This window comes from Copidosoma floridanum, unplaced genomic scaffold, assembly GCF_036245765.1.
Source record: "Copidosoma floridanum isolate Cflo_tuat_1 unplaced genomic scaffold, Cflo_Japanese_pri ptg000032l, whole genome shotgun sequence".
In the NCBI taxonomy this organism is placed as follows: Eukaryota; Metazoa; Arthropoda; class Insecta; order Hymenoptera; family Encyrtidae; genus Copidosoma; species Copidosoma floridanum.
In genome coordinates, this window is record NW_028321909.1 from 6,310,848 (window position 1) to 6,423,023 (window position 112,176).

At 36.6% G+C, this 112,176-nt stretch overlaps 7 protein-coding genes, 1 long non-coding RNA gene and 2 other non-coding genes across 19 annotated transcripts; 7 read left to right on the forward strand and 3 right to left on the reverse strand.

Moving 5' to 3' along the window:
* Positions 1 to 13,302: 13,302 nt before the first annotated feature.
* LOC106639368 (aminomethyltransferase, mitochondrial) lies at positions 13,303 to 16,063 on the forward strand. Its single transcript, XM_014352936.2, has 5 exons — positions 13,303 to 13,521; positions 14,539 to 14,879; positions 15,037 to 15,356; positions 15,427 to 15,509; positions 15,599 to 16,063. The coding sequence occupies exons 1-5, from the start codon at positions 13,389 to 13,391 to the stop codon at positions 15,934 to 15,936; spliced, it is 1,215 nt and encodes a 404-aa protein (XP_014208422.2). The 5' UTR covers positions 13,303 to 13,388; the 3' UTR covers positions 15,937 to 16,063.
* A 1,439-nt stretch (positions 16,064 to 17,502) lies between these two features.
* LOC106639363 (ceramide-1-phosphate transfer protein) lies at positions 17,503 to 19,980 on the forward strand. Its single transcript, XM_014352930.3, has 4 exons — positions 17,503 to 17,684; positions 17,766 to 17,974; positions 18,091 to 18,266; positions 18,724 to 19,980. The coding sequence occupies exons 1-4, from the start codon at positions 17,557 to 17,559 to the stop codon at positions 18,844 to 18,846; spliced, it is 636 nt and encodes a 211-aa protein (XP_014208416.2). The 5' UTR covers positions 17,503 to 17,556; the 3' UTR covers positions 18,847 to 19,980.
* On the reverse strand, positions 19,655 to 24,438 carry CNT2 (Concentrative nucleoside transporter 2). Its single transcript, XM_089597384.1, has 13 exons — positions 24,340 to 24,438; positions 23,758 to 23,808; positions 22,918 to 22,959; positions 22,619 to 22,766; positions 22,358 to 22,529; positions 22,127 to 22,292; positions 21,793 to 21,987; positions 21,529 to 21,690; positions 21,159 to 21,252; positions 20,925 to 21,084; positions 20,660 to 20,828; positions 20,237 to 20,576; positions 19,655 to 20,157 (listed from the first exon to the last, which is right to left on the reverse strand). Exons 1-13 carry the CDS (start codon positions 24,373 to 24,375, stop codon positions 20,120 to 20,122), a joined length of 1,773 nt encoding a protein of 590 aa, XP_089453510.1. The 5' UTR covers positions 24,376 to 24,438; the 3' UTR covers positions 19,655 to 20,119.
* Positions 24,439 to 26,900: 2,462 nt separating this feature from the next.
* Positions 26,901 to 30,504, reverse strand: LOC106639370 (uncharacterized). The gene is made up of 12 exons (XM_089597360.1): positions 30,223 to 30,504; positions 30,076 to 30,132; positions 29,724 to 29,886; positions 29,497 to 29,665; positions 29,247 to 29,403; positions 28,978 to 29,172; positions 28,729 to 28,890; positions 28,558 to 28,651; positions 28,308 to 28,467; positions 28,060 to 28,228; positions 27,647 to 27,986; positions 26,901 to 27,466 (listed from the first exon to the last, which is right to left on the reverse strand). The coding sequence occupies exons 1-12, from the start codon at positions 30,232 to 30,234 to the stop codon at positions 27,390 to 27,392; spliced, it is 1,755 nt and encodes a 584-aa protein (XP_089453486.1). The 5' UTR covers positions 30,235 to 30,504; the 3' UTR covers positions 26,901 to 27,389.
* A 2-nt stretch (positions 30,505 to 30,506) lies between these two features.
* LOC149373365 (uncharacterized) lies at positions 30,507 to 30,932 on the reverse strand. Its single transcript, XR_016293406.1, has 3 exons — positions 30,868 to 30,932; positions 30,602 to 30,750; positions 30,507 to 30,541 (listed from the first exon to the last, which is right to left on the reverse strand). It is a non-coding gene; the product is annotated as an uncharacterized LOC149373365 (long non-coding RNA).
* A 20,259-nt stretch (positions 30,933 to 51,191) lies between these two features.
* Positions 51,192 to 62,334, forward strand: LOC106639356 (uncharacterized). Its single transcript, XM_014352919.2, has 6 exons — positions 51,192 to 52,691; positions 52,869 to 52,895; positions 59,403 to 59,521; positions 59,628 to 59,888; positions 60,244 to 60,525; positions 61,940 to 62,334. The coding sequence occupies exons 1-6, from the start codon at positions 51,601 to 51,603 to the stop codon at positions 62,044 to 62,046; spliced, it is 1,887 nt and encodes a 628-aa protein (XP_014208405.2). The 5' UTR covers positions 51,192 to 51,600; the 3' UTR covers positions 62,047 to 62,334.
* Positions 62,335 to 65,550: 3,216 nt separating this feature from the next.
* LOC106639391 (NAD kinase) lies at positions 65,551 to 103,066 on the forward strand. Of its 10 annotated transcripts, none has more exons than XM_089597330.1 (9): positions 65,551 to 65,835; positions 67,935 to 67,979; positions 93,137 to 93,220; positions 97,576 to 97,705; positions 98,286 to 98,411; positions 99,770 to 99,941; positions 100,020 to 100,372; positions 101,108 to 101,190; positions 101,959 to 103,066. In XM_089597330.1, the coding sequence occupies exons 1-9, from the start codon at positions 65,666 to 65,668 to the stop codon at positions 102,149 to 102,151; spliced, it is 1,356 nt and encodes a 451-aa protein (XP_089453456.1). In that variant the 5' UTR covers positions 65,551 to 65,665; the 3' UTR covers positions 102,152 to 103,066. The 10 variants fall into 10 exon arrangements, with proteins under 10 accessions (XP_089453456.1, XP_089453455.1, XP_014208483.1 ...); XM_089597329.1 differs by lacking the exon at positions 101,108 to 101,190 and adding an exon at positions 100,965 to 101,047 and having other exon boundaries at positions 65,552 to 65,835; XM_089597331.1 differs by lacking the exons at positions 65,551 to 65,835; positions 67,935 to 67,979; positions 101,108 to 101,190 and adding exons at positions 79,935 to 79,953; positions 80,928 to 81,227; positions 100,965 to 101,047.
* On the forward strand, positions 66,791 to 66,862 carry TRNAG-UCC (transfer RNA glycine (anticodon UCC)). The gene has a single exon. It is a non-coding gene; the product is annotated as a tRNA-Gly (tRNA).
* On the forward strand, positions 81,678 to 81,749 carry TRNAE-CUC (transfer RNA glutamic acid (anticodon CUC)). Its single transcript has one exon. It is a non-coding gene; the product is annotated as a tRNA-Glu (tRNA).
* Positions 103,067 to 104,220: 1,154 nt separating the features above from the next.
* Positions 104,221 to 106,430, forward strand: LOC106639362 (S-methyl-5'-thioadenosine phosphorylase). Its single transcript, XM_014352927.2, has 7 exons — positions 104,221 to 104,620; positions 104,691 to 104,784; positions 105,056 to 105,216; positions 105,288 to 105,508; positions 105,609 to 105,811; positions 105,886 to 106,095; positions 106,181 to 106,430. The coding sequence occupies exons 2-7, from the start codon at positions 104,764 to 104,766 to the stop codon at positions 106,211 to 106,213; spliced, it is 849 nt and encodes a 282-aa protein (XP_014208413.2). The 5' UTR covers positions 104,221 to 104,620; positions 104,691 to 104,763; the 3' UTR covers positions 106,214 to 106,430.
* Positions 106,431 to 112,176: the final 5,746 nt, after the last annotated feature.

A 112,176-nucleotide genomic window follows, 5' to 3' on the forward strand; every position in this document is an offset into this window, starting at 1 on the left:
CTGCCCGGCAAGTAGTCAGCGGCGAGAATAGTCAGACGCGCGGAAGTCCCCTACAGATGCCTCCTAACTCAAAAAGGCGACTCCCCCGTCCGAGCGATCAACGAGAGATATACAAACGCGACATCGCCGAAGTGCAAGCGTCAGCGCGTATTTACGTAGGCGAGCGAAGCCAGCCGACTTGAGCAATCTAGGATTAAATGGACTATTTGGTGTCATATAGGCTAGGACGAATGGAGGGAAAATTTTTTTTCATATACATGTAAAACAGATGTGCCCCTCGGTAACCTGCAAAGCCGACCCTGCCCAATAATCTTAATCTACTTCATGTAAATTTGCCTAAATGTTTATTAATCTAAAAAAAATGCCATAGCCCGGATGCGCTGGTGTATACTCCCAGCGCATACACATTCACAAATACGACTCGAACTTTATAAAAATAAATTGACGGCGCCCAGCGAGGGATCGGCTCTCGTAGCGGTTCGATGATGGCGCGCCGTCAAGGGCCTCGGCGGCGAAATTGGTGATCGCCGGCCGAGCCCAGCACAGACGTCAATATTATATATTTTCCAAATATATAAGCCAACAACGATACATGACATTCAATATATGCCATTCCAATATACACACAGTATGAACGGTCCGGGCGCGGTTACGCCCACGCCGGCGTCACGGACCGACCGGATTAAAAACAAAAAAAAGTTTAATAAAATACCAAAAAAAAAGTAAGCCCTGGATTTTTCGGATTTTTAAGGCGGAAGGGGCGCGTGCCCCTTCAACCTTCTCATTCTCGCACAATTGCATACACGGGAGCGCGCGCGAGCGCGATCTCACAACACGCTACACTCAACAATTACACGCTCGACACACACATTTTAAGATTAAAAAGGAAAAACGATACACGCACGCTACGGATATGTAAAGCCAATTGATTTTGTAAATTGCCTGAAACCTTGTAATATAGAGGAAAATGTACGTTTGGCTGATACATTTTATGTTTTGTGAAAACGACGGCGTTTGGCGTTGCCGTTCAATCGAAAGACCCGGCAAATCGGAAGCCCTCGACTTTGCGCGGCAACTGAGCGCCCATTGGTAGGACAATTCAAGTTTTCTTATCAAGCGGCGTGACGAGTTACCGTGAGGGTCGAGTGTCGCTCCGCCAACGTCGAACGCCGATCGGACGCGTTGGAGGAGCAAAATTAATCGTGAAAAACACTTCGTACGTTGCAAGAGGAACATTTACATTCAACGGCGAATTCGCGGCCTCTGTTTGGATGCACAGGAGAAAAAAAAGTCATTTAGAAAGATAAAAAAAAAAAAAAGAAATACTTCAAACAACAGCAACAACAACAACACCTGGACACGACCAATCACATATCGGTAACACTTCATAAATACCGACATACACATCAACAACAACAACCCCCGGATCATGACACTCACGGATTATGACAGTAGTAGAGCAGAATATCACTGCTCTATCAAGCAACCCATAACATCCCTGACTATAAAAGTTAAAGAGGCAAAAACAAATAAGGAAGCCGACAAGACGACAGATAATAGAGACGCGGTGTGACGCAGAAAAAAATTAATAAATAACAAGGAGGCGATTATTATTAAATGCGTCGCACCGCTGATGCAGAGTCCGGCTTTTAAATCAATAAAAAAAAAATAAGGTACTAAAAAGATAGTATGAATAAAAATAAATAACGCGGTAAAGCCAGCCCCGAACAAAAAAAAATGGTGGTCGGCTTTACTCGAGCAAAGAAAGTTTGTTTGTTTTCGATCGGGTTTTAATTTTTTAATGAAATAATCTTGCAGTAAACAGCGGACGCGCGCGCGGTCACCCCAACCGCGCGTCCGCGAAACCGTAATAATGCGCAGCAAACAAAAAAAAAACCGACAGTCTAGCAGTGCGAGTGCCTCGGCGTGTCTGCACGCGTGATAAAAAAAAAAAATAAAGCGTGTGCGGATCACAGTCCGGGCCTCCGTGATTAAAAACCGGAATAAGTTGTTTAAATGTCCATGAAAAATGGGAGCCAATAGTTTTTAAGGCGGTAAAATCGTCCTGAGCCTGACCGGAATTTCTACCCAAAAAATCGCACCGATTTTGGCTTGAAAATTACCTTCAACCCCAAATGTACGATCTTTTTCAATTTCGGCTAGAGTAGCAAACTAAAAACAATTATCGTGTTGATGTGGCAAAATCGATGTTTCGAAAAATATAATTGGATAAAACAACTGCAACAAGGCGAAGGACTTACCGCGCGACGCTGGCCGATGGAAGCCATCCTGGAGATTTGCCGATTTCCGGAGTGAGCCACCTTCCCTCGGCCAACGTGGCACCTCAAAATATTCTCCAAGGTTTCAGTTCATGGGAATATATTTTCTTTAGCCCCAACTACCCCAAAGATTTGACCCTCCGCATGCGAGTCCGATACGATGTCCGAGCTGTAACACAATTTTTTAAAAACTATATATTGCCAAATTTTTTTGTCAAACAAGACATGCAATTAGAATTTGTAGAATATTATACATTTCATTTAATTGATGGATAAAACTTCATTATGAAAATGTACAAGTAATGAGTATGCTACATGTAGTTTAACAATGAGCCGTGAAGTGGGTGCCTCTGTACGGGTTTTTGCGTTACAGTATAAACTAAAGATTTTTCCTTAAATATAAGCCACAAACAATTAGTAGTGCAAGTAGAAAAATACAAAGCAGTAATTACAAAAGTATATCACAGTTAAATAAGTATAAACAATTTGTAACAGGAAGCACGTCGTCGTCTTTCTCAGTGTCTGCTCGTCGTGTATTACGCAATCGCGCAGTTTATTAAAGGGTGCGACGATTATTATCATAACCTATTAACGTATATATATATACACATTAACATTATTTACAGAAAATACCTCAGCTAATAATTGTGTACCACCGATCCGCGTTATCTTCCTTCGAAATTGAGTCTTCGCGCTCCTGACGTTATATCTCGCATTGTACGACCAACAACAAACGCAACAAATTTACACGTACTTCCAGAGTTAAAAACCAAAAAATCCCACGTCCTTTGGATACGTCCCTCGTTCTTCCACCATTGTTTTGAACACCAAGTTCCTGAACTCCTGCCCAGCAACAAAAAATACAAAAAAAATACAAAAAAAATTCCAATAGCATGCTCCACTTTCCCGTGTGCTCCTTTGCCAAATGAAAACAAGACCAACGCACACAAGTCACGCGGGAATTTCCACACATGTAACGAGTAATTTATCAATAAATAAGTGTAACTAAGTGTTGGTAGTTTAGAGTCAAAGTACGATGTAATGTACTTCGAGTGTAGGTGGGAGATAAGGCGCCGATCGAGCCAATTTTATTAAAAAAAAACTTGAAACACACCAACAGATTTAATTATCCGTAATAAAACTGCTCGTACAGGCTCTTTTCTACAAGAGTTCAAACAGCAGCAGCCAAGTTGATATTGTTAGTTAACCACAGAAATAAATACATGCATAAACTATCTTAACTATTAATCATCGTATCTCAAGAATAAACAGTGTTTAATAAGTATCAATACAAAAAAAATTCAATACAGTAATAACGCGCGATCATAACATCGCGCGCAACAATACGCGGAGGCACTTACTGCGGCAGAGGCATTTATTCAAAGATAAAGCCCACTTCTGACACCACTCGGCATCCGGACGCGAATCGGAGGGTATCCGCACACGCGAGAAACCCGCTGTTCTTGATCCCCGAGTAAGTAGTCAGCAAATTGCTTTTTACCGTCAATGAAACCAATGTTGGTGAAGTCCATCGTCCATGATGTTCTCGAGTCAAGAAAGGGGTGAGCTCCGTGTGCGGGTGTCCCGTTTTTCGTTCAACTTTTTGACAGGAGCAACCTTGAGTTCTTTCACTTATGAAGTTACTTTTATAAATGAAAACACAATGCAAACCTCCCACAAACCGCCCAACCCCCCTCAGGATCCCCCCAAACGAATCCAGAAAAATAAGCAGCAACCCCCCCCCCAATTCCAAGTACTCCCTTCAATCTCACAAATTAAACAAAAACGCGTTGTTTTGAACTTTCTTCGTGAATTTTTGAGTTGAGTATCGACGTGTCGAGATCGATGATTGCATTTCCCACGTGATGACAAATTAAATGACTTTTTGATGATTTGATCAAAACAATTGTTTTAGGGTGAGGGATACGTATTAAATTTGCAAGATCTTGGGTGATAAGATGGAAATACATTGTCGATCCAAACAGTCGATACTGGAATCTAACATTACGTTTCAAACTTCAAACATTTACGTACAGTTAGTTACCATGTATTACAAGTACAGTTTATTGTTGATTTCGTAAGGTCGAAAAATCCTCGTATTGTTCTGTAAGCGATAGAGCAAAGGTTTTACAGCTGATGGCGGTAAGGAGATCCATGAGATATTATATCGAGCAAAGCAATACTAGGAATTCGACCGGCATTAATGGTATCGATTGAGTTTCATCGAAGTCCCCTTTTGGGCAAACACACCAACGCATTTTCGCCTTGTTTGCGCAAGCCCAGCTGGATACGATTCCTTCAATTTGAGTTAAAAAAAGAAAAAAAAAAAAAAATTCAAAGCAAGGCGTCATTAGAATTCATGGCTGCGTTTTTTCTTGGTTGTTTTGAGACATTAAGCAAAAGTGAGCTTCCGAACGAAATTGTATTCTAGTCAAAAACGGTACAAAGCGAGAGATCGGTACTTAGTATTTTTTTTTATCTAACGCGCGAAGAGGAAAAAAGCACACAATCAGAGTTGCACTAAGGGAAGTTCTTAAAAAAAAAATCAATGATTTGAAGGAATCATCCGTCTACTTGCAAAATCAAGAGCGATGTATAATATCAGCGTTATAAAAAAAAAGAAAAAAAATAAAAATAGCCTCTTTTCTTTGCATCAACGTCGATCGATCGAATTTTCAATATCGCGATCGGTCGATCGGTCGATCCCTGTATAAGTAAAAGCGACTCTTTCAAATGGATGTACAGTGTGAATGAATCTTTCAAAGCTTGTGTTCGATGAAAACTTCTGTATAACCCATACATCGCTTTTCAAATCGCGGGCTTGATTTATCTTTTTGTTTGTCTTTGCACGGATTCTCGCATCGGTTGGATTTATTTTCAAAATGTTAGCGAAAATCCGTCCAAATGCCGGACTGACGTTCGATACCACGGTCAACTATTGTAGGGTACCCTTCCTTATAATTTTTTCATTTTTAAAACTGTAATAAGGCAATTGAAGGCGTATTTTACAGAAATCAAGATTCAATTACACGGGAATTGAATTTCAGTCAAATAAAATTTGCTCTAATCGTCGATGCTTGTTAAGAAAAAAAAAAAAAAGGTATTTGAAGCTTGAAAGGTTGAAGAGATGGAAATTGTTGTCGGAGCCAGAGTTGAGAGTTGAGAGAGAAAGCCACGTGTTTTTTAGATATTTTTTTTATATTTAATATATATTATCCATATTATATTACGATTAATATTTATGTACATGAAACCGCAAAGGACATTGATTATTAATTTTATTAGCTCTGTAAGGTTGTAAGTTACATTTTTTTTATATGCTCGTATTAGTGTTAATTAATTAATTCTAATCGGTTATTGTTGACGTTGAAGGTGTTTTTTTGTGACGCGTAGTAGCGTATGCGTAGACACGACTGAATGTAAGATTGAATTATGCTCGTTAACAATATTTCTTAAGAAGCAGCTAAAGAAATTAATTGTCTAAACTTTTCATTAATTAAAATCATTTGGCTTCTCTGTTTGACGTTTATTTATTTTTTTAATTTTTATTTCACATTGTTTTCTCGCGGGCGACAATTTGGTACAAGGTGTCTTAATTTTTATTTTATTTTTTTTTTATTTTTTTTTTTTTTTAGAAAAGTAGTTTAGAATTTTTTTTATTCGCGCTCTCGAAATTCGTTCGCCAGGTTGCGTCGATCCGTTCGCACGAAAAGTTCCTATACTTAGAGATTCAAGGCAAAAAAGCGAATGCGTAAAAAATGATTGATTCGAGAAAAAAAGCAAAAAAAAAACCTCCCATTTTCGCGAAAAGTAGAAGGTGTCGACGAAGTTGACGAACGAATTCCTACGCTTTGCTTGCTAGTCAGAATTGGTTTTAAATTTAATCGAAATCTTTACGGAAAAATTACTCATCTACAATTTATCATTATAACCATTTCTTATTAATTTTTCTCTTTGTGTAATTTTAATTAATTATAAAGACATAAATCAAGACCGATCTGCGTCGAGCCTGAGCGTAAATACTACGGTTCTTAAGTTACTATTCTGGTAGAAAGTATCGCGCGCGCGTCACGATCGGCGTAAAAATGGTACGTTGATTTCTTACCTTATGATTATTACTATTACAATTATCATTGATATTATCAATATGTTTATTCATATTATTATTTTTATTGCTATTATTACAATATTATTCACTGTAATCATGCGTTATCAAACTTTAATAAATTTGTTTTTCTTTTGTACAAGTCAATGGCTGAAATAACTTTATAGTGCCTGTTTTTCAGTTGCATGATAACATCGTTTCAATTTATGTTAACACGTTGTGAAAAATTAATTTATGTACAATGGACACAAGCTACTGCTTTACGTGCTACTTGCTAGTTGAGAGTATAAATTCTTTACCGGTTTCGGTTTTTATGCGTGTATATGTTTGCTTTTTCTCGATTTTTGTTTTATTTACTTGATGTGATATTTCTAGTTACGTGTAAGTATCATCGTTCCCATGGAACTTATCTTTTTTCGTAGAGAAACATGTCCTTTACATTTTTGAAAAAAAAAAAACAAAAAAAATCAAACGAGCTGGTTCCATTCATACGTGAAAATGGCGATAAAGACATCGATTGTTGAAGAATAAATATCTTTAAAATACGCTGAAGGTTGTCGTACGAAATTTAGGACACGTGCATTTATTAAACATTATATCGTTAACGCTATTGAATTGACTGCACCGAGGGTTCGAGATGGTTTTGACAAAGAAACATAAATTTGTTGTACTTCCAGTTCAAAATATGTTTTAGGAAATGCGTTTAACTCATTGTTATGGTATTTATAAAAAAAAAGAGTGAATTAGTTTTACCATGATATATATATATATATATATATATATATATATATATATATATATATATATAGACAAAATAATAACTGATGAAACTCCTCGAGCTCTCGAAGCGTCAATTAATTATTATTATTAGTTATTGCTATTAGTTACAGTTAGTTATTATTATTGCTATTTCTATTATTGTAATTTCTATTGATATTAATATTATTATTGTCAATTATTAGTTATCGCTTTTGATCAGTTGACTGACTGAATTTATGAAATAAATTGATCCCCAAAAAACTACATCAATCGTGTTTCGGCCGAAAGCGAGGTGACTGTTTGAAAAAGTGTGTGATTTTGACACAACTTGCGTTGATCCACGTTAATATCTTGAATAAAAGAGTAATCGGCGAGAACTAGAACTTTTTCTTTTTCTCGCGTTGACAAATGAAAATCAATTAATATGATTGATCAAAGTAAAAAACGCGGAAGGCAGGAAAATGTACAATGGCAAATTTTTAAAACAGTTGAAACCTGTAGACGCATAAGATTTTTTCATGCAAATGAAAAAAAAAATAATAAAAGGGATTTATAACGAGGGAGGAAGTAAGAAAATTTGTATGAATCTTTAAATTTAATGGTATAGTCGACGAGCGCTGTAAAAAGATTTTCGACAGTTGTGATGAATATTTCATACATAAAAGTCTGGATTTTTTCCAAACATTGATTGTTGAATTGATCTGTGAGAAAGACAAAAAACAGATTTATTTCCAAAGTACAAATTAAAGTATGTTTACCAGATGAATTCAATGAAAAGTAAAAATGGTGCGATCTAATTGATTTTAAATAATATCTAAGTAAATATAGGTATCGCAGATTAAGTACATTTTAATTGAAGATGATAAATCAATACATTTAAAATAAAAATTCATCCATCACAATAAACTGTAATCTTTTAACGGCACTTCAAAAGAAGTAAAAGTAAAAAAAAATAATAAAGAGGGAGAGCGAAGTATAGCACGGAGATACGTATAGTTACGACGTGCTTACACTTGATAATTCAGTCTCTTTCGGTTACGAGCCACAGTTCCGCAAGTGTAGAATTTTATTAAAGTCAAGAATATTTGATGAAAACAAAAATTTTCAGGCAATACCACTAATGAAAGTGTTAAAATGACGAGTGCAGTTATAACCCGGATTATCCAAATGATACGAGTATGCATATATGACGTGAGAGATTGATTATTAAAAAAAAAAAAAAAAAACTTCAAGGACACCACGTAATTTATATGAAGGGCGAATCGTTGGGTTCCAAAGCGTAAGCGACCTTTCCTAACTGAAAAAAGGAACAAAAAAAAATGAAAAAACCTATGCATCGTCGCGAGCTTTTTTCGCAATTCTTCGCACGCCATGCGCGTGTTAAAACATTACGTACACGATGATTTCGACCAAATAAATAAAAAAACAAAAAAGTCAAGAGACTGTCAAAAAAAAAGGTGATTTTTCGTAACACTTCAGGACCCCTTGTTCGATGTAAATAGAAGGCGATGAAAATAACAGAAAAAATAACGATAGCCATAAAAGGAGAGAAAAAAAACAGCGCCATGTGTATAAAAATTTTCCCCTAGGCAATGTTTTTAGGCTTGTACGAAAATAAAAGATTTTTAATAAATACAGTAGCCACCATGCGCGTTGAGATTCACGCGAAGTTGAGAAAAAAATGTTGAACGAATATACGAGAAAAAAAATGTAAAACGACAAATTTATTCTAGTCATAAGAGAAAATTTTTAGAGCCTCCTCGAGTGGCTTCGGCTTCATTGTTTGGTCGCCAGCGGATCACTTTTTGTATTTAAAATAAAATCGTAACTTTCTTTCGATTTTACAAAAAAAAAAAACAACAACAAAAAAAGTTAAAAAAAAAAAAAAAAAAAAAAATGAGGAAAACTCAAACACATTGTAAATAACCGCATAAATATTCTTTCGCGCCGCTCTGCGCGAATGATCGAAACCTGTATTTGGTACAATCCGGCAAGAAACCCACGAAACATATATATGTAAATTTCATAAATCGAAAATCGACCGAACAAGTGGAAGCCACAGCGGAGGTTCACATTAAAATTAAGGTCTTATAAGAATTATTAAATGGTGGCAAAGGCGAGTGTCGTAGAATGGCGAGAAAATATAATGATTCGAGGAGAAATCGGCGCAAAAATTGCGTGAGAATTTGTCTGAAGGAGTGCGAGGACGAGCGAAGATAAAAATTATTGCGAGAATGCGAGAACGCGTGAGTTATTAAGAGTGAGAGTAATGAAAAACAAAATTTTACTACCAAGTGGACTAGAATCGCAACCGATGGGCATTATTGAAAAAAAAAAGTGTAAACAAATAATAAAAATTGAGTTTTTCGGAGCGTTTTTTCCAATACGTGAAAATAAAGAAAAAAATGCGTCCAAAATTGTACCTATTTTCATTTTATAAATTATATAAATATATAAATATATATATATATATATATAGATATGCGATGACCTTTCAGACCGATAAAACTATTATGTGAAAAGTATGTATTGTAAAACAGAAGATTATTGTATCTATATTCAGGACTGACGCAAATGACGATAATAAATATTGTTCTCGAGTCGCGACGATATTTGACGATGATTATTGTATAGTTAAATCGACGTTGAGTAAGCAAAAGTATGGTAAATTAATAAAAATGTGGTAATCACGAGAGAGATTAGCGAAAAAAATATTACGTACGGAATCATAACTTTAGGCAATGCGTATACAAAAAAAAAATATGTACATCTTGGAAGGATTAGGACACTTTGTAGTTGAGATTATTTGCGAGAAAAAAAAAATCGCCTCACGATTGTAAATTTTACATCGGATGATACAGCGACTCACTTTTCTTTTGTATTCACCCTCACGGCGAATGAATAGTTTAAAAAAATTACCGTATTGATACTCATCCAAAATGACGGATATTTGTTGAGAGAAGAGCGAAAAACTGCATTTTTGGAGATAACGCGAAAAAATTATAATAATCATTGGTGTACCTTGTTTCTTCTTTCCGTATAAATATATATATATATATACATATATATATATACAAACATTATACATAGCTATTTATAACTACGTGATGTACGCACGGAAAGGCCTTTGACTCGAGACTCTGCCGTGCAAAACAAAAATAAAAAATATATACATAGGTATGTACAGGAGCTACGCAGTTACGGTGAACTTCGTCCTTTCTCCAAAGATTTTTTTTTTTCGGCCAGACTCGCTTTTGAAATACAAGCAAAATTAGCGCGTATGAATGTGTAAAAATAAAAGTCAACGTCTCGGTGTAACGAGAAAAGGACAAGCCAGATTTTCGTAATTACGTCAGCTTCTCGCGTTTCGAGTCGAGGAATTTGCATGCGAATCACGAAAAAAAAAAAAAAAAAAAAAAAAAAAAAAGAAAAAAGAAAAAAAATATTGTTCCGAAGAAAAGCAGAAAAAAGGGACGCAGCGTAACTATCTTTCTCGGTGCATTCTTCGATGCGAAGAATTTCGATTGTTTTTTATGTGTAAAAAATTAACAATTATACGATGGAAAAAAAAATAATAACAAAAACAAAAAGAAACAAATTTAATAAGAGCGCGTTAAAACGCACTCCCTTGTAATAAATAAATAAATAATAATAACGCGATGCTGGAAGCCAAGATGACACGATGAGATACGAGAGACAAAGAAAAAAAGTAATTTTATCCTTGCGTTCTTTATTACATACATACAATCCAGATTGTTATTGATACTTGGAAAGAAAGACCGGAAGTTGAACAAAAAATCTTTGTATAGAAAAAAAACACGTGATCCATATTTTTCACATCGTTCCCTCTTTGAAAAAAAGTGTTTGTACTTCCAAAACAGAGCGCGTGACTCGATGATGCAGCCACGAATTTAAGCTACAGAGGACGACCATTGGTTCAAACATACTACACCTATACAGTGCAATCGAATTGCATCTTCAGAACACGACTCGCCAGTCCGCCAGTTCGGCTGGAAAAACAAGAGACGCGAGTCCTGCTCTGAAGATGATCGAACGGAGTTGCAATGACACCTAAATGCGCGCAAAAGTTATTCAAAGTTTCAAGTAGCATCGACATCCCCGTCGCAAATAAGCAACTACCGTCCGATGGTCGCCATCGCTCTTGCGTCACGCGCTCGACCACCAAATCAACAATGTGTATGTAAACGGGGCGGAAGGAAAAACGTCCCAGTTCAAGAGAAGGGGACTGAGTTTCCCTCCCGCCCACGTACCTCACGATTTTTTGTTAAAAAGCCGCGGCGAAAAACTAAAGTATGAAATCCAGAGGTCTTTTCTTACGAACCCCCCTCCCCAACCCCTCTTGATCCACTCTTTGTCCTGACGTCTTGTGTGTGCGCGTGTGCACGAGAACGATCTGAGAATCCGAGCAATCCCATTCCAATCGACCGCATTTCTCTTTGTGCGTTTTTTTTCCAGAACACGTGACTTTACTTTTTCACCGACGTATCCTCCCCCGCAAAACCCTCCTGTCTCGCGTTCCTCTCCCCCAGCGCCAGTGACAAATCCCCTGCCTCCGCATCCTACTTCCCTACCAGTGTGAATGAATGTTGAAATGAAAAAGGTAAAATAAAATACAAAAATAAATATTGTGTAAAAGGGAAGCATCGAGCAAAGAACGACTAAAGCACATATTCGTCGAACCGTAGGGACATTTTGCATTAATTGTGTAAACACGAGAACTTAAGGGAAAAAAAATAAAAAATAAAAAAAAAACAGAAGCGAAAACTAACAAAAAAATAACAAAAAATAACCCGCTGTGTCAACGTGTCTTTTATTCACTCTTCATTATTACTATTATTATTTATATTATTAATATTATTATTAGTACTGTTTTTTTATTATTGTTGTTCCCGTCCCTCGCATGATTATATTTTTTAAGTGTCGTCTCTTTTTTGTTGTTTCTCTATGTATAATATGTGTACGGCCCGTTATCACGACTCCTATTGTTTAATCTACACATGTGATTATTCCTTTCTTTTAGTTTGTATACTCAAGTTTTCATTTCAACAAGAACTGCAACACATTATATTTATATTATTATTATTTATATGATTAAAATAAGTGACGACGCGTTATTTCTGTGTTCTAAATGCTATGTAATTATGTTATCATTATGATTATTATTATTACTTTAGTTTTTAATTATCATTACGATTATAATTTTAGTTAATTATTATTCATTGAAACCTACTGTTATTATTTTTGCCACTGCTTATATATACCTTCAACGCTCATTATTGTGGTTATTAAAAAAAAAAAAAAAATTATCTTTACATTATTATTACAATTATTATTTTCGTGGTACAATAAAGATTTAATAAGAGTACAACAAGTTTCGTGCTTGACCTCAATTTTTTAATTTATTTTTATCAGCAGCTGTCGATCCAGTGCATCGGTGAATCGTACACTACTACAGTGCAGCTCAATTTACTCAATTTTGGCTTATCATGACTTGTTGTCAGTCTTTTTTTTTACTTTCTTTCACCAGCTCATTCGTTAATAGTTTATTCATCAAAGTTTGTGCCCAATATTAAAAGGTAAGTAAAAAATTATCGACAAAAAGCAAAACAAATTTTAAACATAAACATCAATTACTTTTATGACTTACAAAATCAGAATATTATACAAAAATTATTTGGATGCTAAATATTATTTGGATGTAAGTATTTTTGTACAATACAATTGCTGAGCAATTCCAGAAAACTTCATGGCCGGCGGTAGGTCTCGATAAAAGAAGAGACCGATGATAACAGCCTTCAAAAAGTAAGAGCACGCTTTTAGAGTACATACAAGTTCTGAGAAGGAACCACGTGTGGCTCCTTGCAGTTTTGTGACTGATATCAAGCGAGTAAGATGTGGAATATTTCATTTAATCAAATATGAAGCTCAAACTAACAAAACGCACATACACACAAAAATAATACTTTAACGGTTCCGCTTCTGCGATGAATCGATCCGGCGATTCCAAACACAGTGTAAATAATCGCAGTCACAGCTCCCATAGTAAAATTAAAGATCACGCGTCGCGTAGAGCTGCTGGTCAGGCGACACAGCTGATTAAGTGATACACACGCATACTACCGCTAAGAAAGACTTACAGCGAAGCGTCTGTGCGCGAGAGCGTGTACAAGTTATACGCGCGCGCTGAGGCCGTAAAATTCAGTCTTCGGTAGCTGAAGAGAGGCATGGCACCACCGGCCGGTGTTGGATGCCTTAGGAGTCTCCTGAGGACCGGCAGGACGCCGAAAAGGCTGCTCTCCACTGTGGTAGCTGAACCGCGGAAAACCTGTTTGTACGATCTGCACGTGGATAACAATGGTAAACATTTTTTTTTTCTGTTAAGTTTAAAATATTTGTTGCAATCATAATTATAATAATTTCAATATGCAACGTAAGTAATGTTTTGTTATTTATCAAAATTTCGGTTTTATTTTTTACTTAATTATGATAATACAGAACAAATGCTCGTGAGTCATGTTTATGTACATTTATGTATATTATATTGCAATCAAGGTCACAGCACCATCAGCGAATGCCCCGTTTGAATAAAAATTATTCATAAGTTATGTTTATCGTTACTCAATGCCTTGGATAATCATACTCATAATAAATAAGCAAGCTTACAATCTTCGACGATGCCCCCTCGTGTTTTAAGTTTACGCACGCACAATTTTTAAAATTTTTTTTTTTTTTTTTTTTTAATTTCTCACTGTGACGCAAAAATATGCGATAAGTTAAGAAGTTGTGATTACACAATGTAATGAGATAAAACTATATGTATTATGGTCGTAAGGATTAATCTAACAACCGCAGATGTTATAAAATACAAATAGATCATTACTAATAATAATAATAATAATAATAATAATAATAATAATAATAATAATAATAATAATAATAATAATAATAGTAATAATGATACTAATAATAATAATTATTATTATAATAATAATATTTTTTATATTATTTTTATTATTGTTTTGCTACATTAAGAGAAAAAAATAATATAAATTATAGAGAAATTCCAGCAAAAATTAACATGTCCAGTTTAAATAATTGTTTGAGTGTTTAGAATTATGGTTGGTTGTATAGAACAGTAAAAATTACCAAACTGCAACAGTAAACCTTAAAAGGATCAGTTGATAAATTTTACTTTCCCGCATTGAAATTTTTACTGTTCTAACCATAATTTTTACGTTTCGAACCATAATTTTAACTTTTGTGTATTGTTACAATATAAATGATAAAAATGATTAAAAAAAAAAAAAAGATAAATTAATATTAATGATAATAATAAAAATAATAGAATAAAAATAAAAAAATGTCCGCCTTCAGGTAAAATTGTTGATTTCGCGGGTTGGCTACTGCCGGTGCAGTACCGCGAGGCGATCGCTGCGTCTCACCAGCACACGCGCACTTACGCGTCGCTTTTCGACGTTGGCCACATGCTACAGACGCGCATAAGCGGTAGGCACGCCGGCGAACTTCTCGAGTCGCTGACCACAGCCGACCTTCAGGCCTTGACCCCAGGCTCGGCTAGCCTCACTGTTTTCACCAACGACCATGGTGGCATCCTCGACGACCTCATAATCACCAAAGATGATTCCGAGAGATTTTTCGTTGTTTCGAACGCTGGCAGGCGGAACGAGGACATGGAGCTCATGCAGCGGAGGCAGGCGCGTGATTTTGTTTTTTCTTTACTGATAAGTTGAATAAGTTAATTTTCACTCTCAATCATTCCCGATTGGTTTTTGGGGAACAGCAGTAATTTATTCAATTCTCTAAAAACATGAATGCGTTGCATGAAATGCTGACTTTGCGTTGTATCTCCAGAGCGAGATGACATCTCAGGGCAAGGATGTGAGCTTGGAATTTTTGGACCCTCTGGAGCAGGGGCTGATCGCTCTGCAAGGGCCAAGAGCCGCAAAAGCCCTGCAGTCGTTGGTATCGATAGATTTGACAGCCCTGAAATTCATGAGATGCGTTGAAGCTCAATTGGACCAGAGGAAGGTGAGGATATCGAGGTGCGGCTACACTGGCGAGGACGGCTTCGAGATCTCCGTGCCTGGAGCTCACGCGAGGACGATTGCCGAGTTGATCATGTCGAGGCCCGATGTCAAACTCGCCGGTCTTGGCGCAAGGGACAGTTTGAGGTAGGTACACTTTTTAGCAATTCGATACCGATACTATCGAAGTGAAATAAAAGGCAGATCGTTTTTACAGGCTAGAGGCTGGACTCTGCCTTTACGGGCACGACATAAACGAGAATACGACGCCGGTTGAGGCTTCCCTGTTGTGGCTAGTTGGTAAGTTTATTGATTGCATTTATTGCATTTAAAGTGACAACCATTAACAATATAATTACAGTTATCGGTAAACTAAAATAATATTCCAGCAAAACGCAGACGAGCAGAAGCCAATTTCCCGGGAGCTGAATGCATACTCGAGCAGATAAGGACTGGTCCCACAAAAAAGCGGGTGGGTCTGAGTCTAGATAAGGGCCCGCCAGCTCGAGAGGGTGCTGCCATACTCACGACAGTTGGTGAGCGCATGGGTAAGGTGACGTCCGGTGGACCAAGTCCAACGCTGGGCAAGCCCATCGCCATGGGTTACGTGCCGACTGAGCTCGCCAAAACCGGTACTGGAGTACTGATCGAAATCAGGGGGAAGACTTACAAGGCTGTTGTCACCAAAATGCCCTTCGTCAAGGTGAACTACTTCACTGGCAATTAAGACTTTGAAACAATTTAAGGTTTTCGTATAACCGACATATCATTATGTGCACATATTTTGCAGTTGTACAAGATTTTTGTAACGAATCCTAAAAGCTAGTTTTGAATAAAACCATGAAAATATACAAGTGTTTGTTATTTTTGTGAATAAAAATTATTTGGTTACGCCTCGTTATTCGAGTTTGCATAAGGGCAACATCAAGTTGTAATTCGACAATCACCGAATAATATTGAATCATATAGAGAGAAAGAGAGAATGCACTCATCTTCTAACATAGACTTAATATGGTGGATGAGAACACTCTTACAATTACTCATAACTTTTTTCAACCTAATTTTATAAGTATGCAAAAGGTCAACGATCTCCTTTAGACGAATTTGCTTGCAATTTTACTAATTCAAAATTTGTTTTTCATACGATAATTTAACTACTATAAATAAATTCTTGTATTTAGATAAGAACCAACTAAAATGTTATTACAGATATTACGAAGCGTGAAAAGTAATGCACCCAGTATAAATAAATATAAAAAAACTTTTATTGCAATTAGTCACAAGAGTTAAAGTACAGAAAAAAATAACGTATTGAAATATCAATACAGGTAAGAGCATTTTAAAATTTATTTCTTGTAATGAATGCATATCATTAAATTTTAAAAATGATAGCTACAAAGAGGTGGTACAGTTATTTTATGTGTGTTCGGGACTCGTATGAAAACAATTAATTTTTTAAGTATCCTGCAGATATATTTTCCAATATCTTGTTATTTATTACTGGTTTTTTTTACATACTGGGACGTATTAAGTTTTTTTATAACCCGACAGGAATCAGAAATGTGACAAATACGTTGTATCAAACATAAAATTTTATTGTTCTTATTATTTTTTTTTAAATTAAATAATCTCGTTCAAAGTATCTTTTTATCACAGAATAATATTATTTCCAAACAAACTTGTACTTTTTTGTAATATAATACTTGGATTTTCGTAAAAAACTTATGATATATGAAATGTTCAGGATTAGAAAAAATCGTTTTTTAATTTTTACTTATTTTTTAAAAATTTAACACAGCAAATAATTGTCTTTCGAACATATCAAAAATTTTATACGAATTTTTTCAATTAAATTGAATTTTACATGCTAACGTTAGCTCTTTTGGTTTATTCTAACAAAAATATTCGTACAGGGGTTTCAAAATATGTAATAACTTAGATAACAATAAATTTTTAAAAGAATTATACTAAGTAATTCCATACAAACAGAATTTTTCAACTCCACGCAACCTTGATTTAATGTACTAATAAGTTAATAAATTTATGTTCCATAAACAAGTTTTTTGTAAAGTATAATTTTGATTATACAACAATGGTAAACATTTTTTTTATCTTACGCATTCTATATAAGTTTTATCCAAAGTCGATGAGACTGAAAACTTTATTTTCATTCCCAATTGTAAGCAGCTGCATTTCCCATGTTCCTCAACAGATGACTCCTACATCTTTACACTACCGATTCAATCTACTGTCAGTACGGTTGCTCACCATCAGTTTTTCTGCCATCGTGCAATAAAGCAGTCGATACCAAGTGCATTGCTGCTGTACATTTTAAACAAAAACAACAATGGCGGAGAGCTCGGAAACAATGTACTTTGATCTACGAACTGTTCACGATCACTTCAACCGATCACTCATCCAAGAAGATGACATAGACATCGAGGCCTACCTCGAGGCCTACAACGAGCTCTACAAGTAAGTCCTCGCTTTCCACTCTACACCTTGCGGATTATGATTTCATTGTCTTTGTCATCAGCGAATACTGGCTTTGTTTAGATTCTTTCAGCTGATGGGCAGCGTATTCAGTTTCGTCTCCTCGGATCTTAAGCAAAAAATCGAAATATTACAGGTGAGAGTGGCCGAGGACAGCGAAAACTATGTGACAATGAAAAAGATGATCGAATACGAGAAAGCTAGTAAACTGCTCGAGAGAAACGGCTTCGTAAATGGAGCAAGAACATTGCTTCGATTGCACCGTGGCCTTGGTACGAGCTTACACTTGACTCTTATATGTGCATACTTCATTAGACTCGCGACTTTCGTGGGTAAAATTCAAGGAGCGAGACTCGTACAGTGTGAGTGACCTACTATTGATTTGCAGACTTTATTCTGGAATTTCTGAGGCAACTGGGCGAGCTCTCGAGTACTGACAACACCTCGGCTAGTTGTCAAGATGCTTACAATAAGACATTGGCCAAGCATCATTCGTGGATTGTTCGAAAGGCTGCTGTCTATGCCATGTATACTATGCCCACCAGAGAAACGTTGTTCAAGAGGGTAAGTACATTTATCTTTATTTGGTTTGAAAATAAATTTACAAATGATGCCTACTTGGAAAATAAATATCATTATATATAGTATCATGTATTTGAACGTAACTTTTATCTTCAATGCGAATACTTGGATCCATCCCTACGTTTAAATAACAAGATACTCATGATAGAATACGGAGTTTAGTGTAAAATGCGTATGATAAGGAAATGTAGACAAAATTGTTCACTTAAACAAGTGCTCTTTCTAAAGTGGCACACTTTTTTTTAATATTTCCCATACTATCTCAGCCCTGGCTATAGTTATTTAAATAAATCGGCTAATAATTATAATTTTCTATCACTCGTTACACACACAAAATTGAAAGTATTGAAAGTGTACCAACAATTTTTTCAAAGGTATGATTCAATAAGATATTGATGAATTTTTTAATATTTACTAAAGCAAATGTTTTTAATCAAAGGTTTGCGGAGACGAAGTACAAAGGAATATCGACATACTGCCGAAAATGTTGGAAGTGACTGCCGACGTCATAACTAGGACTCAATCTGTTTTTGAAATACACGAACTCACCGGACTCCCTTAATTCAAAGAACTGCCGACTATTCCCACGAAATCGTATGTACGCAAAGATGCATTGTTAATTGTCGTAAGCGGTCAAAGAAGACCGGATGACAAAAACATTCCCCATACAAATTTATTGCATCATTTAGAATTGTGCATTTGCCTTCTGTACATTTACAATAATTAGTGCATAAGTAGCTAACTATTTACCTACGAGTATTAAAGAAAATGTATAGTCTTACTACTCATTCTTAATTGCGCACTCTGGCGATCGCAGGCGATTTGGCCGAATGTCATACCATTGAAATGTAGTTTATTATTAATTTATGTACGTCACTTATTTTGGTCTCATATTTTACTTTTAAAACTCGTAAAACGCTAAGTTTTATGATCTCTTAGTATTTTAAAAGTATACATGATATAGTTTACATATAGTTTCATCGTTGTAAAACTTGGGCTACGCAATGGAAGTGTTCTTTCTCTCATTAGATTATGATATTTTTGAATGTTGGTGCTTTGGAAGCTAGCACGTGACATTAGAGGCAAGGTTTTGGATACTACTTTACAAATTTAAGAACATTAAAGTTCGATAAAAATTTTAATTTGTAGGTGCAAAAATTTTTTTTTATATATGTAAATAAGATTTTTTAATGATAACTGCATAAAAAATTTTCTTCGTGTTACATCATAAAATACAAAAAAAAAGTTTTTTTTATACCTTTAATAGCTCTCTGGAAGCTACAATTATAAGTGTTATCAATAGCGAATTTAACTATACATAATTTATATATAGAAAACAATATAACAACAATTTATTTATTCATTCAGTCTTATAAACATAAAATGTGGTATTGTAAATCCAAAGTTTTTGATTACTTGTTAATGCTTAATAAAAATTTAACAAACACTGCTGTAAAGATTTCGAACGAAAGCTTCTAACTATTTTACATTATGGACAACAAGTTGATAGTGATATTTAATTAACCAAAAATATAGCTAAAAAAATTTAATTCTTATTTATGATGCGATTTTTTATGGATGGTACAGAGTGATGTAAGGGATGAAAAGCATGCAAATATTATATTGAACTTTAAATTTTCCTGAAATATGAATTGTTAAAATAGTTACACAAAATAAAAAAAAATTTTTTTGATAACATTTACTGTACAAACTTATTATGATACTTTAAGTAATGTGGAACTTTATGTCTTACTAATATTATCCTTACCATGCAGAGGTAAGAATGAAAGAAAAGTTAATTAATTTCATAACATCCTTTTTTACTAAGTAACGATTTAGACAGGCTCGTAAAATCTTTCATCCATAAGTACTCCTGGAACCGAAATTTCTGTCATAAACAAAATCATTCAAAATATTGTGAAAAACATTACTGACATCAATGTTCAACGAACCTGCAATACAAGCTGTGAGAAAACAGACCATACTCCCGGCTACAAAAGCTCTGATGGCTGAATTAGCGATTTGCTCGCGCTTTTCAGGAGCCATTGTAGCCAAACCACCGATCATAATACCGATCGAGCCTGGATTTGAGAAGCCACAAATAGCGAAGGTAGCAATAGCTTCGGTTCTTCGACTTAGTCTATTAGCATTTTTAAATTCCCCCAACTTTTCGTAGGCAACGAACTCGTTCACTACAGTTTTAAGGCCTATGAGCATACCAACGTCTTCGCACTCGTCCCAAGGCACTCCCATCAACCAGCTTAGTGGCATAAATGCTTTCGATAGCAGCCACTTGTTTCAATAAAAAAAAAAGATAATTTTACACTCCTTGTCACAATAAAATGTACGTGCATGATAAAAAATTAATTTGTTACCTCAAAAGTTATGTAGTCATATCCGACGAGGGAACCCAGCCAGGATAGAATGGTATTAAGAAAAGCGACTGCGGAAACAAAAGCAACGATATTTGCTATAATACCCAAAATAAGCGGAATTCCAGCCAAGGCGCCCTTAGTCGCTGCATCGAGGACGCTACTATCTTGTCTGCAATTAAATTTGATCACTGTTACAATAACAAATTTTGTAACTATATTTGAGCAAAAAAAAAATAATAATAATAAATAAATGTGTTGTGCTTACGATTTTTCGAGCTTTATATTCTTAAAGGTTGTTACACTTTTCTCAGTCTCGGGATAGAATAATTTTGAAAAACAAAGTGCAGCCGGTGCCGCCATTACCGAGGCTGTGATTAAATGTGCTGGATCAGCCCCGTAATTTATGTAAGCGGCCAAAACTGTTCCTGAAGCATAATTATAATTATTTATCATTTAGAAGTAAAGATACATTTTCATTCAATAAATAGGTATACTATACCGGATACAGTAGCAAATCCAGAACACATTATAGCATGAAGTTCTGAATTCGTTAGTTGATTTATATACGGCTTAATCAGAAGAGGAGACTCAGTCTGTGAATATATTCAAGGTTTAGTTTTTAATTACATTAAAAATAAATAATATTTTTGACATTCTGTGTGAAGCTCATCTTCTCGTGTTTGCAAATAATATGCGTAATTACACTAATAAATAAATCATCGAAGATGAAATGGTAACACAGTGTAAGAAAATCTTATAGTACTTATGCAGGCGGAGATTCTGCTAGTCTCTCCACTCATACGACAATATTTTCATTCATGCAAGAATCATCAGTTTCTTGTTGCATAGTTTTTTTTATATTTACGTACCATTCCTATAAATGTATTAGCTGCTGCATTAATGGACTCGCAAACCGTAGTCCCCATGATAACGTGGAGAAACCATCCGATATTTTTTATAACGGCTTGCATAACTCCCCAATAATACAATATTTGTATCATAAAACTGAAGAAAAATATTACTGGAAGTGCCTGTTTTAGGTAATATATAATTGTAAATGTTAATGATGGATTTTTTAACATGACATTGTAAGATATTGTTAGTATTTTTATACAAAAGCCTCGTATATTTACGGAAAATGCAAACACTCCATTGTTGACAATCTCTGGGGAGAATACGAATTTGGCACCTTCTCTTGCGAAGTTTAAGAAGATAGCTACTTTATTTGAAATACACGTAAAAATTTCTCGACCAACCGACCATCTGATGGTAAACAGACCAAAAGCGAATTGAAGTATCAAACCCCATATTACTGGTCTCCAATTTACCTGAAAAAATTTGAATTAAAAAAAATTTACTGTACAAAATTTTAGGTAACAAACAAATTGTCTTTATCTACAATCACTCCAAATCAAAAATATCTAGTTGTTATAATTAAATGATTTTTAAGAAAAGTAATGAGTATACCTTCGTTGGATGTTTAGAAAAGATCCAACCAAACGCTAAAATAGCGGCCACACCGGCAAAGCTTATTAATCTATTTCTAGAATTGGCAGTGTCAAAGGCAAGGAAAATAATTGTTGCAGCAAGTATTATTAAAGAAAAAAACACCTTTGTAGACAAGCAAATGCGTCTGAAAAGAAACATTTAGTGACTCACAACATTTTATTTCTTTTTCATTGAGCAATGACTATTTACCTTTTTTGACCAATCCTACGAATGCCCAAAGTACAAGGCAATAAGCATTTTGAAATTGATTCGCTGAAAAATTTCTTGATAATTTTGTAATAGACAATTCTAAGGTACGCAAATCCAACGAGCAATACGAGCATTCCGTATCCGTCGCACCAGTGTAAGTTATTATCAACCGCTAAAAATAAACACAGACAATTTTATACTTATATTTAAAAAAAACTCTGACACTTATTTTATATGCAGATTTATCAAAATAACACCTACAATTCTTATACCAATAAAGACTTGCAAATACGAAGTACGTTATGACAAGGAGATTCACAGTTGCGAGAAGTAAGTATTTCAAACAATTTTCGTTTCTTGATAGAAATGAGCGTATACAATCCGAGCCACCGTCTGTTGAATTTTTTTCCTGAAAAATATGTTACAATAACACTAAAAAATTATGTGTTGGATAACGGAACATTCTAATAAGTTGTATTTATTATTTCATTTGGTCAAATGAAAAATACCATTTTGATAGTATCGTGAAGATGGTATGATTAAGCAATTAGATAACTTACCGCTTCTTTTGATGACAACTCAGATTCAACGGAATCTTCATCCTAAAAGATAAATGTTAGTTTAAAATTGTGTGATTTAATAAATTGTATACCGAAGCCCTCGGTAGCTGTTTATCAATTTAAAGATAAATCAAATTGCTACTTAAATAACTTGAATTGTATATTAAAACTTATTTAAGGGACAGATTTATTAATTACAATAGTACACAAAATTCCATGACCTGACTTAACTTTTGTCAAAATCAAGTATTATCTTAGCATTACTTCTAAAAATATAAAAAATGAATAATTTTATCTCAGTTTATCATAATTTAGTCACAAATAAGAGTAGGTGAGAACTATAACCTCTTAATTTTAAGGAAAAAAGTTTTTTTGATAAAACTTTTAGAGATAAAATTATTTCTCGATATTAAAAAAAGTTTTCTTATAAATCTAGCGTTCATTCGTGTGAAAATAAGCTGATTAGAGCACTTTGTGGAGTCACATGTTATCATAAATGTACATACTAGCCCACGTTAACGATAGATAAAGTAACGTTAGTTTCAAGTAAGAGCCACGTGCAATTTCATTAAAAAGACTATTTTTACAAGTTGTATACATCGACATAAAATTATGAAAAACTATTTGATGTATCAATAAGTAACGAAAACTTTTTAAGAACTCTGTTTGCAAGTTTTTACTTTCAAAGTTACCAAAAAACTTTGAAAATTCATTCCACTGCAGAATACTACTTTGAACGATTATGGCTTTACCCAATTCTTTACGTTAGTTGAGGAAAAATTGTTGAAAAATGCAAGTTTTAATAAACATAAAAAATGTATTAAATCATTGGATAGTTACCTGAAGCTTAATCGAAATATTTAAGCTATGCGTACTGATTTTTCTTCCTACCTATAAATATTAATGATATTAAATTAAATATGAATATAGTAACTTTCTTATAATAATGTATTGCTACTATTAAAATCATCAATGTCTTGAAATTACAACTGTTTATTTATTAAAATGATTTGTGCTCATATTAATTTATTCCTTATATCTTCTTTACGAGACAAAAACCAATATAATCAATTGAAGTGCTTAACTAAAACAATCAGTAGAAGTTGATACACATTACGTGACATCAATGTTTGATTCCATCTTAATAAAAAAACATGATCTACGTAAAATATTTTATGACAAAGGTACGAGCTAGATAATAAATAATTATAAACAAGGTTGTCACTAACACTTTTTTTTAGTTTTATTATAAAGAACTATTACGGATACGTTGTTGTAAAATTAAAAAAGAAAACTGTTTCTCATATGTATAAAACTTCTTAGTTCTTCGAGTCTTTTAAGCATTGATAAAGTAGATTGTTTTTTGAAATGGTATATAAAGTCCTTAAAAAATAATCTAATATTATAAAAAGAAAAACTTACATCAGTGAAGGCCTGGGCACCTACACCATTAGACATAATTCCTTTTGAATAGTCGTTACTTTCAAAGACAACGTAAAAAAGTTCCTGTACGTAGTTAAGTTTCCAATTGGCAGTTGTTTCGACTGTCTGTGGAACGTAAATGCGGAGTGTCGCTTTAGCTTTACCATACGTCACAGATAGCCAAGATAACAACACGAGGCTCGGACACGACGCGCGCGCACGCAAAATTACTGGCGCTCGTCGATTACTCGCACTGTGGCGCATACACGTTTTTATTCAAGCCGTGTAAATACAAATACAAGTTATTGCAATACGTAGCAAATATGTTATGTAATTTTTTTCGTCTTGCTATGTACTTTTTCAAGCTGTATAGGTACGGTTTTCCATGAGACTACTGTAAAACGAAGATACGTTTGGATTTTCGTATGATAGCAGTATAGGAAACATGATAGTAATTTTAGACTTGAAATTTGGTACGGACTGTTAGTTTGAGTTTACATCTTTATAGTTTAAGACATGCTCATACATTCACAAAAACCCATTCATGGCATAGATCATGCAGGACCTATCCAAGTTCGAATCGCCAAGGGTTGGGGAAACCGATCTTTTATCCATAGTACTATATTTCTGGGTGCTAACAGTGAACTCAAGGCGATTTTTAGTAAGACTTTTAAATCCTACGATGAGACTGCTGAATTGTTAGCAAACGATGGTACTGATCGGAACTTCATCCCTCCGAATTCGCCTCACTATGAGGGCTTGTGGGAAGCCGGAGTAAAATCGGTAGAATATCATTAAAAACGAGTGATTGGAGAACATAGGCTGACTTTTGAGAAACTGTATACAGAGTTAGTAAAAATCAACGCCTGACTAAATTCACGTCCACTTACTGCCTTCAAGGCAATTTCGAGTAAGCACTTTTTTCAAGGCAATTTTAAGCTATCGTTTTCTTTGACCAAGGCATTGTTATCACGTTTTGGCGGGTTTCAAATAAATTTTGTCTTGTTTTTGAAATCTAAAAAAATATCGCATTTTGAGTTGCAAAACGGCTTACGTCATTTTTAAGAAGGAATTACATATTACTTTAGGGTTTGAAAAGGTTAGAAAAGATTTACGTAGTTACAAATTTATTAGGTTTTATGTTCACAATTATAATATCATAAATCAAAAGAAATTTTTTTCATCAGTGATAATTTCAAAAGTTATAAATCTAATGTTAAAGTATCTTTAGAGTATAATTTTTTTTTTTTTTTCCTACGTTTTTCCGCTTCCAAAAAATATGCACCAATGCCAAGCATATTACAAAACTAGTAATAATTCCATTGCATGAAACTTTTTTTATTTTTCGAAGTAGATTGACAGAATTTCAAATGTGATATGATATTATTTTGTAATTTTATTTTTTCTTTCCTTTCATTGTTATCTTCTTTCATTGCCTTTCTGACTTTACAATATCTATGTATTTCGATAACGCTAAACTTATTATTATAAACCTATTTCATACAATTATTTTAGTAACATTCCTTCAGCTGATTATTGGACATTTTTGTACACTTTATTGAAGCCGTTTGCTTGTGACGTCGTAAGCTATATGGTTATCGTAAAATTAATTAGTACCTAGTAATTGATACTTTTGGAATATTCTTACGTAATGACGTATAATTCTTGATCATACGCACTGTATTCTCAAACGCCTAGAAAATAAATTTTAAATTCATGAAGCAATAGTATATTATAATACTTAATTTTGCTCCAGTATTTAGTAGCTAAAGTATCCATTTAACGCTTTTTAAGCTCTCAGAAATATTACTTATAGTAAAGTATGTGTTGTCGTTAACACCGTACCTCCATAATTTATTTTAAAAAATTTTCTTCTCGCTGGAAAGTATGGGATTTTTGCATAAAGGAAACTTTGAAAAGTAAATAAACTTTATCATTTATTAGTATGCTTTTTATTTTTATAGTATATACACATGACAATGACATTCACAACGTAAATAATCATAAGAGTAATACATTGTATCTGAAAGATAGGCGACAATATAGCCCATGATCTCATGTATAATAAGAACAGCATGATTAATCACGTTTACTTACTAATTCGAGTTGAAATTTCCACGAGTATCATTAGTGCTAATATAATTTTGTAATCGCTTCGCACCATTCGAACGAAAGTTTTAAGATATTAGTTTTTTAAATTAACAATGACGCACTCCCTTTGAAAACCTCAAAACCATAAATATCACAAAAGGTGTGAGTCCTTTCAGATCTTTTTATCTCAAAAATGAGTGGAGACCCGTTTAAAGTTTGAAATAAAACTTTTCGGACTATCAAATGATTATGGTGGCAACATATCAACAATTCTAGGAATAATGAGCTTAAATGATTATTTTATCACAAAAATTGTGTACTTTTTTAAGTCAAAGATTTAATACTATTAAAAATTGCTCAGAAACATGTAATTACGATGGTCGCTACAAAAGCGACTATGAGTAACATGCTAGATGGTAGAGTGGTTAGCCCAAGTTTCGAATATCGCGTGAAGACTATACGGACTGAAACTACGCTTTTTAACCCGAATAAAAATTTCAGGGTATTTAGTTATGCCTTAAATAATTTATTTAATATAACGTGCAAGGAAACGCCCAGTTACACGTTTAATAGTTTTTTTTTTTTTTTTTTTGAAAGAGTTAAGAGTCATTAAGATAGCTTAGCAAGATATGAGTTCAACGAACAATTAATAAAATCAGCAATAACTTTTTTATCCGTATAAATCAATTCGTACCCAATAGAATTTTGTTAGATAATACTAATATTCACCAGAATGTAACGAGCAATCATACCTATCCATATATTTTTTTTCATGCTTTATGGATACGATGTAAGTATATTTTTGGGAATATCAAAATAAGTAACAAAAATAATAAACGTAATTTATAGTAAAACTATGACGAGCTTTGAGTAAGATTTGCTTATGATCAGTAAATATAAAAATGTACAGTGGATATGGGATGGAATGAAAGATGACAGTGATCTTTTTTTTTTTTTTTTTATAAAATCAAACTCGTTGAGTTGTAACTATGTAAGGTCGAAGCTTTTGACTCTGGATCCTCTATTACCAGCATTCCTGAAAGATCGAGAAAATAATAAGCTATAAGATTCAATTGCTTCGATACATTATGAAACGCTAACATCGACATTGCAATAAAATTTTATACATAGTTATTAAAAATATTTCGAGCCTAAAAAAATAATAGCATTTAAGAGTAAGTATTATCTAAATGAATAAAATAAATTCGAACTGTACCTGCTATACTTGCGGTAAGAAAACAGACAGCGATACCACCTACAAAGGCCCGAATGACCGTTCCGGAAATAGCATCCTTCTTTTCATTAGCCATAGCTGATAGGCTTCCAACGCAGACGCCAAGAGAGCCAGGGTTCGAAAAGCCGCTTATGGCGTAAGTGGCGATCGCTTCAGCCTTGGGGGAAAATCCTATAGTTTTCTTGATTTCGCCGAATCTCTGAAATGCGACCAACTCGTTCACTACAGTTTTCAAGCCTATCAACGAGCCTACGGTCTCACATTCTTCCCAAGGCACGCCAATGACGTAACTAATGGGGGTAAATATTTTTGCAAGAATTATCTAAAAATATAAAGTTGTACTGGTTAATAATGCAACTTTTTTAGTAAATTTTTATTGTAAATAAACGAATAACCTCAAAAGTCAATGCTGGATATCCCACAAGAGTACCAAACCATGCAAGAATGGCATTTAAAAAAGCGACAGCCGCCACGAACGCTATTACGTTTGCAATGCAGCCTAAAACCAATGGAATAGCTGACAAAGCTCCATCAGTTGCCGCATCTAAGAAAGTTGTTTGGCGACTAAAATGTATGTAAGCAGTAACACTTAATTTTGAAACGACAATTTATTACAGATTAGTCCAAAATATCGACGACTCACGCTTTCTTCAAAACAATGTTATTGAACTGGGTAGAGCTCTTTTTGGTTTCTGGGTACAACAATTTAGCGAAAGACAATCCTGCTGGTGCTGACATCACCATAGCGGTTATCAAGTGCATTGGTTGGGCTCCGTATGATATGTAAGCCGCTAAAACAGTCCCTGAAAAAAAAAATTTCTTTATTGATAAATTGTTTGTTATCAGAAAAATAACTCAAGGAAAGTTTGATAGTCTATCTGCTTTAAACTTGCCTGATATTGTAGAAAAACAAGAACACATAATCGCATGTATTTCCGAATTTGTCAATTCGTTTAAATAGGGTTCAATGACAAGAAATGTTTCTGGCTGCATGAAACAGGTATGATACATAAATATAAAGATTAAAATAGACCAAAGACATGAAATATCAGAAATACAATTACCAATCCCAAGAACAAAGTAGTCGCTGCATGTAAAGATTCGCAAGCCGTGGTTCCTAGGGTTACACTCAATAGCCATCCAAGTTTCTTAATCATGTACTGCATTACACCAAAATGGTATAAAATAGAAACTACGAAGCTAAAGAAGACGATGACAGGCATGACCTGAAAGTCAATTTAAAAACTCATGATATAAAAAATGACAGTACTCATTTTGTACTCTTAAGATCACTTCATCAATAATTTACTAACGGTAAAGGCAAAGATACCGTTGTCAACTAGTTTATCCGAGAATACGAACTTGGCACCATCCTTCGCGAAGTCGAGAAAAACAACTATTTTTTCCGATAAACACTGGAAAATTGACCTACCTATTGGCCATCTTGTAAATATAATTGCAAGGACGTATTGAAAAATTAATCCCCATACTACCGGCTTCCAACTGACCTACGGATCAAAGATTTGTCATTGTAATAGACTAGTAGATCTAAATATTTTACTTGTAACACAATACTCCTTACTTTTGTCGGGTATTTGGAAATACCCCAGCCTATTGCCATTATTGCAATGATTCCAATAAGGCCTATGAGTCTATCGCGCGATTCTCTCGTGTCAATTACCAGAAAAATAATAATTGCAAGTGAAATTGTGACACAAACGCCGATCTCGATTATTTGGCTGATCATTCACATGCAATGTAATATCTACATTAATTTTTCACCTAACATCAATTTGAACATTATGAAAATGATCATTTAAAGCAATTCTTACCCACTATTTTTGTAGTTAACTAAATTAAAACGTGCACAGCAGGTTTTTTTTAATGCATTACAAAGATATTTTTCAAAAATATGCACATAAAGTAATCTACCGTAGATACTAGTATAAATCAACAGTAGCAAACCATATCCATTACACCAATTGAATCCTGTATCTTCTTCTAAAAATGAAAAATTAGAAAACTGATTTTTTGCCATATAAAATACATTAATACTAACTTTTTGTTTTCCACGAATAAGTAGCTGCGGCAAAATATGCAACAGCAACTATATGCACTACAGCTAAGCGACAATATTTAAAAAATACTGGGTGACTGCTAACAAAGCGTTGATAAACATTTTCCTCTTTTTCTCCATCCATGTCAATACTGATATTTTTCTCCTTAAAACAATTATTTATAATTGAAAACGTTTGTTTATATGTTTACATCTACGTGTCCACGTAAAATAGTAGACAGGCGTACAGCCTAGGTACTACTGAGCTCAAATCTTTATCGTATTGTATGGGGAAACCATAAGGTATTAATATAAGGACGTCAAGTGTAATAACTAATAAATAAACATCACTCACTTGGAAATCAGTTATGCTAGGGGTTCCTTCAACTTCTTCTTTGTCTTTTACACCTTCCTGAAAAAACTTATTGATTTTTTTTATACTCAAATTTTCTAATTACTTTATATTCGATAGCATCACTTAATTTTGATGATCGTTTCTTACGTTGTTTTCCATGTTTGCTTAAAAAATTTCGGATCGTATGACTTTTTTTCGCCGTTTCTCCATAAGAATAAACAACTATCATTTGCTGATAAACTGAGATTCATTTGTTAATTTATTAGAATTTTTAAATCATAATAGTCTTCATTAAAGTGCTTTGAACTTTGTTAATTCAGTAGATTGATATCTTACACACTCGGATATCACTGTGAAATTTATTTTTGATGTTTGATGCAGACTTGAATGAGATTATCAAATCGATATCTTCATTTCGTCGATTTTTATTTGCATTCGTGCATTCTCCACCGAAAAAAATATATACCTATCACACATAAACTAAATTGTTGATACAAAATAGAAACTCCTTATTGAAATTACTTGCGCCTGTACACACCAAAATCGTTTTCCTCAACAATAGAGATCAGCGATTTGTAAAATTTAATCCGTAGGTGTATCGACAAGTGCTCGAAAAATTTCCATAGGCAGCTACGTTCACTTTCAATATTTATTGTTTTCCAGGTAAGAGCCGGACTTTTGAAACAAAAAACAGGGCCGTATAATTCGCTGTCCTCGACCGCCCACGAAAATCTGAAATTGAAATGTTCTAGCAAGCACCCGCGCGTCGAGTCAAAGCGTAAAAGATATTACCTAGCGATACAAGTAGACGCTTTGTTGACTTCCTTTGATGAAAAACTGCGGTTGCGCACTCGCGCGTACAAACATCGTACCTACCCGTCGAACGTAGGACAGTAATTCTCTGGTTTCAAAGTCTCTGATGTATTTAATCGCTCCCACGAATCCAGAATACGTGTTATCTTAGTCAACCGACTCGTAAATCGTATTGAAACAAGGAAATTTTAGTAGGCGATATTTTTCTATGTTGAAATACTGGATGCGTTTGAGTTACTTTAATGAATTTTTGGACATAATTAACAAAGAAAACTGCTCTCAATTGTTTGTGAAATCATCGCCAAAAAATCTTTAATACTACAAAGTTACTCATTGCTCCTCACGTTCTGCATTCCTTATCTGTTGATTTAATGATAACTAAAATTTTTATTACGTAATTTATCAGTTGCCATTAGAGAACCACGCCTCTGATTGTTTTTCAAAGAATCGAGCGATCAAAGACATTTTCTGCGCAGAACCAAAAGAGAGTATCACGTGACAAATACTTTACCCCGTGAACATTTTCCCTGGAATAAAAAAAAAAATAAAAAAAAAATAAAAAATAAAATAAAAATTGCTAACCAAGTAAAAAAAAAGATCTGATGAGAGTCTCGTCGGTGTAACTCTAGGTTGGCTATCCAATGGGATAAAATTTAAAAAGCTATCACACAAGCTCAGCAGCTTCCATTAACCGGTACGGAAAGTCAAAACTGCGCTATTTCGATTAGTTTCCTGTATACGCTGCTCTCTTCTTCGTGGCAAACAAGGTCTCGGGTGGATGACGACGACGAAAATTCATTATCGATAAAACAAATGCGGACATGCTTCCGAGCCTCCGTGTTACTGGAGCACCCCGATTTGGCACGTAGACAAAAATTTCCTTTTTCCTCCCCATTTTGCTGTATCATTTATTGAGAAATTTTCACTTTCGCGCAAAGAGGTTGACTGTACTATTAGACGAAGGGTTAAGGGTCAGAGAAAAATCCATCAGCGTATAGATTAAATTATGATTTTATGGGTGTACCGTAGCTTATATTTGTTTTCATTCATTAGAAATAACAAGGACCGAAAAAGGGTCCAAGAAGGATGAGAAAAAAAAGTATGGAGGTATGTATTATTCCTTCTATTTTTCTGACTTAGAGAAACAAAATCTATTGGACAGGAAGAAAACGAAAAAGTCGGTCACGTGGTCTCGTTTCTGCTTGTATGGCTCACGTTTCTTCCCTAGTGAAAGTGTGCGCCTTTGCTCATTTCTCCCGTACCGAATCGAATATGCTTTAATTATCAGTATCTACACGTGTACATAACAAAATTCACTGTAACTCAGGGAAAAAAAATTTTTTTTAATTAGTAATATTGGTACCTTACAAGTAGCCAAGTACATACATTAGCTCATGTATTTGTGTTAAGTTATACTAAAACGGACAATATTTTAAAAACTATCAGTGAAAAATTTTTTTTAATCACGAAACAAATTTATAGTTAATACTCGTTAGGTATATTTAATTACTGACAATTGGTGTCAAATGTACTTTTAAAAAGTTCAATTGAAAAAAAAATATGGGACAAAGTTCTAGAAATGGACGATTACCACGACGTTAAACCACGAATTTTAGCCTAGTAATTCACTTTTTTTTATTACAAATACCTAATCAGTAAATAAAACGACCTAAAATATTTTATTCACATTTATTGTTCTTTTCTGTATTTCTTTTTAACAGAATGGTATTTTTAATTTCATTCACATTTAATTCGGAAAAACGTGTGACTTTCTATAACCTACTATAATTAAATAATATATAAATATTATCCCGTACTAGAGTTAATTTTAATTTTCTGGATTAGATATATTAATACGGAATTTGAGCTTTGTAGAGGCTAATGTAGTAAACTATAGACAATTAAAAGAGGCATTTAATGAACAATTATTTAGAATTGGTACTTGTTTCTTACTTTATAATACTGTAGTAAAAAAAAATGTAATGTTTAAAAAAAAACTAAGTATGCAAGCAACTATTTTCATACGTATTATATCTTTCGATATACTAATAGCATTACTGTCAAACGCTCAACTATTTTATCTCAGAAGTGTTATTAATATACCCTTTGATATTTTACTATGTATTTTCTGTTGTTCTGGAAAAATATTAAAGAATTATCAATTTTACGCTTAAAATAATAATTGAAAATTTATATCATGAAAAGGCATGTGCATAAACGATCGACTTTACACCTTAACTTTTCAGACAAGGCATCGATAACTGTTTCAATGGCGATTATTAACGATACAATCGGTTCCAAAAATTAAGTAGAGTTAAAAGTTAGTTTATGAAAATCATTTCATATTAATATATTATGTCATGAAAAGTTACCAAATATTTAAAAAATTAATATTTGGAAACTAACATCACGCATAATGTTTTCTTCTATGTTATTCTGTACAGATGTACCATTCGCATCACTTTCAAACTTATAATTAATGTACACTTTTAATAGTACAGCTAAGCATCTTAAAATTTTTATTAAAATATCCAGACAATTTTTAACGTTATGATTGAGAATGCCCATTTTGTGACGACATTTCCGTATGAGCCTGTGTATAATTATCCAACTGTGCGATTTAACCTATCGAAAACTATGGGGCTAGGCTCTCAAAAATTTTAATGTGTCATGCAAGGCAAAAAAAGAAAAGTACAGAGTTACAAAAAAAAAAAAAAAAAAAAAACCTGTATTTCGTAGGAAACCCCCCTTAAATTTGAATTTATCGTAAACAGTATTAAAATTGATAAGAAGAAATTTTCAAGGATTTTTAAAGTAGTTGAAAGTTTATCGTATATACAACTCGATTAGATGCAATTAGCCAAGCGATAAAGCACGTCGGCTTAGCCAAAAATCGTAAAGCTTATCTCATCGTTCTGCATATTCTTAATGCTGAGCGACTACAACCAGATATTACTAGTTTTCTTGATGATTTGAGAAAGAGTGTACCGTTTAATTCGAGCTATAGTAGGCCATCTGTCGCATTAACGCCACACTCAGCGAATCAAACTGATTCTTAAGTAAAATTATATTTAATTGGTAAAAAGCCCGCTCTCAATGTCTTCTTCCAGCTTTTTGATTTTAAAAAACACAAATAAAACTCGCTGTTCACGTAAAACCATGAAACGTAATGTTACGAAAAAAAAAAAAAAAAAAAAAAAAAATCGTCAACACAGTTTTGCGCACCGCAAGCTTATCGTGTAACTACATCCAAGCGAATAAACGACATCTAAGCCAACAGAGGTCACGGTGCTGTTAGCGCCATTGCACGGTTTTCATAAACGTGAGAAAAGTCGAGACAGACAAGACGGGGAGAAAAAAAAATGAAATATTACACTGCGGCAGTGGTTGCAGAAGGATATGGAAAGGACGAGAACGAGAATCGGATGCACTGCTGCGAGAGGCCCGCCGCCGCTTATCTGTTGCAGACGAGACGATGAATTGCGCCTCGCGCGTGCCACCACGCACTGCCGCCGCCGGAAATTCACGTTTGGATTTTTGCGCATACCTTTACCTATGTGTGTGCTCAACGCTATGTAAAAGAGCTTTTTCCGCTGCTTGAGGAGTTTATACGATTATCGCCACGCATGTAGTATGAAATAAATTCGTGTGTGTTTTTCAAACTTTCAACCAATGTTTCATCTCTAGGTGCTGTAAGGTTAATAAGGGTTAAAAAAAAATTATTTAGTGAATAATAAATGTCGACTTACCAAGAAAAATACTTTACTTTCAAAGATTACAATTTAATTTCACTTGGTAATTACAGATATTATTTGATCCTACTAACATGTTTAGTGGTGCCTATTTTAAAGCAAAAAATGTACGTTTTTATTTTGGCAAAATATTGTACTGCTAGGTGTATGTGAAATAACTTGAAGATTTATTATTACACTAATTTTAACACATTATGAGAGAAAAAGTTGTCTGGGTAGCGAACAATTTTACCATATTACCTAAGGATATTTAAAGTTAGAATGACTTTTTTCAAAAAAGTAAACTTGGTACATAATTAAAAGAAAAATTAATTTAATATTTATATTTAATACTTATATTTATAAATTTGTAAGCTGTTTTAAATCATAATATTAATTTTATAGAATATTAGTTTTTCTTTAACACATAAATGTATAATTTTGCGTAAAATTGCGTGAATTTCTAGAAAAATGATGGTGCTTGATAAAAAAATAGAATAACTTTTTGATTTTTTCAAACAGACCAATTCTAGTTCTTTATAAAATATTTCACCCTATAATGAAATTGCAAAAAATGTATAAAATTTTAGGTACTTTAAGCAACAAATGAATTGGAATTCTCAGAGTGATTCAAACTTTTCCCTCTTTAAAAGTCATACAGTCGTAGTTCTTACACGTCATGACAACTCACTGAATCATCTCCCCGTTTATTTTTCATCTAACCAATACCGAGTTGATTACTGATGTGAAATAATTGTTTTTGCCGTACACACTTTTTTTAATAAAAATTTACTTGAAGTTAAAGTCAACTTAAAAAGAGTTTTAAACGGTCATTTAATCAATTTCAAGTTGAAGTCAATCACACATTAGAGGCACATTAGCAGTAAACTTTATAACTATGAAAGGTAACATAAATAAAATCCAATGTAAGCAGCATACTTTAATTTTTGAACCCAACACAACGTTTCCTACGTAGGACCAGATTCACCGAGAATTTTCAACTACCTTCTGGCTTATTCTCTCGACGAGCTTTCATTTCAAAGGTAATTCAACGATTGATTCGCATACTTAGTCTACAATCAGCGCTAGCAAAAAAAAATGCTACCACATCGGCCTCTTTTTATCCCCTTGCCGACCCACACCTTCGCGTCGCACGTGCGACGCTTACACACTCATCTCCCGACACGACGTATTTAGTCTGCGTGGAAGCAGCAGCCCGATACATTTTGCGGTTTGATATATTTATAAACTCAGACAGGCGAGACTGGCTTTCTCGGCCCGAAGGGAGAGCTGCTGCCTCTGACACGTGAGCCAGCGTTGTGTACAGCCAAAGAGAGAAGACGAGAGAAAGGGAGGGAGAGAGAGAGAGAGAAAAAAAGTTTTATAAGCCAGACTGAGTTTAAACGTAGCACCACCTCGTAATTCTGGTTTACGATCGACCTAAAACGTCTTCAAGTCGTTTGAATGATATTTAGCTGCATGCGAGAGCGAAACAGCTCCTGCCTCGGCTCGAGATATAGGGTGTCTAAAGCTTTAATTGCCAGAAGGACTGCCGCTGCTGCTAAAGTTGGCTGAGCATAAATTGTTTTAAAATGCTGATTTTATTTCCATTTTTTTTTTTTTTTTTTTTCCATTTTACTACACCAAGAGGTACACAGGTGATTGACTAAAGTAGCATGGTCAAGTTACTTCTTCTAATGAAATTCAGGCCGGTAACTCTTTTTCGATTGGATAAAAGTGTTTCAGGTTTGATGAGATTTTTTTTTTTTTTTTTTTTTTTGCAATCATCACCAGGTAAAATTTGTCCAGTAAAATTGTTTGCATAGCAAGTTATAACAATATACTCAATGATAAAACAAGGCAAAGGACATCCCTGATTGAAACAGCAGCTACGAAGAACATACCCACCGAAGCTGCAGTAAGAAATAGAAAAAGTTTTGCGATTGATACCTATATATACTGCGTATCCACGTGCTTTAACAAGTTATTGCAGCAATAAAAAAGCAGAGAGCCGAGCTCGCAAGTAATAAAAATGACCATGATAAGCCAGCCCCGACTGAGGCGCATTTTTTTACACCTCCATTAAAATAACAGCACACTGCCGTAGTGGCAGCTGAAAAATCGAGTGTTGTTTTTCCCTTGTTTCTCCCTTCCAATATCTCTTTTCTCGAACCGTATAATCTCAAGCGGAGGTTGAAGGATGAGGAGCCGGAAAGAACATCAAAAGGTATGTATATAGTTGAAGATTAAAAGGGAGTTGGATCGCGCACGAACGGTAATTGCACGGCGAGCTAGCGCTTTTAATTTTATTGAATTAAATCAATTTAAATCTACTTACGGGAACACTCAGGGTCTGGAATCACTTTTTAATCGACTCCCCGAGTTCATCAAAAATAAATAATAATTTTCAATCCAGGCGCACGTTGCTCATGCGAGAGTAAATACAAGTACGGTACACATGCACCGAGGGAAATAAAGTCGAGGCAAAATTGCCGGAGCAACGGGGTACATATTTATATATCCCTCTTATTTCGTAGCGAAAAGGCAAACATGCACATAATAATTGACGAGCGCATGCCAGAAAACTACTGCGAAAAAAGTACACCCTTGGAGGCGCAATATTGCGATTTAATAGAAGAAAAAAATATCAAAGTCGACCCGAAGACTACGCCGGATTGGATGTAATTGCATCTGCCGAGAGGGTTCCGGGCAAATTGGCTCCACGCTCTCTTTTCCTCACGCGAGCCTCGTCTATTTTCCCTCTGGACGCGTGCATTCGGGTCAGAGCGCATTTGTGCGCGGTACTCGTGTTTTATAATCCTTACAAGCAGTGATTGAGCTTTCTCGCATATCGCTTCACTTCTGCGGTGTAGTTGTGCGTGGGTGTAGTGAACACCAAAACCTGGACGCTTGCCAGTGTTGACGGATTTAGGTCTCACTCGACCGAATTTACCCCCTCCGCCGTCACACAAGTACTCATATAATATGCATCCACGCGTATCACAGGTAATGGGTTGTAGAATCGAGAAAATTTTACTCGCGGAAGTCGGGCTTCCCTCTTGGCTAACGTGCTTTATACCCCTACCCCTTCGTCCTTTCGAACATCAACATTGCCACGAGCAGCTGCAACGAAAATTGAGCAGCCCCATTACTTCATGTTTATTTGGACACCATCCGTTCCTTGGACCATTTCTTCGAGTTTTGGTATTTTGGGGTCAGCTCTGATAGGATTCTTCGAGGCTTTAGCTCGGAGGACCTCCAAGGACCATGAAATCGTATAGTTCCACATTTAAATGTGTATCTACATTTGAGCCTCGATTGAATCTAATACTCTCAGAAACGGTACCCAACTAGGCGCGAAATTAAAATCTCAAGCTATTAAAACATAATCAAAGATTTCTAATCCTAAAACGTTTAACCCCATAACTCTGTTACTATAAAACCTTCGATGTTTACATATAGCCGTAAACTATATAACCTGTGGCAGACGAGTTAGCTTAAAATTATTAATGATTATTTATTCAATTTCTTTTTATATGTGAAAATAATTTCGTCCTTAAGGTGGCTCCTCACTGTAAATCCCACAAGAAGAGTAAGCATGCTGCAACACAGCTTTTCATTTAATACTCCAGTGTTTTGATTTAGTGAGGAGCCACCTTAAGTTATGTGCTTCTTCAGCAGTGATTTCCACCCTGCGACCGTCACTCATCTGATTCATGCATTTGTCCACTGGAGTAACAATCATCCCCGTCAACAACAACGACTCGTGCACGGTGACCACAACATCTATTAATATGCAAATAAAACTCTATCCACTGTGCAAAAACTACCATTTTCTAATATATGTAGTTGTATCATCAAGAGTATGTTAAAAATAAAAAATTTAAACCGTAACATCCCAAATCTATTAATACACAAGTTCTTGAGAATCCTCAAGAGAAAAAGAAGAAAAAAATGAAGCAGCGCGTCACCATCATCATCTTTCAGCTCGTCTCCATTTTCCCTTATCTGCTCCGGGTCTGGCTGACAGGTTTTTTTTTTTTTTTTTTTTTTTTTTTTTTTTTTTTTTTTTTTTTCTCATCCGGAATTACGCACCGACACCCATCAATCCGCCACACCGCAGCATGCGTGCACGGCTTATCCATCGTGGACTCGCACGCGATACCCGGAAAGGTGTCTTGGGTTTTTCCCCTCCTCCCCTAGTCCTCGTCTGCCTTCCTTCCTCTCTCTCTTTTTTTCCGTCCACCGTCAGCCACTGTCCTCTTCTTTCTTTTTTTTTTTTTTTTTTTTTTTCTTTATACACACTCACTTGCACGTGTGATGACGGAGCTGCTACTGCATCAGCGGCCGACTTGATCGCCGGTTAATTAGCTCAGGGGGAAGATGGCTCGTCCTGTTTTTGCTCGATTTGCCTTTTTCAGCTTACTCTGTTGATGCGTGCCGAGACGACGCTTCGTATCCTCGTGCTAACCAGTGGCGGGGGGACCTTTCAGGTATGATGTCTCGGGACGAAGACATCGAGTGCTTTATACTTGTATTATACACTGCAGTTATACGTTATGTATACATATATATGTACGAAGCTAAGCGAAGATCATTTTTGCCAGCTTACACGCACTTACGACATCTCGTCTGAATATAATTATTGTGTAACGTGATATTGGGTGCAGGTTTTCGTTCCAAAAATAAAATCTAAGGGGATGAGGAAATTTACGCTGGTGCCCAAAGTAAGGGAACGGTGTGTACTACATCAAAGTTCACAGTTTATCAACATGGAAACATAAATTATTATCAAAGAATAGAATATTCTTTTTTTGCTGTCACAAAATTAGATAATTATGATTATTTTCATTGCAAGTATGAGTATCACTTCTAAATATGGTTGCTTAGTATGAGTATGATAATCAAAAGCTACGAGATTATTAATTTTTGTTAAAAATTTTTGATTGCTAATAGTTAAATGAGATAATTTTTTCTTTTTCCCCACAAACACTTGCTAGTAATTAATTGTTTTCTATTTTTAATTTTTAAGTTCACATACAACATATCATTATAATATTAAATAATAATATCACTTGTATGAATGTTACGTACTAAATATTTTGTTTAGATCTAGGTTTGACTTAATGCAAATCAATAATAATTATTAAAATAATTAGGAAAATGCTTTTTACAGCACTAACTCTTCTAAATTTTGTTTTAATATCCTAATATTCATGCATGTTATTGTAAAAATTATGTATTTAAATAAAAATATAGTTATTCACACAAAAACCAGATTGTTAAATAAATTTCGATGTCAAATCCCTTTCAATTTCTGTTATACTGCAATGTTGTTTTTTTAACCATGAATTTTCTAATATTGTATAATATGAAATATAACCAACAGCGACGGATGAAAAGCAAAAATCTAAGTGTTTTTATATTTTCCTTGAAATACTTTTGTCACGAATAAATTGGAAATCCCAGAAAAAATATATTTTCCTACCTTGAACTACTTGGAGGGTTGGGTGGGCCCTCGGTAGGAAAAATAGGGTTCGCACCTTCGGGCCTGGTGCTTGCCCTGGCGACGTGCGCCACCAGGTATGAAAACTACCATTCCAGTAATTAAATGATTAGAATAAATCTGTAATTCTTAATATTATTTTGCTTTTTGGAAATAGAAAAAATTGTTTCCATAACATGAATCATCAATAATTGGTTAAGATCTTAAGACGTAACTCTGATTATCAACATTTTTTTTAGGTGTATGCATATTTTTTACTAAACAAAAGTAACATATTTATACCCAATTCATGATCAAAAACTCAAGACGGAATCGAAACGATTGAGTGAATTATACTAGACATTAAAGTCCCAGCAGACGCGAGCGCAGCCTCCTCCCATTTCCTGAGAACTACATGGCCATCAAACATGGTTGCATCCGTGTATATATATATTCGTGAGTCTAGCCGTCGTCTGGATGGGAGGGCAACAACAGAGCAGCTCTAAAGAACCGCATTCCAGGAAGCAGGTAAACGCCACAATGGTTTTGATGGTCCTTGGTTGCCGTCGCGTAGTCGTCTGCAGCAACCTCTACTGATTCACCCCACCAGCAGAAAGCTACGCGTCGACGGAGTGCACGGATAATGTATTATTTACGTATATATATATATATACACGAGTATATGTACGACAACACCTTCGACCTTCGCCTTTCTCAAGGCGCATAGAGACACGAGCGGAATTTCCTGCGCCACCGCCACGTGCAGTCCTCTCTCGCTTGATCGTGTCTGCTAAAGGACAACGGATTTATGCACGGGGCAAGGGGGGTAGTGTTAAAGCGTTTACGTATACGCCCCAGAGGTTGGATAGGGAGATGCACCGGATACGGGATGACGACGATCGGTCTATATGTGGGTCTTGGCTTGGCTTTCATTCACCCCTTCTCTTCGTCTGCTGTTTTTTCGGAAGCCGTCAGGTGTCGGCGCGTCACTACGTTTCCCTTTTTTCTGTTCTTACCTCTTTTTTTTTTTTTTTTTTTTTTCTTTCTCTCTCCAATCTTTTAAGGGCAGCCTTTTTCGGTGGCAGAGGACCACTCGCATTGTACCTTGCTCCCTGAGAAAATTAGTTTGGCTACCGAGGATTTTTTTTGTAAAAAATTAGAAATCGCTCAGGTAACCTTGTCTTTTTTGTGTATATTTTCGAGCACTAGATCCAGCTTTTTTGTAACCATGCTCATAAGTGATCAACTTTTTTTTTAATTCGCCAACATGACGATAAAAACAATTGTTTGAAATTTTTTCGTTTCATAAGTCACTCTGTCTGACCGAAAAATGTACGTATATAAATACATAATATACATGTTTATTTTGTACTATTACTGTTTGTACTTTACGATTGATCTTTGTGATTGAAAAAGTCTCGATGTAGCGAGTAAAAAATACGGAAAAAGCCTGTTTTTACTTCAGGGTCATCGGCAAGCAGATTCACGTGTTACGGTAACATTTGTTTTAAGATGCAACGCGTTGTACGTATTAAGTAACCCCTAATCTTTGGCATAATTTCAAAGCATGATCTGATAGTGAAATGTAAAATTATCATAAACCTCACGACTAAAATGTAAAACACCATGCGATGAGTGTCGATAAGACGTCCAGTGAAATCCTGCATTTGAAAAACAAAACCGAAGTAACAGTCGTTTGAGCGCACGGGGACGACTTTACGTGGGAGTTGCGCGATTGCGCAACCATCCACAAGCTTCGCCTGAAAAAAAAGTCTCTCTTGTCTGATTCTCGGAATCTCAGCGCGAGCTTATCTCTCCCCCTCTCCCTTCCATCGGCATGCCTCGGCCAAGAAGGACTACATAAGCGAGGGAGGCCAGTCTCGGTAACATTGCAAATGCAAATTGCATCACGCGCGGGACGCCCTGGAATTCCAATCTGTTACCACTGATGCCTGCCGGCTGGTTGGCTCTTCCCGCGAATCGGTCTATTTAATTCCGAGTGCGAAATGCCGTACAATCGGCTGGCGTGTGTATATATGTACATTATATATGGTTACGATTGTACGGGCAACCACTTCCTTTGCTGACGCTCTTAACGATTACGTGTAGTCTGCCCTGCACGAGTTTTTCCTCCATACAGATTCGAGATGGCAGATTATTGCTGCCCAGCCGATCGGTGCATTGATCTGAGGAATGTTCGAGAAACTCTTTGTTTGGCCTTCGATCGCAGACTTAAACATTGATACGCTGTGTATTTATTATCTGTTTGTTCTTTTTTTTTTTTTTTTTTTTTTTTTTACTTGGCAACTTTATTACTACGAAAATCAAAGTACGAGATGAAAATTTTCGTACCTTTAGTGGAAGACAAATCAAATCGGTTTAATGGTGTTGATAACGATTTCAATAAAATTATACAAAGGAAATTATAGACCAACTCTGACGATGAACAAAAAAACAACCCATTGATAGTGAAACAAGGTACATTCTTTTTTTTTTTTTTTTAATTCATCAGTGGTGATAATTTGTAAATAAGTGTTCTTGCAATTAACTTTAAGATACTTATATCAGGTTGCCCTTTAGCGATCCCGTGCAGTCTCATGTTACAGGAGCTGCGATTACTGGGCAAAGATCCTACGTAAGATCCTCTCCTCATCCGTCTCCTGACGGTCGTTCAATACAGTAGCAATAAAAGAAGATACGGCACAGGTCTCAGATTTCTCATGGATATCGCCTGCTCGGCCAAGACTTTGCCAGATGGACGGACAAGGCTACAGACTTGAGAACAAATCGACTCTGTAACAGGAGAGCAGCCGAAAAATAACTCGGGCTCTAGAGATCGCGATCGTGTACCTGCATCGAGGCAGCCCTGAAATCGATCCCCGAAATCGAATGCTCCTCTCGACGTGTCTCGCATACATACATATTGTTGCTAAAATCAAAATATAATTACGACGACTGCAATTTACCGGGCGAGAATTTCAATTCGGATGAGAGTTCGAAAGATATCATGTTACTGCCCGTCTGAGATGTGAGTGCGTGGAAAATTTTTTTGTTTACGTTTGCGTGATTGAAAAGTAATATGTCCAAGAGGAAGAGACCCTAGGCTCTTTTTGAATTGCACTTGTCTGACAGTAAGTAATTTCAAGCAACTATTTTTATTTAAAGACGGTTGTTCATTTTTTTTAAACAACAATTGTACCCATTAGACAGTTATCAGTCAATGTTGTTTCAAGAACTTCGTCTTGAAAATTTGTGTTATTTAAACATACTTAATTGACTACAGTAAATTAAGTTATAGTTAATCATAATTAATTTTCTTATGAAAAAGTTAGTAAAAGTACATTACGTCACTAGAACACAAATTCCAATTTTACACTTAGCCAACTACTTTGAGCTTGTACGCAGAAAAGTACTTTTCTAATATTCAGTTATCATACACGCAGTTGCGCTTGTTCGTAGTGTAGAACTTAATGTAAGAACTTATCCGAGTTATAGTATCCAATGTACCATTAGATCAATTTTTATAGAGTGTAAAATAAAAAATCTTCTAGACATTTAATTTTTGTATTCTGTATGAAACTACGTATTAAATAGTTCGTTAGGAGTTGATAAAAGTACGAACCCTTGAATAGATACAGTGGAGGGTACTACGCTCTCATCGACAAGTAAAAACCGTAAACTATATTTTTTTTATCCTGTTCAATTAAATTTACGTGAGTTGTAGTCGTATACCTTTTCACAAACAGTTATCGTAAAATTACGAAAAAATTCACAAAGATTTTTTTCCACAAGTCAAATTATTCAAGATATACGAATGATGTTTATTTTCAGAAATAATCGATGTATAAATAAACTTTAAAAAAGTACTTACAATAATCGTTCAGGTTGCCAAATGTGTACGTTGTGTGTCTATCTTTTTAACTGAAATAAATTTGAAAAATTTTATTCAAATTCATGATGTACAAAAGGTTTCTCTTAAAAATATAAATATTAGAAAGGTAAAACAAGTAGGATATTAAATGATTTTTTTTTCTGCTGATTTCATTAGTCTATTTTTCAGAAATCAAACAATATAGAAATAAACGTAGGCAAATAATATTAGTTACACATTTATACCTGGGGGACAAAGTAACAATGTAAAAAAAAAAAAGGTACATAAGGGTCACGATATTGCATCCAGTACAGCAGGAGGGACGAGGGAACGATTAAAATACTCCAAGCCTGTCGCCACCACCACCATATTATCATCACCAGCACGACACTAGTACGCCCCACTAAATAAGCGGAGGAGAATAAGGGGGATGAGGGTGATGAGACTAAAACCAAACAACAATTTAATTCTTCGAGTATGAGGTGGCATTATTTATTTTGGTACGTCTAGACGCCAGATTGTCTGTCCCTGCGTCTGCAGTGGCAACTTGCGGCTTGTCGTCGTCGTCGTCGTCGTCGTCGTTTCTCTTCCCTTCGCCGTCCTCTCGCGCGCATATAGAATACCTATACACACTCGCGCACTCTCTTGCCCATCTGTGCTCTTTTCTGCATGTTCACTCTCTCGTACGTCCCTACCCATGCCCGTGTATACCATTACGTATGTCGTATATGTACCCGATGGCCACAGACAGTCAGACGTGACGTCAGCCGCAGCGACGACATCGTCGTCGTCGTCGTATCAAAAGAGGCAGTAGCCGCAGCAGCCAACAGCCCGCAGCGGTTAGACTTTTAGGTCAAATTGCACGTGTATAGAGAGACAGATGTATGTATATATATCGTACGTGAATACACTAAAAAGAGAGCGAGAGGAGGGAGTCTCTCTTCCTCTCTTTCTTCTGATGGTGCTGCTTCAAATTTTTTTTTATTTATTTTTATTATTATTTTTTTTTTTCACGAGCAACGAAATTGCCGCAGTGGTCCCAGAGGGGAGGACGAGACGAACAGGCGGAGAACAAGGAGGATGAGGAGGTGAATTCGCGACGACGTCACTTGTTGCTTTTCTTACGTGTTTGTCATTAGAGCCGCAGGTACAAGGACCCGCGGGTATATATACATGTATGCATTGATGCCGCTACTGGTCGTTAAAAAAATTTGAATGTGCTCTCTGTCTCTCCGGGCTGGGCTTGCGATTGGCCCCTAGTGATTTACGAACGGAGGGAAGGGAAAGAAGGTTTATACACACTGCTGCCTAAGTGGCCAGGTGTGCTGCTTTCGTTCTCCCTCCCTCCGATGGACCGGAGAACCGAGTATACCCATCAGTGGAGAGAAAGAGCTTTTTTAGCGACTCATCTCGTCTCGCCTCGGCCATCGGACGGCTATATACACGAGAGCTTGAATTTTAAGGTGCATCCATACGTATATACATGTATACATTCTATGGTCGCAGCTCTCTCCGATTGGCGCGAGAAAAATAGTAGGAAGGAGAGGTGACTCCCTTTCTCATTGCACTCTCGATCCAGCGCAATATCTCGCGTGTCCTTTTCGGAGATACCAATTAAAATCGTATTTTTTGCCGCAGCCGGGAGGGGAAAAAAAAATATGCTTCTTACGAGATGCCCGTGAAATTATCTTTCTGCGCTGTGTGTCTATATATATATAGCACATTGAAAAAACTGCACGAGTATGGGGTTGGCGAAAAATTCGTCGACGACGCGGAAACGAGCACACCTGCCTCTCTGCTCTCTCGTGCCTCTAAATTCGGCTCGAAGCGAATTCGGCGACCGGCCTTTCGCGAAATCTAAGAATTCCTTCGCTGCATAGGAGAAAGACACGCTGATTATATACAGCGACAAAGTGTACATTTTCCCTTCCGTGAGACTTTTGAAATCGCAGTAACCACATATTATGTATTTCCCTTCTCGTTATTTTTGCGCAGATCGGATGGAAAGGCCCAATTTGCAATTCTTTTTTATTTCCTGCCCGATAACTCGCAAAATTGCGTCATTGACGTTGTTAATTGGGTTGGGTTTACGTTACAATGTAACGCTGATTTTTACACACGTCATCTATCGTGGTAAGACCCCTCCGGGAATTTTTGTGTACAATACGTCTCGACTGCGCGATGATATCTTTCCGCATTCCCGGGATGACGCGCGTGCGCACTATCGTTTGACACACATTTCGTGCAGAGCGACGACGCGAAAGAGATCCCCAAAATAATTTATGAACCGAATTAAATTACATGATTCATTTATTGGCTAGGGGTTAGCCAAAAGACAAGCATACACTGTAAAAAAAGTCTTGTGTATATGTACCACATTGTTAGTAAAATTACAATGTCCGAAATTGTCAAAATACCAACCAAAAAGTACTAGACACCAACCATTGCAATTATACTACGTTGGACGTAGGTCTTTTTATTTCCAACGCCCAGCGTAGTAAATTTACCATGATGAGCTTAGTAAATTTACTACTTGTATTGTTTAGTTTTACAAATCTCGTAGTAATATTACTATGTTGACTGTACAGTTAATGTAGGATTTTATATTTACAAAACGATTATTTACAACTTCAATACGGAAAATAAACATGTATAAATTATTTCTTTATATTCATCTAAAACTTCATTAATAGAAATAAAAGTCGTGTTAACACTATTTGTTGTTTTAGTATCAAGTATCTTGCAAAAGTAAAATACTCCATCATGGCAGACATTACAATTACTGTAGTAAATTTACTATTCTTATTGTAAATATATCAAGTCCAGAGTAGGTCTTTTCATTTCCAACGCCCATCATAGTATTTATACTATTGATAGTTTTTGCAGTGTATGCTTGATTCAAGAATAAAGCCATCAGGATCTACATTATTGCACATCACGTATATATACATTTCAAGCTTATAGATATTCAAGCGCGTAAATTATATACGAAAAAGGATAAAAGCATTGCAATCCAAAGCTTACGATGGCAAAGACAACAAATAAGATGCAAGCAGTGGTACGATAACATTAGTAGTATCGGAAATAAAAAGTTTAAAGATTCAACAATGAGATCACTACTTAAACTAAATCGCGGTTAAGTAGTCCGTAAAGGAGTTTTTCGACAAAAAATGGTCCTTCAAACTAAGTCCGTACATGTAAAAACTCCTCTCTAAAAGCTGCATCCATAAAATAATCGACCCGAGCTGAGAATACAATCTGGTCAAGGTGACTTACCCTCTTGTAAGCAAATCGTTCAAGGATCTTCAATCTGATACAGATCATAAAACATAAGCCCTGTCCTTAATACAGAGGCCGAAAAGTACACAGCAAGAAATGTTGATCGAATTTCAAATGTCGTCAGGTTAAATCCTTGGTAGGTAGGCATGATATGATCAGACTTGTTAATGCCAATCACAAACCGAAGAGCAGAATTCATGCACCTACTCGTTTTTACTGTTAATGCACTTGATAGTCCCGGAAAAAGAGCTGGGTAGTAATCCTTTAAACTATAATTCCTTCAAAAGCACAAGCTTAGACTCAGTGGAAGAAAGTGCCAGAGCTCAAAAAAATTTTCTACCAATACCAGCGACATACAGTCAGTCTAAATATTAGTAGCAAGTATGTCAACTCTTTTTTTTTTTTTTTTGTTACTTAATATTTGATACAACTTGGTGAGAGAGTTTAGGCTTGGAATACGCGAGTACTCTACCAAACAGGATGTGAATTTTCAGGATTTGCGTACAACCCATTGAAATCAGTCCAATGACTAACGTTGTTTACAGAACATCATTAGCTCTTACGGCAATGAAATGTGATTCAGCCAGTGAGCCGTGCATATGAAAACAAAAATCATCTTTCTGTATAAGCAGATCGAATCAGGATACCTGCTTGTACAGCTATAGACGATGTTTTTGCTCAATCAATCGGTGTACCGGCGGGTGTTTCTGAGAATCTGTGCTTGCTTTCACGCTTTTTTTTCACAAAGTCGATAACCCAACCATCACTGCCGCATCAGACAAAATTATCCACCATATGGACGAAAGACTTGGCTGTGATCGTATATACTTCGATAGAGGTACGAATGACTTTATCAGAAAATATGGACAACAGCGAGAGAACGATTAATTGTATACTTATTATGAAAGGATGATAGGTATATACATGTTTGACGCGGTAGACTAGTAATAATAATAATCTCCGTCGAATTATTCAATGTACAGCCAAAAACGAGCCGAACAAAAGGAAATGGCCACGGGTCAAAGACCGGACTATTATTATTCTATTATTCTAGCGCAAGTGGCATAGATGTGCCTCGTGTGGTCTCTGTGTGCTCGTTATGATGTCGGGCTAATCGAGATAAAGGTCGGCACACACACAAACACTCATGCCGAGCTAAATCGCATAAACAGTGGAGTCACTGGCGCAGACATAACAGGTTCCAAGAGAAAGAGAGAGAGAGGAATCGAATTCTTTAACCCAATTTTCGCGAGGTCCACGTGCCGCACGGACCATCAACTGCGGCTATATAGGTACCTACAACGTGCAATTATACCGAGGGTGGCCAGATTTATGGGTCTCGCCGGAGAGCCGGAAGCCGCTAGCTTTTACTACGTCTGGGCTCTCTCTCTCTCTCTCTGTCTATTGGATCACGCGTTCGTTGTATTACCTATCCAGTTTGGCCTTCAAACGGGATATTAATAATTTCGAGTTTATTGTCGCTCTGTTTTGTTTTTCTCACCGGCGGGGCGAAGAGCACCTTGCAACGGACGACAATCAATCGGCTCGTGAAATTTAATGGTTTTTTGACTCCTCGAGGATAACCAAAAAACACCATACCCATCCATACAGACGCGCCGGTGTAGGTTACAAGCATGAAAAAAAAAAAAAGATGTAACGAGAGGAAAGGGAGAAAGAGAGAGAGAGCGCCCATATTATATATGAGTAGGAACCAGAGTCGGTGCGCGAAATCGATCCGCTCTCGCGGCCAAGGAAGATCATCGATTACGTTCCGTCGAAAGGACCGTCACACGCTGCATAATCCATAAGCTGAAGTTGCCAGAGCATCGGGGTCCACGGTAGCGCGTGTGCGTATACGTTGTGTTACTCACACCATCCCAGACCAATCAAACGAAAGCACACCCATCCCTCCTCTCCCACCCACCTTGTATAAATAAACACGCGGCCGCTCATCTCTGGCATACCTACTTCCTCGGGCTCTCTTTCTCTCCGGACGAGCCTCCGCACGTGTACACGTATATCTATTGCAGCCGTGTATAATGTACCACATATTGTATATGTACACAGACACGTTATGTGCGTCGTCTCCGAGTGTGCATATATATATAATATACAACATGTGAGCAGAGGTTGTGAGTGTGTGTGTGTGTTTTATTAAAAGTGATACATTACGATTCAAAAGATCATATCTTGCGGATCGTCTAGACGGCGCGAAGTGAGAGAAGGGACGGTCTATAAAGTCCGCGCCCCTCCGGCCACGCGCGTTACAACACAACTCGCAACACACGCATCGTCCCTCTCTCTCTTTCTCTTTTTGCGTGTATACCCTGTACCCTGTTCGCGTCTCGTCTCGCGCGTATACCTTTCTGCTTCTCTCTCCGCGCACACTCGTTGTTGTACCATAACGTATACTATATCCTTTGACTGTCTTCCTTTTCGCCGCCGGCGTCGCACGTGCGACTCGCCGATGGTCCGATCGTTCGACGCGCGGCTCGATCGACGGATCTCTCTTATACTGCACAGTTAAAGACCCGAGACGAATTTTGGAAATCCAATCGAAAAGGGTGTCCAACCGAGGGCTCGGCAAGAAGTAGTAACAGCCACGTCTGACCGTAAGAAGCGCGACGTCGAGAAACGGCATACGAGTAAAAGTGTGCAATCAATCGGGGAGAGACGTGGAAAAAGCCCTCGGGAGAGCTGCCCTCGTAAAAAGTCGTTTCCCATCCGATCGCCCTGGCCTAGGATGAGCTTTTAAGGGGAGCACCATAAAAGTCAAAGGGTTGCCCTCTCTCCGGCAAATTAATAGAATCTTTTATGGGCAGGTGCAGTAGAGTGCCCCCGGAGGAGTGGAGGGAGAGGGAGGGCTGGGAAAAAGTAGGCCATTATCGAGCGGAGCTTTCAGAGGCTCTCGGGTCGGGGAAAAATCAGCGCCGCGCGAGATGAGAGAGCAGCTGCAAGCTCCAGACGACTCTGTGTTGAAACTCAAGGAAGAGTTGAAGAACAAGCTCGACCCCAGACGGGGCGGGTGGACATAAAATTTTACGGGGCACGCGCTGCTTCTGAAAAAAGAAGCGGACAACTATAGGGGGGGGGAGAGGAGACCATCTGTACCAGAAAAGAATAATGTCATATCTCCGTGAGCTGGCCATATAATTAAGCACAGACATCGTGGGGTATATATAGACACGTATGCTCATTCGACTCGTCACACAGGAAGGAAATTCGTCTCCCGCTTCTTCTTCAACTCATGTGTGTCTGTCTCCTCGTGCCCCCATCCCCCCGATTTTCCTCCCTCTCCCGCGTAATATATACACACGTACACCTTTCTCTCTTCCTCCGCTATCTCCGTCGCGCTCTCTCGCATAGCTACCGTGTCCTAGCCCCCCTCTCTCTCTCTAGCCTACCTAGTCGGATGATCGCGCGCCGTGTGCCTCGGAATTACCGCGTATACACATGCGGATGAAATCATGTCTCGGCTCAGTCGGGATCTACGACTCGCGCGGCGCGCACGACCGGACCCATCAAGCTATTCGGTGATCACCCCGTGCGCCACAGCCCCCGGCATCCACGCGTGAAACTTGCCCGGCAATTTTTAAGCCTCGCTCTCGATTTGCGATCTTCACCGGCAAGAGCATTAACGACGCAACAATACGGATAAGGAAACGAGCAGAAGGAAAGAAAAAAATAAAAAAAAATAAAAAAAGAGAGGAAGGAGGGAGCAGAGAGGCTGCACAGTAGCAGCCGGGAGGAAAGAGGGAGCCCGACGACACGCGGCCGCGCGCGAGCGAGACGGCGAGCTGTCTGCGAGCTGTCTGCCCTCGTGTTTACCCTGGCCCCGGGCTGTATACCGAGAGAGAGAGAGAGCGAGCGAGTGAGTAAGAGTTGTCGGAGGTGGAGGAGGAGGAGAACGCGCCGCGAGAGAGAGAGAGGCGGTGAACCTATGTGCTCCCGGCACAGCTCGCGCGCGCGCAGCCCACTCCGGTTTTTGCCCGCCGAACTTGTTAAAAGAGCACGCGAGCCGCCGAGGGACCAGAGACGAGCGATGACTTTTTCGCGCGGTAGATCGTGATATAGGTGTCAATACCTGCGCACCGCTCTCCGGACACACACGCACGCTTTTTCTTTCTTTCCTTTGGACTGTGCTCGCTCGCTTGATATAGATCAACCCCGCTGCTCGAACACCAGGGACGGAAACTTAGGGGGATGAACAGCATGTCGATTACGTGATCGTCGCGCGACAGCGCCATCCGATCGTTCGTCCGAGGTGTGCTCGAGAGACCGCACGGATATACACACACGTATACCCCCCCATTGGTTCATTCGCCGAGACAACGATAGTCGACGAGATGATCCGTCAGGTTCTGGTGTACCTGGTGATGGCCGGTGTCTGGCAGTGCGCGGTGTCGCACCACCTGCGCCACCACAGCAGTGCCGAGCTCAAGGACGCGGGAGCCGGCCCGACCAGCGATGAGCTGGGCGCACCAAAGAGCCGGAGGAGCTTGCAGGCCGGCCATCGGTACGAGCGCGAGAGTGCGAGGTCGGGCCACGGCCACCGCAAGCTCGACAAGATGATGAACAAGGCGATACTCCAGATAATCCTGGGCGACCTGCGCCCGGCGGACATGCTCCTGCTCAAGGCCCTCAATTACACGGCCGAGGACGTGATGACCATCAGGGAGCACGAGCTCAGCAGGCTCAAGGAGGACGAGGAGCTGCACGCCCGGGACAGGAGGCTCCGCGAGCAGGAGGTCCTCAGCTCCAAGTACCAAGCGGCGGCTATGCTGCGCCGCGGTAACAATGGCCCGCGGCAGCGCAAGAGGCCGGCGAGCAGCGTCGAGGCTTACAATCGCCAGGCCGTCTACGACTACGAGAGCGGGGCTACTGTGGCCGGGGTCTTGAAACCACCCCACGTGGTATTTAAGATCGGCCACGACGACTCGGAGGTGGACGAGGGACGCAGAGTGAGGCCCGTTCATAGGACTGTTACCGCCGGGCCCAGTCAAGAGGAAGCAGGGGCCAATCTCGAGGAGTTCAATAGACAGGCGGCGGCTGACTACGAGAACCTAGTGCCCAACAACAGCCGGTCGGAGGAGACCAGCAGGGGTCCGCAGCAGCGCAACGCGACCGAGGAGGTGGTGTCGGGGAGCACTGAGCCGACGGGTGGCAAGAGGGCCAGCGAGTACGAGGGCCTTGAGTGGGTCGGTGGCGACATATACAGGGTCAAGCCCGAGGCGATGGAGGCGCTGTTCAATTACGAGGACGAGCCGGAGGAGCGAGGCTCGTACTCGGGTGGTAGGCTCGACAAGGAGTTGGCCAACGACACGTTCGAGTACCAGAACGATGCCGATGAATCAGGTGGGAACAACGCCAATTTCACTGCGGACGACGCGCGGAACCTCACCTCCTACCAGCGGCTCGCTTTGGCCCAGCGGAGAGAGTAAGTTTGGATGATTTTTTTTTTTTTTTTCGGTGTCATTGCGGTTTTGTCAAAGAGATTAGAGAAAGCTTTTATTGGTCGAGGGGTTGAAAAATCAGAATTTAAGTTATCGGTAGTTTGAATGCGAAAAAAATCATGATTGGGCCAAAATAGATAAACTTTGTTTTCGCTTTCTAGCGCAAATTCAACGTCAACGGTCGATAGGTAAGATCATAGTGGTTGAAGTTACGTGTGTGCATGAAAAATAACGTGTGATTTGATTGAAACTAACAACGACTTTGCTGATCGCGAAATCCGCGAGTCGCGTCCCAACTGCGTAAAAATACCAGATGCCGCTCTCGACGAGTGTGGGCAATATTTAACTTCTTTTCAGCCAACTTCTTTCCTCCCCCCGGCGAGTGTTGTTGCAACGCGAGCGTAGCTATCGGGGACTATCCTTTCGTGGGAGAGGGAAGCTTGTGACTTCTAAATTTAGGAAGGAAGACGTCGGAGTATGAGCGAATTTAGCGATAGAGGGGTACCACGCGAGAGAGGAGTGAGGGATTTCCCAAAAAAGCGCCAGAGAGAGTGACGAAAAAACATCGGAAGAGGAGCGATAATGTTGTAGCGGGTGCGGTCGAAAAACAGATTTCGCAAATTATGCTCGTGACGGGTTATTTTGATGTTTGGGGCTTTCGGATGAGTGTTTTGGTAAAGCTTTGTTGATTCATTTGGGGAATCGCAATTCAATTTTTTTTTTTTTTTTACCACGCGTTTTCAATGCTCTGTAGCTCTGAGGCTTGTTCGCGGGGTCGAGATTTAAAATTTTAAATTACGTCTTGTTTGACATGCTTTATTTGGAGGCTGTTTTTTCATGACTGACACGTGGCTTGTTAAAATAAGCCTGAAACTTTGGATTACGCGTTTATATTGGGAAAATTTACAAAAAGAGGTTTAACGAAAGGGCGTCCGATTGGTACACGGCTGATGCATGAATTCTCATGTGCGCAGTATTGAAATTGTCGATTCGAACCGCATCTAAAAATAGACTTTCAATCATAGTGCACGAGTGAAATAGTACAGGATTAGGTGGAAAAAAAAATCGGTAAGAGTTTAATTGCAAGTAGTTGCGGGCAAGTCCGAGACGATGGGACAGGATGTGTACGGGGAAAGAAGAAGAACAAGATAGACAAGAGGAACAATAAAGAAAGAAAGAAAGAAGGAGGCGTGTACGCGCTTAATAGATGTATACCGCTACCGGACGCCTTTTTTCGCAGGCCATTCCTTTTTTCCCTTTGCCGGTATTAATGCATAGCTATACTACTTCACCACCCGCTGTCGCTGCTGGTGCTGTGACTTCTTTTATTTTAACAGTCTAGACACCAATGGCCGAAGGCAATCGGCCAAGAGCTGATGATCCTTTTGAGACTGTGTACGCCATCGGTTGGCATTTAGATTGAAAAAAAAAAAAAAAACATTGAAAATCAAAAGCATACTCTATTCATCACATTTTTTTCACGTCTAGTAATATTTATCTTTCCTAAAATAATGTTCAATACAGTTTTTCGAGTTCTTCGTGGATTCTAGTATAGTATTACAAAATGTGACTGTAAAAATAATGATTGAATTGGTAAATTTTTACTTGACGATTCATGTTTCAAAAAAAAAAAAAAAAAAAAAAAAATAGAATAAAAGTTTATTTTGTTGAAAATAAGATGGATAAATAAGAATGAAATGAATTTCTGGAGCTTGCAGTACGGGTATTTTAAACTATTTAAAAAAATACCCAATATTACAATTATTTTATTGAAGTATCAAAGAAAAATAAATAAATAAAACTTCAAACACAACACAATTGCACTTAATCGAATTATCGGAGATGAAATGTTAACCACATTAATAAGCCACATTTATTAAAATAAAAATTACCAAATACTTTTATGCGGTTTAAAAATATTTGAAAATTATTTGTTGATAATATAGTTTGATCAAATCAAATTATTTGAAACAAACTATCAAGTAAACTATAAACAAACAACAAATTACCAAACAAATTATGTGAAATAAGTATATTAAGAAATGCTAATTTATATCAAATAGTTTGAACAAATAAAAATTTACATGATAATATTTTGAAAATAATGTTATAATATATTAATTTGTTTCAAATACTGTTGTATTGTACAAAAGTATTAGTTGATAGAGTGTCAACCAAAAATTTCGATGTACTGTTTAGAATACTCTAACAAAAAATTTGCTTTTAGCTTTTGCATTGCAATACAGCAAATGTCACATTTTCGTAAATAAGTAAATTGAATACAAAACTTCTTCCCCCTTTTTTGTATTGGTCAGTCAGGACTGGATATTTTCTTTGAAACCTCAATTATTTCCAACCAGTCTTCTAAACAACGTGGAAAATCAGGTGAAAAATTGTACGAGAATTTCAATTGAACTCACGCACGTATGATAAAAATAAATCAATAAATGGAGCAATGTTGCGATCCTCCAAAAAATGCACGTGCAAACTGTCGCGCATTTACGCTTACACACGTATGGACAAAGTTATGTAACGAGCGTGCTGAAATTTTATTTAGCTGACCTTGCAAAATCACGTCACGTTATACGAGTCGACGACGCCAAGAGAGTGCATTTGCCAGCGATTAGGAGTATTTCCGACTCACCAGCGGCTTCTATTACGAAGCCCAGCAGCAAAATGGATTATTCGATCGTGTGAAAGAACAAGAAAATAGTCATATTTCATCATTTTCTTACATAACAATCAACAACACAAATAAAGACGAAGAGCCATAAAAAGCAAAAAGTAATTCTTGCTTCGAACCTAAATATAGAAACGCAACAGTTTACTCCAGACAGCAATGAAGCTCTGCTCCAAATCGCACGCAAGCGCTCACTCGCCAGGAAATATTGAAAAGCCGCCTAGTCTAGCGCTACGATCATCTCTCGTAAAAACGAAGCGACAAACAGCGAGAGCGCAAAATCCTCGTCACGAGTGGGCTCACGTACGCGTCTACTGGTAGCTTTTTTTATTTTATTATTTTTTTTTTTTTATTTTTTTTTTTTTTTAGCATATATGTATATATACAAGCTCGCAGGGAGAGCTTGTTAGGCTCTCTCCTTGGTTTCCCAGACGGCAAGCAGACGGGGCACGTAGTGTGTATGCGTATGCACCGAGACGTCGTAAAACGCGTGACTTGGACGCGGCCAGATTAACGTGCATGCCACGAGAAACGTCGTAAAGTCTCTCTCACTTGAAAAGCGCCGGACGAAAAAATACGTCTCCCCTCGCTCCTTGCCAATGCTCTTTCTCCGTGCTCTGTTTCTGCTTATCTCCTGGGCGCACTTTTTCTCCCTCCTCTGTCTTTTGCTCTTTCTCTTTTCTTATCCTCTCCTTTCGCCAATTGTCTTTCTCTCGGCTCTCTCGTTTCTCCTTATCCTCTGCACATAATGTACCCCTCGCTCTCTACCTGTCAATCTTCTATTCCGGTTGTCCTCTTTCTATCATTTTTTTGTAGACGCACCAGAGAACGGGATAGAAAAAAAATTACCCGAGCGGAGAGTAATATCGACTTGGCCTCCTCCTCCCTTCCGTACCTTTCTAATTGCCACGCTTTTTTCCCTCCTCATCTGCATAATCTTTCATTTTTATGCTCGCGCCAAAACAAGTAATGGCCGAGTCTTACCCTGCTCCTATTTATTACTATATACTTTCTCCTTTCGGAGTCTCTGCATCGTCCGCGTCGTCGTATGCATTATGCATCCCCCCCTTTTTTTTTACTTTTGCAATAACAGCGACTACTCTGCAAGAAGTGCGGGGCTGAAACTGCGATGCCGAAGATTCTGATTTGTTTTCAAACGTTTCCTTCTCTTCGTCCCTCTCCTCTTCCTTTTCCCATTTATCTTTAACTTTCTTTCTTTCTTTCTTTTTTTTTTTTTTTTTTCATACTGTTTTTAGCGTCTGCAAAGTAAAATTCGAGCATCGAGACTGAAACAGAGCAGGCAGTAAATATTCCATCACATCTGCTTTAACTTGTCCTACTAAAACAGTTCTTTGACAATCTGAACGAAAATTCTCTTTTATTTTCCATTCGTCGGAGGTAATGAAAAGTCTCTTTACTAACGACACGTATGATTTTCGAGTTGAAGAATTAAAAAACAACATTTTTTGTCAAATAGAAGATAGTCAGAAGATTAATTTTATTTGAAATTAAAATTTTTTTGCCGGACAACTTTGTTACATAATTTAAATTTTTCACTTTTTGTTCACTTTTTGTTTCAATTTTATGTTTTTTGGCATCTAAATCATATATAAAGTACAGCTTAAACAAAAACGTTGGATTCAAAAAAAGTTTTATTCAAATTAGAAATAGACACTGTTTTCAAATACAAGATTAATAACTCAATGGTTAAGATCAAAACGAATTTTATACAGCTTTTAAAGAATCGACAATTTTCTCTCGAAACAAATCTTATTTTTTGAATAGTTATGTTTTTTTTTTCCTCTTAAAATTTGTAAGACGATAATCACAAGAATAATTATGTAATTTTGATATGGTAAGATTTTCGCTTTGGATGAAACTTTATAAATTGTACGTCTTAACATATTAGGATTAAAACTAAGCTAAGCTTTGAATTTAAGTCCAAGTTGTGACAATTTTATAGACAATCGAAGTATTCCCTTACAAATATTCAAAACAGTGGAACGTATGCCAGCTGATCTGTTTGGACGACACTCGACTTGTGTTAAAAATTTTTTTTATTGTCGAAATCATAATTCCGTACAAACTTAAATTATAAATTATACAAAAATTGTATTCCATTGTCAAAGAAATTAGTTCGTGCAGGCATTCATATACATTTCTAATAAAAATATTTTAAAGAACAGATGACTAATTTTCTTGCGGTTTAATAACAACAATTTCAATTTTTTCGTTTCTCTCGGCGTATAATTTGAGAAAGTTTCGACCAAGATTGTCTCTTTCACCTACCGGAGTTAGAAAAAGAAAAAAAAAATTTTTTTAAATCTCGTGTATAGCATCAGCAACAACACCACAGCTACCGCAATCTGCCATTATTTATATTCTCCCTCGTCCCATCCTCCTCGGGCGTGGACAAACAAACACGGACAGACCTCTCCCGGGTTCTTCTCATTCCCTCTGCCGATCGCGCGCTTCCTCCTCATCCTGTCTATGTTTACCATCAAAAAAGCTCCTTTGTGCAAACAGAAGCAACAAAACCAGACGACGAACGACATACACACACGCGTCAAGTCGGATGGATTCTTCCACGTTCGATCTCTTCCTATATATTATATATTTATGTCTGTCCGTCCGCGCGATCGTCTGCCCATTGACACGCGTCATGACCAAGATGACGCGGTCAGACAACGGTGCAGGTACAGGCCAAATTGAAATTCGGCCCACATGTCCCGGTGATATTTTAACCGAACTAGCGTTGAAGTCCCCTGTTTGCGTTTTGCGCGCCGAGGTTTCCGAGATCGGTACATGCATATACCGATCTCCAGTCCATGTTACTCGCGTCCCAATGAAAAAAGCCATACAGACGTTAAAATCATTGAAATCCTGCCGTAGAAGGAATCAAACAAACAAACAGAGATGGAGAGAAGGGAGAGGACGAGCGCATTGGCATTCGCCTCACGGCGCAACGTAACTCAGAGGGTGCGAGCAAAAAGGAGGAACCAGGTCTCGTCGCGCTCTTTCTTTCTCCTAAAATCGTAAATATACCCCCCCCCCCCCCGATGAAACGGGCCAAAAGCACCCGACCTCTAACACTTTGCGTCGACTGAATCAAAAGAAGAGGAGGTAAAAGATAGGGGGGGGGGGAGAAAAAGTCGCGACACCGCACTAAATCTCAAATCGATCCGCCGCGTCGTCTGCCGATTTCTCGGTGCCCCAGTCGCGCGCGAGTGAGTGAACCTCTCGAGACACGCTTGTATATACATAAAGCACGTACACTCACTCGGCGAGACGGACGGTCAATGGTCGCGGCAGAGAGGCTGGAGGGAAATCGGATTTACGCGCGCAATACATACATACGACAAGGTGGTTGTATATGTTTGTATGTAAACAGACGTGCACACAAACCACGTATATAAAAGCCTCCTCGAAGAGGCGAAAAAAGGCGCGCTGGCGGTCTACGGGGGATATGGGAAGAAAGAGAGAGCCCCGCGACGCGTAATCTCTCCTCTCCGGTCTAGTCGGTGTCTAGCCGACGACGGATGATTCATGCAAAGTGCCGCCTCGCTCCCTCCCTCTCGGGTGTGCAGCAACAGGTACCTCAGCCGTGTGTACACGGACACGCACGCGCGTATAAATATATTTGCAGCCATACTTACACACGTATACCTACGTACACACTCGCTTGCGAGGGAACGCCCGATTCGTGTTGGTTGGTTTTTTATCACCTTTTCCTTGCATAACTCTACCCGGAGGGGAGGAATGCGTTTTTGTGCTCGACAGGAGAAACAAAATATTGTCGAATTTTTTGCGTTCACCGAACCGTTTGGTTATACTCATAAAAGACGAGAGACTACATTTTACTAACAATAAAACAAGAGTGCATAAGTATAGCATGCAATTGTGTTTTTTGTGCGTAAGAAATCCTAACTATACATTAACTCAACTGACATTGTGTGAAATCGATTGAAAATAAATCAACATGCTTGTACAAATAAAAAAAAATCTCTTTTATCAGACAGGGACAGAAGGCGATTGAGGACATAAAGCTGCGCGTTCTGGCAATGACGGGAAGGTTTAATCTTTCGTCGAGCAGCAACCAAGTTCAGCAGAGGCTCACGATGTTCACTCCCACTTGTAAGTACCAACGGAAAAAAAAAAACGAATCCATGACGCGAAACCGTATAAGCAATTATGCATATGTATGTTATATGCCGAAGACGAAAAATGAATGAATTTGTAGGTCAGGTACCACGAAACACGGATGCAGAAGCCTGGTCCGATCCCTACTCGATGAACATGCACTTTCAGCTGAACCTGACCTCCGGCGAGCACGTGATGGCCGCGAAGCTGCGGCTCTTTAAGCTGCCCCAGGACAGAGCCACCTCGCCCACGAGCAGCACCACTGGCACCGGTACTTACGAGCCCGAGGAGATGGAGGAGGACGAAAAGAAGATCAGGATATCGGTTTACTTCTACACGAAATCGCTCAAAAAGCACCGGGGTAATTATTGCACTAGCCTTCGTTACTCCGCTGCCGAGACGCAGCTCAAGCAATGCTCTCAGTGAAGCCTTAGTATTATGCGTACTCGCGTTATGCGTGCACGAAACAATTTGAATATACGCGAATTACCGATGATGAGGCCGTCCTCAACGAATCCATTATTTAATACAGATATCTGGGAGGAGGAAGAACGTATCATCTCAAAAATGTATTTTAAAAACGAATATCGCCTCATTGATTTTCGAGATGATACGTTCTCCTACTGGGGTATTATATTGTGTAATCGTAATCTACTCGATGAAAATTATTAAAAAAAAAAAAAAAAAAAAAAATCTCATCGAAATAACGCTTGCAGCGAAAAAACGCCTCATGGACTCGATCGTGACGCCACTGACGTCGCAAGGCGGACATTTGGCGCTGGACGTGAGGCAGGGCTTACGCTTCTGGAGGCCTCCAGGTGGTAATCAACAGCAACAGCAGTCCCACGGCCACGCGAGCGGCGGCAATCACGGCCTAGTGGTCCAAGTCGAGGACCAGGACGGCCGGCCGCTCAAACCCGCGCTCTACATCCAGGAGCCGTCCTGTCAGTCGGTGACCGAGAGTGGGACACCCACGCTCGCGGGGGATGAGAAGGCATGTGAGTGTGTGCACTAACAACACTAACTCGGCTCGGTTTTACTTTGTTTGATTGTTTGTTTTTGTTTTGTTGTGTTTTGTCTCTACATATGATGTCAACGCCCTCTTCTTTGTCTCAGATTGCACTTTTTATGTTTTGATACGGTATTAGTTATTTACGTAACAAGTGCGGAAAAGACAATTTCTCGCACGAGTCGTGATTGACTCGCACGAGTGTGATCGCACGGCACGAGTGCGAGTCTATCACACGAGTGTGGGAAATCGTCCCGCACCAGTTGCGTACAAGATTTTTCGCAATAAGTGTGAGGAAAATAGTAAGTATGTTGATGATTTGCAAGGAAGGTTGTTCGGGGTCCAGGGGCATTGCAAAAATATCAATCGATCGTTCAAAAAAAAAAAAAAAAAAAAAGTAATTTTATGTCTCAAATATAAAAGCAGAAATTGGATTAAATTGAAATTTTATTTTAAAAAATAAACTTTGAATTACTTAAACAAAAACATTTTCAAAGAATTTTACAACGGTAACAAATTTTGTCAAAGGACCCCACACCAACACAACAGGATTGTGGTTCCCAATGAAATTTTCTGAAATTATAATATGATATAGTTTAATAGAATTAACAAAAAAAGTCATTAAGAAGGAATTTTAGTTGAGAATTGAGACTTACACCAGGTAGGGTTATGATAGTTGTACACACACGGTATCTTGATTCGTTCCCCCCGAGATTTCTGGTATGTAAAAAACTGTTTTCCGGTGTGCGGAAAAACCTTTGCCACACACCTTTTCCGCACACTGTGTGGTAGAAACTTTTTCCACACACTGTGCGGAAAGTCTCTGCCACACTTTTTCCGCTTACTATGCGGGAAAATCGATTTTTCATTCTAAAAATAGTGCGAAAAACACCTATTTTCCGCACACTATTGCAAAAAAAATAAGATTTCCCAGCAATACATACGTACAAGCAAGAATGAAAAGGGAAGCTATTTATACGAAAGCGTATACCCTACAAGCTGAATGAAATCGCTCGATCAGAGATGCAAGAGGAGTAGAGAGGAGAGGCGTGCATCCATGTGCAAGCATACGTAACACGATCTTAACGCAGCGCTTGAGAAAAGTGTGATCCCCTCACCGCTCTCAGTGGATAGGTTTATGCACTGATAAATTCGTCTAGTCAACGTAATTCAAAGCGGATAAATACGAGCGCCCTCCCAGTTTGTTTTCTATTTCTCGCATGCCTTTTGTGTGATGCATCGAGGTGAAGGAAGACCCGAAGCAGCGTCTTGTTTTTTTTTTTTTTTTTTTTTTATTGACAGAATAAAACTTTTATTTCATTTTTTTTTTTAATTTCTTTTTTAATATTTTATTAGTGATGCATCAAAGACTCACCGGTAACTGTTGTTTTTGTTGTTTGCAGATCAGTTTGTCCCTGCCCTTTTCGTCCGAGCCTGTACTCGTTACGTTCGTCTCGTAAGCGGTAAAGTTGAGATGTTCGTCCAATGCAGGTCGTCCCAGAGGCATTGACGCTGCATCAACTCAAGTGGTATACTTCCTGCTGTAGAAGAAATTCCGTATTGATTAGTGGTTGAAGGATAGGCACATTATTTTTGAAAAAATCTAGTTCCTCATTTATTATCATTTTTATTCATAAATCATGTACTGAATTAATGATAGTTTTCGTCACGTGAGCGGCATCATCGCCGGGGCTTTATTTGGGCCCGAGGGGCTGTTAGATGGCGCTTTTGTGGTGAACGCTATTTTTCCTACCGAAGGTGCAACAAACGTCGGTAGGTCACGAAAAACTCCCGAAGTGGAAAAAATATTTTTTGTCATTCTTTCATGGGTGAGAGAAATTTTTTCTGCGAAAAAAACTACCTTCCAACGTAAATAATTATTTTTCCCTACAAAGCGTTTCTCAACTACTTTTTTTTCCACTTTCTAGTTTAAAATTGTTCTTGATTTGAAAATAATTGAGAATCGTAAGCATCATTAATAATTGCACATATTTAAAAGTGCCAACTAAATTATTCTTTGTGATAAGAAATAAAATGGCAAGCAATATAACAGTATCAGTCAGCTTGAAAAAAAAAGTATGATCTTGGTTTTACCTTTAAGACGCGGTAAGTCACTTAAATTAAAAAGTATATATATATATATATATAACAACGAGCGACTTATTATGTTGCTTTGATACAGACTGTTTAATATAATCTGATAAGTTGTAGATCTAAGATATTCTATAATCGTTGAGATCAAAAAGGTGAACAAAGGTTACAAAGAAAAGTTTCTTTGAAAAATCCATTTTGTAATTTTTATGTGTTTTCATCTGGTGTATGCTTGTATAGCACAGTATAAAACCACGAAGACAAGGGTCCGACAATTTTGTACATAATATGTATGTATTGAATTCTCGTAAACTTTATTCTATCATATCATTCATTTCTCCCGTTTTCATAAAAGTGCATCGTTCTATACTTTACGATATAAATTATTACATTTAAATACGTAGGCTCCAAGCTCAATGACTGATATAGCCAAATGTAGATAGTAAGCCGCGTAAGAGACGGTTATATATATATGTGACATTTTGCAACAAAGCTTCCTAAGGAATGCAGAAATTCGTTTAAAGAACGCAAAAATCGCTACTTAATCGAGTAGTTAGACTATTATTAAATTGTATGAAAGCAATGTGATTTATTACACATTGTGTATTGTAAATAATGTATATTTCAAATCATTTTTCTGTATTAGATTTAAGGTAATAAATGTACTCAAAGATAATTACTAACTTTTTTTTTCTACAAACCCAGAATTATTTAAAATATATGCATCAATATAAATATTTGTGTGTATGTATTTTTTAATTTGTTTTTATCTATTTTTTTTTTTTTTTTTTTTTTTTTTTTCAAGTTTCCGAGTAGTCAGAAATTTTGTATGGTTATTATTTAAAATCATATTACAAACATTATTACAATATATTTTTATTCGTAATATAGTTTAGTAAAGTCCTTTTCGAAAAATAATTGATAAATACATTTTACCTAATTTTAGCTTTGATGATTGTACCATAGGAGTTTTTTCTATAACATTGCCAGAAACCTGTGATTTCTAAAAATACTTAAAAAATGTTGAGTTCATAAATTAATGAAACCTTATTAATTAAAAAATAATGATAACAGACTTTCGAACGGTCATACCTATACCTTAAATTATGCATTTTCAAATATTTTAAGGATACTTGGTACTTTTAGAGTTATTGCTGCATATAGAACTTATTACGAAATTGAGGTAAAATAAATAAAAATCTTCGTAACTAATTAATATTCAAAAATTGCTTTCTGTTTTTAAAATCAACTTTTAATGCGGCTCAATTATTTCACAGAATAATTTATGAAAAAGTTATTTTCATTATTAACTGTAACGTAGGAAAGATATTGGTAAGGAGGTGCTTTGCGAGAATGATCAACGCTTATTACTTCGAGGACCTTTACTCAAAATACCGTAATGATAAGCAAGATAGCGCGTGTGTTCCCTACAAAGGCTCGTCGTGTACTCCCCGAATAGACTCTCCTTGCTTTCCCTTCCCTTGGCCCTAGGGCCCCTCGTTGTGAGGTTTAAGGAGAGGGAGCGTAGAGTCTCACCTCTCACCTATACTATTGTACGTTACATAACTTAAATATAATATTTTTATAGTAAATTAATCAATTAGTTATTATCGCTGCAAAAAGTTTTATTTGGATTTTATGAAAAACTAATTATACACCTTAATGACAATTTTTGTAATAATGGGGACAAATTTTAAGTATAGATTTTCGTTACATTTCTATTACATTATATGTATATTTTCATTATGTGACGATAAAAAATCAATTAAATAAAAATAAAATCCTGATTAACGTAGTTAATTATCGTTAATAAGATATGCAGCAAATTTGTAAAAAACGATTATGAGGGTGATAGGTGATAAGAAAAAGTTAAAAATAGCAGATTGAAAAACTATTTGTAAAAAATGAGTACCAGGCTATTTTTAGAAGTGTTTTCAATTTATCAAGTCAAGTAAGTGTCTGATGAAAGTACTGTGCCGGCCATCGAAGACAGATAACAATAAATACAATCCCTGTCTTACCAACATATTTTCAAACATATATATATTTATATATAATATATAGTCGAAAATTAGCTATTGCAGCGCATTCTAGCGACTGATGTTGAAGTCCTATCGTCATTTATCATTGGTAACGTCACTTTTAGATTTATTATACATAAAGTTGAAAAAATGAGCTTTCATTTCTAATTAGTCCAATGCAGATTACTTTTTTCTTGGTTGACTATTGTTGACTTCTGTATGTAGATTCAATTTTTAAATCACGTATGCCATGAATGGAGGTAATATTAAAATAAAAAATATTGTTAGAAGCTACACTATAATTTTTTTTTTTTTAATAGCTAACGCTTACTACATTTTTATTCCCCAATTCTATTGTTCTAGATTATTTGAAGAGATTTTTTGTAAATCTTCAAGTTTTTTCTTCCATATGTTTGTCTTGTGTTAAAACTATTACTATGTACTTTATGTAAGAGACACCATTCTTCTCCCAGTTGTTTTCTTTTATGAAAATATATCGAAAAAGGTAGCACACCACGTCAAACCGTAGTTTGATTTTCATGCTTTATCTTTAATACCAAAACTACAAAAATTCTCTGCTAGAAAAAAAAAAAATTAAGAAATCTTCCCTTACCTACACGGTATATCTTACAGTTTGGTAAAGCAGTTTCAAAGATTTTTTAATTTTTTTAAGTGGAGCAGCAATCACGAGCTTAGCCAAGACGTCTTTGTCACTCGAGTGTTCAAAAGCCCCGCTCTCCTGGCAATGGTACTCAGATGAGCAGGCGCGTCCAGGCTATACGTACACGCGCAAGTACAGCTTCGACGCTGATTATAGAGTCAAGTGAGTCAAGTCATCTCTTATTCCCTCTCGTAGGTGCTGCTCATTACTGAAAAACGGTCAATTTTTTTTTTTTTTTTTTTCAACAATTTTTGGTATGAAAAATATCATATGGGGATAGAGGTGGATTCGTCGTTTTGAGGGTGTGTAGCTGTAACACCCGGCAGTTTAGCCGGGAGGGTTGTTTATGTGTGTGTATGCATGAGTTTGTGACAAAGGACCGAGTTGTAGATTTACTGTACAAAGACAAAAAAAACATGAACGAAAGCGATTTGCACCTGGCCAAGGCAATAGCCGAGATGGACACGGATGACGTGCCGAAGAAGACGGCGATCTCACGAATGCACGACAAACAGCAGACCTTCAGGTACGATTTTTCTTTTTTTTTTTTTTTTTATTTTCTTCCAACACGTTTTTTTTTAGTGACATTCAACCCTTTGTTATGCACGAGTCGTATCGACTGCTGTACTGTCAAGTCGTGCAGTAAATATGTGTATTATATACATGTTTCATTCTCTGTGCTGTGACGTATATTTTTACATTTAGAATTATGCGATTGTCACGTCATGGCCGTAAACGAAAAAATCTATATTAACGAGTAAAATCTGTCATAACAGAGACGTTGACATTCGCTATACTTCGTACAAAACAGTCGTATACTAAGTACTAGCAGCCAAAACTTCTGCGAGTGGCACGGGTTTTTCCCGTATATTGTACGGAAAAAATTGTGCCAGCACGAGTTGCACAGTTTTCCCTTGCTAATCTGGATTTTCGGCTATTATAAGCATGTAATTTTCTCTACACATCGATACATGGTGCAGGTTTAACCTGTCATTATATTTTACCATGATATACTATTTAAAGATTTAATCGAGATGTTTTATTTAATGATCATTGTTTGTGTATACACAAGGACTTTTTATATCACTAGATCGGAATGTTTCACTAATGCAAATAATAAAAAAAAATGTATGCTGGGTAAATTAGACAAAAGGAGTTTTAATTAAAATACTTTAAGCGAATGATAGGATTTGTTTTACATGAGCTCGAGGTTCAGTTTACAATGTTTATTAAAAAAATGTGTACCTTTGTAAAATAAAATTGCAAATTCGTAAGCTTATCTAGTATTCAATAAACAGAAAGAAGTTAAAGATAAAGTCGTTACTTGGAGCCTAATTTTAACTACTAAAATAAATTAACAAAGTATTTTGATATAGAATACGTCGATCTTATATCTCATATTATAAGCATGAATGTAAGTATATGAATCGAGCGTAGGAGGGGAAAGAACCTTACAAAGTATCTGCTAACCCCTACCACGTGCGATGGTGGTGTAATGGTCAGCATAGTTGCCTTCCAAGCAGTTGATCCGGGTTCGATTCCCGGCCATCGCACATTTTGCTGTTTGTAGTTCTAAAACTGCAATCTCATAATATTTTTAGCAATGTTATAACATCATTTTATGATTAGAACGTATTTTGATGCAAAAAGTTGTAAGCATCATTGATCTGAATTAAAACTTTTGATGGAAATGACATCATATAATTTATATTTATTCATTATTACCTGCTATTTTATTGGACACATTTTCAAATATTTTTAAACATGTTTAAAATCTCATACGGGTTGTCATAAGTTGTGATCGTAGTTATTTTAAATGCTAATTAATTTTACTCAAAGTATACGAAAACATTTTTTACGTTTGTATCAATCGCAGAATGTTCCAAATAGTTTTATTACAAATATTTAGCTGTACTAGAAATTTGGGTCAAGGTTTTGTGAAAACATTTATGTATGAAAGCAAAATAATTGAGAAAAAATTCCATCCATAACAGTTTCCGATTTATTGCTTTAGCCTGAAGCTGTTTCAATTACATTAAAAAAAAAAAAATAATTTTTATATATATATATATATATATATATATATATATTTATATATTTATTACATCACACGATCGATGTATTTAAAAAGTAAGGGGGCTTATTGAAGTTTTAGTTTTAATAAAAAATTTGAAAAAGCAATGAATAAAAGAACGTAACCTTGGGCTCAAGTTTTTACAAAATTCTAAGATTAAAAAAAATGGAATAATCAAGTTAAGATTAAAATAACAATTTTAAATATACCTATTGCAATCGTATAAATGAGGCTTTCGTTCAATGACAAAAACAAAAAAGGCAGTTGTCATTCGTAGTAGTTATGCACAATTTGAAGTGTTTAAGCCTATGAATTTAAAACTTTGATTTTTCAAAAGGTCTATGATGTAATAGTAAAAGAAAAATAAGTATGTCAAGGATGGTTTATGAAACAGACATTTTAACACGTAACAAAAGATTTTGTTTGTTGTTTCAGTGTTAACAGCCAATAAAAAGAAAAAAATTTATGCACTTGAATGAAACAAATTGTAGCATACAATAAATTAAAAAAAATTAATAAAAATAATAATCTAATTTTTTTTCTCTTTAAAGCAATACACGGTCTGAGTTAACCGTTGAGCAAGTGGAGCCGCGAAGGTAAAGCAGTTTCTCAAATCTTTATCTGTATGCTAGCGCTACTCAGCATGATTTGGAGTAACTATATTTGAGTGTATAGTCAAGTTTAATCAATCGATAAAGTCAGTGTTTTACGTTTTATTTTTTTTTTAATTCATTACGAATTAAATTAATAGTTCCAGGCTGAAGTTTTTTTTGTAGTATGAGTTTTGTAGTTTTAAATAACATTGTTTGTAAAATAATTAACCTTGTGTTTTTTAATACGTTGAAATACCGTAACAATTTTTAATATATCAATTTTTTTACTTGATTAGTTTTGACTGGGTGTAAAATAATTTTCTAGATATATGTTGTTTTTGATATAATTGTTTAGTTAGAATTTAGGTAGTTAGAATGTAGTTGGATATAATTTTTTTATATTGCACAGAAAGCGTATACATACGCTTTTTACATAAAATTATATCACGAATATAAGGTTTATTATTTCCTACTTGTCATGAAAATTTTTTGTATGAACGTTTGTCTAACGCACGTTGTTTTTGTGTTAAAATTAAACTACACTATACACATGCATAAGTAACATAAGTAACATATACTCACTAGTTATTTATCTAGAGTAGATTCAAGATGCACTGAATTATACTCTATCACTATTAAGATTTATTATTAATCAAAGGAAATGAAAAATTAACTTCTTGATTAAAAAATATTTTTTTGTAAGTATTTACAAACTTGTTAGTTTCTACTACAACTACCAAAAAGATACATGATCATTAGATCACACAATAGTTCCTATAATGTATACTCCCTAAAGTACGTAACTTTTAAGGATAAGATCAATTAAATTCTGTCAAAATTCTTTCGTTTTTTTCCTGTTTTTATCCAACGAATCAATAAAAAAATTCTTGAAATTTCTTCCGGGCAGTTAGTTTGAGAAATGAATCTATACTATTTTTAACAGTGATGAATAATAAATAGTACAAAACTGTTTCTTTAATTTCTATTAAATATAATTTATTACTTGAAAATAAAATTCAAATGATATTCTCTCGAAGTACAATAAAAATTTATGCTACTTTTCTTAACGCTATTTTTATAGATATAATCTTAATACAGATATTCATATTAGTGTATTTTTATTAAAAAATATATTTCAGAAGTATTTATCCTTAAATAGTGTTAAAAATTCAAATAATTGTATCTCATGAAAATTATTACAGTACAATTTCCTTTTCCAGCTGGATGTATATCGGATCTCTGATTTGAGGGACACATTTAACAAATTATGTAACACATTGATATGTTTTAAATTCCACAAAAGATATACCTCAGTATTGATGTAGTATCAAATATCTTCAAACAATACTTATCTGCCCTCAAAAAAAACTCAAGAACCTCTTGAAAAAGCATCCCCCCAAAAAATCTAGCGTACGCGGTGCGTAAGAATAAGTACAAAATGCGGATCGTGCGTGAGTCCACAGCACGAGTTGATCGTTTGCCAAAATTCGCAACAGAAAGAAAGAAGGTGAGATGGAGAAAGAGAGAGATAAATCTGCTGCACTTCTTCTCATTAGGAGGCAGAGCATTATTTTCACGTGGTGCGGCGTCTCTCGTTTCGGGCTTCCGAGCCGCATGATGCTGATGCCGCTTACGATAGGCCTTCTCTCTCAGCCGCTTATAAACCATACGAGGACGGCCGGCGCGAAAGCCGGCCTCTCCACTTTTTCTGTCCGCGCTTAGTCGCTTACTGCCCTCAAGACTGTGCCGATCATGTCGTTGTCGTCATCGTCTGCTAGTAGCGGCTTTCATTCCCTCGAGGACCTTACTGACTGGTGAGTTTTATCATTTGCCGTTTTGTTTTCCCACTAGAATTTCCTTAAGAAGTTTTGCTAGGGAGAATTTCAAGATACGTACAATGTTTCTCTGGAACGTTTCTTTCACGTATACTGCTTCCGTTGAAACGATTATGAACAATCAATCGTTTATGGTTTATTTTTATATTTTTATCAATTATTCTGTGTTGATGGTCTAATTTTAGTTAACTTGTGCCATGTCTTTTAATAACGCATTTGTTTGAATAAAATGTCATTGTAAGTAGTACTAGTCAGTTCACGTGTTGAAATATCAATTTTTTAAGAGTTTTATTTTAAAGCTTTGAGCTAATGGCATTTGTACTTTGATTAAGTATTTAAGACAAGTATCGAAACATACGTTTTGCAATTCAAAATTTACATGCGTCACAGCAGTCACTGGCGTACGTGTTTGCGTGGCGCATCACGCAACTGATCCACTAACATTGAATCATCAAAGTAGGCTGAATTTGTTTATGTTCGGCAAATATGCTATATATCTGCAGTATATAAATGGTTTTAGGACTTGTCTATCTTATGGACCGCCATTGTCGGTTTCCATATTTATTAACTAGTAGTATAAATAAGGATATACTAGACATCTCTTTTTAATAAGTTTCAACAGAAAATTTTCAATTCATAATATATTTGTGAAAATGCAATTGAAATCAGCATAGTGAATTTGAAGGCTAAACTGACTGGCAATGAAAATTTTGTGATACGTGTCATGGAAACATACTTAAGTAGGTGTAATATTAACGCAAGTTTTACCTTTTTAATCAACATCCGTTTAGTAAAGTATGGTTAAGGTTGTGCAAAGAAGGTCAGTTTTCACATAAAATTTTTAAAAAAGGGTTTGTGTTAAGTTTATCGTTTACTCATTTAAATGTGCACATATGATTACTTATTCCGGCGTGCTTAAGTTAACCATCACACATTTAGTACAACTTTGTTATTTAGTTTTATTGCAATTATAATAGTTAGCTACACATCGTTTCCATAATTGAATTTTTTTTTTTTTTAAACAATTATGTAACGGTAGAAGGCATAATAATTAAATGTTAATTTTTCCTTGAGACTTATTTAAACCATCAACTAGTAGTTGTTAAACAACAATACTTACAGATATGAACAATTAAAGTTGATAGTTACAAGTCTTTGCATCGTGTGGCAGATGCAAAGCTTATCATTAAAAAGAAAGTCTAGCTTCTAAACGGTATGAAATTTTATTGTAAGTACTGCACTGATACTAATTTGAGTTGATTTCTAGATGTTTGGCTACCAAACAATTTTCTCTAGTTTTAGAAGTATAAATATTTTTCTTGCAACATTAAAAATTAAAAGCAATCAATTTTTAGAATTTTACCTTTATTCTTCTAATAAATTAGAGAACCTTGCTAATTAATACTGAATACATGAGTAATTTTTTCAAAAACACCATTAATTCAATTAACTACTCAAACTGCAAAAAACAATGTATTTTACAATGGTGTATAGTATAAGCCTAAAGTAATTTTTTTTTTTTTTCGATTTATGGTGAGGGGAGAAATAGAGATCAGTTGGTAGGAAAACATGACCTTGATCTATTCCTCGACAAAAATAAAATGAAAATTTAAAAAATCAAAAAAGCTATTTTACAGAAATCATACAGACACATATAAATTGAATTTTTCGTGTCGAGATAGGTTTTGTAATTATTTGAACATTTTAAAGAGCTACAAAATTAAAATCATGCAATACTTGGCAACTTGGCAAGATGATTATAATTGTGTGTTATTAAACACAAGTTATTTAAAAATTATAAGTTTAATTATATCGCATATACTAAGAAAGTGGTAACAAAAATGATTATAATATAAACAAAAAAAAAATTGTTCAAGTAAACGTAACGAATTTTCGTAGGTAAGGAATTTTGGTGAGTTACATCTATTGAATTTATTATATTCTTTAAGGGTTCCCTGAATACAATGGGTGCCTTGTATTTACAAATCATACACTATTTTAATTAGTATCCAAACATGTTGATACTCACAAACCTTGCCTATAAATTTTTGTTATACAAAACGTAAAATCCCACCGAATAAGAAGTATACTAAGTACAATCTACAAAAATTCTACATTATAACATTTAAACCATAAAAAGTACACCTAAACTGAAGAGTAAATTTTTAAGTTGAACTTTAACACTCGAGTGTTAAGAATTAAGATAACGTCATCATAATCCTTTTATCACGTTGATAAAATGTAAGAAGTAATCGATGTATTCCATACGAGAGCTTTGACGAGTAATCCCCGGATCGGAATAGTAGTCGTTTGATAAAGAGATTAAGCCACGAGGTCAGGATCAACACTAGGCTATATAAGTTACACTTAGAGAGTGAGCCTCGGAGTAAGAAACGATTTATAGACTGATGTGTTTTAATTAGAGTGACACTATACAATCCAAATAATACTGTATTTGAGATAGTGATCCCTTTCAAATTACAAAAGTTTGACAACCAAACGACAAGATTTCATAACGTCCTGACACAGTCCTGACGTGAGCAAAACGTCATTTACCAAAGAACCAGCGACCACTGCTGTAATAATGTTAATAACAAACTTTGCCGATAAGGCCAGTAATAATCAAGGCGTCGTCGCAAGACGGAAAATTAGTACATTTTTACTTTCACACGGGACAGAGGCTCGACAAGGCATTAAGAAAGAAAAAAAAAAGAGACACGCACGAAGGAATTTGCCTCTCCTCGCACGTGAACCCACGCACTCGCGTTGCTTACGTCAGTCGATGACGGATTTTTCGTTCGACTTCTCCCCGCGATGTTTAACTCTCTCACGAGCAACGAGGCACACAGGTATAAAAGGTACACGGACTGACGACGCTGTTGCGCAACCCTTTTGCGTCCTTGTACAGCCAAGTGAGATAATATTTAGCACGACTCGAGAGCAGAGACTTATGATAGTTGTTGTTGTTGTTGTTGTTGTTGCATTTATATGGTTCTCGTTTTCGCATTCTGTCCGAGTAATTATCCCGGTCGTTAGAGTCGATAATCACCTGAGAAAGTTGTGAGTGTATCTCATGCGCAACGCAAAATTGAGAAATTTCGTGAGTCTTGGAATCAATATGTTTATTTTGTAGGTTCTTGGATGAAAATCACTGGCATAGATGTTTTTGCCAACAGCAAGCTCTTACGCTACGGAGTACACAGTAGATTAGCCGTAATTTATGGGTCGTTGGTTTTGACATCTTTAATGCCCACTGCTTTGGAATTATAGAAAATCCGCATTCACCAAAAGCGCGAATCCGAGTTTCACGTGCAAATTGCACACGTATACCCACAAAACACTTGTTGATCCGGTCTCTGCTGTTTGTGTATTCAATTATCGGATAAGTGGTCTAGCAGTCGAGACAGAGCAAACAAATCAACGTACTCGATGAACGAAAGTGAACCATAATTCAATCCAAGTACACCAGAATTGAGGTCAATAACAGCTGAACTATCGATGATTTATTTTTTGGAAAAGCCAAAAACGAGTTTACGTTTGTTTGTTCCTTTGGTCATTTTTCATGAATGATTCGTTGTGGATTTCAGCGAAGTAACAATGAAACGCCCCAATGCGTAAACAGCCTCTGACAGAAAGCTTCATTAATCCGTGAATTTCGCTACAAAGGAGAAGAAGAATAAGAAGAAGGGTTATCTCCCTGGTTAAGCGTATCTCTGGTCGAGAGAGTGGCAGAAAGTCGAATGGCGCACTTCCAACGTTGTTGTTATCATTGTCGTGCAATCAAGCCCGCCGTATATCACACGCTGGAACGAGATTTCTTTTTCGCTCCCTCTGGCGTGCCCATCTCTGTCTTTCTCAGGCACTGTTGAGCAAAAGATCCGCCGTCAGTGGCATTTGTCGACGACTAATAGGGAAGAAAATGCGCCGGCAGTCCAGTGATGCTCTGCTCGAGAGCCGGCGCTCTCGTCACGCGGGCGGTGCTGCGTGTGCGAAATGGTCTCGACTGCATGATCAGGTAAACACGCCATGGGAACCACGAGCACATCTTTCCGTACCGTACCGATAAATTAATTATGTAATCATGTAATGTGGGTATGGTTGACGATGTTTGAGCGAAGCACGCTTTGGCCAGTGAGATAACCGTGCTAGCGTTTCTGCGAGTGTGTGTGTGTCTCTGTGTGTATGGTGAAGTGAGAGTTATTCTGTGAGTGATGTGCTGTTTCGGTTTGTTGTGGAGTACATGTCGAAGGAAAGACTGAAAGAACTCATGGTATGAATATAATTTTTCGATGAAATTTCCCGGCTTACGAGACGAAATTCCAACATCAGCTGAGCTGAGATAAGGCGAGTGCTGATATTTTTCACCGTACAACTGCTCGATAAGCTCATTGTTATCGTTATTTAGAGTAGATACCCGATTTTTAGATCACGCGTGGTTGATAGAGTTGCGCTCGTCATTCTGTTTTGATAATTATGTTGTAGTGTTTCTTGCAAATTTCTGTAAAAATCACCGCAAGCTTTTTTTTCTCGAAGTAAAATCCAAGTTTTTTCTTCTTAAACACACTGCGATTTCGAGAAATGAAGTAAGTGGATTATGTTTTGGATAATGCTTACTTTTCCGAAAGTAAACATGTGAGCACATCACTAGTCAGATAATTCAAGGTTTATACACATAAGCCTGACCAGATCTGTAACTAACATTCGATAAATCACATTCACGTATGAACGTACGAAGAAGCAGGACTTCACAAATTAAAAAAAAAAATTATATTTATGGACTGACAAGAGCATATTTATGTTTAAAAGGTAGATGGTTTGGGTGTACTTACAACAGCTGAAATTGTATTTTTGTTTAAAGAACTACTTGGCTAATTAAATAAAAAAAATTTTTTTAAACATTAAGATACATAACAAGCGTGTGATAAAGATCCATCAGTTGGTTATTTAATAAACATGGCTGCATGTTACCTAGCTTTTATCTTAATTAAACATAGATACGGCACCAGGAAATATTACAAGAAATAACAGACTAAATCTGATCACGTTATACTTTCAGAATTTATGGTAAATCATGGCATTATTTCAATAAAAATAATCACTTTTTCCACATTTTGTTTTTAAACTTACTAAGAGGGTTGTAAGTAATTTATCACATTTGTGATTAAATTGTACATTAATTTTCCATTACCTTAAAATTTTTTTAAAAAACAAATAAAATATAATCACCCGTTACATTTTTTACATGTTTTACCATTACTTACCTAGGAAATTTCTATTTGAATTATTTCGATTTACAAATTACTAAAGTAATGTGTACTATGTTATTTTAACTACAAATTACTTGAAAATTAAATACATCAACTTTTGTTATTACTATTAAAAATTTTAATGCATAAATAAAATCAATATAATTAAAAACTAAATTAACTGTATAATTCTATATGTGTCACATACAACATTGGATGGCTATTGTGTTTTCAAATATAGTTTTAAGCTTTGTTTACCAATTGAAAAGTTGTTGAGGAACATTGTTATAGTTAAGTGGATATAAAACCTACGTATTACAATAAATGTGGTTTACAGAAATTCTGCAGTAATTTTGTAATGAATTGTATTTTAATTTCTCAGAATTAAATACATGGAGTTTTCAATGTATGATTTCAAAAAATGTAATCACCTGATACAATGTCGAGTTTTTTTAATCATGCAAGTTGCATGCTCAAGTATTTTACCAAGCTTGAAAACAAAAGGTAAAATGAAAACAACCCACTTTCGCGAATCATCGGATCGAGCGCTCGGTTGTGAGAAAATCGCGTGACACAGAGCGTGCGTCTCGGACATATAGCTATCGTACGATCTGAAAAATCAGCCATTACACCACCGTCGCACGTAACACTTAAATACCGTCCCGCGAACTCGACTCAGCCTTCTTTGATGCCTGCGACAGGCTTTTTAGGTCACTGGAACGACGGCGAATCTGCAAGACCTCCGAAAAGATTTAATTTCGATTAATTACAAAAGATCGGCCGAGACAAGAGACCATGTAAGAAATGGCATCACGTGGAGTTACAGTTCTCTCTGTTTGGAGCTTCATTATTTTGTTTCTTCTCCCTCACCACCTCCTGTCCAGTCACCTCCACGCGAGCTCGAGGAAATTTTGCGGGCATGCGATCGGAATCGCTGCTGCCTCTACCTTCTCTCTCGTTTGTCAGTCCCACTCGCGTAACGTGGTGCACATACAAAACTATATGCAAATTCATTTTATTCACTTAATAAGGATCGAGTTTCGCCGAAGCAGGTTTCGTTCCATCCTTGAAAATTGAACCTAAATCACAAGCTGCCTGTCTCGAGGCACGCAAGTGCGTGTGTATGCGAGTACCATACGTCCGAAGGACGAAAATTGCCGCTTCGGCTTCGTAACTTTGCAACGTAATGAGGCTTACGTTACGTGGCTGTAGTAAGACCTATCGGTTTACTGATGCGTGTGTGCGTGAAACGTTTATTCGATACATCTTTGAAAAAATTTTCCACGTTCCGTTCACACGGTGTTTCATGACGATCGGTTTGCTCGTACTTATGGGGTAATGGAAATCTCCGGGATGGAATACCATCCCCACTTTTTTTTTCACGTCACGCACTCGATGTCGAAACTACTAGTTTTCCTCGAAAACACAACCCAAGGTGCGCACCTTGGAGCGGAAATTCAAGTGAAAGATCCAAAGAAAGTCGTCGTAAGGTGACTTCTTTGGAACCTTTCCTTAATCATGTCCTCCCCCCACGTGAAACAATTGACAATAAGTAAGTGTTTGAAAATTATTTGTAAATAAAAATAATCCTCAACCATAAATTTTAAAAAACAATAAGAAGATAATTAGGTAAGTATTGCTTCGTTATTTTGAAAGGAAAAAAAAAGATGACCGTACAATTGACACTTCAGACAGGTACATATTGAACATGACTGTTAAAAAAATACTTAAATTTAAGAGATATTTAAGAGGCACTTGTACTTTACGTTTCATATTGTAGTAACGTAAATTAATTTTACGTAGGATATTATAAATTTTTTAGAGAAGCTTATGAAATTGTATGAAAGCATGTATTAAAATCAATGAAACTCAAATAAAAAAGAAATTTTGCTACCGATTATTAACATTCGTAAAAAAAATTTTAAATTTAAGAGAATTTGGTCAAAAAATGTATTAACGTTTATTAACGTTTCTTATACTTAATAATTGAATTTTAATTGTATAATTTTGTAACTGACACAAAAAATATTGCATTCATACTCAATTTATTTAATTTCAGTAAATGTGTAAAGATGTAGATAACTAGTTAATTAAGTTCAATGAGTACCGTTTTGAAGATACTTTTAAACATAAACCATAATGCATGTACTTTTTTTTAAATGATTTATACTCTTTATATTGATTTTAAAATGCAATCTTAGAATTTCAATTACTAAACCGTGAAAATGTGAGTAATTTTTTAATAAAACAAAAAATAAACATTTTTTAAACATTGTGCATTTTTTAAAATTATAATTGCTGTTAAAAAATATTTAAGTACAAGAACAATTAATATTTCAGTTGAGAACTTATGAGCATGAGTTTGAATATTAAAATTGACGATTGAAACATTGTATTTTAAGTATAAAATTTTCTAAATAAAAATAAACTAGCATATTGATTTTTCTCACTACTCTATAGTAATACTACTACAATTTGTTTAAAAATTTTGAAATTTATTTATATTTTGAACGTGAAATTCAACACTGTTATTAATTTTAAAAGTAATGGAACTAGACTACATGTAAAAGTTTTTGTCTATCTCACGCATACTTCATTTTAGGTGAGTTGTTAAGGTGCTGGACTACAACGCAAGAGGTTGGGGGTTCGCGAGACCCGCTTCGACATTGAATTAAATGTTCTTTTTTCTGAGTCAGTCGTTTATACATTATTGTGTTTATACAGTTATTTTCGTAATAATATAAATAATATAAAGATAATTGTTATAAACATATTAATCAAAGAATACATAAGTAACTATAAGTTTATAATAATAGATATATAAGATCACAATAATCTAATATATTGATTATAATTAATTATAACAATAAGATTGTGATACTCATATACTATGATACTATTATATACAAGACATATAAATCATAGAATTAATTGGTCTCGAGAATGAAGACTTATTTCAATGCATAAAAAATAAAAATAAAAGCAGGAACACAATTAGTAATGATAACACCATACAGGTGATGTAATCATTCTCCATTACGTAATTACCCATTACGTTCCGGAGGTTCAGACAAGATGTGGTAATTTTAAGCAGTTTGATGTAACTTAGCTGATAATGATAACTTTGTTGACACTTTCATTTTCACACTGAGAAAAATAAAACTCAAAAATTGATATTCTAATACTTTAAATTGCTAAGACTCTGAATCTAGAAATTAATTAAGCATCCACGGTAATTTTAATAAATACAATTTTTTCTGTTCAAAACGGTGAAAATTCCCTGAAGGATAACGAGTACTTGAAATCAAGTTTAGATATTTGATTTTTTTCTGCATTTTCGAAAGCTTTTGCTGAACACCGTTTTGGAGAAAAAACATTAAGATAAAATACTTCCGTTTTAAATATCTATTATTGATTGACGACCCTCGAGTTAAGGTTTTCCTTTACGATCGTTGAACTCCGATTGTAGTAAATAAGGCTTCTCTCTTCACTTAACGCTATATGTGTACCTTGTTATTGTTATTGAGAGCAACACCACAATCTTCAAATTAAAAAATTCAATTATTCAAGACATAATTGTCATTCATTTTAATAATACTTATCTTGACAAGTTATTGATCAACATTCAATAAATGACGTACGATACAAAGCAAGTTAATCAAAAATATTGTTTACTCATTGTAACTGGTTATTTTTACGTTTATTTGATATAATTTTTTTTTCTTTTGAAAATCCATATCCACATTTTACCTCTTACACGTATAAAATGAAAATTATTATAGATTTAATTGTCACGTTGTTCTGTATTAAAGTATACCTACAAATCGTAGGATTATATGAAAATTTTGTATACTTCGTGAGGAAAACGGTAACTAAGACAAGAATTTCAGATAATGTACGCGAAAAGTGGGAGACGAAGATGAAATTGAGAAGATAAGTTACGTACGAAAATACTAGATTGTAATCATGTGGACAGTGAACGGCTACATTTAAAGACTGTTTCTTAATGAGCTGGTTACATACAAATTTAAAATACTTTAATATACAACTTTTTCACATCATAGGTTTTGTTCTTTTTTTTATTTTCGATTATTATAACCTAAAAGGTTTTTTTATAAAAATTTGACCTACATTTCTAGAGTGAAATCTACAGGCGCTTTTGTAATAAAATAAGAAAAAAAAGTACATGAAAGGTAGATTTTTACTTTCTCCAAAACAATTCAGCCGTCATTGCGGCACTTAGCACTATTGATTTTGGGAGTTATTGAAAATCTTTTTAAAAAAGCAGTCTCCTTGTATTCGAGTGTGACACTGACAAGATATGTGAAAAAAACTTTCTGTTTCTTTCATAAAATATGTCGAAAATTACCTCGTAAAAAAAAAAAATTAACTTCACTTAGCTAATTAAACGAGCTATCCCTACAACAACAAAAACCACAAGATCGCGTAATATGTGTTTGTACGAAGGCCCCACTCCCTTTGGAAGAGAGAAAGAAAGAAAGCAAGAAAAGAACCCGCGAAAACCGTGTCAGCAGCGGCAATCTGTTTACGCAATTTACCCACTACAGCCCTCTCTTATGAGTACATGGAGCAACATATTGGTATACATATATACATGGAGGGGATACACACAGTACACACACTCACATCACTTGGAGGGAAGGAAAGCGTCTATAAAAGAGAGAGAGGTGAGTGTAAACGGTCGGTAATGTCGGAGGTCGGTCAGCAGCAGTGGGCTAGCGCAACAGCGTCTCAGTAAAGTAGCGAGCGTCGTATCGATCAGAAGTGCCGTTCTTTGGGACATATTTGTACAGCGGGTGTATCTTAGATAATAAACATAGGGTCGCGTGATATGCGCATAGCTGTGCACACGTGCACGTCAGCCAGCGGTGATCGGTAACGCGAAGAATCGGTTCTCTCTTTGCTTTTTCACGAGTCCACTTTCTCACAATTGATCAGGCGAGTCTCTGGTTTTTTTTTTTTTTTTTTTTTTTTTTTTTTTTTTTTTTTTGCTTTAACGGCACCATTGTCACCGGGGAAGTACCTTACGTGCCGGTAGCGTCGACCGGCTTTCCAAACGTGAATTTTCTCACTAATAGTAGATACACAGGCATATTATACCTTCACTTGCGCCGTAAAGTGAACAAAAAGACTTGCTGAGACGGACTACTTATTCTTTTAAATGTTTTTGTGCGTGTTTACTGAACGTGCTCGTTTCTTTTTTTAATTTGACGCTTTTCTCGTGCCTTTGTCGTACCGATCAACCGAGCACGAAAAAAAGCGAGGATTGGGTCTTTTTTCCAATTGGTTCGAGCAAGTTGATGGAAGAGAGGCTCACGAGCTGATAGTAGGACGTAGTTAAGGAAAAAAAGAATCAAAGGTTTTCTCTGTTTGGAAAATAAGTACGTGAGATATTTTTGTTATCGAGTGGTGACTGTGCTTCTGGTTACGTTTCAAGTTTATCGGAGATAATGATTACTCAGTCAAATGGTTGTAAGAAAATTCCGATTAAAACTAATAACTGTACATTGACTTCAAACAAATTTCGTCAATAACAAATGTCTGAGATCATTAAGATAAAAATACACTTCAATTTAAATTTACATTTTTAAATATTGTGGTATTTAAATGAAACAAAAATAATCGTGAAATCACGTAACCCGAATGCCAAAGGTAATGGTAAAAACTTGTTGATTAGTAGATTGACAGAGCACCAAATTTACTTAGAAACACATCTCTTAATTGTTTTTCTCAAATCATTTGAAAGTTTACGAAAGTGATAAGATAATAAATATAAAATAAGAAAACCTAAAGCAAGTTCACCACCGAACACAAAGTCAGTCGAAACTTACCGAAACATACTTCTACAGCGGAAATTTATATGTGAAGACGAGTGGACTCAAAGAAAATCAGAAAAACTGATTACAAGTGAGGATTGTAATGCCAACTATGAGCGGAAGATCAAGGATCTGTGGTTTCGTTTGCGATCTGGCCGATTAGATGGAAATAATAATGAGGGAGCGAGCGCGTCGATCTAGCGAGAGTTGCGAGCTGCTCGGCTCGTGGCGGGACATTCCTGAGCAGCAGCGTCAACAGCAGCAACACCAACAGCTGCTTTTGGAGGATAAAGAGCCAGAATTTCGGAGGAGGAAGCGTTCCGGTACTTGGCCGTGAGTGTAGACCCCTTCATTACAACACCTCTTTAAACACGTACTGATATTGGCCTCGTACATATTGTATGGGGTCGCGTTTGCCGCGTTTCTAGTTTGAGTGTCTATAAAATGTACGACTTGCGACATTTATTTTTAGAAAGTGTGTGTTCGCGAATTAGTTTACTTTTCTTAATTTTCAATGATCTGCGTAACATTCGCGACCCTTTAATTTTCTGTGACAGTAAAAGTTTATCAGACTATAAAATCGTTTCGTCAAAATATCGATTTAAACTTGTGAGTCATTGTTATAAATAAATAATAAGCTGAATTGTGACCGCAGTAGGGAAAAATATTGATTGAATTTAATAAATTAATGAAAAATTTTCCTCGTACTATAGAGGAAAGTAAGGCGTAACAGTAAGAGCTTTCTATCCCCGTACAACCGAACTTTGAAACTCATCTCCCGACTCCGGTATGGTCTAGTGGCTAGGATACCTGGCTCTCACCCAGGAGGCTCGGGTTCGATTCCCGGTACCGGAATTTTTGTTACACTTTGTCATAATTTCTCTGTTGAACAATATTTTCATGTCAAATTCTGGTTAAAACTTCAATTTTATAAATATCAAATATAATTGGTTGATTTCAAAATTTAAGTTTAAACACTAAACTGTTTTCAAAATATTTTTAATATTTAATTATTCAGTTAATTCACTGTGTTAATTCACTGTGATAGGGATCAAAAAAATTATATGTAACTGTATCAAAAGTTTTTAAACAATAAACTTAAGCTTGTAGCTACAAAAGACTGTTTAGTGACATGTATATTTCTTTGTGTATTTCATGTGTATTTCTCACGAGAGTGAGTCAGCATCTCATGTAATATTCATCGCACCGGGGCCGTATGCTAACACGAGATTCTTTGATTTTAATTCATACATACTGCAGAATATATAACACAGAATAATGTATTGATGGGTATTAATGATTCAAGAATTTTACTATCCGGGTCGGTGACCGAACAAGAGTAAGAAGTTTAACTGTTATGGTAAAATATATTTAACTACGATAAAATTATTTCAATGGTGTGCTCAGAAGCAACATGAACAAGAATATTAATTATTCATCAATACAAAGTAAATTTTATCATTAAAAAATTTTAGAATATTTAATAAAAACTTTTGTATTCAATTCAAAGTATTCTTCAATCTATTAAAACACTTATTATTGAACAAAAAAACTAAAAGAAAAAGGACTGAAACGACTCTTAGAACCCAAGATATACGATATAGTAATTAAAATTAATTGTTTGTACCATAAAAATTTTATTTACATTTTGAATCACTTACGTAACTTGGACGAACTGGGTAGGTTGTTATTTCTACAGGGGCATGTCAAGATAACAAACAAATAAAATTATAATGCTCCTAACGTAAATTAAGTAACTAACTACAGACAAATATTTTTTTAGCATGAACTAGATTTTTGTTGCCTAATAAGTAACAATGAGAGAATGAGGTGGTGCTTATACATTATTATGCATGTATTAAGAATAGATTTGACTAAGCTATTCTTTTCCTTGCATACAATTGAAAAAAGTATAAAATTATATGCTTCTTCTGTCTATTTTGAGACATTGAATATGAACAGAGATGGGTAGTATTTGACAGGGTTGAAATAAACTGAAATATTTTATTTCAGCTTTAATTCAAGTTATCCAAATACTTAATTGCTTTACTTAAATTAAATATCTGAACTAAATACTGCATTTATAATTACATTTCAAATAGTAATTTAAATAAAATACTTAAAGAAATATTTTATTTGAAATCAAATATTTTAATTATTAAAAAATGTTTAAAAGAATATTTATTATATTTATTTAGAATACAGTATTTAAACTATTTACTTCAAATAAAAATATCAAATTTATTTCCATTACTTTATAAAATACAAATGTATTTGGTCAAGTATTTAATATAAAATATTTAAAATAAAATTAATTGATTAAGTATTTAAAATAAATAAATTTTACACACATTTTTAAAATTTTGTTTAATGTATTTGAAAGATTTTAATTAAAATACCATTAGTATTTGTTGAAATAATTTGAATAACTGTAATTAAAATTTTATGTAATTGTCATTTTATTTAAAAAAAAATTTATTCAATTAATAAAACACTTATTTTTTTCCAAATAAATGAGTATTTTTTTTTTACATAAGTACGGTCAAAATTATTGTTTGCTTCCAACAAAGTATTAATTTAATTATTAATGTCAACAAGATAATATCGATTTTATTAAAAAAGTTATATTTTAATTTTTAATAATAAAAGACACTGTTGTCCAAGTATTCTCTTGATTTAATTAAACTCTACACTTAAATAAATTCACAATACAAATTAATATTCTTGTAGAAGACAGTTAAATAATACAAAATTTCGTTTAATTTAAGATTATAAAAAAAAAATCTATATTGTAGTAAATTTTTTTTTTACCAACACGTCTTCAAGATTTAAATGGAAACAAAAATCGTCGCACATGCACATAGACGTCATCGGTAGAGCAGTGAAAAAAAAAGTAATAATTCCCAGAGACAAGAGCTACTCTCCTCTGGACGAAACAAGATATCAACACTAGCGAGAAAGTAGGTCGAGCAATAAATAATTTAAAACCACCCCGTCAATTGAATTTTCACCTACTGGACAGCTATATGTACTATAAAAAACAGAGAGAAGGGACGTTTACACACAGAAAGAGACAAAGCGCTGGTGTGCGGAGAACACACACTCCGACGCATTGATCTACACCCAGGCATGCGCGCAAAAGCGTGTATCAAAGAGCGAGGTGCCTTCATCGGTTGTTTGCTCGTCTACCATGTTTCCTCATCCCTGGCAGTTAGCCGCGCTCTCGGTTCTGATAGCATTCGAAACTCTCTTTCTTTCTCCCTGTGTAGGTACTTAGTGAAAATCACAAACTTATGGAGACAACCAATGAACATCGGCGCAAGGATGGTCATAAGCACGTAGCACCGTCAGATGATTCGGACGTCGAGCTGAGGTATGGTAGTTATAGAGAGATAGAGGAAGACAAACGGTAGTTCTGTATGCTATTGGGGCGATAGGGAGGCTGACTGTACCTCCTACATGACCTTAACCTCTAAAGTTTCATGGTTCAAGTTAGTTGCTGGGGCTCATAGATGTGGCATCCGTACGCGGTTCAATATTTGAGCGTTCTAGGGGTAGTACATGCGTAATCGAAAAAGAATACGAAGTGCTGGGGGACGCTACAAAAAAAGTTTTATTATCGTGCGTCAGCTGCGTGCGTTTACCTCTATTTATCTGCTGCCAACTTACATTTTATGTTTCAAATAGTTAGTTTCTTTTTTTTATAACGCGATTACTATTCGATAAGCTTTTTTATAATTTAATATGTGTACAGTAAGCCTAACACAAGATTTTACAAACTATTGGTTTTATCTTATCTCAAAGATGAATAAGATTCTAAAACAAAATACACGTCATTCCTTATGTTTACCATCTTAATCAAAATGTAAACTTTGTACAGAGTGTATATTATAAAGTAACTGGTAAAAAAATGAGACGATCACAAATATTTATGACTAGTGACAATCTGATTTTAAGATGATAGAAGGAATTAGTATTTTTTCCAATATTATCAAAAATAGCTTAATATTAACTGTCCATCGTGCCTACCTCTTTGATATCGTTCAAGCGTTGGTCTACAAAGCTACCTAAATCATAACATTAAAACAAAGTGTACTGTAAACTATATGCTTTCATTTAATAATACTTTACATTATTCCTAGGATAAAAAGTTTATTTAAACTCATTATTTGTGAAGTACCCTTGCGAGGTATCAACAAAAATTTTCAATATTTTAGGTATGCATTTTTTAAAAGTTGTACGTTGTAGTTGATCAATGTTAAAAAAACATTTCAAAATAATTTTAAATTTCTAGGTGTATTTGTTAATAAGATTGTTAAAAAAAATTTTTTTCAAGTACTATGAACAATGTTTTAAAATAGCTTTGCTGTTTTCAAACCTAACATGCTCAAGTACGCATTTAGATAAACAAATTTGTATTAAAAATGAGACAGTTGTAATATAATTTTACACAAATACTTTTTCACTGAAATTTACATACATAACACATTGACGATTGATTTTTTTTGAAAAAAAAAAAAAAAAATTCTAAGTATTAAAAAAGAAATTAAAATTTTATAGAATTGATTGTATTTGAATAAAAAAACCAGATAACCAAGTTCAAGAATAACTCAAGAACGAAACGATTTTGACCCGTACATTTTTCAAGAATAAATTTTGCAAAATATCGTGTTTTCTTTTATAGAGAACATTGTCACCTGACAAAAACATGTGGAAAACCATGCGATCTTAAGGTTAGAGTAACGATTAATTAAATAAATTTGTCATTACTACTTAGCCGTTCGAGATAAATTTTATAAGCAAGGATTTCTCGTAAGCAATTTTTATTTTAAAGAAAAGACATAACTTGTGTTATACCTATAATTTCGCATTAGATAAAATCTCATTGGATGTTCTTACATGCAAACAATTAATTTGTCCCCTCTAACTTTTATCCGCAATCAATTTCTAGGTATTTTTCTTTTCTATTACGTACATTTAAAAAAAAGTCATTGAAAAGATAAACAGTAATACTCTTGTTTGTGAATAGTGTATATATTTACGAAAATAGGGTCATTGACGACCAGTCTTCATGCAAACGCGAGCGGAAACACTGGATAAAGAAAAATTAACCGACACACGCGCGTGTTCATTACTTTTTTTTTGCATAAAATGATATTATATAAGACCATCCGGCTATTTCATGTAAGTGGCACATAGCGCTTTGCAACTGAAAAACTATAATGGTTTATCACTCGCGGCTAATAATAAGTTTTCAGAAATTCACAATCACCGTCATATAACAGCTGTTATCTCATAGGAAACAAAAAAATCTTTTTCAACGTTTATGAGCTTGAAATAGATACGTAAAACCGTACCAAGCAAGACTCAACTGACCATAAGAAACTACACGAATTATTCCCTCATCTTTCAAATAAGGGAACCTAGAAAAAAAGGCAGCCCAAACTTTATAACGAAAGGTTAGCTGCAATTATTCGCGGATGATCAATCAAACACGCAGCCAGTCTATTCGTCAAGGCTACACTATCATTTTACATCGAGGCATGGGATTTACGGCGTGTAATTACAATGAAAGAAAAATAAATTTTTTTTTACTTTTTCTTAAAACTGAAAGTCGGCTTTAAAATATGAAATCTCAATGCAAAACGCTGGAAGTGCATTGTACAAGTTCTACTTTTAATTACATTTATTTATTTTTTTTTTTAATGGAGGCACCAAAAATGGCGTCGAGACAGTAGTAATGTGAAAAAGTTTCGAAATTACGGGTTGTAAACAATGATGGTAGTAGCTTTACAGTCACGTGACGAGAGATAAGGCTTATCAAAATGTAGGCAGGAAATCGGAGTATACCCTTACGGTAAAGAATTCGTTTTATGGGCACGATAAAAGAACACTTGGAATTTACAATATAAATATATTCGAGCCAAGTGCATTTACATCACTTATGGTAGTCTTTTAACATTATCTGTCTAATAAGTTTTCCGACACGAACGTCAAGAGTTTCATGATATTTATGACAATCTTGTTGTGGCATTTTTTTCTGATTAAAAAAAAATACGTATAATATGTATACTGCATGAAAGAACAACAACGTGATGGGAAAGTATCATGACACTCTCGTTCATTTGAACGCCAGCCAAAATGAATTAATAAATAACTCAACGTTTAAGTAATCCCGTCAGGGGCTTTGGTAAGTCGATACTCAATACACTCGTTCTCATGCAAATGCATATCCATATGCATATGCATATCCAACTATGCAGCCTCTAAGGCACTCGCTACACGTGCCAGCACGAAAGACCTATCTCAGTGAATTTTTACCGCAAGGAACGCGTTTCCCTTTCGCTGCCCGATGCATACCTACCGCACAGTGGGTGATTTCATGTTCTCCGATCCTCTCTCTTTAGAGCGCCCCAAGGGTCGCACAATGGGTCTGTCTCTCGTCTGATACCTGACGGATGTGCCCCCGCGGACCTCGTCCTTTTTTGCCGACCTCGTGTCTCTATAGACACTTCGTCCTTTTCATTTTCTCCAACGGCTAATTTGCCTCCCGTGTTTCTCGTAAACGCATTACCTAAAGTACAGGAAAAAAAATGAAAAAAATCAAATGGTGCTGGATCGCGTCTGCAATTATGATCAGCGGCTGCGATTACACCTTAATTATCGCGATGCACTCGCGTCAAGGGCAACTTGAGTATGTCTCTTTTTTTTAAATTTACTTTCACGATTTTTTTTCCTTTTTTTTTTTTATAAGTGCTACAAGTCACATGGTCACTTCGCGTGATGCAGAAGTGTGTTGGCGCTGTACAGCATATCCGTAATACATCCGACGACTGCATTTATCAGACTACGATCTCCCTTTTTTTTAGCGCTGTGAAACTTTTCGCAATTAGTTACATAAAATATTCCGTGATTTTTGCCAAGAATTTTTTCACCTTCTACACTATTTGTAAATTTTTTTCCTAGAATTATGTAACATTGTGTTAACTTACAACTTGTACTACACACGTTTGCAAGTGTTTCTGTGTATGTCTTGTGCATTTTCTCGGTTCTATTTTTGCGTGGTTTATAAATACAGATACTTTGTTGCATGAATTAATGGAGTATCAGAAATTTGGCAAGGCCATACAACTAATTAAGTTCTTAGCTACTTCCTGTTTTAATGTGTACAAATTATCAATAAATAATTCAAGAAAAAACATGGGATGTTATTTCTTGATGCACTATATTAATCAATAACATAAATTCTTCTATCGTAAAAATAATTACAAACTTTAATTGTCTTTTTTTTTTATTAGTAATAATAAAAAATACTACGCTAATGCATGCGAGAAACGATTAATACAACCATCATCAGGGCCAAAAGGATAATTACGATAATTACAGCATGTTATATAATTTTCCACAAAAAAAATTGTATTTTTACTATAACACCAAAGTTTTGTCACTGGTGTCTCATTTTGAAATCTCAAAAAAAAGTTGGACGCGGTGAAAAAAATTTTTTTATAAAAGAAAAAAGTAATTTACGAAAAGTTTTTATTTCCATAAAATTTACTAATTTATCTGGTGAGACACTTGTGTAAGACTCTCACTTTTAAAGTGTCAGCGAAAAAATAAAGTTGAATTTTTTTCAATTTAGACCATTAAATTTTCTTATTAAAAGCCAAAAAAATTCAATCGAGAGAGAGTAACTTGATTTTATACTTTGAAGTATAAATATTTCAAAACACCCTCACATTGAGTTAAAAATTTTATAATGGTATATCCAAAAGACTTATAAGTTTAAGTAACATTGTTTGTGTTGTTTCAAAAAAATAAAATACTCCTGCATCTTGCCTAAAAGTAAGGATAAGAAAACCGAACCTTCTCGACTGCGAGATTTCTCCACATTCGAGAGAAAGTTAGTCAGTTTGTTCGCATCTTTTTACTTCTAACGTCCAAATATATATAGGCTCGAGTATTTACAAATCTACCAACAATGAGCAGCTCTAATTTCACGTTCCATTAATATATCAGCTCGAAATCAATCATCTTATACTCGAACGAAAAAATGTATATTTATATTAAAAAAGCACAGTCGTACGTTACGATTTAAAAAGAATCCATTGACCTTCATCAAAGGTCTTCTGCTTCCATAATGTAACACATAAATCACAGTAAATCAAATTAAGAAATTAAAAAAAAAAAAAAAAGAACGCTCACCATCCCAGAGGTATACATATTTCTTTCTACATTTCGTTCTCAAAAAACAAACAAGCTTCGATTAGGATCTACAAAAAAATGTCAATCAAAATGTACTTGTATCCAACACACGCAAAATCAAAGTTTCGCTCCGAGCCAACACAAATCGACGTTCAAGTTCATCAGCGAGCAAAAATTATTGCCAAATCCCGTCGTAAATCATCATTGTCATCATCATCATCATTATAATCGTCGCCATCGCCGTATCAGGTAGACGACCTTCGCCCGATGCTTTAATATCCTTTCACCAGCGCGCCAAAGGCCCCTGCGGGAATTTCAGCTCTCGGCTCAGGTGCACGTCTCGCGTCGATGGCACGTCTCGAAAACTGCATTACCAACCGGCAAAATAGCGCGTTCGTTCCAAAGGAATTCCATGCTCGTTTGCTGTATGCGTGTGCCACTCGTCTCGAATAACATTCGTCATTCTACGGCCCATCGATTCAGTCTTTTGGGGCCTGCGCTTCTATTACAAGCTTCTCTAAACCCGCATGTGTATCCACGGGAAATAAAAATCGGCCTATTTTTACGGTCGCGTATTTGCGTGTTGTATTTTATTGTGCCTCACTGTACATCCTTTCATATATATTATACATACATATAATTTTTTTTTTTTTTTTTTTTTTCATCAAACTGTTGTGTCAATATTGGTAAAATACGAGAGAGCAAAAACTTACGATCGTAATGTGCCGAGATTGCGCGTGTCGATGGCGGCGGCGATTGTGTATTCCACGTATATTTGCCTGAACATCGCAATTGAGTAATGCATTTATATTTCGCTCGTCGTTCACATGCATTTTGCATGCCCATCGATTGGAATTGTATTCGAATAGGTTTGAATAAATTTTGTGCGTGCATTAGGGGATAAACCTGGTACGTGACGATTTCTTTCTTTTGTCTTCTGTTGTACTTTACTGAGTCTTATAATGAGACGTGTTTTTTCAATTGTTTGTAAATACGCCTACACATGTGGGTAGTTTGGTGAGGAATCAGCTGTATTATTTTCTCAATTTTTCTTCCCCCAATCGTAGCTACGATGTGTCAATGTCACGAATTCACTCGAAGTTGTTATAGTGATTTTTTATGTGGATCCTGTGACATGAATCAAGTGAAAACGTAACCAATGCGTATGTCGCTATTAGTGCAGCGTCACGCTCGCCATACCTGTGCTGCTTGTGTCACTCGATTTCTCAATGCCGTCACCAATATACGAATTGGTTGACAAACGAGTTCCCAATTGTTGTCAAGTCCCATCGATTTAATTTATGTTCGACATAGTTTTATTTTGTTTACCTCATAGTGTCGTGAACATAAAAGGAAAATCGATACGCACACCTGGTTACTAATCGACTTGAGTTTTACAGTCCCCAAATGCCTTTCACAAATCATTTCATCAAATATTTTTAAATAAAAGTGTTGATACGTCGGTAGAAAAATGGATTATTCCGATTTAAAGTTTGGTAAAGATATTATCTTGATTATCGGAACCAAAAAAGGTACAACTTTAGAAGGAAAACGAATGTCTTAAAATTTTAAGGAAATAAAGAGAAACTACTCGTAAAATAGTATTCATTTTTGCAAAAAAAAACCGGCAAGCTATCGTTTAAAATCAAAATGGTATTTTTTTATTGAATAAAAAAAATTGTATAACTTCATCCAGTAACAATGTAAGTAAAAATAATTACACGTAGATATGAAAATCAGATCAAACCATCTTCCCAGAAAACCGCGATTCTTACATTCGCTTTCGATTTTCATCTCAAAGCCCGTACACAGCACAGCCCACGCAGTATATAGCCGGTGGTCAGTCAGTCGACTGTTGCTTGGCTCTATAGTAAGCCCTTCACTGCTCCCGTAAGCGCTTGTCCAATTAATCGGCTCGACGGTGCGTTACACTCACTTTCGCATTTGTGGCGCACGAGAGAGGATCACTTGCTATACTACTAAGTGTGATTCATCCGTGCCACCACCACCGTCTTGGCTTGGCTTCGGTCGATGCCTTCGGATTTGCTCTTCTTCTTCTTCTTCTTTTTCTTCTTCTTCGGAGCCAACTGAGTGTCGCTTTGTTTTTCAGCGCCAGCTTGGCTATATCCGACAAGACACCGTTCTATTTTCTATGGTCTGTTTTTTACGTTAAAACGCATTATGGAGGTTAACAAGATTAGAAACTCAATCTCTTTAACGATGCTGCGGTGTTGTTGTTTGTCCGTTTCGAAATTGGGACTGGGGTTTATTTATCTTTTATATGATTTTTGTGTTGCTGTATGTGGAGAAATTTTCGTCTCTTAATTTCAAAGTAATCGTAAGGGTAGTGCGGGATCGGTAGAACATTGTTTTCATCGATCTTCAAAAAACAAGCGGAAATCACTTTAAAGTAAAAAATTTACATGGTAAGTAAGTTCCTCCGGTCGATTGTATTATTTTTCTTGACTTTCCTGTATTTTCTTGCGATCAGTTATAGTATATTCTTATAATCGCTCGCTGACACCATGCTATCGATCGTTGTTTGTTAATACTATTGTCTTTAGATATTAATTTTTCATTAGAAATTATTTGTTTCGTTTTTATAGTTGTATACGCACCAAGTCTGCAATATACATGTTTTCGGAACAGGATGTATTGATTAATACATCAGTCAGTCGGTGACACCTTCATAAATCAACAAAGTGAGCGAAAAAAGTTGTTGAGATGAAGTAACAATACGTAGATTCAATCAATTCATTTATTAGACTCGTACATTAGAAAATCGTCGCCGCCGTGATTTCCTTATTATCAAGCGTATAACCGTGAAAACTTGTCACAACAAACACAATCCCACATACAACTTGTGGTGCTATATTTTTGAAGTAATCAATAAATTTACTTCAACGATAACACAAAAAAATTATATGATCCAGATTTTAGTCCCTGCGTAAGAAAAGCGCCACCAAAATTGCGAGCCTCGACAGGGAACTGGTCGACGACGAGGGTGATTGGCTTTCGTCGTCGAATCAGTCACTCATGGACCAAGTATCGCCGCTACGCGAGATACCGAGGAACGGCGATCCGAAGGTCGGCTTTGACTTTGAGCAGCTTTCGATCGCCGACAGCCGTCAAAATCGAGTGCTCAGGTAGCGTTGCGACAGACAAGTGACCTTATCACGTTCTTAGACAAAAAAAACAAGTCTTATAATAAAGATACTGGACTCTGAAGGCGTTCGAGCTTTTTTTCCCCAGAACAGAGAATGTATTTGATCGTATAGATAAGGGGCTCACGTAAATACACATGTCCAAGCATTTAATTATTTATTCGAGATGAAAAATCACGAATGTTATGCAATTGTCTACGTATACCGAGACGTATACTATATACCTTCTCGGAAGATGAAACAATTTTCTCGGACAGCGTTCTAAATGCTTTGCAGAAAACGTATAGATGCTAACAATCTAATTTTATCCACGGCAGTTGCCACGTTCTAGATTAAACTGGACCATTTTTACCAAGTCTAATAAATTGACCAGCGCACAAAGTTATTATTATAAAAACCACTTAATAGCTTTTGATAAAAGTTAATGTTGATCTCGAACAAATGCACATGTCATGTCTTTCGATGATTACGCGTATAATCTTAATTTCCATGCATCACTTACTTAACCATTCCAAGTTACACCTGATGAGTTTATTGTGCCGTTTGAGAAAAATAAATTAAGTCATTAAATGCATTGTAATAATTACACATTCATGCTTCGTAGATACGAAGGGTTATAATTATTGAATAATGATTTAGACAAGCGTCAGTATGAATGACAGTACAAAGCACCGCTTAATCGTATAGTTTTTCAATACATAAGATTATTATTTAATTATATTTTACTGAATACCCATGAATGCTAATACTAAGTGGTTTTAATGTGTATAATGTAGTTATCCTCTATATAATCTAGGCAAAAAAAACGCAGTATGTAATCGCATACTTTAAGTAATTTAATGTAAAAAAAAAGGAAAAACTGCTTCCTCATTGCAGGAGGACAAGGAGCCTAAATGCGCCGAGCCCAATACAAAACTTTGGACCATGTGGCCGCATAATGAAAAACTCAGCGATGGTGATGTAAGTACAACAATCTTATGTGACGTTAAACCCTCATTAACGTTTAAGCACATCCGTACACTCCACACACTGCATCAATTGCAACGGACGTATTGTGAAATTACGGCGGAGAACGCGACTAGCGCTGAAAAATAAAAAATTTTACGGCCACTTGGATTTGGCCGTCAAATCTCGGGGAGTAACGATAAATTGCGCGTATACGCGTGTACAGTTCGGCGCAAGCGTCCTTCCGCGATGGGTGCGATAAGTGTGATTTCTGACAGTAATTGCGCGCACGCATGTAATTATTGATAATTTGCGAGGACTTTTACCTCTACCGATATCCGCGTGTTTCTTCAATGAGACACGAGAGAGAATTGTAGTGGAACCTCTCGAGCATCTTGGAATTACTTATGCATTGAAAATTTTACCGGACGCCTTTGCTGGATTTTTACTGCCTTCTAATGAATCAGGGGTCGAATAGCGGACACGTGACGTGAAATCGCATGCACGTACATAATAAGTCGTATCGTGAGTTCGGGATTCAGAAACTGAAGTTCATTGCATCTTTGAATTGATTAAACTTAATGATAGAATATGAAGCATTAAAACAGATAAACGTCACATTTTTATTTGAAATAAAGATTGACTTTTAGTTGTATACGGTATTGATTTCATTACAAAATGGTAATAACTAGATTATTTTTACGATTTTACGACACTGATATCAAAGTTGGAAAACACAAAAAAACCAAGAATTTATATTTGAATATATATGAATGAGTGTATGTAATAGTAGAAAAAAAAAATTGAGACATCAACAGAACTTTAAAAAAACAGCTTGAGAACGGCCATCCAAATTCGATATTAAAATGTCTTTCCTTCTTATCCGCTTCGTGAAAACAAAAGCTACCGCAACTTATTCAAAAATTTATACCACAAGTATTTTAGCTAACTGCATAAAATGACACGACTGAAAAAAAAAAATTTCATAAAACTGTATCGAGTAAAAATAAGAGTAAGAAAGTAACACGTGTCAGAATCAGAGTAACATATTTACGGAATAAAATTCCAAACGAAATTAGCAAACAATTCACAAAAGCTTGGGGAGGAAAAAGCCTCCGTCACTTTCGTGCTTACGTGGACATCACGTGTGTCTTGGCAAAGCGTTGATTGTTTTCAAAGGGAGCAATCAAAAGCGTCCAAACTTCGGATTAACATTACAACGGCAATTTCGTAATCACAGAAACGATTGCTATTGAGACGTAGGGAATGAGACTGATATCACGTATCGTATGGAAACTATGCGTAAAAACTATTTATGTGTGTGTTTTTTCGTGTACATATTCCACATATGTCAATTGAGGCAACCTCACGCAAGTCTCACACTTTTTTAATACTGCTCATGAGTTAATGACATGCAAAATTTAGGTATAAATGCTAAAATTGCGGCGAAAAAAACAGTTAAAAGTATAATCAGCTTTAAAAAAAGGTCAAGCACGAGATCACGACACAAAAATACAAAACTTAATGTTTTTGCGGTAACCAAATTGCGAAACCAAAAAGGTCACAAGGATTTCTTTCTTGTGAGTAAACTTTTTACTTGCTTGAAATAAATTAAAAAAAAGATTTCAAGAAAATCGAGAAGAAAATAGACCTTATTCCTTTAAAATTAATCGAAAGTGAAGCTTTTAACGGTAAAAGCAAATCTGACCACGAGGCTATGTAGGCTATGCATGGCTTCGAAACAATTGTTTATACACAAATGTCATAAATAAAATCAAATAAGATAACAACTTTCGAGTTTAATTTTTTACTTTAAATTAAATTTGAAAATTATTGTATTGTACTTTCATTTGGAGAATTGTGGCTGTATTGCTTGGACTTATCACCAATTATTTACCTATAATTTAAGCATTATACTTTCAGCTGAGTATTTTCAATAATGTTTTCGATAAACATCTTACGTCAAAATAATACTAAAAAAAGTTTTATCACGAAAGTATTTTTGAAAACATCTAATCTCAAATAAAATTACAACTATAAAAATAACATTTTTAAAACAAAATGTGAGATAACCGTTTTTTAAAACCACTTGCGAAATAAAATATTTTTTTTAACCGCTATCGATGAGTTAAAAATACACGTAAACCACATTTTATGTAAAATTTAAAAAGGATGTAACTCATGTGGGATTACATTGTTTGTCATTTGTGACACATAACATTACATGCGTAAAAACTCACAGAGCTCGTATATTGATATCCTTCATGTGAATCCCAGCATTACGAGGCAAAGGCGTACCAATTGACGCGGAAATCAATATTTTACTTAATTCTAAAGTTAATGAACAAGATATCAACTCAAACCTTCGAAAATCACCTTCCCCATTGGCCACTGTCGAATGGAACTGAACGACGATGCCAGCAAATTATACACCGCGCGTATGTATGAAATATTCAGTAGTGCGCCTAGACAGTACAATCATACCAACAACAAAAGTAATCACCGGAGCAATTAATTGTACATTATGTCAATAGTGTTTTTACGGAAAGAAAAAGATCTTTCAAAACATACGAGGTCAAGAAGTACGAGTGACAGACAACGCGCGTATATGACGTGTACACGCAAATATGGATAATAAGTTGTAGTTGTATATATCGCGGAACGGATAGTTATATGGGATAATAATACTACGACGCTCGGCATGATAAGCCCGTGAGGCGCATGCGCGCAAGTAACATTAAAACATCGGGCGGCTATTGTTTTTCCTGCGAGAGTTAAAAACGCGCCGCGAACCGCAACACTCAGTATGCGCGGAACTGTCGTCGACACGGGGGAATCACGCAACTCGGGCTCGTCTCGCTTTCGGACGTCGGGGCCGGTGGTGGGACCCAACTCGAGTGATTGACTTTTTTCCGCGGTTCTCGTACCTTGGGCTCTGCCGCGACGAAAAAATGGTTGCCACGAAAAAGGAAAAGACGTCGGGAGACCAGCAAGCTAGCTATGCCCTGTACGTGATGTCGGCTAAGTGACTTTTCACAGTTTTTTTACGATTTTTATATCTGATCATACAAAAGTTTATTCGTGTTTCACTTTTTTTTTTTTTTTATAACAAGCCAAGGTATACAGATGTTTTTTTTCTTAATTTTAATTATTTGCAATGAATAATCATGACAGTGTGGTACAGTTGAAAAGAAATAATTTTTGTACAATTGAAAACAAAGCATAGAGTCAAAGTATGTCAATGGTGCTGTTTAACATTAACTCCGGAAGTTCGCGGTTTTTTTTTTTCAAGTGCTGGATTGTCTTTCTCCTTGTAATTACTTGTAGGAATTGGTATCAGTTTTTGATATCAGCCAGGGATTTCATTCACGAATCATTCCCTGTCTCCAACAACACGCGTAATCGATTCTGCTGTCCAAAGTCACGTAAGCGCTCCGCATCGCGTGTAACGTATTCCGCGCAATCGAAGCACTACAAAAAAACTTTAATAAGTGCAATCCGGTGCTTTATTTTCCTCGGATCGCGATCCAAAGCCGGAATCGCGTGTCATTAAATTGTAAAATTGCGTAAATTGCCCTCGTCTCGTTTTGCGCGCTCAGGGAAAATGATTAACCCGTCCCAGGTGACTAGAAAATTAAATGCCGAGCAAGTTGATGAGATGCTCGGCGTGAGCTTGCAAGTTTTCAACACGTGTGCGCACGTGAAAGATCACACACGAGATTTAATTCATACGTGCAAGTGTGGAAGTAGTGCGCCTCTAATCGTCCGAATCGAGAGAGCCGCTGTGAGTGCGTCAGTCCTTTGTTGGAAATTTTATATCGAGCAGAAGCTGCGTTCGAGATTTATGATCGTAATTTGTTTTTGTTTAAATATTGATGAGCATCGACAATGGTAGGAAAATGATACACGCGTGAACTTTGTCTTGAAGCGCATCGACTCGGCGGGATTATTGTTGTTTTTTTTCTCAACTGTAAAAGTTGAAAATTGTCGCGTCGCCGTGTCAGTAATAAAATAGTAAATATGTAAAATATTTTTTAATGTTTTTGTTTTATAAACATAACACTACTATACACTACAATTTACCATCTCATTTCAGTTTAATCATAACTATTTTTGATAAAGATTTATTTAAGTTTTTAATTGAATCAATCACTGACGTCCTAGTCGCACCACAAGTTTATCATTTGTTGTTTAAAGACACTCAAAATCTACATCCGTACATTTATACATATCCCAACAAAAATAATTCCAAACAACAACTCTATTGACATTCAAAGCCAAACAAAAACACAATAAATAGCCCAAGATCCCAGTCGCGAGTTGACATCCACGATCGATTAATCAAATCGCAATTGTTCGATCATCCGCAGGACCATCCAAGATCCAGCCTCGCAGAGGCTGACCTGGTACAAACCGCCGCTCACTGTCCTTGTCATAAAGAAGGTCCGTGATTCGTCGGTGTTGCCGCCGTTCGTGCAACTCGTCACATGGCTGATAGAGGTGAGTCTTTTCTCTCTCTCTCTCTTTCTCTGTAACAATTAACCACGGCCCTCAAGGAATCATCATTAACAACCCTGTAATTCACGCCGCCCAAAGATTTCCGCGACTTAATGCATGTGAATTTCAGCCACGCGGTCGCGACCCTTTGTGGTGAAACTAAATAATATTTAATCATCAGAGCCTCGTGTGATTCATCAGCTGCACGTGGCACTGAGAAAAGAAGAAAAACGTATTTTTTCCTTGCTGCGGGCTACTGGTGATTGTCGATTTTTCAGATTACCATCGAGTGTTAAGAGTCGTAAATCTTGTAGATTTTTTTTTTTCGTATGTGAGTTAACAACCCGTTATTCCGACTAGACGAGCGCTTAAAAAAAATGAAAAACAAGCTGCCAGAGAGGTCCTCGTTTTTTCTATGATCTGTCAAAATTTCAACCGTTCGGGCGGTCCATTGCTACGCCATACACAAAGTCACTTGACGTTTTTATAAACAAGTCGATGAAGGAGGGGAAAAAAAAAAGTCAAAAGGAATCCTGAATTCACGCGTTTTTGGTTGATTATACGGTGCTTCGTGGAATTGCAGGAAAAGCGCATGCTGGTGTTCGTGGAGGCCTCGGTGTTGGAGGATCCGGCCTTAGCGAGGGACCACAGGTTCCAAGGAGTCCGCGACAGACTGCAGACCTTCAGAGACGGCACAGACGATCTCCAGGTAATTATGGTCTTTATGGCGGATTTTTCAGGCTCATGGACGTTCTCTTCGGTTATGTCGTGCCTTGCCATTGCTGGAGGTACATTTAAAGTACAAGCACCTATGACCCTGTGCTCAAATTGTTATGGGACCTTATTATACTTCGTTGTCATGGTTTTTTTTTTTTTTTTTTTTTTTTCTTTTTTCTCTTAACAAGTTCACAAAAAAGTTAAGTAGGCGCCTGTCACCTAATGACCCGGGGCGCTTACTGGCCACTCTGTTAAATAAATAATTTTGAATCTCACAAGTGCCCTACTGATCAAGCGGAAATGATTTGTACAATCTGAATTTCACTGAGATTATATTCAAACTTTGACAACGATTTACTGCGGAAAATTCATCGTTTCTAGTTTTATCAAATCCTTAGGCTATATTTTGTCATTGCATATATCACTGAAAAATAAATCACAGATCAAAAATTTTAAATACCTATTATATTTTTTAAAATTTTTATTTACGCAGATAAAAAGAAACGGCTATCGTTAACTATACACTGTATTAAAAATTTAATTAATTGATTATTTTTTATAACAGTGGTATAATGTAAATTATGAAATCATGTGTTAGATGTATTAGTCGTGTTATGAAATTGTACAAGTTATTCGGTTCATTGTGCTTACATTGTTTTTAAAATTAGGAAAAACCAGGTGTGATCGGGGCATTCGACATCTCGCTTAAGTAAGCAGTTTTTTCGATAACCCCTAAACTACGCATGCGCATTATCGCTATTTTTGGTTATTTTATAGGGATTATCAAAAAAAACTGCTTACTTAAGCGAGGTACCGGATGCCGCGATCAGACCCCTGATGGGCGAAGGTGAATTTAACAACGATTGAGGCTATTATAGCACATTTGCTACTAATTCGTGAAACGATTTTTCATGAATCACTGCTCGCCATTAGCTTATCTTTCATTCGGAACATTTTTTCAAATGATTCGAATTTCTAAAGAAACAAGGTATTGCACATGCACAATAAAGTTTCCGAGCTCACACTGAGACATTTCGAAACTTCCCCTGAGAGAAAAAAATAACAAAAATTGTAGAGAAATTCCAGCAACAATTACCATTGTACACAATACATCGGATACAAGTTGGCAAAAAAGGAAAAAATTATTATTTAATTTTAGCTGGAATTTACTTGCTAGCTTTCCTCGATTTACTGTACAGACTGGTAACTTTTACTGGAATTTCTTTACAATTTTCATCATTTTTTTTACTCAACGTCTGAATGATCTCAATTCACATTTGCCAAAACTTTGAGTCGAAAGTCCATTACGGAGTCATCTTGACGACGACTCAAGACTAACGATTGTTTTAGGATCGCATCGACTTCATCGTCTGCCTGGGCGGGGACGGAACGCTCCTGTACGCCAGTCTCTTGTTCCAGCAGTCAGTCCCACCAGTCATGGCGTTTCACTTGGGCTCCCTGGGCTTCTTGACGCCCTTCGAGTTCGACAACTTTCAGGAACAAGTCACAAACGTCCTAGAAGGTATAGTTACGCAAGTTCTCACTCCACGTAATCCAGACAGAGAAGCGAAAGTCTTTAAAAAAACACATCCCCATCCAGGTCACGCAGCCTTGACCCTGCGAAGCCGGTTACGCTGCATAATAATGAGGAAGGGCGAGGAGGGCCAGCCAGCGAAACAGCCCACCAATCTGCTGGTACTTAACGAGGTCGTCGTCGATCGCGGGCCCTCGCCGTACCTCTCCAACATCGACCTCTTCATCGACGGCAAGCACGTGACCAGTGTCCAGGGCGACGGTCTCATTGTCAGCACACCCACGGGCTCGACGGCCTACGCCGTGGCTGCTGGAGCCAGCATGATTCACCCCTCGGTCCCGGCCATCATGATCACTCCCATCTGCCCGCACTCGCTGTCCTTTCGGCCCATCGTCGTACCGGCTGGCGTCGAACTCAAGGTATGCTTTCGTTTTGCTTTTACGTTTTCGATGTGTTTACACTCTGGTAACGATAATACATTGCTTTGAAGACATGGACAATGAATCCAATAGGTCTTAGATCAGAGATTTGCCAATTTTCTATCTATGTCGATGTTATTGTTTATGACTTTGCAGCTACATTAAGGAGCTATTTTGCTTCTTTTAATCCAAAGCTGAGATATACAATATTTTACTGAGTATAAATATGATGTCTGATTCGGTTTATATAAAAAATCCGATGCTCATCTTCAAATTACTGCACCTTTTGAGCGGATAGAGTGTACCAAAATAAATAAATAAAAGAAAAAAATGTATTCAGCTACAAGCGTACATAACATCGATGGGCATTGAGAATATCAACAAATACTTGCGATACCTCGATTACGAGTGGTTACGAGATGGCTCTGAAGATATTTTCTTCCCTTGTGCGATGCCAGTCACTGCTTTCCAAAATGTTATGAAATTCCGCTTCTGCAAAGCCATTCACTTTTTTTCTCGTAAACTTTATAAATATCATGTCCAAAAAAAGTAGTAATAACAAATTAACACATCAATGATCGAAATTGTATAGATTTCAGTATCACCGGACAGTAGAAACACGTCGTGGGTGTCGTTTGACGGTAGAAATCGACAGGAGCTCTTTCACGGCGACAGGTGAGATGCTTGAAAAACATTTAATTAATACGGAGATTTCTCTTGCTTTTTGTCTCGCAGATAATGGCCAACAGCAAGGCGCGCAACACAGCCTATGTCTCCTTCGACGGTCGTAACCAGCAAGAGCTACGCGTCGGGGACAGGTCCGTCTTGGGCAATAAAAGCCTTTTTTGTGCTTTTTAGATGAATTTTTAACGTCCTGTATACTCGCTGCTACCGTGACAGCTTTTTACACGCCTCTATTTCATCCATCTGCCAAATTTCATTGACTTTCTTTTGCCACTTGGAAATCGCTAAAACACGATAACTTTTTTTTTTTTTTTTTAGAATATCACTTTTAAGCATATGATACAAGATTATCTTTTATTCCTTCTTGGGCATGTCCAAACCAAATTTACATTGTCTGTAGAAAAAACTTAGTGGTACATACGTATAGTTTATCAAAGTCACGTTTCACGTACATTTACGCACTCGATATTTTCCAAAAAGTACTTTAACGAGAAAACTATGTCTCGACATCAAAAACAAAGTCATCTTTTAAACCGAATGATACCCGAATGAGACTTGGGCTGTGGGCCTTGGCTGTACAGGTGATGGGATTATTGTACATATTATTTCACCTTTTCATAACTTTATTCCTTTTTCTTTTACGATTAAGCAAAAAAAATGCATGTCACGCTTTTTTAAGTCATTGAGTCAAAAAAGGTAGTATCTCAAGAAGCAATTTTTTTTGCACTGTCTCGATATCATTATCTATGCGATCAAAAGTGCTTTCCTATTATTTGGTTTCTCTGTAAAGAAAAAAAAAAATTTTTAATCAACATAAGAAAATCTACTTTTTCAATGACCTAAAGGGAAGCGAACAAGGGAGTCTTTGACCATTAATTTGACTGTTTCACCTGAAATTATAGTTTGAGAGTAACAACGTCGATCTACCCGGTGCCGTCCATCTGCGCGGCAGACCAGATAACCGATTGGTTTGACTCGTTGGCCGAGTGCCTGCACTGGAACGTCCGTAAGAAGCAGAAGCACCTCGACGAGCTGAGCGATCTCACGCACTCCTCCAGCAACGACACCCTCGACTCTCTCGATCGCGACAGCTAGAGAAAACGCACGTGTCCGCGACTCCTTGGTGGAAAGAGAGCGGGAAGAACGAAGCCCTGCGAACTCAGCTGAGATGTTGCATTCATTCGACGAAGAAAACCGTTTCGGTATTTTATTTTTGCGGGCGATTTTTTTTTTTTTTTTTTACAAACAAGACACACATTTGCTGAAAAACAGCCGATCGAATTTTTGTAAATTTGCTAGGGTTGAAAATTTTTTTCATCTTCCGTCGACATAGTATAGGGTTACATTTGATACAAAGAGATACAGAGTAGCTAATGTGCACATACTATACATACTATTGAAATGTTTTTTTTTTTTTTTTTTCTTTTTTTTCTAAGAAAGATAACAAATTTACGCGTAGAGCGTTCCGATGAGGAGAGAATGCGAACGGAAGACTCGAGGGTCCTTCCATGTGAGGAAGTGCAATGAGAATATACATATATTATATACATATTATATTGTATCCATACACAGATTTTTTTGAATGTTGCTGTAAGCGTGGTTGTATAAATGCAGGAGAGAAAAGAGAAATGAAATCATTATTATCACTGCGAAAAAGTTTTAAGGAATTTTCATGCACGGTTCGAGCGAAAAAACTGTACACGCTGTTTGCCGAGCCGGAAGCTACAATATGACAATATTATATGAACGGAGGATCATGTTCTTGCGATGTTGAGTAATACGATGGGAGAGATGTTGAAACAAATAATGAAAAACAAAAAAAATATATATATATCTATCTAGTGGGTCCACGCGTACACACACACAAAGTAGGATTAACAGATTTATCCATTGTCATGTTATTTCGTACCGATGTGAGACAAAGAGGTAACACCTTCTAGATGAAACTTGTTGTAAATGTTGAATCATATTTCCTATATTCTTTTTAATAAAAGTAATTTTTGTACATAACATTTTGACTTGACTCTTCATTATGTACCTGTTAATGGATACGCAAAAAAAAAAAAAAAAAAAATTTGACAGTCCGAAAGGAGGAAACAACGAACGATCATTACCTCTCAGGTTATCCTTCGAATCAATTATTGAAACAGTATCAAATTCAATGCCATCCAGAACACAGGAAGTCATTATTAAAAAAAAACCGATACATGAAAAATGCAAAAAAAAAAAACAACAATACCAGCGCTCATGTCGAAGGACTGTAAACAGAAGAAAGATCCGTACAATTGCACGCAAGGTGAACCCGATCGATTTCACCAGAGAAAAAAAAATGAAAGAAAGAAAGATTAGATGATCATGTACGTACGCGCGTGCCAGTCCCTCACTCGTATGTTATAGATATCCGTCTCGTCCAGCCACTCGTTTTATTGTAATACCAAGGCCGCAGTCACTCCATTATTCGCCGATTTTTCTTGTCGCGCCGATATTACGTTCACGGCGTCCGCTATACACCGTATAAGTCAAGTGTAACACCAGACGTTTTTTTCAGAGAAATCGGATAAGCGATTTTCATTTGTTTGAGCAAAACTCTATCAAATAAACGGCAAATTTTGAAAACACTACATAGGTACTTATTCACGTGAACTCGGAAAATTAATGTGGTATAATAGATTAAGCAGGAAGTTGAAAAGCGAAACAATCCGCACATAATGAATGACACATGCGCGCTTAATTTACCCTTGACTCGCAAAAAAAAAAAAAAAAAAAAAAAATCAGCCAAAGCAAAACACCGGCAAATATATAACAATGGAAGCAAAGCGCGTTGATTAACGCACGACTGCGCCGGAACAAATCGCTTAAATAATGCCATACAGCTCGTTCGAGTTTCTCTTTCTTCTTAGGTATATGAGTACGCATGTCTCCTTGTGGCGGTTTATCTACAGTGCACGCGTTTGTGTTTTCTCTGTTTTGTTAATCGAGGGTTTTTTCGCCCCGTGCCCCTCGAAACCGGGACGAATGCCGGCTTCTATGGTTACCTATAAAATATATGTTATTTGCAAGAAATTTAAATACAAGTGTGCGACGCGGATCGGACTCGGCGACCTACTTTGCCATCAGTAAGCTACGTTGGGCGTGGACAAGTTGTCTGTGGAATAAGGAAAGAAACGAGCTCGTGACAATCATCCTTTTAACAGCACTTATAAAGTACTTCTTTTTTTTTGTTCAATATTTCAGTGAAAGTTTTTATAAAAAATTCGGTTGAAAACCAAATGTTATGTGCAAACTAAAATTGAATAAATAATTCAAATAGTGCCATCTTTTACAACGTTTGTGAACTACTGTGATAAGCCAAGAACGCCCACGCAATGAAACACGTATGGACGACGCCATTTTGGTGAGCATTCAAAACCGGCGTCTGATAGCAGAAATAAGTAGGCTGACAGTGCACAGCAGATAGTCGAGCACGAGGCAGGCCACGAGTCGAGCTGTTGTGACATAAACTCCTTATATTGAGGATAATAAAGCTACAGTACAAGTAGATCATTAGATATAGAGATATATACTGTGAGGAGCTGGATCATTAGTCGGATTATATTAAAAAAAATTTTTTTCAAAAGTATTTTTTTTTTTACAGTGTAAACGTTCTGGGAACAATAATAGTTATTTTAAAGGTATTACCCGAAGCCGTTGATCAATCTTAGAAAAACATGGGAAAGTACAAGATTAAGGTTCGTAAATACATATGTCGAACGTAGCTAAATTTAAATTTTTGTTTGCACAACTCAAATATATCAAACAAATTGCATTTGAATCAACACGAAATATTTTTAAGCTTATATTTACACTTTGATTAAAATTCAATTTGTTGGCTGCTCGTGCGATTAAATTATAAAAAAAAAGCGACAACGTGAGCGAGATAAGAATATAATTGCAATATTTACTCAATGAATCACCAAATAAACATAAGTAAATTCAACGAGGACAAATAAAAAATTGCAGATAGGAATAATCGGAGGCTCCGGCCTGGACGATCCAGCGAATCAGTTTTTCAAGTCCAGCGAGGTGTTCAAAAAGGAGGACGCGAAAAACGAATTCGGCCTGCCGTCGAGCCACCTATGTCAGGGTACCATTGCCGGAATTGACGTCGTACTACTTTCCAGGTAAAATCTACACCACATTTTACCAGTCCCCAGTGTGAGATACAAAAGCATGTCCGATTAATTAATTAAAGGCACGGGTCCGGTCACAAAAGGGCCCCCACTGCGGTAAACTACCGCGCGAACATCGAAGCTCTTCGACTCGTCGGTTGCACGCACATCTTAGCCTCGACGGCTTGCGGATCGCTGGCCGAGTCAATCGGTCGGGGACAGCTGGTGATACCAGACAGTTTCATCGACAGAACCGTCCACCGGAAGAACACGTTTTACGATGGAACTTCGGCAAATTTTTCGGGTAAGCTACGTGTGATGAATACTTTTTTTAACTCGTAGGAGGATTTTGGATTAAAAACAAAAAACTAAAAATCGAAGAAAATTGTTGAATTTACGTACAGGAGTGTGCCATGTACCTTGCGAGCCAGCCTTCGATCCGCGTGTGGCAGATCTTTTGGAAAAAGCAGCCAAGGAGTTGGACATATCGGTGAAAAAGGGGGCGACCGTCGTGACGATCGAAGGACCTCGCTTTTCCTCGAAAGCCGAGAGCAACATGTTCCGCCAGTGGGGAGGCCATTTGATAAACATGACGACTTGTCCGGAGGTGTGAACAAAAGAAATATTCCCATTGTCATTTAAAAATAAGTACAATGTACGAGTCGACGATGTCGATTGCAGGTTTATCTAGCGAAAGAGGCTGGTTTGCTCTACGCCGCGGTGGCGATAGCGACGGACTACGATTGCTGGAAGGACTCCGAGGACATAGTGTGCGCTGCTGAAGTGATAAAGGAGTTCAAGAAAAACGTCGGTAAAGTCACGCAGTTGATCGTCAAAACTGTCGAGCTGATCGGTAAAGAAGATTGGGATCGGCAAATCGACGATTTGAAGGTGCGCCTCTTCAACGATTGAATACTTACCGATTAATCATGACCGATCAAAAGTAAAATTCCCTTTTGTTCATCTCTGCTTACAGACTGTGCTGAAAACCAACAACGTATCTCACTAGGGAGCACGGAAAACGTCGCATTAAATACTTCTTATTTTACAGCGATTTTGCATTAAAAAAACACGCTTCATGATGCCACAGCTCGTTTTTTTTCTTCCCTCATTTTGAAGAACCATAATTGCCCGAGAAAACATCATTGAATTCACCTGCGACCAAGTGGCAGCGGTTGCGTAACACGAGATGCGTTCGAGGTTCGAAAAGAGATAAAATACATTATGTTTTAAAAAAAGTCCCATTGAAACGCGTCTTATCGTTTCCCGAGATTAAAGCTATGTAACGAGTTTTGTGACCCGTAGCGCTTCGATGAGTACATATACCTGGTACACTCTACACGCAGATAGAAATCTCGGTGACTGCTGCTCCTACTACTTAGTATACATACATCAGCTAACGAGTCGCCATTAGTTGCCATCAGCGCGGAGGAATTCTATGTAATTCGGTAAATGTGATTTTTTTTCCCTCAGAGCAAAAGTCGTCGAGTTACGCGTTCGGATAATGACTGTCATTAACACAAAGCGACGATGAGGCTGCTCGGGGGGAGAATCGCGTTGACATCATCGGCGTCACCGGACGACGAAACTCGATCGCGTCTAAATTGCTTCTCCCTAAAACTGGTTGTGTTCCAGTTGGTCATGTAAATCAAAGACAACACCAACTGTAAAACTCGAGTACGTGACTTGCGCATCTGATATCTACACCACATCGACACTCGAAACATTTTACGTTCCCATGGAACTAACTGATGTAATGTAATTCCAACATTTTTATGGCTCCACAAATTTAAAGGTATCACTATGGATTTTTTTCAATTATTATAATCTTGTACACGAAACATTATTTTTTTCTACTTTTCTTTACGCAGAAGCCCAATGAAAAGATGAAATTTTCGGAAAATTCTTTTGACGACCGAGTGACAAAAAAAAGGACAAGACATTCTGAAATTTATCCCTCGCGTATACGATCCCCAATAACTTTCTAACCACAGAAGTGACCGGCAAAAAGCTGCAGTGTGTATACCGGGACATTATATTTAAATGCGCCCTCGTTGGCAATAATATCAAAGTGTACCCGTGTGCAGCAGAGCGCCGCGAGAAACCATTTTAAATCAAATCGATAACGCGGCGAGACGGGGAGGGCAAGAAAAAAAAAGTAATAATCGAGTTTCCTCGAAAAGCGCAATTAAGTCAATTAAGGAGGCGTACGTGCCCCGAGCGCGTACACGTAATGTTACACATGCACGTATATTATATGTAAAGAGAGGCGCGCAACGCGAGCGCGGGACTTTCGAAAAAGTGGTTACGCGCGCAGCTCGACCGCCGGTGTGGATCGCGAATCGGTGGATAATAAAAGCACAGCTGCCCGCGAGGTTCGCCTTGCGGTACCTATGCGTATAATGGCCACAGTGTGTGTTTATGCGAGGTGAAATTTTTTTTCTCCGTGTGTGGCATTTTCTTTTCTTTTTTTTTGTTTTTCGTGAAGTTTCTTATGGTTACGCGTGTGAATACATATTTCATACACGTCAATTCAGTTGCATCACTTAAAAGTTGTTTTTTTTTTAATACGAGAGGGATCATTTGTACCATTAAAAAGCGTAGGGACAAATATTTTTCAAGTCTCGTTTGCATTAAATATCATTGACCAGAGAGTCGTTCAAAATAGTCATATTATGGCTGGATAGGCTCAGTAATAACATAGCCGGATCGAGTAAGGAGTATCAATTGTTTGCAATCTCGTTGGGAGATAATGAAACGTGTCAATGATGAAATCGCACGAGTGGCCAAACGAGCTCGCGCGTAAACGCACACTTGGCACGATTGACCATTTAGATCGCCATTGGGATATTTAACTCGGTTGAATTTTTTTTTTTTTTTTTCTTCATCTACATCCTTCCGCCATTCATACGTACCTGAACATGAGATATTTTCGTGCCGAAGGATTTTGCATTACGTTTCTCGTTGGTCCATCAATAAATACTGAAAGCTACAATTAAAACAGAAATAATACGTGGATTTTAGCAACATCAGTGACATAGGATATAAAATACGGTAGGACAAATCAATCAATTTCAAGTACACTTACTGTATGGATACAGAGATCGTGTGTAGCACATGCTATAAATGCGCAGTTTGAAAATTGATCTGAAAAAAATGGAAGGCGTGTGTATTGTGGCTTCACGGTGGTGTGTGTGTAATTATGCACTTACCACATGTCAATCCCGGTCCCGCACGCGTACACCCATGTGTGCGATTTACCGCACGATTATTGAGAGTGTAAAGTACAAGGTCTTTCTCTCCCCACAGTGTATATGCGTCCCTGTCTCCATTTTTATACATACTTATATGTGATAAGGAATGGAGAAAAACAGTGTTTACAAAAGAGACAAGGAAAAATCAAGACAAAAATGTTTTCTTCAATTTATATAACGATTATTATTATTATTATTATTACTATTCGCACCTTTATCTTTCGTTTCTTTTTTCTTTCTTCTCCTCATCATAATTAATAAATGTAACAAACGTAAATACAAATATCAAACTCGCTGACAATCTCTCCGTAAATCTCTTCAGCGCACTTACATCTACGAGCGTAATCATACTTGGAGGCACATACACGTTGCTATAATAATTATTATAAAGCGCACCCGCCTGATTAATATCACGGTAGTATCATAACAAACGCGGACTTCATGCGAAGGTCTATATACCCATGCGTACATATATATGTGTATTATTTACAGGTTTATAAGCACGAGGATGCACGCGCGCGCGCGTAATGTGTATCGTGAGAGGGAAAGCGAAGTCGTGACAGGCTTTTCCCGAGTCTCTTATGTTTTTGTCGTTATCATCATGTCTTGTTCAGCCTCTTGCTTCCCTACTCTTTTTTTTTTTTTTTTTTTTTTCTTCTCTCTCTGATGTCGAGTAGATTTACGCTTTTTTCTTTTCTTGCTCTGTTCAGACTCTCGCGAGGGACTAGAGAACCTCTTTGGCGAATGGCCGATACTTTTAATCAAATGCGACGATACGTTTTAAGGTTTTTTTTTTTTTTTTTTGTTTGTTTTTGTTTAATTTTAAAAGATACAATTTACACTAAATTTATTTTCACTCATAAATGCATCGACACCAGCACTCGTAAGAGAAAGAGTCGGACAATCGTTGCAAGTGAGATTTTGCACCAATTCATTGCCAAATGTATACTATTGTGAAGCTATTAAAAAAAAAGAAAAATAACCATTTGGGAAGCACGTTGTCCGACTTTTTCTCTTCACACGCGCATACATTGTTTCGTCGTGTATTTGTTCGGCGTATGAATTTCGCGAATAAATACACACGTATATGTACAATTTAATTTACGTCAATATCGTTTTTTTTTTCTTCTATTTCTAAATTTTGATCGTTTAGGTAATCTTCAACATTCCTCCGTTTCATTTCCTAACAATAAAAGCAAAGAAACTAGACCGTGACTCGAGCGCCAACTATACACTCTTCCCATCGGTGCTGAAATAATTAGTGCGAGTACTCGGTTAAACAAGTATATTTTATAAGACCATAGCCGGGGGCAAGAGAGAAAGAGTTTTGTATCAATTAACCGCGAGGAGGAAAGGAAGAAAAAACGGGGTAGGAGTACAGTCTGCGCTCGAAAAATCCACGATACATATAATAGTGCGTATTGTTTTGCGCGATCGCCGATTTTTCCATGACTTTCATTCTCGCTTTCAGCACTTCTTGCATCAATTGTCGGTTATACACGCAGCGCAGTTACCCACACGTGGAGCCAGCAAATAACGCGATCGTGAGAATTGGTCGCTAATTTTCGACGATTCGAAAACGTCGAAGCTTATTATTATACTTGTTGTTTCGCATTTACTGATGTCGATTTACAGGCATGTGGTGTTTACGCTCGATTGTAACAATCAACGCTACGAGAAACAAAGGCGTCGCACAGTATACACCCTAATACGCCGAACAAAACACTGTTAATACATACGTACATACATACACGTACAAATAAATAGACAATAAAAAAAAAGGTTTCGTCAGACGTAACGAGTCACATGATACACACACGAATCGGCAAATGGTAAACACAAGAGCGTAAGATACATTCAGTTCCGTGATTTTTTCGTGACCACCTATTTCCTTGTCTTGAACATTCGGCTAATGAAAAAAAAAAGGGCTCAAGATTGCGGATATGCTTCTCGGTACGACTGGCTGACCCGAATGTACTAGAGAGCGAGCAAAGTAACGCGTGCGGGCACAGTACATATCCACGCGAGCGCGTATACACGCATGTAGACGGGAAATGAGCGCTCCTCGCGACGCGCAGGAAGCTGTACTCGTACGAGCGCCTACGCGAAAATTTTCCGGGTCGAGTAACTGCACTAGCTGTCGTGCGGGAGAACGAGGCTCCCCAAGGTCGCGGTCGTATCCCTTGTATACAAGGTATTTTCTCTCGCGGTGTGTTTTCGTTTTTCCGATGGATCGGCGAAACATCGTCGGCACACTTGTCGGTCGCTCGGGAAAGTTGGAGCGTTTGTGTCACACGATGAAAAGGTTGGCGGCAAAGACCCGGTTTCATCAAGAAACGGAACAACGACACCTCGCGCAGGGCCCGGTCGCCTCAAGGTCTCCTCGGTTTAGAACGACCGTACCCACAACAGCTGTGGCCAAAGAAATTCCAACGGGCCTCTATATAATGATTCCGTTCGCGAAAGAGTTGCACTGTACACGGGACAACGTGTGCCACTTGCATTAAAATGAGCTTCCATGCGCGCATATACACGCCCGTTCTTCTCCCCTCCGAGTCTCCTGTGTCGCTTATACACGTATTATAATACACACCCGCCGATTGTCTCTCTCCTGCGATTTTCATTTTTCACACTTTTTCCCGCGTATACAGCACGACAGCCAGTCATTTTCGTATGTACTTTCTAGCTGCCCATATTTTTTTTTTTTTTTTCATTTACTATCTTGATGGCCCGTTTTTTTTTTTTTAGCTAAAGCTTACGCTGCTTGTATTTGCCATTGCCATTTTTTTTCCTTTTTGCAATACATTTCCATCGCATTCAAAGTTCTCGCGAGCGCGCAGGATCGACTTTCTCTTTGCGGTGCCGTTGAAAGTCACTTGTGAATTTTTTTTCTTTTAATTTTACACCGTCCAAACTTTAGTTTTTCACCTGTGCTCGAGCGGTGTATCACTCGAAATAAGGATTCTCAGGATATTTTTCGATCTGGTAACTATACGTAGGGATAACTATTGGTCATTTATAGATGAGACGGACACTAACAGTTTATTGTAATAAATTAGGACACGTACGGATGACGTATGGTTACTACGGACAAGACACAACACCAACAATTATTCGTATGGGATTAAAATACTTAATTTTTTGACTCATATCTTCGAAAACTCGTTACTCCGCGTATCCAACAGTTAAGTAATTCATTAATCGTAATCTATACAACGTAACAGACACAATAGCCAACAAATACCTACGGATTGAAAACTGTTTGTTAGGCTGATAACCCAGTGCTCCTGGGAAAAGCTGATAATTATTTTACGAAAAGGCCGTGTGCGATCGACCACGACGATAGACATTTATGCGGTTTATTGTTGCTAAAAGAAACACACATCGCACACAAGAATACACCTCGTTTCTACAATGGGTAGGAAGTTTTTATGGAAAGTCCCACATTCAATCGTACATTGGCACTTGGGAAAACAATTGTGTGTAAGAAAAACGCTACAATAGCAAACATGATCGCTCATTCCAGGGAAAAATTCTAACGATTCGTACACAACAATGTGCCTTGGCAGACTCAAGGTGCAACAATTTCAATATTCCCCCCAACCACGTATAATTCAGTTGTCAAGTCATTTTCACTAACGAAGAACAAGTTGGTTTCGTAAAACAATTACAACGGCGAACAAAAGTAAATAAAAAAAAAAGAATTTCCAGGTGCGTG

What these genes read in the sequence shown, in the direction of transcription:
- LOC106639368 (XM_014352936.2), top strand. Translation starts at nt 13,389, where the DNA reads ATGGCACCACCGGCCGGTGTTGGATGCCTTAGGAGTCTCCTGAGGACC. An exon ending in AGCTCATGCAGCGGAGGCAG is followed by an intron (nt 14,880 to 15,036) that starts GCGCGTGATTTT and finishes TTGTATCTCCAG; the next exon opens with AGCGAGATGACATCTCAGGG. An exon ending in TTCCCTGTTGTGGCTAGTTG is followed by an intron (nt 15,510 to 15,598) that starts GTAAGTTTATTG and finishes ATAATATTCCAG; the next exon opens with CAAAACGCAGACGAGCAGAA.
- LOC106639362 (XM_014352927.2), top strand. Translation starts at nt 104,764, where the DNA reads ATGGGAAAGTACAAGATTAAG. An exon ending in TGGGAAAGTACAAGATTAAG is followed by an intron (nt 104,785 to 105,055) that starts GTTCGTAAATAC and finishes AAAAAATTGCAG; the next exon opens with ATAGGAATAATCGGAGGCTC. An exon ending in AACTTCGGCAAATTTTTCGG is followed by an intron (nt 105,509 to 105,608) that starts GTAAGCTACGTG and finishes ATTTACGTACAG; the next exon opens with GAGTGTGCCATGTACCTTGC.
- CNT2 (XM_089597384.1), bottom strand. Translation starts at nt 24,375, where the DNA reads ATGTCTAATGGTGTAGGTGCCCAGGCCTTCACTGAT. An exon ending in ATGGAGTGTTTGCATTTTCC is followed by an intron (nt 21,691 to 21,792) that starts GTAAATATACGA and finishes TACCTAAAACAG; the next exon opens with GCACTTCCAGTAATATTTTT. An exon ending in ATGACTACATAACTTTTGAG is followed by an intron (nt 20,577 to 20,659) that starts GTAACAAATTAA and finishes TATTGAAACAAG; the next exon opens with TGGCTGCTATCGAAAGCATT.
- LOC106639370 (XM_089597360.1), bottom strand. An exon ending in CTACTTTGTTCTTGGGATTG is followed by an intron (nt 28,652 to 28,728) that starts GTAATTGTATTT and finishes TGTTTCATGCAG; the next exon opens with CCAGAAACATTTCTTGTCAT. An exon ending in TCTTACCGCAAGTATAGCAG is followed by an intron (nt 27,467 to 27,646) that starts GTACAGTTCGAA and finishes TCGATCTTTCAG; the next exon opens with GAATGCTGGTAATAGAGGAT.
- LOC106639356 (XM_014352919.2), top strand. Translation starts at nt 51,601, where the DNA reads ATGATCCGTCAGGTTCTGGTGTACCTGGTGATGGCCGGTGTCTGGCAG. An exon ending in GCTTTGGCCCAGCGGAGAGA is followed by an intron (nt 52,692 to 52,868) that starts GTAAGTTTGGAT and finishes TTCGCTTTCTAG; the next exon opens with CGCAAATTCAACGTCAACGG. An exon ending in TCAACGTCAACGGTCGATAG is followed by an intron (nt 52,896 to 59,402) that starts GTAAGATCATAG and finishes CTCTTTTATCAG; the next exon opens with ACAGGGACAGAAGGCGATTG.
- LOC106639363 (XM_014352930.3), top strand. Translation starts at nt 17,557, where the DNA reads ATGGCGGAGAGCTCGGAAACAATGTACTTTGATCTACGAACTGTTCAC. An exon ending in TCGATTGCACCGTGGCCTTG is followed by an intron (nt 17,975 to 18,090) that starts GTACGAGCTTAC and finishes ATTGATTTGCAG; the next exon opens with ACTTTATTCTGGAATTTCTG. An exon ending in GAGAAACGTTGTTCAAGAGG is followed by an intron (nt 18,267 to 18,723) that starts GTAAGTACATTT and finishes TTTTAATCAAAG; the next exon opens with GTTTGCGGAGACGAAGTACA.
- LOC106639391 (XM_089597330.1), top strand. Translation starts at nt 65,666, where the DNA reads ATGCATGAGTTTGTGACAAAGGACCGAGTTGTAGATTTACTGTACAAA. An exon ending in GAGCAAGTGGAGCCGCGAAG is followed by an intron (nt 67,980 to 93,136) that starts GTAAAGCAGTTT and finishes TCCTCATTGCAG; the next exon opens with GAGGACAAGGAGCCTAAATG. An exon ending in CGGCTGGCGTCGAACTCAAG is followed by an intron (nt 100,373 to 101,107) that starts GTATGCTTTCGT and finishes TTTGTCTCGCAG; the next exon opens with ATAATGGCCAACAGCAAGGC.